General features: G+C 41.5%; 3 protein-coding genes and 2 long non-coding RNA genes across 6 annotated transcripts; 4 read left to right on the top strand and 1 right to left on the bottom strand.

The window, feature by feature from the left end:
* Window positions 1-1771: 1771 nt before the first annotated feature.
* On the top strand, window positions 1772-13630 carry LOC117506479 (protein-glutamine gamma-glutamyltransferase E-like). The gene is made up of 4 exons (XM_034165974.1): window positions 1772-1957; window positions 3130-3296; window positions 6083-6213; window positions 13389-13630. Exons 1-4 carry the CDS (start codon window positions 1819-1821, stop codon window positions 13474-13476), a joined length of 525 nt encoding a protein of 174 aa, XP_034021865.1. The 5' UTR covers window positions 1772-1818; the 3' UTR covers window positions 13477-13630.
* Window positions 13631-40768: 27138 nt separating this feature from the next.
* Window positions 40769-66828, top strand: tomm34 (translocase of outer mitochondrial membrane 34). Of its 2 annotated transcripts, none has more exons than XM_034165968.1 (8): window positions 40769-40939; window positions 42605-42754; window positions 50584-50683; window positions 51568-51720; window positions 57085-57236; window positions 57384-57531; window positions 65747-65873; window positions 66429-66571. In XM_034165968.1, the coding sequence occupies exons 2-8, from the start codon at window positions 42625-42627 to the stop codon at window positions 66525-66527; spliced, it is 909 nt and encodes a 302-aa protein (XP_034021859.1). In that variant the 5' UTR covers window positions 40769-40939; window positions 42605-42624; the 3' UTR covers window positions 66528-66571. The 2 variants fall into 2 exon arrangements, with proteins under 2 accessions (XP_034021859.1, XP_034021858.1); XM_034165967.1 differs by having other exon boundaries at window positions 40771-40939; window positions 57381-57531; window positions 66429-66828.
* An 8435-nt stretch (window positions 66829-75263) lies between these two features.
* On the top strand, window positions 75264-87873 carry LOC117506473. The gene is made up of 3 exons (XR_004559482.1): window positions 75264-75381; window positions 86213-86228; window positions 87854-87873. It is a non-coding gene; the product is annotated as an uncharacterized LOC117506473 (long non-coding RNA).
* Window positions 75524-138780, bottom strand: ywhaba (tyrosine 3-monooxygenase/tryptophan 5-monooxygenase activation protein, beta polypeptide a). Its single transcript, XM_034165969.1, has 7 exons — window positions 138633-138780; window positions 114555-114714; window positions 110616-110756; window positions 101934-102057; window positions 83788-83951; window positions 80245-80340; window positions 75524-76141 (listed from the first exon to the last, which is right to left on the bottom strand). The coding sequence occupies exons 2-7, from the start codon at window positions 114705-114707 to the stop codon at window positions 76085-76087; spliced, it is 735 nt and encodes a 244-aa protein (XP_034021860.1). The 5' UTR covers window positions 114708-114714; window positions 138633-138780; the 3' UTR covers window positions 75524-76084.
* On the top strand, window positions 116095-120479 carry LOC117506474. Its single transcript, XR_004559483.1, has 3 exons — window positions 116095-116183; window positions 118869-118873; window positions 120468-120479. It is a non-coding gene; the product is annotated as an uncharacterized LOC117506474 (long non-coding RNA).
* Window positions 138781-144179: the final 5399 nt, after the last annotated feature.

Here is a 144179-nt window from a genome sequence, read left to right as displayed (position 1 = left end):
TGACTTCTTGATTATTCTTCTCTACAAGAGTCAAGACAGAAGTCAGACCACCAGAGCAAGAATTTTAGCTGAGGAAGCTTCTGCGATTTGAAGCGAAACGTCCTCGAGTCAAGCAACCCAGTCCAGTCGAAGATTCAAGCTTCTCTACTACTCTGCAGAAGACTTAGGATAAAAGAGTGACTCGAACAAATGTATGTTTTTAATGCATATAATGCCCGGCACTTATTTAAGGCAGGCGTTTATTTATTTATTTTTTTCAGATGAAGTTTTGACTCTGTCATTAAATGAGGTTAGTCCCGATTCAAGGTCAGGTGTTTAATCAAGGAAATACATAAGCCTAAATGATGCTGGGGATTCCCCATAGATCATTTGGCGCCTCCTGACTAACTAATCTCTTACATACATATGACTGATTTTATCTGTATTACACATATAGTGGATTTTGATTATAACGGAAAAAATTTGTTGGTCCACCTGATTCCATTTTATGTGAGTTTTACTGTATATTAAAAAAAAATTGCGATATTTAGCTGGACTTAGCCTTCCATTGCCAAAACCACTAGACTAGTGGTTAAGCATTGGGCTTGAGACCAAAGGATCCTTGGTTCAAATCCCAGCCTGACCAGAAAATCACGAAGGGCACTTGGGCAAGGTCCTTAATCACTTAGTTGCTCCCGGGGTGTAGTGAATGACTTGCATGGTAGCACCCTGACATCGGGGTGAATTTGTGAGACATTATTGTAAATTGCTTTGAGCGTCTGATGCAGAAGGAAAAGCGCTATATAAATGCAGTCCATTTACCATTTTAACTATTGGAATTACATTACATAGATAGATGTCAGCAGGTGTTGGACTGATGATGGATTAGGAGCAGGTGTGGTTGTCAGTGAGAGACACAGGCCATTTCTATGAAAAAATGCACCACAGCAAGGTAGTAAATTGTTATTTTCTAACTTTCACATCAGTTAGATTAGATAGAACTTTTTTAATCCCTTGGGAAGGTTCCCTCAGGGAAATTCAGGTTCCAGTAGCATTGTGTAGCAGCACATAGGGTAAGAAGCACATAGAGTTTCAACAGTAGCACTAAAAAACAAATTGCAAGATATAAATGGTAAATGGACTGCATTTATATAGCGCTTTTCCATCTGCATCAGATGTTCAAAGCGTTACACATCAGTGCCTCACATTCACCCCAGTGTGAGGTTGCTGCCATGCAAGGTGCCCACTACACACTGGGAGCAACTAGGGGATTAAGGACCTTGCCCAAAGGCCCTTAGTGATTATCCGGTCAAGCTGGGATGTGCTGGGAAATATTGCTCATGACTGCTTTACTGGCTACTACCTCTCCTTCCCCTCCTATCTTCCTGTTACTCCTCCTGTTACTTCATGTTCAAAGCATGACCATAAGTCAACACCACCCTGCTGAAAGGATTTTTTTTTTTTAAATAAATGAAGCCAAAGGAGACACTTCTCCCTTCTATCTCTATTTTTTTTTTATTTCCACATTCATCCGTCCATCTGTGTCTCCTCAAGCCTTCAGTTAGTGTCTGTGCTTCCAAAGTTTAATTCAGAATTACAAAGGAGGTGCACACTTTTGTTTTTTTTTTGTGTGTGTGTGTGTGTAAGACAGCAAACACTAAAAGTTACCTTCTCCCTATATGTGCCACTCACCACAAGAGAACCTTGCACCGACTGAACAGTTACTGGACAAGCTGCTCTTGGATGTCCGGCTTGTCAAAAATGTTCTTCAAATTCATATTTCTCACTTTGTGCACTTTGTAGGTGGAAAAGCCTGCACATGGACAAGATGTGAAGCTGATGTTGAAGTTGCAGAGTGAGAACAAGGTTCCCAAACCAATCACCATCAAAATCAGTGTCCAGGCCATGATATACACCAGTAATGTAACTGGCATCATTCAGAAGGAAGTGAAGGACGAAACTCTGCAGCCTGGTCAAGGTAGTGTTGATTTTCCAGTGTTTATACAGCATGCATGTGTGCATGTATGGACACATACGAGTATGGATACAGTACATGTGTGCAACATAAGAGTATGCATACACTGCATGTGCATACATATGTGCATGTATACATACGTGTGCATACAATACATGCGTGCATACATGTGTGCATGCATGCAGTACGTGTGCGCATGTGTGCATACTTGTACATATACACGTGCGCATACATATATGTATGTGCATCTGTAAATGTGTACATACATGCGTGCATACAGTACGTGTATGCATACGGAATTTGTGTGCATTAATTTGTGCAAGCATACTGAACATCTATGTATATGTGCGTGCATATATACACGCATGCACACAGTACATGTGTGCTTACACGAGCATGCATAGAGAATTTGTATGCATGCATACGTGTTGCATGCTTACAGAACATCTGGGCATATGTGTATGCATATGTGCGGGCAATACATGTATGTGTACATGAATACATTATTAAATAAAAATTTAAGGCCAAAATAATGGAATACTTATGCATGGACAGCCATCAACATAACACAACTAAACCAAAACAGCTGAGGGACTGTCCAAGAAAGTGAGTGAGGGAAGCCACCAAGACAGCCATGACAAGTCTGAAATAGGAACAAAGCTTCAGTGGCACAACACATAGATATCATGGTCAAGCTAAAAACAGACTCTCTGCTTCTCTCTCATGTCTCCTGACAAATAAAACCTATAATGTATAAATAAAGTATTTTATGTGAGATCGCTCACTGGGGTGTAAATTTCTAAAAGTGACACTCAAGCCTTTAAAGAAATACTATTTTGATACTTTAAATGGTCATAAAAACAGACATACTTGCATGACATTGACTGCTAACTGGGACTGGATCATGCATTATGCATTTTTTTGTTTTGGGTTTTTTTTTTTTATTACTTTTTGTGATTTACTATTTTTCAAGACACAAACTTTTTTATTTTATTTTTAACTTTTTATTTTTATTTTTTATAAAGCCCTATCAGTTATAGTTCTGACCAACATTCATCGGTATGTTGCCAGGTCTTGTAGTAACAGAAGTCTAGCAGAGTTGTGCATTTAGCTTTTATTGTTTTTCATAAAATCGTCGGCCTCACATTTGCTGCCATTTTCCTCTGTCTTTCCAGAACTGTTCATCCCGATTGTCGTCCCGTTCTCAGTCTACCGCCAGCACATGGTGCATTCTGACAGCATGAAGGTTTCTGTGGTGGTGACAGACAAACAGAACCCGGACGTCTCCTTCCTGGCTATGGATGACATTGTGCTGGAAGAATCACCATGCTCCCTCACCATGGTGAAGACCTTCTAACACTCATTAGCAGACAGCAGTGGCATCACACAAACCTCATCCTCAACGTCAAACACAGAATTAGAACATATTTACAAATAACTTCAAATTAATTATCACATTTTAAAAAATGCCAAAATGTATTCAACAACACACACACACACACACACACACACACACACACACACACACACACACACACACACACACACACACACACACACACACACACACACACACACACATACACTCAACAAAAATATAAATGCAACACTTTTGGTTTTGCTCCCATTTTGTATGAGATGAACTCAAAGATCTAAAACTTTTTCCACATACACAATATCACCATTTCCCTCAAATATTGTTCACAAACCAGTCTAAATCTGTGACAGTGAGCACTTCTCCTTTGCTGAGATAATCCATCCCACCTCACAGGTGTGCCATATCAAGATGCTGATTAGCCACCATGATTAGTGCACAGGTGTGCCTTAGACTGCCCACAATAAAAGGCCACTCTGAAAGGTGCAGTTTTATCACACAGCACAATGCCACAGATGTCGCAAGATTTGAGGGAGCGTGTAATTGGCATGCTGACAGCAGGAATGTCAACCAGAGCTGTTGCTCGTGTATTGAATGTTCATTTCTCTACCATAAGCCGTCTCCAAAGGCATTTCAGAGAATTTGGCAGTACATCCAACCAGCCTCACAACCGCTGACCACGTGTAACTACACCAGCCCAGGACCTCCACATCCAGCATGTTCACCTCCAAGATCGTCTGAGACCAGCCACTCGGACAGCTGCTGAAACAATCGGTTTGCATAACCAAAGAATTTCTGCACAAACTGTCAGAAACCGTCTTTTATGGCCTTGCCTTACAATATAAAGCGCCTTGGGGCAACTGTTTGTTGTGATTTGGCGCTATATAAATAAAATTGATTGATTGATTGATTGATAAGTATTTGATCACCTACCAACCAGCAAGAATTCTGGCTCAATCAATCAATTAACAGGTCACACAGACCTGTTAATTTTTCTTTAAGAAGCCCTCTTATTCTGCACTCTTTACCTGTATTAATTGCACGTGTTTGAACTTGTTACCTGTATAAAAGACACCTGTTCACACACTCAATCAATCACACTCCAACCTGTCCACCATAGCCAAAACCAAAGAGCTGTCTAAGGACACCAGGGACAAAACTGTAGACCTGCACAAGGCTGGGATGGACTACAGGACAACAGGCAAGCAGCTTGGTAGAACACAACAACTGTTATGATTATTTATTAGGAAGTGGAAGAAACACAAGATGACTGTCAATCTCCCTCGGTCTGGGATTCCATGCAAGATCTCACTTTGCGGGGTAAGGATGATTCTGAGAAAGCTCAGAACTACACAGGAGGACCTGGTCAATGACCTGAAGAGAGCTGGGACGACAGTCACAAAGATTACATTAGTAACACATGATGCTGTCATGGTTTAAAATCCTGCAGGGCAGCAAGGTCCCCCTGCTCAAGCCAGCACATGTCCAGGCCCGTTTGAAGTTCCCCAGTGACCATCTGGATGATCCAGAGGAGGCATGGGGGAGAAGGTCATGTGGTCAGATGAGACCAGAATAGAGCTTTTTGGAATCAACTCCACTTACCATGTTTAGAGGATGAGAACAACCCCAAGAAAACCATCCCAACCGTGAAGCATGGGGATGGAAACATCATACTCTGGGGGTGCTCTTCTGCAAAGGGGACAGGACGACTGCACTGTACTGAAGGGAGGATGGATGGGGTCATGTATTGCGAGATTTTGGCAAACAACCTCCTTCCCTCAGTAAGAGCTTTGAAGATGGGTCATGGCTGGGTCTTCCAGCATGACAATGACCAAAAACAGACAGCCAGGACAACTAAGGAGGGGCTCTGTAAGAAGCATTTCAAGGTCTTGGAGTGGCCTGGCCAGTCTCCAGACCTGAACTCAATAGAAAATCTTTGGAGGGAGCTGAAACTCCAAACCTGAAAGATGTAGAGAAGATCTGTATGGAGGAGTGGACCAAAATCCCTGCTGCAGTGTGTGCAAACCTGGTGAAAAACTACAGGAAACATTTGACCTCTGTAATTGCAAACAAAGCCAACTGTACCAAATATTAACACTGATTTTCACAGGTGTTCAAATACTTATTTGCAGCAGTAACATACAAATAAATTATTTTAAAAAATCATACATTGTGATTTCCGGAAATTTCAGACCCCTCCATGATTTCTAAGTGGGAGAACTTGCAAAATCGCAGGGTGTTCAAATACTTATTTTCCTCACTGTATGTACATATATATATATGTGTGTGTGTGTGTGTGTGTGTGCGTATGGATTGTAAAGAAAAACTAAGCGCCAGTCTTTAAACCTAAATCTATTTCTACACACACATATAATTCCTGTTGTAAAATTATTGTCTCTTTCCAAATCAAACTTCAGTCAAGACATTTGGCCGTTACAATATTTACGAGTCAAAAAAAATTCCAATTCAGGATCATTTATGAAATCTCTCATTAGTCATGGTTGAAATTATTATTGTTAAAATTATTCCCAGTTTTTTGGATTCCTTATTGGTAGTAAATTGGTAGAAGTCTGTAAAATGCAGTGAGTGAAAATATTCCATATCATTTCAAAGGCCTTCATTGATTCGTTAATTATCAAATTAGTTGGCAGTGATTTTATTGTAAGTCACTTCATGGATTAATGAAGGAAATGTTTCCTCTTGAATGTTGCCCACAGTTGGATGATCAATGAAGATTTTTGTTTGTGTTGCAGATTTTCAGCAGGGTCAGACTTTGGAGTGAAGCGAGAACGATGTTTTACTTCAAGAACCCGATCAACGTCACGCTGACGGACTGCACCCTGTCTCTGTCTGGAAGCGGCCTGCTGCCGGACTCCCAGCACAAGTCAGTGTGTGTGTTTGTGGATAAGATGCTGAACTTCAAATACAATTAAGTGTTGAGCCTGCAGGCTAGTTTCTTGTCTACACTGCAAAATGCAAATTATTATCAATTATATTTGTCAAAGTATGTCTTTACATCTATATATTAATAGCCAAGTGGACTCTGTGTGCGTGTGTGCATGCATGTGTGCAGCTTCGATCATGGAGAAACTGTGGAGAGCTGACATTTGCCATTTCATATGTTTATGTACAGCTGTATGCAAATCATTGGTTGTCTAGATCAGATATTTCAGTTAAATATATCATATAGCAGACAAACAGTGATATTTGATAAGTGAAATGAAGTTTCTAGTATTTACAGAAACTGTGCAATAATTATTTAAATAAAATTAGGCAGGTGCATAAATTTGGGCACCCTACACGGAAACCAACAAACATGAGATGTTTTGTAAAGAATGCTCCAAAATACGTTCACCCAGAATCCAGATGGAAGCTATAGGAAGCATTTAGAGGCTGTTATTTCTGCAAAAGGAGGCTCTACTAAATATTGATGTATTTTTTTTTCTGTTGTGGTGCCCAAATGTATGCACCTGCCTAATTTTGTTTAAAGAATTATTGCACACTTTCTGTAAATCCTATAAACTTAATTTCACTTCTCAAATATCTCTGTGTTCGTCTGCTATATGATATAGTTAACTGAAATTGCTGATCAAAACAACCAATGATTTATAAAAGAAAATCATGGAAATCATCAGGGGTGCCCAAACATTTACATCCAACTGTATACTGGGTCAAGGATGAAAGCCACCAAAACGGAAAGTTGATAGGACTAATATTTTTTGGAGAAATTAGGGATATTAGCTAACAACAGTGAACAATAGACATTGATAATTCAATTCTGTACTCATATGCCATTCCAGCAAGGGGTGGTAATTCATGTATATATTGAAATCATGCATGCCTGCATGTGTGTGATTTTATTTAGAAAGTTCAATGTAAGGACATGATATAATTGTAAATACATTAAAAATACATGGATGACACAAGAAACAGAAAACACTTATTTCCATTGTGATCCATTTGAAAATCAAATGACAAAATAGAAGTCATAATAATTACAACTAGTGCTTACAATCAACTTGCTAAATAAAATCACACACACGTAGTAACTCACGCTTTTAACATAGACTATTTACCACCACCTGCTGGAATGGCGTGTGGGTCCAGAATGTAATTAGCAACATCCAATGTTATTTGACCTAAAGTTATTTCAACTTAACTAGAGACATCTTGTGGCATTAAATCAGTTGAAAGTTGAAATAACTAAGTTGAAATAAATTTTAAAAAATCTATGCAAATTGTTACATCAGTTTTTCTCATTGAGACAGCATTTCCTTTTCTAGAGTGTACGCAGTATCCATAGCTTCTCCAAAAATATTAGTCCTATCAACGTTCTGTTTTCACAGCATTCATCCTTGACTCAAAATGCATAAGCATACCAAAAGGCAAATGGCAGCTGTCCAGTTTCTCCATGATCGAAGTTACACATGCACACATGGAGAGCTTTTTGTCTTTTCCACATTCTGCCGCAAGCAGGTGCCTCTAATTTTAAGACTCAAATGGAGACTGTGGTGGAAGACACCAAACACACTACACTACTCACTCATGGTAATGCCAACATGAGACTGAACTAAACTGACTAAACCAACTAAACTGCAAAAACACAATAAATCAATAACACAAACTAACATGAACCACAATAACAACATTTAAAACCCCAAAACCCTGAACTCCCATGGTGCATTGCAGCACAATATAAATTGTTTACTGGTTATCTAAAATTGATAATTTCTCCAAAAATATTAGTTCTATCAATTAAAAAGTAATTTTTATGCGATTACTCTATTACTAAAATAATCGATAGCTGCAGCCCTAGTTCTAATAACATAATAACTATAATTATAATAAGGTAATAATAACAGCAGTAATAAGAATGATAGTAATGTAATAACTGTTCTAATAACAGTAGTAATAACAATAATGATAATGAAATATTCAAATAACCCTAGTAGTAGGAATAACTAGTAGCAGTAGTAATAACAGTGACAGTAACAACAATAATAGTAATAACGTAATAACTGTTCTAATAACCGTAATAATAATAATAATAATAATAATAACGTAATAACTGTTCTAATAATGTAGGAGTTGAATACACCTTTCGGTGCTACTTGGACATGTCATCAGTGAAGAACCCAGAGTCATAGGGTGTTTCGGGTCTTTGACCTTCATACACCCTTTCCTGGGCGACCCAGCCAGGGGTGATCAGTCCCCGACTTGTGTCCAAGTGGCGCGTTGTTCCACGGATCCCCCCTGCGGATCCACAGCCACCTTGAGGCCCTCTCTGCGGCCTCCAGTGTATTCTTGATGGCTCTCTTGAATTGCAGTCCCTTCACTCCAAGGAGTTTGAGGGTTCGCACAAGTGAATGGCCAGCGAAGCCGCGGCACCCGACCTCGGCAGGCTCACAGCGGGCTTTCCAGCCATTGTTCCAGCAATCAGAGATGAGCTCGGCATATTTGGCCTTCTTCCGCTCATTGGCCTCATCGATGCGGTCCTCCCAAGGAACAGTCAGTTCTATTAGGACCACTTGCTTAGCAGACACCGATGCTAACACCATGTCTGGGCGGAGAAGAGTGGTTGTGATGTTATCTGGGAACTTAAGCTGACTGCCAAGGTCAACTTGGAGTTTCCAGCCGCGCGCTGTAGTGAGGAGCCCCCCCGAAGAGCTAGGCTGGTGTTGATTTGCCCTCTGTCCCGGTCTTATGAAAGAGATTAACTGTTTGGGGGTAGCCTGAGTCTTGCTGTGGCGTCTGCCAAAGATCTTAAAACGTGGTCGTGGCGCCAGCGGTATCGCCCCTCTCCTAGCACCTTCAGACAGCAGCTCAAGATATGCTCCAAAGTGCCCCTTCTCGGGCACAGCTTGCAATCAGGAATATTGACCAGGCCCCAGGTATGCAGGTTGGCCGGGCTCGGAAGGACGTCATAAACTGACTGGATGAGGAACTTGATGCGTAGTGGCTCCGATCTCCACATCTCTGCCCAAGTGATCTTGCAGGATTCTGCATGCTCCCACCGAGTCCACGCTCCGTGCTTGGACATGCCAACCATCTTGCTGCATCGATATTCCTTCTCCTCCACTCTTATCTCATCCTGAATCAGCTGACGCTTCTCCTTTCCACGAGCTTGATCGTAATGCGGCTTTGGAAAGCAACCCAGACCTGCCCGCCCAGTTGCGATGGAGCCCACCAGCATCTTATGCCTCAGATGCGCTTTGGCTCTGGTGATGGTCTCCTGAGCCTGCCACTTTCTTCCGGTCTTCACAAGGATCCCTGCTGATGCGACTTTGACATCTGCGGAGTCCCTGTACAACATTGCCTCTCTGGAGCGGGTGACTTTGAATTCCTCTGTCAGTCCACTGAAAGGGAGCTGCAGTTTGATAGAATGGCCATACAGGGCGATGTTGCTCAAGGATCTAGGAAGCCCCAGCCATCTCCTGATAAACTGGCTGATGGACTTCTCCAGTGCCTCTACCGTTGTTATTGGTACCTTGTAGACTAGCGGGGCCAGAGTATCCTTGGCAGGACTCCATGCTGGTAGATCCAGGCTTTAAATTTCCCTGGGAGACCAGACTTATCGATGGTGGTGAGCCAGGTTGCCAGGTCGCACTTGATCTGTTTTATAGCTGCTGCATCCTTCAGAGAGCTATCAAATAATAGTAATAATAATAGTAATAGTAATAGCAGTAATAATGCAATAATAAGTGTAGTGGTAGTAGTAGTAATGTAGGAATAGTAGTAATAATAATAATCTCAATCCTTCCATTTACTATACACTTACTCCAATCAAGGGTCACAGGGGAGCTGGAGCCTATCCCAGCAGTCATAGGGCATGAGGCAGGGTACACCCTGTACAGGATGCCAGTCTGTTACAAGGCAATAATAATAATAATAATAATAACACGAGCGAAGCATCGCGCAGTGGTGAAGCTCGCTCGTGGTACAGGGCATCCTAAACAGCAAGTGCCAAATTTTAAATCCACAGTAAAACAAGAATGTTCATATGTCAAACACTTCCTGGATTGACAGACAAGATCCCATGGAATCTTGCAGGAACTCAGTGGCAAGCTCACACTCAAACAGGAAGTGCCAAATTTTCAGTCACAGTGAAACAGGAAATGTCAAATGTTGAACACTTCCTGGCATGGGTAGAGCTAGAGCAGAGGCAGAGGTTTCACTGGACTCCCCTGAAATCTGATTGGGCACAGATGATTGACATGGGTCGGTACCACACGTCTGGTTGAAAGACCTGCATTTTCAAATCAGTGAGACACATTGACTGCTAGGTTCCTCCTGTCCAGTAGTTTGTGCTGTGTACCAAAACAAGTTCTAATCCACCTTACTAGAAGAAGAAAAATGTTTGCTTCAGATTTGAATTGAACATGTCGTTTCAACTATGGACTTCTAATGACACCAAACTTACTCACCATTGGTGAGTAAACAACCATATTTTATGGAAGAAATGAGGTCCAGGTTGTTAAAACCAGCATTTCTCCTTTAATTCAGGTTGCCTTGTATACACATGTTTAAGCTAACAGACAGCAGCTGGTTCATGCTCTGTTGGCTTATTAGTGCAGCAGATAACTGAAACAATCCTTCAAATGCTGATAGAAGCATCACATTCAGCACAAATACAGCTTTAACTTTTGAACCCTGTACAAACTGAAACTGACCTTTGTCACCATTCTTGCTGCTTTTACCTCATAACTCCATAACATTCAGTCACAGATTGTCCAAACTATACCTTTTTTGGAATCTTTATGATCAGGCATCTTTTAATTTAGACCCCTGTGTAATTCTTCAATTGACCCCTACCCGGCTGCCTATTGAAAATTCAGGTGGCCAATCAGTAAGTCTATGTCTATGGATTATTTGTGTCAAATTTGATGCTTGTGTCACCATTTGCAAGATTCCCCTCTAAATACTCTCATCTGCTGCACTATATATGAGATGTAAAATGCTCAGTGTTTCTCAATTGCCCTCAAAAGTATTGGAACACTTGGTATTTCACACATTTTAATTTGTTTATTCCATTTCAAATACATGTTTTTCATTAAAAATTATCTTCCTTAACTTAAACTGAAAGCAAATCTCTACAACTTTATATAAATGAATTAAAAATATAAAACCCAGCATCCTAATGAAGTGGTGTAGAGGAGGATTTTCTTAAAAAGAAGACCTGAAAGTTCACCTACAATTTCACAGAAAGTACATTTGAGATGAAAGCCCAGATTTGATGTTTTGGTGAAAGAAACTTATGTATTTCTTCATAATTGATGTAAATAAAGTCCAAGACATATTCAGTGACTTGGAAATGTTCATGTTTCCATCCCCTGAATTGTCTGAAGAAAACTGGCAATAAAACTGATTATTATTTACAGGTTTTATCAAGTTTTAGAGATTTACTTTCAGTTTGAGTTTGAGGAAGATAATTTTATAAATTTTTATTATTTTTATGTATTTCTTGTATTTAAAATGGCATAAACAAATTAAAATGTGTTAAATTCCAAGTGTTCCAATACTTTTGAAGGGCACAGTATCCTAACCTTATGATGAGTGCAAAATGAGTGTGGTATTATTACTGTTTTGTTTAAGAATGTTTAATTTTCACTGTTGCTGCACTTTGTGCCAAATCATAGTCATATCATATATCATATTGATATGAAAATTCAGTAAGGTATATCTTTTTATTATACATTCCAAATCCAAGGTGGAACTCTACTAGTGTTTACTAAGGTACACCTAAATATCTTTAAAGAAAAAAAAAAAAGAGAGTAGAGCCACTTAGGTGCCTGGTCTTGAGAACCAGGGATAGTAGGTTGAAAAGCTTTTTTATCCCATGGGAACTCTCCCTACCCACCTAAACGGCTCAAGAATATGGACAGCATGTATATAAGTGACATTTACATGACAATTTATATGACAATATTGAGATATGATACTTTGGCCATATTGTACAGCCCTACTGTCAACGAGCTGAAAACTTTGAATATTAATTTACATCTACATTAAAAATAATGCTTAAAGTGGCAGGGGGATAAGAGGGCTGTAATTGGGGGGGTCAGCTGAGAAGCAAAAAAAGAAAAATGCTTAAAAAGGTGGTGGTGGGGGGGGGTCCTGAAAGGTTTTAGTCATAATCATGCTCCCAAGAACGATTTTACTGAAAAAAAGTCTGAAGGACCTAAAGGACATGGTTACATGGCGAGGAGCTTTTCCAAGTATGTGAGAGGCAAATAAAGAAAAATACTTAAAAAGTGAGGGGGGGTCTGGGAGGGTGGAGTCCCCCCAGAAGCTGAAAGGTTTTTGCCATGCTAATGCTCCCCTGAAGCATTTACTCAAAATAGTCTACCCCAGCCACATTTCTCCATGTAATGTGGAGTTGCATCAGGAAGGGCATCTGGCAGATCCACCTTGGATTTGCTGTGGCGACCCCGAGTGCAAAACAAGGGAGCAGCTGAAGGGTTTTACTTTTTAGTCTGAAGGACCTAAATGATATGGTGAGATGTTGATGAGTTTCACTCATTTGTGTCTGCGACATATCCATATTAATAATTATAATGTGAATGTATGCATATCTCTTTGACATGTTAGTACACTGGACTAACATGTCAAAGAGTAATTGTTAGACCAGTCAAGCTCCTCTTCCCAGCCAGACATTCCATGCCCACACTGCAGCAGAAAATTCAGAGCGTGTGTACAATACTATAAAAAGTACTCATCTGGGGTATGTAAAACGTCTTATATGTTTTAAGACATAATTACATCACATCTGTTAATTTATTTTTTTAACCACAATTTCATAAATGTTTGTCATAAATCAAATACTCTTTTTCACACTATATGAATGTATGTGAAAATACCAACCATTATTTTCATTCAACTGAAACATTTTTAAGAACTCATTGATCGGAAAAAAATTATGATATTGAAAACCATAAAGAAACTGTGTAAACTCAAAACATTTAAATGGTATTTTGTGGATGTGCTCAAGTCTTTTCCATTTCCAAATTCTTTCTGTTTTACTCATTTTGGCTTCCATCTGTTTGTTTTTGTAACCCACAGACTGCCAGATCTGCAGCCCAACAGTGCCATAAGTGCCACCCTCTCATTTTATCCGTACAAAACTGGTCAAAGGACTCTTGACGGCTGAAATTGACAGCTCTGTCTTCAAAGACATCATGCACCTGCACAGTCAAATAAAATGGGCACCGGAAGGAAAACTGAAAACTGCAGTGTGTAGGATGTAATCCCACCTAGTGGTGAAGTTGCAGATTGCACAATGCCAGCTCTAGTCGTGATTTAGGTTTTCTTCATGTTTTCAATTTTGTGATGGAGATTGGTGCTCTCTCGTCTTCTCTTGTGAAAAGTAACACGTATAATCCTTCATTTCACAAAAATGGGGGTTCTCAAACTTTGTCTGGATTATCACCCCACACTGAAAGACGAACCAACTTAAAAAGCTGGTAACACCTGAATGAATTCAGTTATTTGAACTTAGGTTTGTAAGTTAGAGTTGCTCTAATGTACAAACTTAATGGTCCAGTCACACAGCACACAACGATTCCTGAACAAAGGGAAAAAGTAAAAAAAAAAAGTCACAATTCGTTGAGAAAAGGTAGACGAAAGAGCTTTATCACTGAATAGCCTGCGAATCAAGAGCACAAAAGGGACGAAAGAGGAACCAAACGAAACCGAAGCTAACGCTGATCTTGACACTTTAAACAAAACGCGCCTGGAGCCACAGCTGCAAGCAGAAGCTGTGGAGATCTGTATGCACGTCAGTGGACACACCTGCTCTGGTTCCTTGTCCAGAACAAAAAAGGGATCGTCTCCTTCATCATCAGAATCCACACTGTCTGTTGACACGCTGTGCACTGTCTTGCTCCAGATGCTGTGTTCAAGTACTGTCGGAAATTACACAATTTTTTTGTTGTTGTTTCAAATTCAGCAGTTGCGTGTGGCAAAATAATTAATTGTATCCACACAAAAGATTAATTCTGGCCTATATAAGGTGTGTGAGCCCAGTGAAGCTGACCCCCCTACCCAGATAAAAAAAAAATCCAAGCAAACAGGCTGAGTTTGTCCTGTAATTTCTGACAATACATGAACGCAGCAGCAGCGCTCACGGCTTCTGCATTGTAAGAAAACATTCAGCTGGTGGAAGTGAAACTAAAAAATAACGTTACAAAAACTAAGCAAATGATTAAAAAATGTCAAGAATGACAGCAAAACGAAATACGGATGAATTGAGGTTTTTGTTACCCTTCGTTCAAATTTTTCAATTTTAAAAATCCTGATGAAACGACCACTGCAGGAAAAAAGCTGAGCGAAGGTTAAACGATGCCAACAAAAGTCCATATTTCTTGTTTCATTAGGGCGTTGTTGCCCTTCGTTAAGCGCTGTGTAACTGGGCCATAAGTTCAAACAACTTAATTCAATTAGATATTACCAATTGAAACAATTCATTTAAGTTGGTTCAACTATTTACTTTTTTCAGTGCATAGACCTTGTATAGGGTCGCGGCCATTGATCCTAATTTTCACCTGCTTTGCAAAATGTATAAGGCGGAAGAAGTATATCCCTTTTGGGAGACTGTATCAACATGGCCGAGCACCATGAGCCTAGTAGGTTTTTGGTACCACTTAAGAGTATTGAGCAACACCTAAAATCCTGCCTCAGGATACCATGTCCTACAAAACAAAAAGTATGGCAGCCATCCCAGGGTGGTAGCCAATGAAACCAAACATTCAACACAGTCAAAACTATTTCATTAATTAATCATATTAGCTCATCACTTTTGCATCTGGTATTTGTGTCGGAGACCATCCTGTGCTGTGCACCAACAGCGTTTCCTGTATGTTCGTTTTGTGAATTGTTCTGTAATTTATGTCTGTAGCATGGCCCAAGCAAAGGGTCACCCCTTGAGTCTGGTCTGCTTGAGGTTTCTTCCTAAGAGGGGGTTTTTCCTTACCACTGTTGCTCTGGGGGTTGGTAAAGTTAGACTTTACTTGTGTGAAGCGCCTTGAGGCAACTCTGTTGTGATTTGGAGCTATATAAATGAAAATATATTGAAATTGAAAACTGCATCACTTTTTTTGACAAAATTGGAGCAACTATGAGTTTTGACTAAACTGAAATGTCCTTTGTCACCATTTTTTGCTGTTTTTACCCCATAACTCCATAACATTCAGTCATAGATAGTTGAAACTATACCTTTTTGGAATCTGTATGATCAGACAAATAATGTGGTATACTGTTCAATATGATTGGTGCATTTATCAATTATGAACCATGTGTAATTCTCCATTGACTCCTACCTGGCTGATGACCACCATACATTTTGTGTAGACCAGAGTACACTGAGGTTGGATCGGATGCAAGTGTTGTGTGGGCCGCTGAAGAGGAGGTACTGCTGGCCCACCACCACCAGAGGGCGCCCCGCCTGGAGTGCGGGCTCCAGGCACCGGAGGGCGCTGCCGCTGAAGAGGAGCAGCCCAGGTGACAGTCGTCACCCATCACCGGAAACAGCTGACATCCATCAGCTGAGGGGTATATCAGCTGGACGGCATCTCCATCTCATTGCCGAGATATTGTTCTACCAGGAAGGTAACGCACTCAGCCAGTCATCATATTTCTGAGGACTAACCTGTTTTTGCTTGTGCTTAAGACAGCTGAAGACTGAACTTGATCCATATCGGATAAGTACCCTTCACTGCAATATTGTTTGTGACTAGAGGTGGAGGTGGTGTTTCCACCCTACGTGTTGCTGGGTGCAGCCGCACCCACATCTGACTGTTTCTGTTCCTCGCCAGCAGTACCGGATCCGACGAGCGGAGGCAGTGGCCACCTGGGAGTTCGGGACTTGGCGGCTCCAGTATTCCCGGGGTTCGGTGGCAGAGGAAATCGGGTGGTTCCGGTTCGACTCGGACGGACGTCTCCTATCGTCGAGCCTGCCCACACGTCACCAGTGGAATTGGTTTATTCTTACAATTGTGATCTGTTGTGTTTGTTGTGCGAATTCACAACAGTAAAACCTTGTTATTTGACTTCTTCATTGTCCGTTCATTTGCGCCCCCTGTTGTGGGTCCGTGTTCCTCACTTTCCCCAACAGCAAGTGTCATTTAGTCCCCTGCAGTTCTACTTATACTCAACAAAAATATAAACGCAACACTTTTGGTTTTGCTCCCATTTTGTATGAGATGAACTCAAAGATCTAAAACTTTTTCCACATACACAATATCACCATTTCCCTCAAATATTGTTCACAAACCAGTCTAAATCTGTGATAGTGAGCACTTCTCCTTTGCTGAGATAATCCATCCCACCTCACAGGTGTGCCATATCAAGATGCTGATTAGACACCATGATTAGTGCACAGGTGTGCCTTAGACTGCCCACAATAAAAGGCCACTCTGAAAGGTGCAGTTTTGTTTTATTGGGGGGGGATACCAGTCAGTATCTGGTGTGACCACCATTTGCCTCATGCAGTGCAACACATCTCCTTGGCATCATCTGTGAAGAGAACACCTCTCCAACGTGCCAAACGCCAGCGAATGTGAGCATTTGCCCACTCAAGTCGGTTACAACGACGAACTGGAGTCAGGTCGAGACCCCGATTAGGATGACGAGCATGCAGATGAGCTTCCCTGAGACGGTTTCTGACAGTTTGTGCAGAAATTCTTTGGTTATGCAAACCGATTGTTTCAGCAGCTGTCTGAGTGGCTGGTCTCAGACAATCTTGGAGGTGAACATGCTGGATGTGGAGGTCCTGGGCTGGTGTGGTTACACGTGGTCTGCGGTTGTGAGGCTGGTTGGATGTACTGCCAAATTCTCTGAAACGCCTTTGGAGACGGCTTATGGTAGAGAAATGAACATTCAATACACGAGCAACAGCTCTGGTTGACATTCCTGCTGTCAGCATGCCAATTGCACGCTCCCTCAAATCTTGCGACATCTGTGGCATTGTGCTGTGTGATAAAACTGCACCTTTCAGAGTGGCCTTTTATTGTGGACAGTCTAAGGCACACCTGTGCACTAATCATGGTGTCTAATCAGCATCTTGATATGGCACAGCTGTGAGGTGGGATGGATTATCTCAGCAAAGGAGAAGTGCTCACTATCACAGATTTAGACTGGTGTATGAACAATATTTGAGGGAAATGGCGATATTGTGTATGTGGAAAAAGTTTTAGATCTTTGAGTTCATCTCATACAAAATGGGAGCAAAACCAAAAGTGTTGCGTTTATATTTTTGTTGAGTTTTCTTTCTCTTTGACTTCAGTTTGTTGTTTCCCACAATGCATTTCTTGAAAGGCAGGATTCAATTTCAGCAGGTTTGTGTTGCTGCTGGTGTCTGAATTAGTTACTGTACTTTCATGTTGCATTTGTTTGTTTATTGGTGCCAAATGTAGATGCAAACTTCAGTTTTAGAAGCAGGTTTTTAAAGGGTTTTGAAGTGTAAAAATATCTGACAGCAGTAAGAAAGAGATTAGCCACACTTATGAAGATGTCATCTGATTACAAGCATATCCAGCAGCAGCAACTAGAGGGCAGTACTTTGTGGTTAATGTCCAACATTCAGCCTTCATTGGAATAAATGACTTCTGGATCAACTTGAAACAGAACAATGAAAAACAATGTGAATAAGACAAGCAGTTTTAAAAATAAAGTCAGATTATACTGAGAATAAAGTGTTCCGTTAAAAAAATCATATTCAAGAACATGTTGAAACTGTACAAGAATAAAGTGACTATTTTCATCAAATATGTTTGAGAATTTCATGACTTTACAGAATGTCACAACTTTATAATTGAGTTCAACTGAGGCAATCCTAAATTCTGGGTAACGTGTGTGTAATAGTTGAACTAATATTAAAGAATTATTACCTGAGTGTGAGGTCAGCACGGGATAATTTGCACCACTTTTTATGTACATATGCATGCTGCCAGTGTACATATGGCCATACTCTGGTCAGAGTGGGACCATATGTTCACTGTCAGTGTTAACTTAACACTGGTGATTTTACTGTGTATTGTCTGAGTATATGTGGCAGATTTGGTGCTTACATCACCATTTGAAGGATTTCTTTGTCCTTAAAGCTGTAGTAACAGTCCTTATTCTCTGTGAAGCCCGTAAAATTTTCACCGAAAGCCAGATAAATTTTTCGAATGGTTTCCAGCTGCCAGTCTCTAACAGTTTCTGAAAAATTCTGATAGAAAAAAAGCCCAAATCATTCCGCCATTTCCTGACAATGAAAATCCGCCGAGGGGGTGGACCACTCCTCACTCAAAGCCTGCTCACAGGCGAATGACGCAACCGACAGGCGTGGAAAAACTCGCGCATGCGCACGAGGGTTCAAGCTGGGCTGACGCAATCACATGCGATTCAAATCCATATAGTTTTTGAAAAAATAATAAGGTTGGATACTTTTCTAATAGACCTCGTAGATTGCTTTTAATGTTGTAATCAGGACAGAGTAATTACTAAAATATGAATGTGACCATTCTAGTCATTGTGAATGCATTGAGATTGTGCACAATAAGAGTGTGGCTTCTTCTACCTGTACAAGTGTCTTATTGACTGAACTTTGAGTTCATGGACATGTTTAATGATTCATTCAAATTTAAAATATAAAAGGAAACAGCTTTTTTAAAGAATAAAATAGTTGCTCTTTAAAGAGCCTTTGTGTTATTTAGAAGCGTAACAGCAGGTGTTCAGAAATGTGAGGAGAACTGGACCCTCAGGACATTTAACCAGATGAATATCTCCTCTGCAGCTTCAACCTCTTAGTGGAGTTTTTGGAGACACTTTCCTCACATTTTCAAGAGCAGAGAGGATCTCTTCTTCCTTCTGGATGTCAGGTTTTGGTGTTCAGCTCCATCACTAAGTTTTTGAAGTGCATTTGAATTTACAAGGTTCTCTGCACAGCAAATGTTGAAATGTTCCTGATGTGGGACAAGTGAAGAAATATATTTCTTAAAGTATAAAGAAACAAGAAACAGCGATGTGCTGTTTTTTTAAGGTTTGATTACTAGATACCTAAATTTAAATACAAAAAAAAAAAATCTAAGTTATACAAAGTTGAGACTTTTCTTGTGGTCACAGCAGTAACTAGGGATGGTATAGAGAACCGGTTCTTTTTGAGAATCATTAAGAAATGATTCGATCTACCTACATCAATAGCCTTTTTGCTTAATGATTCCCTTATTGGTGTTGTATGGCTGGGGGGGCCTGGCTGCCTTTTTGTTTCTGTCTTTTGTTTTTCCTTCCAGGTGGCTTGCATTTGGGACTGAGTGGCTGTGTAGCTGAGTTTATCAGGACCTCACCCTGATCACCTGAGGCTGATCACCTGCGGCTCGTCAGGACTCACAGCTGTGGTGCATCTACATGGATTGGAACATGGTGGCATTTAAGACTGGAGTACACAGTGTGTATTTGCCAGAGACTCGACCTTGTGACCAGACGGGTGAGATCGTCGTCTCAAGAGCCATCTCATCATCAGTGGATGCAGAGAACGTCCAGGTTTGATGCATGGTCTGTGAAAGAGGAGGGGGTGAGGTCTCACGCTCGTCAGCAGACTTCCTGAGGTACGTTAAATTTTGTGACTAACATTTATACAGTCAGTAAATGTGGTGTCCCTCACACCTTTATTATATTGAGCTGTATGTTGGTCGTTTAAATCAGCTTCCACTGCAGTGGAGTTTTGTGAACAGGGTGTTCTATGCCTGCAGGGTGGGAAGCTGATTTGCAATTAAGCCAGGAAGTGTTTGCTGTTTGTACACCTTTGAGTGGTCTCTCTGTGTGTTGAGTGTGGACTCACATAAGGATTCCTTCTTTCACAGACTTGGTTTGTCGCGGCCACCTGGGGGGTGTCGGCGGGGTCCTTGGGTCCGAACTGGTTCTGGCTCCGGACCGTTTTGTGCTGCTGGGAGCGCACCGCAAATCCGCCACGCCAGACCGCGCACTTATTTGTTTGTATTTTTTCACAGCACTGTTATGTTCATTAAACTCTGTTATCCTTTGTACCGTGCTCTGCTTATTTTATACTGGGTCCTTCAAACGCTGGTCGGTTCTCCGGGCTGCGTCCGACACATAACAATTGGTCCTCCAGAGCAGCCGTTGCTTTGAGGATGTTTGTCGTGAAAATTACCATTTCTTTACGCTGATTGCAGACCCTGCAGTGGGTCACTCTCACTGACTCCCACTGGGGTTGCAGGCTGGTCACAATGGGGTCTCCATTGTCAGAAAAAAGATCCCTCTTTGTCACCATCACTCTCCATCAGTCTCCAACAGGTGTGTGAGTGTATTGAATGTTTAAAACACTCGCACAAGTTGTGCGACCAATTAACAGATACATGGGTCTCATAATCAGTCTTGATAAACTCTCACGTCTCAACTCACTCTCAGCGTGATCCTGTGGGTCGTAATAGACTCTCCATTAACTCTGCATGGGGCTGCAGCAAAGATCACAGATATTAACATAATTTTCACTCACACAATGCAAGCTTGGTGTAGTCCACTGTGCTCATTGGGACCTTGACAGCAGAAGAAATGTTTCTGTACCCTTCCCCAGGTTTGTGCCTCAAGACAATCATGTCTTGGAGGTCTACAGATGTCTCTGTTTGAGGGAAAAGATGGCACTCATGCCGGCAAGCAGTCTGCTCCGCTCTATGACCGTTTTGTTTGCTTCTACTCTACTTTTGCTTTTTTACACCTATCGAGATGTGTCTGCGCTACTTGTTTATGGTCACCAAACTCTTTTTAAAATTAAAGTTTCATCTGAGGCTTTATTGTCGTCTGATCATTCATTGTTTGTTCGGCAAACACTTCTTCCTGTGTTGGTGGGCGTTCCTCATCATCTGCGCCGATGCTCCGGTGGTGATCTGAACACAGAACATCTATACCGGCTGTCTTGTCTACCGCCTCCCCGCCCCAAAGAAAGCACATTGGAAGAGGTGGAAAACGAGCCATATGCTTGTCAGATTTAAGGCTTGTGTAGCCCACCTTTACCCACAGTACTAGGTAAGGGCCCCCTAAGTTCTTATATTTAGTATTAGAGACGAATGAAGGTCAACCACTTTATTTAACTTACTGCCTCTTAAGTCCCATGTACCCTTTAATGTACTACATTAACTCTTAATTCACCCTTTTAACACACACAGTGGTCAAATCACAGTCACACAAACCTCAAGCTTTGTAAAATAACCAAACCATAATGAAGAGCCAATATTTTTAAAGTTCAGGCAGGTTTACATTAGGGTGTGATTCAAGCTGACTCTGATTTCAGCAAAACTTGACTCAGAGATGGAACCTACCAAGAAACAAACTTTCCCAAAATTTCTAGACCGAAAACCAAATGGTGACCTTGCCAGGGGTCATCAAAGTTAAAGGCAAAAATATGCAAAAACTGATATTTCATTAAATTCCAATCTTTCAAGTGGTGTAACATTCAGTGCAATCAAGTCCCCAAGCTAGTTTAACTATCAAATGACACAGGGAGGCAAACTCTTTCATATTATACAGTTGTATGCAAATGTTTGGGCACCCCTGATGATTTCCATGATTTTCCTTTATAAATCATTGCTTGTTTGGATCAGCAATTTTAGTTAAATATATCATATATCAGACAAACAAAGTGATATTTGAGAAGTGAAATTAAGTTTATAGGATTTACAGAAAGTGTGCAATAATTCTTTAAACAAAATTAGGCAGGTGCATAAATATGGGCACTCCAACAGGAAAAATGTCAATATTTAGTAGGTCCTCCTTTTGCAGAAACAACAGCCTCTAAATGCTTCCTATATAGCTTCCAATGAGAGTCTGGATTCTGTACCATTCTTCTTTATAAAACATCTCAGGTTTGTTGGTTTCTGAGCATGGACAGCCCGCTTCTTAGCCTGCCACTTTGCGCCTTAACTAGTACTGTGTCTGCGGTCTTCCATTTCCTCACTATGTTCCTCACAGTGGAAACTGACAGCTGAAATCTCCGAGATAGCTTTTTGTATCATTCCCCTAAACCATGATGTTGAACAATCTTTGTTTTCAGGTCATTTGAGAGTTGTTTAGAGGCTCCCATGATGCCACTCATTAGAAGAGATGCAATGACGGGAAATTTTTGCAAATGGCCACCTTAAATACCCTTTCTCATGATTGGATTCACCTGTGTAAGGAGGTCAAGGGTCAGTGAGCTTACTAAATCAATTTTGTGTTCCAATAATTAGTGCTAAATGTAGTATTCAAATCAATAAAATGACAAGGGTGCCCAAATTTATGCATATGCCCAATTTTGTTTAAATAATTATTGCACACTTTCTGTAAATACTAGAAACTTCATTTCACTTCTCAAATATCACTGTGTGATATATTTAACTGAAATTTCTGATCCAGACAACCAATGATTTATAAAGGGAAATCATGAAAATTATCAGGGGTGCCCAAACGTTTGCATACAACTGTATACATATTTGGTTGGGGGATTGATGGCGCTGAATATAGGGGGTCCTCAGTCTGGTCATTTTGCGAAATTGGCTGTATTTAAAGGCCCATAACCCTCTGCGCCATCAAGAGCCCCAACAAGATTTCAATGTTAACAAATATAGGCCCTACTCTATTTTCAATTCCAATTTTCATTTATATAGCACCAAATCACAACAAAGTTGCCTCAAGGCACTTCACACAAGTAAGGTCTAACCTTACTAAGCCCTAGAGCAAGAACACAGGCAACAGTGGTAAGAAAAAATTCCCTCTGAGGAAGAAACCTCAAGCAGACCAGACTCAAAGGGGTGACTCTCTGCTTGGGCCATGCCACCGACACAAATTACTAAACAATTCACAAAATGAATATATAGAAAATTTTGCCGGTGCACAGGACAGGAGGGTTTCCGGAACAGATACCACACTCATCTCTGGATGGAGCCACACCTCAAACAGAGAGGAAAGAAAAAAACAGAATCATGCATCAAAAAGACAACAAATAGAGTGTAATTTGTCAGCATTAAGAAATAAGAAAAACAAAAGAAATAAGGTGATTGCCGGCCACTAGCCCCAAGCTTCACTAAAAGACCCAGAATTTGGAGAAAGTTGAGGCCGCGGCATGCTCAGTTTCCTAATAAAATTAATTAAAAGAGTAAAAAGCATAGTACTATACTATGCCAGTATGCTAGCCATATGAAAGGAAAAATAAGTGCGTCTTAAGTCTGGACTTGAAAGTCTCTACAGAATCTGACTGTTTTATTGATGCAGGGAGATCATTCCACAGAACAGGGACTATTGCAGATAACATTCTGATCATTGGTGACTTTAATGTTCATATAAATAAACCTTCTGATCCTCTCTGCAAATCATTTATGGAAATTGTGGATGCATTAGAATTTCGGCAATGCATTTGGGACACAACGCACATTAGTGGAAATACCCTGGATCTGGTTCTCGTACGTGGTACTGCTGTCACTAATATTGACATCATGCCTCTTGCATCAGTGGTCTCTGATCACTCACTTATTAAGTTTACAGTTTCGCTGATGTGTTTAGTGGAACAACAACCTTATATCACTACACCGATGCATCAACTCCTCAATTAAGACTGAACCCGAAGCTAGACTGCCTGATGTCTTAGCTTCACATTTGGCAAATACCCAATCAGTAGACAGACTTGTGGATAGTTTAAACTCAGTCCTCAAAACTTCACTCGACATGATTGCGCCACCTGTGTTAAAACCGCACTCCCCCAAATCACAGTCACCTTGGTTCAATGATCATCTGTGTGACCTCAAGCATAAGGCAAGAGGTCTAGAACGGAAATGGCGTCATTCAAAATTACAAGTATTCCACCTTGCGTGCCATGATGCTATCTTGCTAAGCATGTTATGTGCAGACGCGAGTTGAGGAGCGCGACCACCGTCTGACTGAACCCAGCGCTAAAATAACCAGAAAGCGGTTCCAAAAACAAAACAAATTTATTTTCCTTCTGTGCAATAACTGTGTACAACATAAATGTGCGGTTATCTGGCGAGGTGAAGGACGGCGCGCTCTCCAGCGCCCAAATGGATCGAAGCCCGACGCTTCTGGACCCAGACTCACCGCCGAACACCCCCCAGGTGGACACGACAAACTGACTCTGTGAAGGATGGAAAAGGTGAGGTAAGTCAACAGCTACAACAAATATCCTTCAAAGGCACACACTACCAGCAACACATTCAGGTCTGAATTTAAGCTTTATGTAAATGAGCAGCTTCTCACAACAGGTGGAGGATCATCAGTCCGTATGCCACGGCAGTGAGAAGCGAGCTGCACAATTCTCATCAATGTTCAAATATACTGCGTAACAAAATACCAAATTACTGTTAACACTTATTCAGACAATCATCACCCCTGATGTGTGCTGACAGCATGTGTCCCTCACCCGTCCTCCTTCACAGGCACGATGTGTCAAACCCAGGCGCGGTCCTCAGCGTCTCACAAACGAACGTCACAAGGTCGAGTTCCCGGCAATTTTGCTTGAACCACTCATGGCTTAAATGCAGAACGCCATCTCATTATCTGCTTCAGCTGAAAGTCTTTAAGTTTACACGTGAGCATCATCCACAGGTGCAGCTAATAATGCTGATGAGGGTGAAGGACTCTTCTGCCAGCACCGTCTCCACAGACAAAAAAAACAGTTTGCATACCACCTGGAGAGCAAAGAAAAGAAAACAACACCAAAATGTCCAGCCAAACCCCCCAACACACAACAAAGCATGCATTATTGGCTACAAAGCGGACCTATTACTCTGATTTGATCAACATAAACAAGCATAACTCAAAGTTCTTGTTTGACACGATGGTAACACTTACTCATGGACAACCACCTGCAGTTCAGTCTCCTTTTACAGCACAAGATTTCCTGGATTACTTTGAGAAGAAAATAGAAGACATTAGGTTAAACATATCCCAGCATGCCTTAACCCAGCCACTACACCTTGCTATTGAGGTGGTTGCCATTACTGAGTAATTACATAGATTTACAGAATTTGATAGTATCTCACTGGGCATGCTGACGACAAAAAACACAACCTGCTTATTTGATCCTATACCAACAAAGTTGTTTAAGGACCTGTGGCCCACTCTTGGGCCAACTGCAGATTTGAAAGAAGAAGAAGGAACAGATCCAGAAATTAATGAGAGATTAATCATTTCCAGCACAGTGATTAAACCACCGATGCAAGAGGCATGATGTCAATATTTGTGACAGCAAAAACACGTGCGAGAACTAAATCCATGGTATTTCGACTAATGTGCATTGAGTCCTGAATGCATTGCTGAAATCCTAATGCATCCACAATTTCCATAAATGATTTGCAGTGGGGATCAGTAGGCTTATTTATATGAATGTTAAAGTCACCATTAATTAGAATGTTGCCTGCACTAGTTGACAGGTTAGAGATGAATGCACCAAATTCATATAAGAATTCAGAGTATGGGCAAGGGGGCCTATATACAGTGACAAAATAATACGGCTGATTTTTATTCTTCTGACCTTGGAAATACATAGCACTGTGGGCATAGCAGAGAATCAGATGCTCAAATGAGTTATATTCGTGACCCCCCAACAACTAATAAGCTAAACCTCGATTTATAAATAAAAGCAACACCCCCGTCTTGCTTTGCATCATGAGGGACGTGACTAAATGTGTATGCCAGTGGGAAGGCCTTATTTTTGGGGAGGACAGCTGTAGGTTTAAGCCAGGTTTCACATAACCCAAACATATCTAAGTGATGCTCAATAATTAGATCATTAATCAACAATGATTTTGAGGATAGTGATCTTATGTTAATGAGACCCAGACTAAGGACCTCAGTGGGGTTGACAGTTGGACTGTTTGGGTTTAGGGGTGGTTCCAGAGTAGCATATATAAGATGTCTGTAAGTAGGTTTAGATTTGAGACATTCCACGTGGGTTGTAGGTAGCAGACACGAAATCTTTGATATTGCTGGAACAGCCAACAGGCCATCCTCAATTTCAACATCATCCAATGTAGTAATGGGTATTAGGTTTGCAAAGCATATCCCTCTATGATTTTTACTGGACATGTCTACGGATGCAGGCCACAGTCTCAACTTGTTGAATTTCCCTCCCTGGCAGATAAACTGCACTATCACCATCAAGGATTTCCTGCACGAATTTCCTAACTAAGCTAATGGATTCCACACCCACAACTGAAAAAACATTGGGGTCTTGATGGCGTTGGCCACCAGGGGATGCCAAAGTACTCGACTTGCCCAATTTTGAGGAAGTTTAGCACCATCTTGCGGCCCCCACCATCAGCCGATACCTAAAGCCTTGAGGATTTAGGTATAGGAAAAATAACTTCAGGAAAATTCTCATGTTCTATTGAACAGGACATGTTCACAAGCTTGTTGCCATAACAACTGATACCCATACACATGTATTGGATTGACTGTACATAAGGGAAGGAGAATCAAAAGAAAATATCATCAGATCATTCATGCATTCCTGTGGTAATTCATGCAGTTGGGTTAGCGAGCATGTGTTCAATGAGCTGATTAAAAAGGGTATCTAACGAGTATAAGAGGAGTCCCCAAAATTCTGCAAACTGTTATATAAAGTAGAGATGTTGGTTTATCCACTCCTGCAAATCTTCTTAAAAAAGGCTGATGGTGGGGGCCACAAGGTGGTGCTAAACTTCCTCAAAATTGGGCAAGTTGAGTACTTTGGCACCCCCTGGTGGCCAGGGCCATCAAGACCCCAATGTTTTATCAGTTGCATTTAATAGAGTAGGGCCTATATTTGTTGATAACATTGAAATCTGGTTGGGGTCTTGATGGCACAGATGGTTATGGGCCTTTAAATACAGCCAATTTCGCAAAATGACCAGACTTTGAGTACCACCTATATTCAGCACCATCAATCCCCCAACCAAATATGTATATAAGATGAAAGCGTTTGTCTCCATAAGTCATTTGATAGTTAAACTAACTTGGAGACTTGATGGTGCTGAATGTTACACCACTTGAAAGATGGGAATTTAATGAAATATCAGTTTTTGCGTGTATTGTCTTGAACTTTGATGACCCCTGGCAAGGTCACCATTTGGTTTTTGGTCAAAAAATTTTGGGAAATTTGATTCTCGGTAGGTTCCATCTCTGAGCCATGTTTCGTTGAAATCCGAGTCAGCTTGAATCACAGCCACCTGATCTTTAAAAAATTGGCTCTTAAAAGCTTGAACTTATTTACTTAACGTATATCAGGCAACATGTCTCATGAAACACATCTCATGCCAGATTTTGCACAATAGACTCTAATCTCACACACACATTCACACCAACCACTTTATTTAGTTATCAAAACCTTACAGCTGCAGGCCTGAGTGTTGCTTGGGAGTGGTGAAGCCCAGAACTTATTGACTGCTTCACTCTCGGAGCAAAACCAAAATAAAGAGGTACCTGATTTAATAGTTCAACAAGTATGGACTCTTGGCCAAATTGAAGTGAAGAGGAAGAAGCCAAAATGTGTCCCAAGATGGTGATGCTGTCACCTGTCTGCTGGTCCAGGCTTAGACTCCACTTTTAGCACTTCACTTATGACTCGTCTTCATATCCAGGCTGGAATGATGAACAGGTCGTCTCTGTAGCCAGCTGAGTTAGCTGAACTAGAACTCATGCGATGCATTCACTTCACCAGAAAATGCTAAATGTCCATATGCTAAACCACTTTAAAGTATCACAGACACCTTACTGCAGGACAAACTTTGAGCTGAAAATGTCCCCAGGTAGTCTAAAAAGCATTAAACAAGTGTCCATTACGACCACTGAGTTAACAATCAGGAAACTCATTTAATTACTCAAACAGAGGCGCACATGTTGACTTCAAAGTCAATCAAAAGCATCTCTCTACCGGTGTCGCCGGCCAACCAGTCCCCCTAAATTCGGCCCCCGATGACGCAGTTCACGGATTATCACCTTGTTTCTGCTTCAAACTGCCTCCAGTCATTGTCTATCTCAGCGACAGATAACTGAAGCTTTTGTACAACAATCATTTTCAGATAAATTCAGCATTATGTCATCGTAAAAGGCGGCGGAAGTGATCAGAGTGCCACGGCTAAACGAGCTGCTAGCTGATGTGTTCACTGCGCGTCAGACATTTCAATGCATCACAGAATTTCATCAAGTTTCTGCTTAAAACAGCCTCACTTCTGCTTAAAACTGACTTTAGAATGATTTAAGAGGTTTTACTTTTATCATCTGATGGTTAATAATCCCATTAATCCATCTGATTGCTTTGGGTGGAGAGACTCCGTCTCAGACGTGCTGCTGTGGTCCAAAATGCGCTGATGCAAAAGGTGGATTGATTTTTAGGGGTGGATTGTTCGGTCTGCAACACCGGGTCCCAGCTTTTTTCACTCACGTCAAGCTACTACTACAACAGCAGTGGTATACAGACACAGCACTTCCTTTAGCTCTTCACAATAAAACAAAAATAAGATACATCAAAAGCTTTGCTTGTTATTAATCAATACCCAGGTAGTTTTAACAGTTCTTATTCCTTTAAAACATAAAGGAAATACTATTTACCCATATTGATATAATATATTTAACAATTCAAACTTTTAACCCTTTTTATATTGTAACAAATCTTATGAACTTTGTCAATATATTTGTCTGGGTTACACTTACTTTTTAGCCTTTTTGGCTTATTCTCCCCTTGGATTTGAACTTTCTGTCCAACATGATTTGGCGGTGAATCCATCCCATTTTCCTGGAGTCATCGCCCCTGCCTGTACCGGTGGCAGGACCTTCTGCCGCCCGCTTTGTTGTCAGTTTTCGGCCGGCACCCACGCCATAGTGTTCACCACAGCAACCTCAGAGCGGAGCTTGAGCATCCGTTCTCACACCGGTGCAAACATAGAGTTGGGCATTGTGGCGCACCTTGAGTTATGCAGCTCTACGCAGCTCAGCGCTGAGTTTTTGCTCCCCAACGCAGCAGTAAGCGGAAGAAATTAAACATGTTTAATTTTTTCTGCATAGAGCACTGGATGATTAAAGCATGCCGTAGCTCGCCCTACTCCATGGGCGGTGGCAGTGGCGGTGTAGCCTCTGTGTTTAAATCCAAACTTCGGTGCTGCTGTCTTTAACTCCACATGCATGGAGATCTTGGACCATGTTGTTCCTCTTAAGCCAAGGCACTCTAAACCACGCTCACAGCCGTGATTAAATGAGTCAACGCGTGCACTCAGACGCGTATGTAGACGCGCTGAGAGAAAATGGAAAAAGGATCATCTCATTATATCTCGACAAATTCTTTACGGCTGTATGTTTGCTTATCAGAGAGCTGTTAAAGAAGCAACCTATTTCTGTACTTCAGTCACAAATAACAGCCATAAGCCTCGGGTCCTGTTCGATGTCTTGAACTCTCTTTTTAATCCCAGTCACTGAAAAAAAAAATTTGGAGTGATATTCACTTGAAAAAGTTTTTTCACTCAGAAATTCCAAGTAAATTTTACAAGGACAATTCCTAAGTAAATTTTACTTTCATATATTAGTTTTTCTAAATTAATAACTCAAGTAACATTTACTGGCAATCATCAACTGAATATTTTCATTGAATTTGTGAACCAGGAACCTTTTGCACTGAAACCAAGTGCACTAACCACTATGCCACACCTCTGCCTATATGGGCTATTAAAAAAACAAACAAACAAAAAAACTTAAATTTGTCAGACAGTGAGACAACAGAAATTCTATTTAGAAAAAAAGATGCATCAAGATGCATTGATGGTTGTTTTATAATGAACACATTCATGAAGTAATGATCCAAGATCTGCTGTGGCGACTCCGAGTGAAAACAAGGGCAGTCAGAGGGACTTAAAACTTAGTGCAGGGCTGGTGGCCAAGTGGTTAGTGCACTTGGTTTCAGTGCAAACGTTTCCTGGTTCAAACCCCACCCCTGCCACATTTCTCCATGCGTCAGGAAGGACATCCAGTGTAGAATTTGTGTCAAATCAACATGCAGATCTAAACTGGATCTGCTGCGGTAATAAGGGGAACAGCTGAAAGGTTTTACTTTTTATAAATAAAGACAGAGTAAAATTCAATTGGTAATTGCTAATAAATGTTACTTGAGTTATTCTTTTAGAAAAACTAACATATGCAAGTAAAATTTACTCGGAATTTCTAACGCTCAAAGCGCTTTACACATCAATGCCTCACATTCACCCCGATGTGAGGGTGTGTGACAGGTTAAAATTATTAAAATACTTAAAAGTGTTCCATACACGGGTTAAAAGGATTGATAGTAGAATTCACATACATTTAAAAAAAGATTAAAAGGGTTGATAGTAGGAATTTATATACAGTTAAAAATGATTCATATTTCATAATTATTATTTTGTCATGATTGTTCCTTTAAAAATGTTGTTAATACTGTACAATAAGTATAAATACTATACACTATTATTGCTCTTGACAGACCTGTTTTGCACCTAACCAGAAAAGGTTTCATGCTCTTTTGAGTAAAATGAAAGGAAGTAAAGACGTTACCTGCGTTCCTGTCCTTCATTTAGCTCAAAAGTTACCACACACCTCTCCCAAACTACCGGAGCAGAGGGCACAACAGGTGTTTCCATGCAAGGTACTCACTACACACTGGGAGCAACTTGTCTCCCCTCTTGTGCCAACGCCTACACCCTGCAATAATTTTTTTTACTATTTTTTTTTAAATCACAAAAGTGTTTGCCCTTAGACCAGCTCATTCAGGTGTTAGGCCCTTCACAGACTCTGATTTTTCTCTGTGCTCTGCTGCCCTTGATCAGTTCAAGCCTTTGTCCTTCTCCCAACTTTCTGACGTAGTCAATCATTTGTGTCCTACAAATTGTTCTTTAGACATTGTTCCTCCTCATCTCCTCAGAGAAGTTTTTGAATCAGTGGGAGCCACTATTTTGCTGCTGGTTAACACCAGTTTTTCCTCCGGCTCTGTGCCTTTAGCTTTTAAAAAATGCTGTTAAACCTTTAATTAAAAATAAAAATGGCGATGCTTCCAAATTTTAGGTGTATATCTCAATTCCCCTTTTTATCCAAGGTGTTGGAGAGAGTGATCTACATCCAGTTGCAGTCGTTTTAAGCCCAGCATGACATTTAGGAAAAGTTTCTGTCCAGCGTCAAACCCAGACATACCACCGAAAAGTTTTTAATGATTTGATTTTAGCGTCTGACTTAGGTAGTCCTGCAATCCTGCCAGTGGACCACGCAATTCTGCTGCATCATCTCAAGCAGTGTGTGGGCATTATAATCTCTGTTCTCACCTGGTTTAATTCTTACCTCACAGCACAGAGCTTTTCTGTGCAGCTGGGCAACTGTTCAGATGTGGCCCCGCTGACCTGTGGAGTCCCTCAAGGCTCCATTCTAGGTCCTATTGTTTTCCTCTTGTACATGTTGCCTCTCAGTGGTATCTTTCAAAAATACCAAATATCTTTCCATTGCTTTGCCAATGATGTCCAAATTTACCTGCCACAAAGGTCATTAGGCAATGACCCAATGCAGCCATTATTGGATTGTTTGATTGTTTTAAATCTTAATGAATCCAAGATGGAGGTTATCCTATTTGGAGGGAGAACTTCCACAGCCTGCTCTGCTGATGTCCTGTCCCCTGGGTTCCAACATTCACATCTGTGTGAGGAACCTTGGGGTAATTTTTAACAGCCATTTTAAATTTGATAAGCAGATCAGTGCTGCTGTTAGAACAAGTTTCTTCCAACTCCGTCTCCTAGCCAAGTCCAAGCAATAGATTGACCTTGAGAAGGTTATCCACGCCTTCGTCACAAGTAGACTAGATTATTGTTACTCTCTGTACGTTGGCTTGGGTCAGACCTCTCTAAACTGCCTTCAGCTTATTCAGAACACTGCTCATCTTCTTTTGGGAAAGAAAAGGTCTGACCACATTACACCGGTCTTGACTACTCCTCACTGGCTGCCGGTCCGTTACCAGGTTGACTTTAAACTTCTTTTAATTGTTTTTAAAGCCCTCAGTGGCCTGGCCCCAGTGTATCTTTTGAAGCTTCTTTTTCCTTCCACCCCAACCAGAGCCTCAAGGTCTTCTGACCAACTGTTGCTGGAGGTGCCTAAAACCAGATTCAAGATGAGAGGTGACAGAGACTTTGCAGCAGCTGCTCCCAGGCTCTGGAATAGTTTCCCCTTTAATATTAGATCATCACTGTCCCTAGAGATTTTTATAGCCTCTTTAAAAACCTATTTCTTTTCTCTGGCATTTCCTAAATACGGTACTTTAGTATTTCCTCTGTTTTTCCTGTTGCTTAATGCTGACAAATTATACCTTATTTGTAGTCTTTCTGTAGCATGGCCCAAGCAGAGGGTCACCTCCTTGAGTCTGGTCTGCTTGAGGTTTCTTCCTGAAATCATCAGAGGGAGTTTTTTTCTTGCCACTGTTGCCTGTGTGCTTGCTCTGGGGGTTGGTAAAGTTAGACCTTACTTATGCATTGCACCTGAGGCAGCTTTGTATGATTTGGCACCATGTAAATGAAAATTAAATCAAATTAAATTATTTCCTACTACTTTTTACTTTTTATCTTACTTTGTCTTTTATTTGTTTTATTTTTTTATTTTATTGTTATTTTTAGTTTATTTATGAATGGGGGTAACTTGGTACCCATTTTTTAATTATGTACAGCACTTTGGTGGACTGCTGTAGTTTTAAATATGCTTTTGAAATAAAGATGAGTTGAGCTGAGTACAGACAATTCCTTTGACTTCATCCTTGGTTTGTGCTGACTGTCAACTCTGGGACCTTATATGCAGACGGGTGTATGCATTTCCAAATCATGTCCATTCAACTGAATTTAACCCAGGTGGACTCCAATGAAGCTGTAGAAACATCTCAAGGATAATCAGTGGAAAGAGGAGGCCCCTGAGCTCAATTTTGAGCTTCATGACAAAGGCTGTGAATACTTATACTTGGTTTTTATTACCTCCACCAACTTCGTTGCAGTGTTGAGGCTGTCATTCTCAGCATCTGTGTGGATGTTAAAATCGCCCACTATAATTATCTTATCTGAGCTAAGCACTAAGTCAGACAAAAGGTCTGAAAATTCACAGAGAAACTCACAGTAACGACCAGGTGGACGATAGATAATAAATAAAACTGGTTTTTGGGACTTCCAATTTGGATGGACAAGACTAAGAGTCAAGCTTTCAAATGAATTAAAGCTCTGTCTGGGTTTTGGATTAATTAATAAGCTGGAATGGAAGATTGCTGCTAATCCTTCGCCTCAGCCCGTGCTACGAGCGTTCTGGCAGTTAGTGTGACTCGGGGGTGTTGACTCATTTAAACTCACATATTCATCCTGCTGTAACCAGGTTTCTGTAAGGCAGAATAAATCAATATGTTGATCAATTATTATATCATTTACTAACAGGGTCTTAGAAGAGAGAGACCTAATGTTTAATAGACCATATTTAACTGTTTTAGTCTGTGGTGCAGTTGAAGGTGGGATGGGGTAATGAGGGGATGGCAGGGGGAGAGAAGCTGCAGAGAGGTGTGTAAAACTACAACTCTGCTTCCCTGGATAGTCACGGTTTGGAGGATTTAAGAAAATTGGCCAGATTTCTAGAAATGAGAGCTGCTCCATCCAAAGTGGGATGGATGCCGTCTCTCCTAACAAGACCAGGTTTTCCCCAGAAGCTTTGCCAATTATCTATGAAGCCCACCTCATTTTTTGGACACCACTCAGACAGCCAGCAATTCAGGGAGAACATGCGGCTAAACATGTCACTCCCGGTCCGATTGGGGAGGGGCCCAGAGAAAACTACAGAGACTGACATTGTTTTTGCAAAGTTACACACCGATTCAATGTTAATTTTAGTGACCTCCGATTGGCGTAACCGGGTGTCATTACTGCCGACGTGAATTACAATCTTACCAAATTTACGCTTAGCCTTAGCCAGCAGTTTCAAATTTCCTTCAATGTCGCCTGCTCTGGCCCCCGGAAGACAATTGACTATGGTTGCTGGTGTCGCTAACTTCACATTTCTCAAAACAGAGTTGCCAATAACCAGAGTTTGATCCTCGACGGGTGTGTCGCCGAGTGGGGAAAAAGGTTAGAAATGTGAACAGGTTGGCGGTGTACATGGGGCTTCTGTTTAGGGCTACGCTTCCTCCTCACAGTCACCCAGTCGGCCTGCTTTCCCGGCTGCTCGGGATCTGCTGGAAGGGAACTAACGGCGGCTAAGCTACCTTGGTCCGCACAGACTACAGGGGCCTGTCTAGCTGTAGAATTTTCCACGGTGCAGAGCTGAGTCTCCAATTCGCCCAGCCTGGCCTCCAAAGCTACGAATAAGCTACACTTATTACAAGTACCATTACTGCTAAAGGAGGCCGAGGAATAACTAAACATTTCACACCCAGAGCAGAAAAGTGCGGGAGAGACAGGAGAAGCCGCCATGCTAAACCGGCTAAGAGCTAGTGGCCGCGCTAAGCTAGCGGATTCCTAAAAAGTGAATAATGTGTAAATAATTTCGAGGTGATTCAGCAAACGGAGTGCTTTAGTTAAGGCACGTGAAGATTACACTCTGAAACAAATCGTTATCTAGATCAATCTAACTGCGCAGATTAAACAGCTAACAGATACAGCAAAACACCGCTGTGCTCCGGAACAGGAAGTGATACAATACCGCAGTGAGAGCCAAGCACCAGTAGAGGCAAGAGAGACTAATGATTAAATGCAGAGTGGTGCATACAGAGCAAAAAGAGGTGAATAAAAAGAACCACTCAGTGCATCATGGGAACCCCCCAGCAGTCTAAAGCCCTGTTTACACATAGACGGTAAGAGCTCTCGGAAGTGTCCCGGAAGAGTTTTTGGCCGTCTTAAGGATCACACGCAGTTGTTAACGCCGGCACTAGGGGGCGTGGCTTAGTTCTGGCTTTACCGGGAATCATCGAAAAAATTATTCAACATGTCGAATAATTCCGGGAGCGCTCCCGGAGAATTCGCGTGACGACGGAGACAACGCGAACAACGGCGTTTGATACTTTTTAATCGCCATTTCATCTTGCCCCTTCCTGTAGTGCCGCAGTTTACACTGCCGTAAATGGCGGCCGGCATTGTATCCCTAACCAACAGCGTGTAAAACAGCGATAGAGCCCACATCGGCATCCTCAAAGGCGTTTTAACCGGCGACAGAGGAAGACAAAACGGCGGCACTAGCGGACAGTACACCGTTCTAAACGCCACCTCCCGGTTAACGGTGTTCCAAACGGCCGATAGGCGGCGGTCAGTATAAAAATGCTAGCACACTGCATGCAGGCCTCTCACTCGCAACCAGCTCAAAATATTTTTGCAGAAGCTCCAGTATGCCTCCTAAAAGAAAATTGGCAGCGGCAAGGACTTACCAAGAGGTCTGGTTCAGAAGCAGAGGAGAGGCCTGTGGTGGAGACAAGCAACACGTTGAGGAGGGGAAAAGGAGAGTAAAAGAAAAGGCTGAGGATGAGCTCCCTCCCCCTGCAGTGACAGCTGCTTCAGCCTATTATACTCTGGGGGTGGTGCCTATATGCAAACGTTCCTGGAGTAACGCAGGATTTGCCTGGATAAATCCAGCGGTACACAGGGCATTATCGGCGGCAGCAGAACACCGCCATTCTCACGCACGTCTTAACCTGCGATTGTAAAGGATAGAACTGGTTATTAACCCCATTGCCTGACGTGTGCCGGATGCTACAGCGTCAAAACGCCGCTTTATTCGGCGGATTTAGCAGCGTTTTATCAACGTATTTACGGCTAGTACCGCACTCAAAATGCCGGCAAAATGCTCCGCCCCTTTCCACCGCGAAAACAGCAGGAACTACCGCGAACTTCGGTCTACGTACTACCCGCCAACAAAACAGTCTATGTGTAACCTGGGTGTAAGTATATAGCAGCATAACTAAGGGATGTTCAGGGTCACCTGATCCAGCCCTAACTATAAGCTTTAGCAAAAAGGAAAGTTTTAAGCTTAATCTTAAAAGTATAGACGGTGTCTGTCTCCCTAATCCGAATTGGGAGCTGGTTCTACAGGAGAGGAGCCTGAAAGCTGAAGGCTCTGCCTCCCATTCTACTCTTACAAACCCTAGGAACTACAAGTAAGCCTGCAGTCTGAGAGCAGTCAGTCAAAAGCTGCACTGAGGTCTAACAGGACGAGCACAGAGATGAGTCCACTGTCTGAGGCCATAAGAAGATCATTTGTAACCTTCAATAATGCTGTTTCTGTACTATGATGAATTCTGAAACCTGACTGAAACTCTTCAAATAGACCATTCCTCTGCAGATCAGTTAGCTGTTTTACAACTACCCTTTCAAGAATTTTTGAGAGAAAGGAAGGTTGGAGATTGGCCTATAATTAGCTAAGATAGCTGGGTCAAGTGATGGCTTTTTAAGTAATGGTTTAATTACTGCCACCTTAAAAGATCTAAAGTGTGGTTAAAATGGTGGGTGGACTCATTTACATTTTGAGCAAAGCCAGTTGAGTCTAATAATAGATTAAATGCAGTGTTGAGGCTGTCATTCTCAGCATCTATGTGGATGTTAAAATCACCCACTATAATTATCGTATCTGAGCTAAGCACTAAGTCAGACAAAAGGTCTGAAAAATCACAAAGAAACTCACAGTAACGACCAGGTGGACGATAGATAATAACAAATAAAACTGGTTTTTGAGACTTCCAATTTGGATGGACAAGACTAAGAGTCAAGCTTTCAAATGAATTAAAGCTCTGTCTGGGTTTTTGATTAATTAATAAGCTGGAATGGAAGATTGCTGCTAATCCTCCTCCTCGACCCGTGCTTCAAGCATTCTGACAGTTAGTGTGACTCGGGGGTGTTGACTCATTTAAACTAACATATTCATCCTGCTGTAACCAGGTTTCTGTAAGGCAGAATAAATCAATATGTTGATCAATTATTATATCATTTACTAACAGGGACTTAGAAGAGAGAGACCTAATGTTTAATAGACCACATTTAACTGTTTTAGTCTGTGGTGCAGTTGAAGGTGCTATATTATTTTTTCTTTTTGAAATTTTATGCTTAAATAGATTTTTACTGGTTATTGGTGGTCTGGGAGCAGGCACCGTCTCTACGGGGAGTGGGTAATGAGGGGATGGCAGGGGGAGAGAAGCTGCAGAGAGGTGTGTAAGACTACAACTCTGCTTCCTGGTCCCAACCCTGGATAGTCACGGATCACACAGATTAAGGAGTGTTACAACCGGTTTAAAGATGGCGCACAATGGCGGAAGGCGCGCCGCGCTCCGAGCGGCGATCGACAGGCTGAAACGACCAGATCATTTCCAAACTGAATGCTGTGTTGATCCGGGACGTCGTCTGACTACTACAGAAATGGCAGAAGATGTGCACATACCACTTTTTCGGCACATTCTACTGTTACAGGAGTTTTTGTCATGGAAAGAGGAGCAGAGGAATTTGCCACGGAGCCGCTAATGGCGCAGGACAAAAGCACCTCCGTGTTGGTCTCACAGGACATGTTGGAACATGCCCAGATCTTGCACCATTCGGAAGATTCAGACGGCTTTCGGTGGCTTTTCAGTCGTGTGACTATCCGAGAAATTGTGGACGAGCTGGACATGCCACAACATGTCCTGTGAGGCTTCATCACAGCGTTGCTTTTTGTCCCGCGCCATGAGCGGCTCCGTCCCGACGCGCGAATAACATAATTTAAGGCTTAATTCACCCAGGACATCGTGAGAGAACAGAGAAGATTCAGAAGAGGCCGGCATGAGGACTTTATGCGGACATTCCACTGTTTAAGGATATTTTGTAATGAAAGACGTGCGCGCAAATTCGCCGAGTTGTTTCCGTGACGACTCGGCGAATCTGTGTGCGCCGCGAGAGGAAAAACACCTCCGTGTTGAAAACCACTTGTAAAATTCAGGCGGCTTTTGATGGCTTTCAACAAGTGAGTAACTGAGAAATTGTTTAACAGCTTGGGCATGTTCCAACTTGCCCGTTAAGATTTCCAACGGAGGTGTTTTTCCTGCCGCGACCCCCCGCGGTCGGGTCCAGCCCGACATGCGACTCTGCCCGCACGTTCTTTCATTACAAAATGTCCGTTAACAATGGAATGTCCAAATAAACTCCTCATGCCGACTTCTTCTGAAAGTTCTCTGTTCTCTGACGACTTACTGGGTCAACAGAGTCTGAAATGTGGAAGTTTTCAACTTGAAACGGCGAGACGCTGCTGCCTCAGAGCGCAGATCGCCGTCAGGCACCGTGGGCCGTCCTTAAAGTGACACTACCAGACCAAAATCTCTCAGCAGCCGTTAAAATTTTTACCGAAAACCAGCTGAATTTATCGAATGGTGTCCACTCAGTTGTGCCTTACAGCTTTTGAAAAAATTATCAAACAAAGCAGCAGTCTCTGAGCCATTCCTAAACAATGAAAAAAACGACGAGAGGGTGGACCACTCCTCACGCAAAGACTGCTCACAGGCGAATGACGTAACTGACAGGCGTGAAAAAACTCTCGCATGCCCACAAGGGTTCAAGCATGTCTGATGTAATCACACATGATTCAAATCCATATGGTTTTTGAAAAAAATAATAAGGTCGGATACTTTTCTAACAGACCTCGTATATATATATATATATATATATATATATATATATATATATATATATATATATATATATATATATATATATATATATCAAATAGCACAATTTCTCCTACATTTATTTATTTAATCACATCATTGTCAACAGGTGCTTTTGGTAATCAACATTACAAATGATGTTATTTATTATTTTATTAATCAAATAAAACAGGATGAATGAGAGTTCATGGTGAATGCAGCAGAAGATCTGGAGGCTTCCAGAAACCTTTTGCTGTCTGTTGTCCAAAATAGAAACCAAGCAACTGCTGCGCTGTCATGATGCATTCAGGTCCATAGGAAACACCAGCTTCTCCTTTAAAATAAAGCCCAGCTTGAAGGTGTTAAAGGTTTCTACAAGATGACTCAGTTATGCATTCTTCCAGCCTACATGAAAATAAGGAGGAGTCTGTGAATGTTTTCATTATATTTTTCATTTTACAATACTGTGAAAAGTCATCATAATTTTAATACACTGATGTAGTGAAATGTTATTATTACATCCACCAAAGATGTAATAATAACATTTATTTATTTGTCTGTCTGTCTGTTAGCAAGATTACGTCAAAACTACTGCACGGATTTTGACAAAATTTTCACCACATATAGATATTAGACCAAGGGAGATTCCATAAAATTTTGGAGGTGATCTGGATTCGGATCCAGATTCTGGATCACGATTTCCATTTATATAGGCTTTGAAGGATTACGTCAAAACTACTTCATGGATTCTCACCAGATTTTCACCACAGATAGATATTAGGGCACGGAAGACGAAATGGTAAATGGACTGCATTTATATAGCACTTTTCCATCTTCATCAGACGCTCAAAGCGCTTTACAATTATGCTTCACATTCACCCATTCACACACACCGATGTCAGGGTGCTACCATGCAACGCGCTCACTGCACATTGGGAGCAACAGGGGATTAAGGACCTTGCCCAAAAGTCCTTAGTGATTTTCCGGTTGGGCTGGGGATTGAACCGAGGATCCTCTGGTCTCAAGCCCAACGCTTACCACTAGACCATCACCTCCCCTAAAAATCCTATAAATCTGCCCCTACTGTCAGAGGAAGCCAATGAAGGGGAACCAGAACATGTGTGATGTGGTAAAATCATGATTCTACTCATATGCACGCCACAAATATCAGATGGAAGGTGCAGAGAATGATTATTGACCCTTTCCATCCTACTACCTCCATTTTAAAACTCCTTCCCTCAGGAAGAAGTTTTCAGAGGTTTGGATACAGCATATCTGGGCTCAGGAACCAGGGATGGATCAACTGTCCATAGACGTAGGATAAACTGTGATCTGCAGATACTATTATAGATTAAAGCATTTTTGGAGACTGCTGGCCAATCTGTCAAAAATTCACTGGTGATTATGAAAGGTATGGTTTACAACAAAAACTAATATTTTCCTTTGCAAATTTGACTTTTTATGTTAGTATTTAAGATGGACAGAGATCCAAACTAATAGTGTAAAAAAAAAAAATTAAATACCAGTGACAATATTACTCTGTCATTCCACGAATGAGCAGAATTCACTCAGCGGATTGCCCAGTTGAGACGAATCACCCCCCCCCCCCCCCAAACAATTTTTTTGCAGATCCGCCCCTGTCAGGAAGAGTTCCATGTGGTCTTCAGTATTTTAATCAGATGGTTGTATATACATACAGCCACTCCTCGCCAAGCATGTCTTATTAGTTCCTGTTATGATTTAACACTCATGAAGTTTCTCTCGTCTGCCTTTTCCTCCCTGAAATATGACCACCAGAGGGCGCGTCACGATCTTGAAGGCAACTCCTACATTTCCTACAGTATTTGAACGCAGCATGAGGAGAAGCGAAAAACGAAAGTGTGTTTTAACTTCGAGAGCAGATCCGTCAGCAAAGACATCAGAGCTGCACCACCAGCACAACGGAAAAGTCGTCACAACTTCGAAATAAATTATATGTCTCTTATCGGTAAGTGTGGTTAGCAAAATTAACGCTGTGGTAGCAATGGTGCTTTAAGGTGATGCTAGTTAGCATGCTAAGTTAGCTGACTTATTTGAGTTAGCGTGAGACGGTTAGCAAGCTACAAAAACAAAACCATTCGTGACTGAAGGAGCATAACTTTTAATGTTGCGTTAAGTTTCATTTGACAGAGACCGAAGCTCTGCATGAAAATTAGTGAATTTTTATATATTTATTGAATATTCTTAGCTTGGACTTCTTAAATGTTACTGTGAATAGCAGAAATCTCAAAATGCTTCACAAAGATTGAGAAATTAATCAGGCCAACATTGAAATAAGTCCAACCTGACTGATGTGGGTTTTTTGGGGGTATGTGCAATACCGATATTAATAATATATTTGCTAATATATGGGAGAGGGCGGGGACACGTCACTTCCGGCAAAGCGGCAAATCCAAAGGCGAGAATTTGTACTTACACAACTGTTTGCCCGATGAAAACACGCTCAGGATGTATTGCTTGTCTATGAGTTGGTGCAGCACTACGTCACATCCGGTTAGGAACATGACCGCAACAAATGAGGTTCTCAGCAGCTCTGCCGTTGTTAGCCAGTGAGGGGGACACTTCAGGCTGCGTGCGCAGTAAATGCCCAGCTGTGGGAGACAGGGATGAGAATTCTCTGCGGATCCACAGATTTCTGACTTTTTCTGGATTTCTGGGCCATTTCTGAATTTGGCATAAATCCGCTGAGAAAAATCGAGGAGCTGTACAGTGGGGCCATCCATGCAAGTAACGTGTAATGTCATTGGCTGCTTTTCTACAACAGCGAGCTTTCAGCCGGTCAGAAGCTCTGTAATATTGAAAGTCACTGAAAGTACTCAGATGTGTAGCCGGATGTAACATTTCATCTTTCACCACATGAAATTTTTTTTTCCATTACACAAATTAAATAAACATCCATTATTTGTTTTATATAATGCCTAAAACAGATCCTTGTCATTTGATATTTTATTAATTTATAAACAAGAGAAAAAGGGGTTTTGGTGTTCATCACTGGTCCTTTGAGGTCAAGAGGTTCCAAACAGTCCATCATGAACTTTTAGAAGTCCAATCCAAAATTGTTTCAGTCAGATGGTTCAAAAACAATCCTGATGATGTACAGTAGTCCATAGCTTATATCATGCAGTGACCGTCTACAGACTGTTGTCTGCTTTGCTCAGTTCATCGAAAAATTGTGACAGAAATTTGTCGATCTCTTCATCCGATGGCGCTTGTATTTCAGCTAGAGACGTCCCAGCGAATACTGCAAATACCTCCAGATGGCTTACAGTGTAATGGATTTGTTTTTGAAGAATGAGCACCGTTCCTGCCATGTTTGTTTTTATGTGTGAGCATGCGGTGGTCGCAGCGTGCAATGATTCAAAATGTATGGAATCAAAATGGCATGGTAAATGGAACACAATGACAACATGACATACAAACCACCAGTTAAATTACAAGAATCTGTTTAGGTGTTATGGAAATCTTTGCCATGTTTAATGTATATATCGCAGGTATATCAGTATCGTTTTGTTTTTTTTTGTTTTTTTTTAACTACCTGATATCAGTATAGTCACTGATGGTGATCTGGTGCACACCAGCCTGTGGTAACCCGTAATAATGTACATCTTTTCAGATAACTGATAAAGAGAAGCGATGCCTCACAAACACAAGTCTCAGTCCTGGATGCAGCTGAAGCAAGCTGGAAACGATTATTTCAAGGCGGGTCAGTACAGCGAGGCCACCGCTCTCTACAGCCAGGCCATCAAAGAGCTGGAAAAGTCCGGTAACCACCATTTAACTCTGACCTCACTTTACATATGCTGTGCTTTTGTGACAAAGTGCATGTTATGGGTGCTGGCTTTGTCATTCCACATCAAATCAGTGAAGAATTTGCCAACATCTCTGAATTTTATTAGTCGTAGGATGTTTGGGATTCATGAGTAGCACCCAGGACACATTTTTAAAGTTTTTACATAAATATATGTATCATGCTCAGTCACCCTGAGGAATGGCCATAGGATCCAAGATTGATATCAAATAGAAAGTGAAAGTACAAAGCATTACAACATGGCAGAAAGTTGAAAAATAAAGTAGCTAATTAGCGAGGGCTCGCAAAAATAGTTAAGATATGTTATTGATGTCTTAAGCGCTATATGTTTGAGCAGCACTAGTTTCCTCTCATGTCAAAAGACACACAGGTTAGGTGAACTGGAACTTCTGAATTGACCATACAACCCCTGGCAAAAATTATGGAATCACCGGCCTCGGAGGATGTTCATTCAGTTGTTTATTTTTGTAGAAGAAAAGCAGATCACAGACATGACACAAAACTAAAGTCATTTCAAATGGCAACTTTCTGGCTTTAAGAAACACTATAAGAAATCAAGAAAAAAAATTGTGGCAGTCAGTAATTGGTTAATTTTTTAGAGGAAAAAATATGGACTCACTCCATTCTGAGGAAAAAATTATGGAATCACCCTGTAAATTTTCATCCCCAAAACTAACACCTGCATCAGATCAGATTTGCTCATTAGTCTGCATCTAAAAAGGAGTGATCACACCTTGGAGAGCTGTTGCACCAAGTGGACTGACATGAATCATGGCTCCAACACGAGAGATGTCAATTGAAACAAAGGAGAGGATTATCAAACTCTTAAAAAAGGGTAAATCATCACACAATGTTGCAAAAGATGTTGGTTGTTCACAGTCAGCTGTGTCTAAATTCTGGACCAAATACAAACAACATGGGAAGGTTGTTAAAGGCAAACATACTGGTAGACCAAGGAAGACATCAAAGCGTCAAGACAGAAAACTTAAAGCAATATGTCTCAAAACTCGAAAATGCACAACAAAACAAATGAGGAACGAATGGGAGGAAACTGGAGTCAGCGTCTGTGACCGAACTGTAAGAAACCGCCTAAAGGAAATGGGATTTACATACAGAAAAGCTAAACGAAAGCCATCATTAACACCTAAACAGAAAAAAATAAGGTTACAATGGGCTAAGGAAAAGCAGTCGTGGACTGTGACATGTTTAGCCGCATGTTCTCCTTGAATTGCTGGCTGTCTGAGTGGTGTCCAAAAAATGAGGTGGGCTTCATAGATAATTGGCAAAGCTTCTGGGGAAAACCTGGTCTTGTTAGGAGAGACGGCATCCATCCCACTTTGGATGGAGCAGCTCTCATTTCTAGAAATCTGGCCAATTTTCTTAAATCCTCCAAACCGTGACTATCCAGGGTTGGGACCAGGAAGCAGAGTTGTAGTCTTACACACCTCTCTGCAGCTTCTCTCTCCCTGCCATCCCCTCATTACCCCATCCCCGTAGAGACGGTGTCTGCTCCCAGACCACCAATAACCAGCAAAAATCTATTTAAGCATAAAAATTCAAAAAGAAAAAATAATATAGCACCTTCAACTGCACCACAGACTAAAACAGTTAAATGTGGTCTATTAAACATTAGGTCTCTCTCTTCTAAGTCCCTGTTAGTAAATGATATAATTGATCAACATATTGATTTATTCTGCCTTACAGAAACCTGGTTACAGCAGGATGAATATGTTAGTTTAAATGAGTCAACACCCCCGAGTCACACTAACTGCCAGAATGCTCGTAGCACGGGCCGAGGCGGAGGATTAGCAACAATCTTCCATTCCAGCTTATTAATTAATCAAAAACCCAGACAGAGCTTTAATTCATTTGAAAGCTTGACTCTTAGTCTTGTCCATCCAAATTGGAAGTCCCAAAAAACAGTTTTGTTATTATCTATCGTCCACCTGGTCGTTACTGTGAGTTTCTCTGTGAATTTTCAGACCTTTTGTCTGACTTAGTGCTTAGCTCAGATAATTATAGTGGGCGATTTTAACATCCACACAGATGCTGAGAATGACAGCCTCAACACTGCATTTAATCTATTATTAGACACAATTGGCTTTGCTCAAAATGTAAATGAGTCCACCCACCACTTTAATCATATCTTAGATCTTGTTCTGACTTATGGTATGGAAATTGAAGACTTAACGGTATTCCCTGAAAACTCCCTTCTGTCTGATCATTTCTTAATAACATTTACATTTACTCTGATGGACTACCCAGCAGTGGGGAATAAGTTTCATTACACTAGAAGTCTTTCAGAAAGCGCTGTAACTAGGTTTAAGGATATGATTCCTTCTTTATGTTCTCTAATGCAGTGATTCTCAACCGGGGTGCCGCGGCACCCTAGGGTGCCGTGATCGATCGTCAGGGGTGCCCTGGGTATTTTTCATATTCGCGATTACCGTGAATTATTTATTTTATCCATAAAGCATAAAACGACTCAGAATCTGATGTCAAATGTGCTGCAGCCTCGCTCTCATCTTAAGGCCGGACAATAACAAGGAGGCTGACGGCCGATTAAAACAGTGCCGTCTCCTTCAAAAGCCGTCTAAAATGCGGAGCTGTCGGTGTGTGTGTCTGTGTGTGCGCGCGCGGAGTTAACAGGCTGCAGACTGCGAGGGAGGGGGTGTGTGAGGGAGGGGGTGGGTGAGGGAGATTCCTGAATGCAGGCGCGACACGTTCAGTGCGCAGCGAGCACGGAGCAGAGAGAGGATTTTAACCCAAGTGAACGGAAACATGAAGCTGCCTTTACTTCTCTCTGAACTTTCTCTAAAGGTGTGATTCTGCCGTTACCGTCCTGTTCACACCATGTGCGCGTCGTATGCTGAATTTATGAGATCATGAGATGAAATAAACAGTCAAATATCTTTAAAAACGTATTTTAAAAATGAGAATATATGAATGAACTGAGCCACAAAAAAAAAAACAATAAGACGCAGAGATCACAAAAAGCAGGTAAGAACTATGAACTTTAACAGCTGTTATTTTCCAAAGGTATTTATTTGTTCAGTCTTGAGCTTAATGCAGTGTTTAAGCACAAAACGTGACTGATGAGGAGAAACAATTTCAGAAATGCAACAGAAACAACCACAAATCAGAAAAAGTTGGGACTGTATGTAAAATGAAGATAAAAATAAAAATGTTGCACCATTCCCAGTTTCTCCACTCACAGAAGCCAAACGTTCTTCCAGAGTTGTGTAATTATACTACAATAGTAGAATATAAAGAAGGGGAAAAAAAGAAAAAAAAAATAGACAATATATTCGTCAATCGCAATTATTTGTCTGACAATTAATCGTCTCCAGAAATTCCTAATCGTGACAGCCCTACTTGAGATCAGAGCGCAAAATGCTTGAGGATTTTCAAAATGCGGTGTTTTCTGTATCGATCTTCTATTGCGATAATTGGGTTTTGCGCAAAACCAGAGGTAATAGCATTATAATATTATTTTGGTTGGTGGTGTGCCGCAGATTTTATAAATATAAAAAGGGTGCCGCGGCTCAAAAAAGGTTGAAAATCGCTGCTCTAATGCCATATACCAACACAGTGCAGAGTAGCTATCTAAACTCTGTAAGTGAGATAGAGTATCTTGTCAGTTTTACATCCTCATTGAAGACAACTTTGGATGCTGTAGCTCCTCTGAAAAAGAGAGCTTTAAATCAGAAGTGCCTGACTCCGTGGTATAACTCACAAACTCGCAGCTTAAAGCAGATAACCCGTAAGTTGGAGAGGAAATGGCGTCTCAGTAATTTAGAAGATCTTCACTTAGCCTGGAAAAAGAGTCTGTTGCTCTATAAAAAAGCCCTCCGTAAAGCTAGGACATCTTACTACTCATCACTAATTGAAGAAAATAAGAACAACCCCAGGTTTCTTTTCAGCACTGTAGTCAGGCTGACAAACAGTCAGAGCTCTATTGAGCCGAGTATTCCTTTAACTAGTAATGACTTCATGACTTTCTTTGCTAATAAAATTTTAACTATTAGAGAACAAATTACTCATAACCATCCCAAAGACGTATCGTTATCTTTGGCTGCTTTCAGTGATGCCGGTATTTGGTTAGACTCTTTCTCTCAGATTGTTCTGTCTGAGTTATTTTCATTAGTTACTTCATCCAAACCATCAACATGTCTATTAGACCCCATTCCTACCAGGCTGCTCAAGGAAGCCCTACCATTATTTAATGCTTCGATCTTAAATATGATCAATCTGTCTTTATTAGTTGGCTATGTACCACAGGCTTTTAAGGTGGCAGTAATTAAACCATTATTTAAAAAGCCATCACTTGACCCAGCTATCTTAGCTAATTATAGGCCAATCGCCAACCTTCCTTTTCTCTCAAAAATTCTTGAAAGGGTAGTTGTAAAACAGCTAACTGATCATCTGCAGAGGAATGGTCTATTTGAAGAGTTTCAGTCAGGTTTTAGAATTAATCTTAGTACAGAAACAGCATTAGTGAAGGTTACAAATGATCTTCTTATGGCCTCAGACAGTGGACTCATCTCTGTGCTTGTTCTGTTAGACCTCAGTGCTGCTTTTGATACTGTTGACCATAAAATTTTATTACAGAGATTAGAGCATGCCATAGGTATTAAAGGCACTGCGCTGCGGTGGTTTGAATCATATTTATCTAATAGTTTACAATTTGTTCATGTAAATGGGGAATCTTCTTCACAGACTAAGGTTAATTATGGAGTTCCACAAGGTTCTGTGCTAGGACCAATTTTATTCACTTTATACATGCTTCCCTTAGGCAGTATTATTAGACGGCATTGCTTAAATTTTCATTGTTACGCAGATGATACCCAGCTTTATCTATCCATGAAGCCAGAGGACACACACCAATTAGCTAAACTGCAGGATTGTCTTACAGACATAAAGACATGGATGACCTCTAATTTCCTGCTTTTAAACTCAGATAAAACTGAAGTTATTGTACTTGGCCCCACAAATCTTAGAAACATGGTGTCTAACCAGATCCTTACTCTGGATGGCATTACCCTGACCTCTAGTAATACTATGAGAAATCTTGGAGTCATTTTTGATCAGGATATGTCATTCAAAGCGCATATTAAACAAATATGTAGGACTGCTTTTTTGCATTTGTGCAATCTCTCTAAAATTAGAAAGGTCTTGTCTCAGAGTGATGCTGAAAAACTAATTCATGCATTTATTTCCTCTAGGCTGGACTATTGTAATTCATTATTATCAGGTTGTCCTAAAAGTTCCCTGAAAAGCCTTCAGTTAATTCAAAATGCTGCAGCTAGAGTACTGACGGGGACTAGAAGGAGAGAGCATATCTCACCCATATTGGCCTCTCTTCATTGGCTTCCTGTTAATTCTAGAATAGAATTTAAAATTCTTCTTCTTACTTATAAGGTTTTGAATAATCGGGTCCCATCTTATCTTAGGGACCTCATAGTACCATATCACCCCAATAGAGCGCTTCGCTCTCAGACTGCAGGCTTACTTGTAGTTCCTAGGGTTTGTAAGAGTAGAATGGGAGGCAGAGCCTTCAGCTTTCAGGCTCCTCTCCTGTGGAACCAGCTCCCAATTCAGATCAGGGAGACAGACACCCTCTCTACTTTTAAGATTAGGCTTAAAACTTTCCTTTTTGCTAAAGCTTATAGTTAGGGCTGGATCAGGTGACCCTGAACCATCCCTTAGTTATGCTGCTATAGACTTGGACTGCTGGGGGGTTCCCATGATGCACTGAGTGTTTCTTTCTCTTTTTGCTCTGTATGCGCCACTCTACATTTAATCATTAGTGATTGATCTCTGCTCCCCTCCACAGCATGTCTTTTTCCTGGTTCTCTCCCTCAGCCCCAACCAGTCCCAGCAGAAGACTGCCCCTCCCTGAGCCTGGTTCTGCTGGAGGTTTCTTCCTGTTAAAAGGGAGTTTTTCCTTCCCACTGTTGCCAAGTGCTTGCTCACAGGGGGTCGTTTTGACCGTTGAGGTTTTTACGTAATTATTGTATGGCCTTGCCTTACAATATAAAGCGCCTTGGGGCAACTGTTGTGATTTGGTGCTATATAAATAAAATTGATTGATGGATTGACTGTGGATGACTGGATGAAAGTCATATTCAGTGATGAAGCTCGAATCTGCATTGGGCAAGGTGATGATGCTGGAACTTTTGTTTGGTGCCGTTCCAATGAGATTTATAAAGATGACTGCCTGAAGAGAACATGTAAATTTCCATAGTCATTGATGATATGGGGCTGCATGTCAGGTAAAGGCAGTGGGGAGATGGCTGTCATTACATCATCAATAAATGCACAAGTTTACGTTGATATTTTGGACACTTTTCTTATCCCATCAATTGAAAGGATGTTTTGGGATGATATCATTTTTCAAGATGATAATGCATCTTGCCATAGAGCAAAAACTATGAAAACATTCCTTGCAAAAAGACACATAGGGTCAATGTCATTGCCTGCAAATAGTCCGGATCTTAATCCAATTGAAAATCTTTGGTGGAAGTTGAAGAAAATGGTCCATGACAAGGCTCCAACCTGCAAAGCTGATCTGGCAACAGCAATCAGAGAAAGTTGGAGCCAGATTGATGAAGAGTACTGTTTGTCACTCATTGAAGTCCATGCCTCAGAGACTGCAAGCTGTTATAAAAGCCAGAGGTGGTGCAACAAAATACTAGTGATGTGTTGGAGCGTTCTTTTGTTTTTCATGATTCCATAATTTTTTCCACAGAATTGAGTGATTCCATATTTTTTTTCCCTTTGCTTGGTCTAAAAAAGTAACCGTTACTGACTGCCACAGTTTTTTTTTTTTTCCTGATTTCTTATAGTGTTTCTTAAAGCCAGAAAGTTGCCATTTGAAATGACTTTAGTTTTGTGTCATGTCTGTGATCTGCTTTTTTTCTACAAAATTAAACAACTGAATGAACATCCTCCGAGGCCGGTGATTCCATCATTTTTGCCAGGGGTTGTAGGTATGAATTAGGGATGGCTTGATACCACACATTTATGTCTGATATTGTACCGATACTGGAAACTTCAGTATCTGCCAATACCAATCCATTGCTTTCCCCTGTGTTAAAACAGCTAATCTGTGAGGTAACACATTTGTCTGTTTTTACTTTGCTAACCTAGCCAGCTAACAAAACATCAGCTGAAACTGTGAAACAAATATTCTCTAAAGCTGGCATCATGCTACACCGCATCCACAACACCACAAAGTGATACAGATCCACAAGATCACAATATCAGATTGGTGCATCTCTAGTATGACTATCTTTGTGTATATTAATGTCAGAGGATCCTGGCGTATCAGACCTTGTCACTTTAATTATTTTCAGTGTAAAGCAACCTTGGGTTTTTTGAAAAGCATGATAGAATTCGACATTAATAATGCTAATGATTTCTGAGTGAAGCTGATACACATATTTGGTTATAACTCAGAGGCTCACATTTGAAAGTCTGTGTGTTGTATCTTTCTTCTGGATGATGTTATGAAAATGATGTTTGAGAGAGATTTAAAAGTGACACCAAAACAACCTCTCTTAGCTGCTATATCTTCTGAGATATGGGCTTTTAAAATTTCGAGGGTGTGCTAATTAGCTGAAACTTCATTAGCTTGTGTGTCACTAAAGAGGACATGAGCAAAGAGCTGAGAGTTTTGTTGACGCTGCTCAAGAATCCCAGCCATCCCACAGAGGTTTACAAAACTGAGTGACACCGTCAGATTTTTTTTGTTGATTTGATGCTACCCGTATGTTGGGCAGGTAAAAAGAACACAGATGATTTGGGGATTTTGCACTCAAACCGTGCAGCCAGCTATCTGAAGGAAGGCAACTGTGCTGAATGTGTGAAAGACTGCACCACGTGAGTCCTTTTTCAGTTTCATTTGACGTTTCTGTGCTGCGTTCAGTTTATACCTCAGAAGTTGTAATTTGTAACTGGGAGTGACACTACACTTGAGGTAAATGAGTCCAATTTTCCACACGGCACCTCAAGTCGGAAAATTACCTGTATACCGCCAAGGTTTTAGAGTATCGTGCGCTAGAAAAAATACTCCACCAAAGATACCCCATGGAAGAGAACAAATGGCACAACTGAAATTAGTGTTTTAATTTACTGCTTAGTTTGTAGCACGGTGTTAACATTGCTGTTAGCAGCAGCTACCAAGTTAGCTGATATTAGGAGCACCACTTGATAAACACATTGCAGCACATTTCACGCATAAAGTGGACAATTTATTAAATTGGACACAAAAATGACAGGTGTGCTAAAAACATAAAAAAATTCTAACTTTCATGACCGTTGCGACTGTGCGCAGCCATGTTGGATTACAAACTGCGTTGAGTTGGAAGTCCCGACCTCAGGGGGCGTTCCTGGTGAATTCTGACCTCCGAGTACAAATGGAACGCACTGTTGCTCCCTGTGCTCTGCTCTTTTATGCCAGGGATCTTTGTGGGGGTTTGGGGTTTTATTGAACAATCTGTCCTTTGAATTACAGGTTCACAGTTAATCTGTTTCTCTAAAAACTGGATTCAGCGTTTGGTTCTATTGTACGAACATATGAGAGGATTTTCTTTAAAAGTTGAGACATTTAAAGAGGGTTTAAATTACCACGAGTGCGTGGCTATGTTTTTTAATTATTATTTTTGCTGTTTATAAGCTTGTTTCTGTGCTGTATGATTAGAAATGGTTGCTTGGTGCCACATTTGGTGTGACATAACCACTGACTAAATCTGGTCCCCCCCCAGGTCTCTGGAGTTGGTCCCCTTCAATGTGAAGTCTTTGCTGCGGCGCGCAGCTGCCTTCGAAGCTCTGGAGCGCTACAGGCAGGCTTACGTTGACTATAAGACCGCCCTGCTGGTTAACTGCAGCATAGCAGCTGCACATGACGGCACTAACAGGTATGAGACGGGCCACACCTACATTTATTGATGTTTAATGAATCTCAGTCACCACGGAAACCACACACACACACACAGAGGGTTTGATTTAACTCTGGCCCTCTATAGAAAAAAAACAAATATGAAAAGGATGAGGATTTTACATAAACAGTGACCTGTCACTTAAAAGTGAATCTCTCACAATGTATGTGCAGATTATCAAGAAAGTACCATATTTTATGGAATACAAGTTAATAAAAAAAAGCCTCTTAAAGCAGAAAAACCCAAGTCATACTGGAGTATAAGTCGCACCTTCCTTATGTATTATCAGATCTTCAACCCTCTGGAGTCTTGGGTATAATTTAGCGTTTTTGGCTACTTTTGGTTTTACCTTCATAATTTAACTTAAAAAAAAAAAAAAAACTGTTTATCTGGCCTTGTTTGGTGTCATTTTTTTTTTTCAGCACAGCCGCACCTGTGTGACTTTACAGTTTCTTTTATTCTGACATAATGCATTATAACAGTGACCCAAAATTCACCCAAAAACCTAAAATTCAAATCAGATTCTTTTTTTTTTGTTTTTTTTTAACTGTGAAAACCAAAAATATGTATAATGAACCATTTTTATAACTTAGAATGCAACTATTAATTGTGAATTTAAAAAAACATGTAAAAATGTACCACAAACAAAGTTATATACAACAATTCACATTAAAATGCAGAAAATGCTTCAGGTGTGTTTTTTGTGGCTATTAACATGCAGTAAGATGCCACACAGATGATATTTGTGCCACTCAGGAAAAAAAACAAAAACAATTCCTGTTCAATGCACATTAGGAAAAAAAACAAAAACAATTCCTGTTCAATGCACATTACAAGCCCAAAAAACTTGTACAGATATTCCACCTCAGTATTCATGTGTATTTTTCCTTTTTTTTGTGTGTGTGTGTGTGTGTGTGTGTGTGTGTCCTGACTGTGTTAGTGGCAAAAAACAAAACAGAAAAGGGTGTTTTGGACTTTTTTTGGGGGGGGGGGGTGTCTCTACCCTGACTCCTGTGTTCTCCACGCTTGGAGCCACTGCTGGAGCAGTGTGTGTCTCCGCCCTGCTCTGCGTGCCAGGACTCGGCACTGGGGTGGAGCTCTGCAGCGCCTGAGTTCTGGAGAACCTGCAAAGAGAAGCATGTATTCCGATCCACTGGAGAGATCTGTGTGCACATCAGTGGATCCACCTGCTCTGGTTGCTTGTCCAGAACAAAAGAGGGATCATGTCCTCCATCATCAGACTCCTCACTGTCTGGTTCAGACTCTGACTACGCGCTGCGCGCTCCGTCTTGCTCCAGTTCCAAAAAATAACTGAAACGCTTGCTCAGCATTTATAAGACGCCTAGTTTTTTACAAAACAAACAAACCAAAAAAAAAAAAAAACACCACCACACTAACCACACATGCTAAATACTCCACCAAAATAATACACACTCCAAACAGGCCAAATATTTCTCAAATCTCTCAAATACCAAAACTCAAATTGCTGTCTGCTTTTCTTTCTCCTTGCCAAATCACCCACAATATCCCTTCTGTCATCAACCAAATTATATGGCTTGGGGATCATTGTTATTGGGTTATGTAGTTTATTTCCACTGGTGATAAAGACAAATTCACGTTTTGTTTTTTACTTGTGTTGCTTCGGGCAGAGAGGGAAGAAGGAAGGAAAGAAACTCCATTCGTACACGAATCGTGCACCCAAAAACAAAACCATGTGGGGTGGGTGGGCTGTGATCAAACAAACAAAAAAAAAAACCCTCCGCTGCTTGCTGTGGGCTGCTCCTCGCTCTTCCCCAAAAAACTCTGTCATAATTAGGGATGGGTATCGAGAACCGGTTCCTTTCAGGTATCGTTAAGAAATGATTCGATCCACCGACATCAATAAGCTTTGTGCTTAACGATTCTGTTATCGGTCCTTCAGAGTGGCCGTTGTTTTGGCGGGTGTTTGTCAGGAAAATGGTCATTTCTCTACATTGATTACAGACCCTGTAGTGGGTCCTTAATCAACTTTTCTGCAGCGCGGCTTTGAACCTTGAACCAATCGAAGCGTGGTTCGCAGATTGAAGCAATGCTTCGGTCGATTGCTTTGTGTATTTCTTTCTTTCGCTTAATTTTCTCCCGCTAAAACCCTAAAGAGCATACGTCTGTGAGTATTATTTACTTTTCTATGTTAAACCGACCTGTTATGGTCTTCTGAAACAGTTGATAGATGTATTTTATAACTTAAAAACGGGAGCGATGCTAACGCGTTAGCATGTCTATGGCATTTTCAATGTTAAAAGTTAGCATTTAGCAATTGCAGCCGTCATCACGTTCGGATGCATTTGTTTTCAAATTGTAATATTCCTTAAATTTATTTTTGCTTATATATTAATAATCTAATGATTATTATATACAATTTTAGAGAAAGAGACAAAAAGAACCTGAATAGAAACACAACAGAAAATATATAATATCAACTAACATAAATAAATAAATACATACAGAAATAAATGTTTCCTGTGAACACCGAGTGACTCTTACACCTCCATTTTGTCCCTGTCTTATTTAAGTTTAATGACAGTTTGTTTCGGTCAAACCATATTTTCAGTTTGTTAATTTCTTCAGTGATTTCCTCCAGAACTATCTGCCAAACTAGAAAACTGCTGCATCCTAGTAAGAGCAGAATACTACTGGAATGAATTTGAATAAGGAAAGTTGTATTTTTTTTTTTTTTTTCTCACCTAAATGGATGCTGCACTCAATCCAATTTATTGTCTGGAATAGTCCCAGATTGCATTTTAGAGCTTCTAGAATTCAAACATTTTCGTGCAGGTGGTGTTGGGGGTGGGGGGGGGGTGTAATTTTGGGTTTCAGCTTTTTTTTTTGTTTTCACCACATTCATCCCTGAATATGTGAAATTGTGATTCACTTTTGTGCGGCTTAAAGTTACTAACTGGGACTCCTGTCTTGTTGCGAGAAAGAAATGAGAATCATCCTCCGTTCTGTTCACACAGCTCCAAACGTTGCGCGGCTCTCTGACAAGTCAAGATAGAATGATAGAATTCAGTCTGAATTAACTTCAAAGCGAAACACAGTTTTGTTTATTTTTATTTATGTCCAGAGATCAAGGATACAGTGACTAATTTCATATTTATTTACTTTAACACTCAAGGAAATACATAGAACACCTGTAAAGCCTACTTTTAGTACAAAATTCACAAGGTATCGATAAGGGAATCGATAAGGAATCGGATCGATAAGCAGAATCGATAATGGCATCTATCGATAAAACCTTATCAATACCCATCCCTAGTCATAATTGTGTTTAGAAACCAGTCACCATTTGCTTTATTATACATCTGTGTAGTTAATTAATAAAATAATCTTCACAGTCGATTTGCTCGCACGCGCACGTAAAAAAAAAAAAAACTCAGCTCCCCCTACTGTGGGGCTGCTGCTCCAAAAACTCTCATAATTGTGAAATAAAGGACAAAAGGGACATAAGTCCTGCTGACAGGCTGGCTACCAGAGACAGGACATGTTCACATCCAGCTCAGTCACACTCCAGACATCTCCACGTCACTACATATTCAGTCCCTGATTGGTCATCGCATCACAATGAGATGAAAAAGTTGATTTTTCAACTTGGGGAGGAGGGCAACGCGACGCAATATCGTGCCACAAACGCGCCAATCGCTCAAAATCGCTTCACTCACATCTCTTCATTCGCATCCGTCGCGCTGCGCGGCTTGGCGCCAAAATGCATCCTTTCATAGGGATTACATGGCAAACTGTCACGCCCGGTGTGAACACGGCATGAGAGTTAAACTCTTGTCTTATTTTTAGCAGCTAGAAGCTTCACCCGGTAGCTCCACTTAATGTGTCATTACTGGAATAAATACGCAGCTCATAACTTTTTTAATGTTCACAACAAAGTAATCCATTAGGAGAGTTACTGCGCAGTTCCCAAAAATAGAACTTTATAAACTCGCAAAACAAAGTAACCCTTCTTCTTCTTTGGAGCATTATTGCCACCAACTGTTTGAGCATGTAACTGAATGAATGGATTCTGACGTATGTTACCAAAAATAACCTGGAAACGTTCACCACGTGAGTAAAAACACGGATTTCCGGAAAACTTTCATCACTGTACTCCAGAAAATCCAGCACTGCTGGATAAAGTTTGTTTGGATGAACGGCGTGTTAAGTCCAGCAGTGTGTATTTGGGTGTTGTCACTGCGAGAACATGCAGAGCTTTTACCGTCAGGGGAGCTGAACTGAACTGAGCTTGTCAGCGTGACTGAAAGAGGGCGCACAAAGTCAAAAAGAAAACTGCAAATCAAACAAAACATTATTATTTTTTTTTTTGGTTGTTCTAAGAGGTGGAGTGTCGGCGAGACCGCACATGACCTGAGTGAGTCAAATGAAGCCCCAGCACTTCCCCATCTTCCAGTTACCAAAGAAGCTAAGCTAACAGGCTAACCTTGGTTTGGCAAATCATGCGTCTGGGGACTGGGCAGTGGTTTTCATTACGTGCAGCTTTGTTCTGGTCATTAAAAATTATGACCCGTTACTTACTCTGTAATTGCGGTTGAACTGGCACAAACGTCATCAAGCTAGCGATAGCTGCTAAAAGTGGTAATGCCAATAGCATACAACATTAAATGAAATTAAAATTTCATTCAAAAAATACATTGGAGCACAGATGTCTTTGGTGATCCATTGGCGCAGTTGGCAACAAAGCAAGATGTCTTATTATAGATATTTAATAAAGTGTTCAGACAGGACAGACACGCCCCTCTGTCTCTGTCCAACCAGAACTGAGCTCAGCAGGGGTGCAAACGAGCTGTCACGCCCCTGATTGTGCATAACGTTATGGCTGAAAGCAAACAAAAATAAACCAGTATCATTGTCATGGGGGGTGGAGGGAGGGCGGCTACAGAGACCAAAACCATTTTTTATACTCCCTGTATGAAATATGAGGGAATATAGCGATCACCATGTCTGTCCATTTTTGCTTGTTAGCGTGATATCCCAACAACCAGTTGGCCAATTTCATTCATAATTAGCATAAGGGTGCACTTTGGTGATCCCCAACACTTTGTATTACGATTTGTGGGGGGTGGGGTGGGGGGCATGTCATTTCCTGATGACTCTTGATATACCAGGCTGTGTATTTCTGCTCTGAAGTAGGTCATTTTAACATGTGCTTCTGTATGAGCCTGCTCCTTTCTGGAGCAAGCCTCAAGTGGCCAGTCAAGGAACTGTAACTTTGGCACAGTCGAAGCGTCTAACTTGGCCATAAAGCACAAGTGCCACTAATCGATAAACTGCCGATGTCCTCATGATTGTATGTTTTAGGATGACTAAGGCGTTAACAGAAGCAGATGGCCCGTTGTGGAGAGAGAAGCTTCCTCCTCTTCCAGTTGTGCCGCTGACTGTCCGAGAGAAACTGGTCCAGCAGGCAAACGCTGCACCACAGCAGAACGGCATCGGGACAACAAACAAACCAGGTATAGACTTTGATTTCTTCAGAGGGAGATGATGCCGGAATGCTGCTGGCACACAGTTGAAACATGCATTTTTTTTTTTTTTTTTTTTGTGGTTTCTGTCTGTACTGCTGTCATCTTCATCACATCCTGTTTGCTCATGTCCAGCAGCTCCCACTGACAAAGACAAAAAAAAAGCTCAGACCCTGAAAGAAGACGGCAATGCCCTGGTGAAGAAAGGAGAATATAAGAAAGCTGTCGAGAAGTACAGCCAGAGCCTGAAACATAACCCTGCTGAGGTCACGACCTACACCAACCGGTGGGTCACTCCTTCATCCGTGTTCACTCACGACTCATCCGGTCCACAACAGAATCCAGCACTTCCATCTGAATAGTAGTCATTTGGTTTACAACAGGGCAGCACAGTGGATTAGTGGTTAGCACTGTTGCCTCACAGTGAGAAGGTCATGAGATTGATTCCCACGTGTGGCCTTTCTGTGTGGAGTTTGCGTGTTCTCCCCATGTTTGCGTGGGTTCTCTGACTTCCTCCCATATCCAAAAACACGCAGGTTAGGTGGAATGGAAACTTTAAAAATTGTCTGTGGGTGTGAATGTGTTTGTTTGTCTATATGTGGCCCTGCGACAGACTGGTGTCCTGTCCAGGGTGAACCCCAGCTTGCGCTCTATGACTGCTGGGATAGGCTGCAGCCCCCCGCGCCCCTTAATTGGGCTAAGAGGTTGAAGATGAGTGATATACAGCAGCTCCCCCCTGTGGCTGCATCTGTTAATACAGCCAACTGGTTCAAAAGTGTTTTTGTTTCACACCTGTCAAAAGTAAAATCCAATGGTCACATTAGTGATAAAATGATGAGTGGACTGAAGGACATCTCACGGACATGTTAGCATGCTACCTGGCAATACAGGAACTTCCCTGTGGAAGACGTTGGACTGAAACAAAACAAGTGAACTTTGGTGCCATTAAACAGTCCTTTTACACAGGGACAGGGTGTGTCCAGCGGTCCTTGTGCGGTCATGAAATAGTGTCAACCGCCGCATTACACTAAAGAGGTGCTCAGCTGCTGCCAGGACCTTGCAGAGTCCTCTCGGTATCCTCTCACAAACTGCCATGATCACAATGGTCACCGTGAACTACAACCCCAATTCCAATGAAGTTGGGATGTGTAAAATGTAAATAAAAACAGTGCAATGATTTGAAAATCCTCTTCAACCTATATTCAGTTGAATACACCACAAAAACAAGATATTTAATGTTTAAACTGATAAACTTTATTGTTTTTGTGCAAATATTTGCTCATTTTGAAATGGATGCCTGCAACACATTTCAAAAAAGTTGGGACGGGGCAACAAAAGACTGGGAAAGTTGATGAATGCTCAAAGAACACCTAATTGGAAACAGGTGAGTGTCATGATTGGGTATAAAAGGAGCATCCCCAAATGTCTCAGCCGTTCACAAGCACAGATGGGGTGAGGATCACCACTTTGTGAACAGCTGCGTGAAAAAAAAAAATAGTCCAACAGTTTAAGAACAATGTTTCTCAAGGTTCAGTTACAAGGAATTTAGGGATTCCATCATCTACAGTCCATAATATAATCAGAAGATTCAGAGAGTCTGGAGAACTTTCTACATGTAAGCTGCAAGGCTGAAAACCAACATTGAATGCCCGTGACCTTCGATCCCTCAGGCGGCACTGCATTAAAAACCAACATCACTGTGTAAAGGATTTTATCACGTGGGCTCAGGAACACTTCAGAAAACCACTGTCAGTTAACACAGTTCGTCGCTACATCTACAAGTGCAAGTTTAAACTCTACCATGTAAAGCGAAAGCCATAGATCAACAACATCCAGAAACGCCGCCACCTTCTCTGGACCCGAGCTCATTTGAAATGGACAGACGGAAAGGGGAAAGGTGTGCTGTGGTCTGATGAGTCCACATTTCAGATTGTTTTTGGAAATCATGGATATTGTGTCCTCTGGACAAAAGGAAGAAGACCATCCAGATCGTTACCAGTGCAAAGTTCAAAAGCCATCATCTGTGATGGTATGGGGGTGTGTTAGTGCCCATGGCATGGGCAACTTGCACATCTGTGATGGCACCATCAATGCTGAAAGGTACATCCAGGTTTTGGAGCAACACATGTTGCCATCCAAGCAACATCTTTTTCAGGGACGTACCTGCTTATTTCAGCAAGACAATGCCAAGCCACATTCTGCACGTGTTACAACAGTGTGACTTCGTAGTGAAAGAGTGCGGGTACTAGACTTGCCTGCCTGCAGTCCAGGCTTGTCGCCCATTGAAAATGTGTGTCGCATTATGAAGTGCAAAATACGACAATGGAGACCCCAGACTGTTGAACAGCTGAAGTCGTACATTAAGCAAGAATGGGAAAGAATTCCACCTACAAAGCTTCAACAATTAGTGTCCTCAGTTCCCAAACGCTTATTGAGTGTCGTTACAAGGAAAGGTGATGTAACAGTGGTAAACATACCACTGTCCCAGCTTTTTTTAAACGTGTTGCAGACATCCATTTAAAAATGAGCAAATATGTGCACAAAAACAAAGTTTATCAGTTTGAACATTAAATATCTTGTCTTTGTGGTGTATTCAATTAAATACAGGTTGAAGAGGATTTGCAAATCATTCTGTGTTTTTACATTTTACACAACATCCCAACTTCACTGGAATTGGGGTTGTATGAAGCTGCACCTGATTTCTGCAGATGAGTTGCCAAGTCCGGAAGACACGCAAATACCACACAGGCCATGCAAAAAAAAAAAACGCCTCACAGTCCACCACTTGACCGCCCAATGGGTGCGCAGTGACCACAGCATTTTTGCCATGACATCAGCAGATCATCCACTGTAACATGACCAGAGTGACGTGAGTTTGGACGATTGGGGCTATGTGCCATGATTTTTATGGCTAAAGTTAATTTTATAAATCACAAAATGAGTTCATTGTCAGCTGATGTGCACGAGTTGTTCAGAAAGTTTTGTGCGTGTTCAAATCTTAGCAGATCAGGCTGAGAGATTTGTCTTCTGTTTTCCTGCAGCTGATGGTTCATTTTGGGCTTCTGAAAGCTTCAGCGTCAATTCAGCACATACAGCTCAACTGTCACTGAAAAGACCCATCAAACCCATCAGACTAGCAATCTTGAGCCCCGATTACTGTTATGCCAAAACAAGTTAAATATTAAATTAATCCTTTTTCCATGTTTATGTACGTTTATGCACTGTAAGTTTGGAATGTGTGCGGGGGGTGGCTGTTTCCCCACTGCTGTGTTCCTGACAGCACCTGCCTGAAACCTCTCAAGTGGAACATTTTAATATACAAGTAGGTACATCAAGTTGTGGATTCATCAGTTTTGTCCTTTTTCTCCATGAATTGAGTCATCCAGAGTTTGACTCGTAGAATGTCTAGAAGACAAAAAAGAGATTTCTGATTAGGACAAGTCATGTGACTGTAGTCCCTGCAGTCGTTTATATTTTTGATGTCTGTCTGTTTTCCAGCCATATAACATCCAGTGAAAGGTGCCATTTGTCTGGTGATGTCATTTGTCTGCAGATTTAGCTGACACTGCCTGTCCCGTGAATGACAGGGAAACATGTGCATGCGTGCACACCATAAATCCAAACTGACAAGTATGGAAAAATTCACCATTTAACATTTTGCTCTTTCTCTCTCACACTCGGTGCACACAAACAGTGAAGAAACATGACGGCAGACCGCTTCAAATCCAGCATGTACAGTAGTGTTCAGAATAATAGCAGTGCTATGTGACTAAAAAGATTAATCCAGGTTTTGAGTGTATTTCTTATTGTTACATGGGAAACATGGTACCATTAGATTCAGTAGATTCTCACAAATCCAACAAGACCAAGCATTCATGATATGCACACTCTTAGGGCTATGAAATTGGGCTATTAGTAAAATAAAAAAAAAAAAAAAGTAGAAAAGGGGGTGTTCACAATAATAGGAGTGTGGCATTCAGTCAGTGAGTTCGTCAGTTTTGTGGAACAAACAGGTGTGAATCAGGTGTCCCCTATTTAAGGATGAAACCAGCACCTGTTGAACATGCTTTTCTCTTTGAAAACCTGAGGAAAATGGGACGTTCAAGACATTTTTCAGAAGAACAGCGTAGTTTGATTAAAAAGTTGATTGGAGAGGGGAAAACTTATACGCAGGTGCAAAAGATTATAGGCTGTTCATCTACAATGATCTCCAATGCTTTAAAATGGACAAAAAAAAAAAAGACACGTGGAAGAAAACGGAAAACAACCATCAAAATGGATAGAATAACCAGAATAGCAAAGGCTCACCCATTGATCAGCTCCAGGATGATCAAAGACAGTCTGGAGTTACCTGTAAGTGCTGTGACAGTTAGACGCCTGTGTGAAGCTAATTTATTTGCAAGAATCCCCCGCAAAGTCCCTCTGTTAAATAAAAGATGTGCAGAAGAGGTTACAATTTGCCAAAAACCACATGAACTGGCATAAAGAGAAATGGAGGAATATTTTGTGGCGTGATGAGAGTAAAATTGTTCTTTTTGGGTCCAAGGGCCACAGACAGTTTGTGAGATGACCCCCAAACTCTGAATTCAAGCCACAGTTCACAGTGAAGACAGTGCAGCATGGTGGTGCAAGCATCATGATATGGGCATGTTTCTCCTACTATGGTGGTGGGCCTATATATTGCATACCAGGTATCATGGATCAGTTTGGATATGTCAGAATACTTGAAGAGGTCATGTTGCCTTATGCTGAAGAGGACATGCCCTTGAAATGGGTGTTTCAACAAGAAAATGACCCCAAGCACACTAGTAAACCAGTAAAATCTTGGTTCTAAACCAACAAAATTAATGCCTTGCACATGTGAAGAAATCATGAAAAACAGTGGTTATACTACTAGAACCCCTGGCAAAAATTATGGAATCACTGGCCTTGGAGGATGTTCATTCAGTTGTTTAATTTTGTAGAAGAAGAGCAGATCACAGACATGACACAAAACTAAAGTAATTTCAAATGGGTAATTTCTGGCTTTAAGAAACACTATAAGAAATCAGGAAAAAAAAATTGTGGCAGTCAGTAACGGTTACTTTTTTAGACCAAGCAAAGGGAAAAAAAATATGGAATCACTCAATTCTGTGGAAAAAATTATGGAATCATGAAAAACAAAAGAACACTCCAACACATCACTAGTATTTTGTTGCACCACCTCTGGCTTTTATAACAGCTTGCAGTCTCTGAGGCATGGACTTAATGAGTGACAAACAGTACTTTTCATCAGTCTGGCTCCAACTTTCTCTGATTGCTGTTGCCAGATCAGCTTTGCAGGTTGGAGCCTTGTCATGGACCATTTTCTTCAACTTCCACCAAAGATTTTCAATTGGATTAAGATCTGGACTATTTGCAGGCCATGACATTGACCCTATGTGTCTTTCTGCAAGGCATGTTTTCACAGTTTTTGCTCTATGGCAAGATGCATTATCATCTTGAAAAATGATTTCATCATCCCCAAACATCCTTTCAATTGATGGGATAAGTGTCCAAAATATCAATGTAAACTTGTGCATTTATTGATGATGTAATGACAGCCAGCTCCCCAGTGCCTTTACTTGACATGCAGCCCCATATCATCAATGACTGTGGAAATTTACATGTTCTCTTCAGGCAGTCATCTTTATAAATCTCATTGGAATGGCACCAAACAAAAGTTCCAGCATCATCACCTTGCCCAATGCAGATTCGAGATTCATTACTGAATATGACTTTCATCCAGTCATCCACAGTCCACGATTGCTTTTCCTTAGTCCATTGTAACCTTGTTTTTTTCTGTTCAGGTGTTAATGATGGCTTTCGTTTAGCTTTTCTGTATGTAAATCCCATTTCCTTTAGGCGGTTTCTTACAGTTTGGTCACAGACGTTGACTCCAGTTTCCTCCCATTCATTCTTCATTTGTTGTTGTGCATTTTCAATTTTTGAGACATATTGCTTTAAGTTTTCTGTCTTGACGCTTTGTCTTCCTTGGTCTACCAGTATGTTTGCCTTTAACAACCTTCCCATGTTTGTATTTGGTCCAGAGTTTAGACACAGCTGACTGAACAACCAACATAATTTGCAACATTGTGTGATGATTTACCCTCTTAAGTTTGATAATCCTGTCCTTTGTTTCAATTGACATTTCTCGTGTTGGAGCCATGATTCATGTCAGCCCACTTGGTGCAACAGCTCTCCAAGGTGTGATCATTCCTTTTTAGATGCAGACTAACGAGCAGATCTGATTTGATGCAGGTTAGTTTTGGGGATGAAAATTTACAGGGTGATTCCATAATTTATTCCTCAGAATTGAGTGAGTCCATTTTTTTTTTCCCTCTGCTTGGTCTAAAAAAGTAACCGTTACTGACTGCCACAGTTACTTTTCCTGATTTCTTATAGTGTTTCTTAAAGCCAGAAAGTTGCCATTTGAAATGACTTTAGTTTTGTGTCATGTCTGATCTGCTTTTTTTCTTACAAAATTAAACAACTGAATGAACATCCTACGAGGCCGGTGATTCCATAATTATTGCCAGGGGTTGTAAATACTAGTTTAATTATTCACAGGATTGCCACACCTCAGGAACACCCATCAAGAAAAACACCAACTGCGTCACCCTCATTCGTAGCTAATGTGACCCTAGAGTCAAGAGTGGAGACTGAGCTGTGTTTTCAGCAAGGATGTATTTTATTGTGAAGGAGACAGGAAGTGTCAGTATGTTGGATAAAAATGTTCTACCTCATAGTTCCACGCTCAGACTACTCATGTTTGATCCTGACCACTTCATGACGTTTGCTAGTTTTTTTTTTTATTAATTAAAAAAAGAAAATGAGAACATTTGATGATAATAAATAAAATAAAAATGGACTGCATTTACGAGGTCTGTCCATAAAGTATCGTACCTTTTTATTTTTTTTTAACTATATGGATTTAATTCATATGTTTTCACGTCACACAAGCTTGAACCCTTGTGCGCATGCGTGAGTTTCTCCACGCCTGTCGGTGACGTCATTCGCCTGTGAGCACGCCTTGTGGAAGGAGTGGTCCCGCCCCGTCGTCGGATTTTCATTGTCTGGAAATGGCGGAATGATTTGGGGGTTTTTCCCCACTGTTTTTTCAGACTGATTCGCTTTGGAAGCGAGACAAAGGAACACCTGCGTTTCGGCGTGTCAGAGGACAAGTTTGGACATGTCCAGCTCTCCACAATTTCACTGATACGAGGGCTGTCCATAAAGTATAGGTCCTTTTTATTTTTTTCAAAAACTATATGGATTTCATTCATATGTTTTTACGTCAGACATGCTTGAATCCTCGTGCACATGCGTGAGTTTTTCCACGCCTGTCGGTGACATCATTCACCTGTGAGCACTCCTTGTGGGAGGAGTCGTCCAGCCCCTCGTCGGAATTCCTTTGTCTGAGAAGTTGCTGAGAGACTGGCGCTTTGTTTGATCAAAATTTTTCTAAACCTGTGAGACACATCGAAGTGGACACGGTTTGAAAAATTAAGCTGGTTTTCGATGAAAATTTTAACGGCTGATGAGAGATTTTGAGGTGATACTGTCGCTTTAAGGACTTCCCGTGGAGCGAGACGCCGTGCAGCGCTCCCAGGCGCTGTTGTCAACCTGTTTCAAGCTGAAAACCTCCACATTTCAGGCTCTATTGATCCAGGACGTCGTGAGAGAACAGAGAAGTTTCAGAAGAAGTCGGTTTCAGCATTTTATCCAGATATTCCACTGTTAAAGGAGATTTTTTTTTAATGAAAGACGTGCGGGCGGATTGCAGCATCGGCTCACAGCCGCCGCGACGCTCCGCCACAGGAAAATCACCTCTGTTGGAAGCCTTAAGGACAAGTTGGAACATGTCCAGCTGTTAAACAATTTCTCATATACTCACTCCACTGAAAGCCATCAAAAGCCGCCTGGATTTTACAAATGGTTAACACGGAGGTGTTTTTCCTGTGGTGCCACACCGCGCCGGCTGCGTCCCGACGCGCGGACCCGTCCGCACGTCTTTCATTAAAAAAAATCTCCTTTAACAGTGGAATATCCGGATAAGCTTGAACCCTTGTGCATGCGCACAAGGGTTCAAGCTTGTCTGACGTGAAAACATGTGAATCAAATCCATATAGTTTAAAAAAAAAAATAAAAAGGTACGATACTTTATGGACAGACCTCGTATATAGCACTTTTCCATCTGCATCAGACGCTCAAAGCACTTTACAATTATGCTTCACATTCACCTTGCCCAAGGGCCCTTAGTGATTTTTCCAGTCAGGCAGAGATTTGAACCGAGGATCTTCTGGTCTCAAGCCCAACACCTTAACCACTCAACCATCACCTCCCCCAAGAGATATTAAGATTTTTATTATTTTTAAAAAGGAAAGTGATGTATCACACTTTTTTCCAATATATCACAAATTCAGGTTTTGTAAAACTTACAAGTAAAAACTTTTCTTAATTTCTTTTTTTTTTTTTTTTAGGGCGCTGTGTTTCCTGTCACTGAAGCAGTACAGTGATGCTCTTAAAGACTGCAACGAGGCTCTGATGATGGACAGCCGCAGCGTGAAGGCACTCTACAGGAGGGCGCAGGCTCACAAGGAGCTCAAGGTGCAACAGTAGCTCGTTTAAAACGGGTCCTTTTATGCAGTGCGCCACTGTTCATTCTATTACACTGCAAAATAACAAAAAAAAAAAATAAAAAAATCAGGCTGCATTACACAGTTCAGTGACCTCACAAACGTGCAAGTGAGGAAATCCACCAAGACAGTGGACTTGCAAAGTTCAGTGCCTGTGTTTGGAAAGGAACAGAGGACTTTGATTTTTTTTTTTTTTTTTTTTTACAAAGTCCTTCACCGTTCCACTCCACACTAAAGCTGTGATCAATGAAGCAAGTGATGTTCGGTGCAGATGCTTCATTCACAGATGCAGGTAACTCCCTCACTTGTCTCCTCCTTGCACAGTCATCGGCCTGTTTCTCAGGGCTGCCTGCTCCAGTCAGTTATGGTATCATTATGGAAATAGATTTCATGTCTGAAAGCGTCCATCACACCATAGAACCATTTTAGTTCCTCATGTGGAATCATCCAGGCAGCTCAGCAGTCTGTCCCCCACCTCTGGTGACAAGGTGTAAATGACTGTTTATAATTCTGCTCCTTCCTACAGAATATTACCGGCTGTGTGGAGGACCTGAACTCGCTGCTGAAAGTGGAGCCAAACAACACGGCGGCACTGAAGCTGCTGCACAGCGTCCAGAAGAAGTGAAGGTTCCCGCCAGCGAGTCAGAGTCTGACGCTGCAGCGAGACACAGAGTCCAACTGCCTCTGGTTCTTATGGACCCGAGACGACGGGTTTGGGGTTTGGTCGGTTTAGACTGTAAAACAGCGCAGGTTGCTGAGAATCGGCGGCATTTCTGAATGTGCGTCTGATTCTTGCACCTTCACTTTCACTTCGTATTTGATTATTTATAAGGTTATTGAAACATATTCTTATGAAGAATAAAGTTTTACCTTCATGGTTTGTTGGCCGGGGCTGCTTGCTTTCAGAATCGGTTAATAGTTAAGAAAAATAAAAATTCAAGAAGCCTGTCCGGTTAAGTTTGTTCCATTTTCTGTACCAGATTTTAAAATCTGTTCTCGAAATTGATAGCATGTGCCAACTTTGGGACATTACTAGCACAATGGCTTAGTGGTTAGCACTATTGCCTTACAGCAGGAAGGTCATGGGTGCAATTCCCACCTGTGGCCTTTCTGTGTGCAGTTTGCATGTTGTCCCTGTGTTTGTGTGGGTTTCCTCCAGGTGCTCCAGTTTCCACCCACATTTAAAGACATGCAGGTTCGATGAACTTTAATTGTCCAGGTCTTACTTGCAACAGAGGTCTCAGTCTCAATGGGTCTAACCTGGTTAAATAAGGTAAAAAGTGTTAACGGCTTCAGTCTTGTTTCAACTTTTAAACACTATTCCTAGCAATGGCAGTGTGGAACTTGTTTAATCGTGTGCCACTGGAGCAAAAATGTGAAGCCAAAGTGTTTGTTGTGGTTCTTCATCATACCTGTTCTCCCCCCCCGTTCATTTCCAGGCTATTTGCCAGTTGAAAAGCCAAGTTAGAAGGCAAACTGGATTTAGTAGTTTCAGCCTTTGTATTGGGCGGGGGGGGGAGGGAGAATCTTCTGAGATCAAACTCCATGGTCCAACTTAGGCTCCTCTGCTCAACACGGTTACAGAGTGAACAGAAAAGCACCAGGATTAATGAAGCCTGGCTTCTAGCTTGGGCTGGAGCAAGCTACCTGTATAGAACATGTCTCCATGGTAACTGCTGCTCCCATGAATTTGCCAATTCAACAGGGTCACTGGAAAATCCTGGCATCTGCCTGGATTTTCCCTCAGTACTGGTCAGGTTCATCTCCAGAAACTGTTCCCCTTTTCCTCATGCCTGTGATCCATCTGTCGCTGCAGTCCTCAGACTTCACCGCAAAACAAAAGGTTAGATAAGCACTAGTCTTTAGCAGCTGTCAGAATGTTGCACCTTTTTTTGGTGTTGGAAAACTAAGACTTCAGCGCTGTTCAGTAAATCGCTGCTGCAGTTTTACCTGAGCTTTTCTCTCCTGTCCTTTTCCTCATCTGACTTATTGAATGCAGTTGAATTATTTCCCAGTTTCAGTTGATCCCAAGTGCATATTGTTTTGTTCACAATAGTGCCATCTAGTGGCAGCAGCCATTCCCATTTTCTGACAAAACTCATTTTAGGCAGCCAGTCACTAAAGTTCTTAAAGCCTCTGCAGTGCTGCCAGCTCACCTTCACACCTCAGTTACTAAAGATTATTGTTGAAGAACCTGCAGCTCACTCAGATTACCTGCATTCATTCATCTGCTGACCTACGGCTACATTTGACCTTTTCAGTGTTCATCCTTGGAACATTTTCCTCTTTTCCAGCTATATTTTAAAACAAAGCTTTATAAAACCTTAATCTCAGTCATCTTGTTTCTCCATTTTTAAGTATATTTAACTGCAAATAAACTCAAGACCTGAAGGACCCAAATCTCCACTGCCACTGAGATACTAGTGCCTTGCTCACAGGTACAGGTTAGGACAGAATTTGACACAAACCACACAATATTTTTTCAATTCCTCACCTCACATCTGACATTCCATAATCTTTATTTGCCACCATTTTTGCAATCCCCACTAAATATTCCAGTCCCGTCAATGCTCCACAAGTGACATTCTGTAACCTCAATATTACACATTCCCTAGCTCCAGTTTTCCAGCATCAGTGTTCCACAGCTCCAATCGACAATTCATGCCATTCCACAGAACTCTTCTTCAATAATCCTGTGACTTGCCTGCATCGCCTCAGTGGGAGAGGAAGCACCGGAAAACTGCGAGGAAACAGAAGCGGGGCAAACGTAGAGGTATCCAAGCTAGGCTAGTGGCTAATCCAACTCGCCCAGTTATACCATTCATCCTCCTGGCTAATGTACAATCACTGGACAACAAAATGGATCACATATGACTGCTGAGGTCAGTGAATCGCACTGTAACTGCTGTGTGCTTGTTTTCACTGAAACATGGTTAAATGACAACATTCGGGACTCTGCTGTACAACTGGAGCAGCGAGCATGCTCTCGAGCTGACTGGGCCCTCGTAAACAGGAAAGACTCGCGGCGGGGGTCTGTGTGTCTACATTCGGAATGAGTAGTGCCGGGACGCTGTGGTGGTGTGCAAGCACTGCACATCACTCGTGGAGTTTATGATCATTAAGTGCCATTCCTTCTATCTGCCCAGGGAGTTTACTGCGAGTTCGCTGGTCGCAGTCTACATCCGACCCCGGACCCCTCCCAGTTCGCATACAGAGCCAAGCGTTCTAAAGAGGTTGCAATCTGCTCAGCCCTGCACCCAGCTCTCACCCATCTGGACAAGGACTCATATGTGAGAATGCTGTTCATAGACTTCAGTGTTCAACAACACAATACCTCAACAGCTCATCTGCAAACTGGGGCTCAGCACCTCCCTTTGCAACTGGCTGTCGGACTTCCTCACCCAGAGGCAGTGTTGCCACAGTTACTTTGAAAAAGTAATCCAATTACTGATTACTCCTTGAAAAAGTAACTTAGTTACTTTCCTGATTACTCAATTGTAAAAGTAACTAAGTTAGATTACTAGTTACTTTTTTAGTTACTTTCCCCAGCTGCCGACAACAACCCTCTGCCACCTCAACATGACAATGATACCTGTTTTGCCAAAACTCACTTTATAGTCACCCTTTGACTTCAATGAAAATAAATACTTGTTTTTATAAAAAAGTAAAATAAAGACCTCTCTCTTGACCTCATATTTAACTGTTGACAGCACTGTAACAGTAAAACTTGCAATTTCAAACCTACATTGTTTATAAAGGTAACTATTAAATTCTAACATTTAAATTCTCTCAACATTTTACTTGTCGAAATTATTATTTTAAGCAATATTAGTAGTAAAAAACGGCTTCAAAACTGGACCTTTAATCTAAGGGTGTTGTGGGGGAGGGGGGGCACATCCCTGCCCCACGCTTTTGAGCACAAAGAATGGATAACATTTATTTATGCAGGAAAACAGGACCAGATTTACAGGTAAGAAAGTTTCATTGCGTTTTCACATCATGTGGTCCTCAGAAAGAGAGTTTAGGTGCATTTGAGTGGAAAATAGTGTTAGTTGTTGACGTTTTTAATGAGACGATACGGAGCGGCTCAGCTCAGAAATCTAAATAGAGGAAAAAAAGTATAAAAATGTCTTTGTAAAGCTCAGTGCAGGTGTGCTGATCACCGCGCTTTAAGAGGTGAGGACGAGCTGCTACAGAAAACCGTGGATGAAAAGCTCACAGCTCTGCTTAAAGTGGGCAGTGTTCAGTTGAACTCCAACCTCCTGCCCACGGACCAAGTTTAATGCTGCTATCGACCCACAATGTAAAAATAATAGTAACGCACAGTGACTTGGAGAAGTAACTTTAATCTGATTACTGATTTGGAAAGATTAACGCGTTAGATTACTCGTTACTAAAAAAAAGTGGTCAGATTAGAGTAACGCGTTACTGGCATCACTGCCCAGAGGCCACAAGCAGTCCGCGTTGGAAGCAACACCTCGAGCAGCATTGTATTGAACACAGGGGCTCCCCAAGGCTGTGTGCTCAGTCCATTGCTTTTCACATTACTAACACATGAATGTACAAACCACATAGTGAAGTTTGCAGATGACAACTCTGGTGGGGCTCATCACCAAGGGCGATGAAACTCACTACAGGGAAGAGGTCAACCTTCTGACCACGTGGTGCAGAAACAACCTCCTGCTGAATGTCAGCAAGACCAAGGAGATTGCTGACTTCCGGAAAGGTCACACCCAACACCTGCCACTGACGATTGAGGGTGCTGCTGTGGAGAGAGTGAGCAGCACCAAATTCCTGGGGGTGCACACATCAGTGAGGACCTGTCCTGGACCACCAACAGAAGGCCCAGCAGCGTCTACTTCCTGCACAAACTCAAGCGGGCAAGTGCTCCACCAACCCTCATGAGCACTTTCTACCGTGGCACCATTGAGAGCATTGTCTCCAGCTGCATCACTGTGTGGGAAAGCTGCATCACTGTGTGGGGCAGAAGCTGCACCGACTACAACAGGAAAGCCCTGCAGTGCATAGTGAATGCAACTGGAAGGATCATTGGTGCCCCACTCCACTCTCTGCAAGACATATACACCACCCACCTCACCCTCAAAGCACCAGTTGCAGTGTCTTAACAAAAATCTGCTGCTGCTACAAATACTGAATGGTTTGCACTACTGCACTTTCCACTTTTACTATTACCTCAGACACTACACTGTAAATACTAAATACAACCCCTGGCAAAAATTACGGAATCACCGGCCTCGGAGGATGTTCATTCAGTTTAATTTTGTAGAAAAAAAAAGCAGATCACAGACATGACACAAAACTAGTCATTTCAAATGGCAACTTTCTGGCTTTAAGAAACACTAAGAAATCAGGAAAAAAAAAAATCGTGGCAGTCAGTAACTGTTACTTTTTTAGACCAAGCAGAGGGGAAAAAAATATGTAATCACTCAATTCTGAGGAAAAAATTATGGAATCATGAAAAACAAAAGAACGCTCCAACACATCACGAGTATTTTGTTGCACCACCTCTGGCTTTTATAACAGCTTGCAGTCTCTGAGGTATTGACTTAATGAGTGACAAATAGTACTCTTCATCAATCTGGCTCCAGCTTTCTCTGATTGCTGTTGCCAGATCAGCTTTGCAGGTTGGAGCCTTGTCATGGACCATTTTCTTCAACTTCCAAAGATTTTCAATTGGATTAAGATCCGAACTATTTGCAGGCCATGACATTGACCCTGTGTCTTTTTGCAAGGAATGTTTTCAGTTTTTGCTCTATAGCAAGATGCATTATCATCTTGAAAAATGATATCATCCCCAAACATCCTTTCAATTGATGGGATAAGAAAAGTGTCCAAAATATCAACGCAAACTTGTGCATTTATTGATGATGTAACGACAGCCATCTCCCCACTGCCTTTACCTGACATGCAGCCCCATATCATCAATGACTGTGGAAATTTACATGCTCTCTTCAGACAGCCATCTTTATAAATCTCATTGGAACGGCACCAAACAAAAGTTCCAGCATCATCACCTTGCCCAATGCAGATTTGCGATTCATCACTGAATATGACTTTCATCCAGTCATCCACAGTCCACGATTGCTTTTCCTTAGCCCATTGTAACCTTGTTTTTTTCTGTTTAGGTGTTAATGATGGCTTTCATTTAGCTTTTCTGTATGTAAATCCCATTTCCTTTAGGCGGTTTCTTATAGTTCAGTCACAGACGTTGACTCCAGGTTCCTCCCATTCGTTCATTTGTTTTGTTGTGCATTTTCGATTTTTGAGACATATTGCTTTAAGTTTTCTGTCTTGACGCTTTGATGTCTTCCTTGTTCTACCAGTATGTTTGCCTTTAACAACCTTCCCATGTTTGTATTTGGTCCAGAGCTTAGACACAGCAGACTGTGAACAACCAACATCTTTTGCAACATTGCGTGATGATTTACCCTCTTAAGAGTTTGATAATCCTCTCCTTTGTTTCAATTGACATCTCTCGTGTTGGAGCCATGATACATGTCAGTCCACTTGGTGCAACAGCTCTCCAAGGTGTGATCACTCCTTTTTAGATGCAGGCTAACGAGCAGATCTGATTTGATGCAGGTGTTAGTTTTGCGGACGAAAATTTACTGGGTGATTCCATAATTTATTCCTCAGAACTGAGTGAGTCCATATTTTTTTTCCTCTGCTTGGTCTAAAAAAGTAACCGTTATTGACTGCCACAATTTTTTTCTTGATTTCTTATAGTGTTCCTTAAAGCCAGAAAGTTTCCATTTGAAATGACTTTAGATTTGTGTCATGTCTGATCTGCTTTTTTTTTTCTACAAAATTAAACAACTGAATGAACATCCTCCGAGGCCGGTGATTCCATAATTTTTGCCAGGGGTTGTACTTGTCCTTATTGTCGAAATGTCTTGTCCTGTCATCAACGAGGGAAGGTGAGAAACGAAATTTAGATTCCTTGTATGTCTAGTACATGTGAAGAATTGACAAAGCTGACTTTGAACATTCCAGACCCTAAACAATATTCCAGACTCAGCTTTCTACAAACCACAGTCAATGTTTTGCAGTCACTCTGGTCATCGTTCGAGAATTAATGTTTCACAGACTCCAATCCACAGTCCTCAGTGTTCCTTAGACCATCGTCGAGTCAAAAACGTGTTGCTGCTAATATCTGATATCAATTCCACGCCGTGATGGGGAGAAGCAGTTTGTATCCACAAACCGGTTTAAATCAGCTGCAGGTCCACAGATGCATTTCCATTCCAATCCTTTTGACAATACAGCCATGATCCGTCAAGTTTGCCTCATCACGGCCATAATCGCCGTGTCCCACATGCAGCTTGTCCGCTGTACGATCGCTCTGGAACGAAGACGCTGAAGAATCGTTAAAGAAGCTCGTTGATTAAGCGCAAAGCTTTTAAACTCTGTTTGTCTTCCTCTATATTTAGTCTTTGAAAGAGACACCAGACGACTTACGTTTGGAAAAATAAATCCAAGGCAAATTCAGAATCCAGGCTGGTTTGGTAAGAAACAGAACAGGAATGTTTCAGAACTGATAAAACCTTTATTTCACTTTGTCTTTTACATTTTGTCCCGTTTAAACATGTAAGGTGAAACTAGGATTTTTTTTTTTTAAATCTTTTTTTTTTATTAAAGACATACACAAATCTAGTATTACATCAATACCCAGATGAGGGAGGGGGACTTTTTTTTTGTTTTTTGCTATTTTATTACTTTATTGGCATCTTAAGCTAAGGCTAAGTTTTCACAACCACGTGCGCGCTAAGCAATGAAACCATCACAGAAGCAAACTTTTTTTTAGGGTGTGTTTTTTTTTTTTTTTTACTTTTATTTTAAGCAGAATACTGGTCAGTAAAAACAAAATGATTTGAGATACCAGATATACAGACAGGCTCAGTGCCACATTCACTACTGCATGGGATTTTTTTTTTTCCCCTCGTGAAGCGTAGAATAAACTGCCTTTTTGTTCAACTAACAAGAAAAAGAGCGATGGGGAGGAGTTCTTTTAAACTTCAGTGCATGAAAACATTTGTCCCCAGCAGTGAAGGGGGACCCCCCCCTCCCCACCCCAAAAACATCAAGACATGACTTTTCTACACCTACAGAGTGGAATGTTGAGATGGACAATGACAAGGTTATTGTGACACTGAGCATAAAAAAAAACCTCAGCTCCACATTCCAAGTCCAACTGTTTGGATATTTGTGAGCGCTCCGCATTACTGTCGGCGACGTACAAGAAACGAGTGCAATTTTACCGAATAAAAAAAAAAAAAAAAAAAAACTCCGGCCATTTACATGTATAGATTTTATTAATGCTCAAACATTTCATCTGTTAGTCGACTGGTAAGTGAATTTATTAAACAGATTGACTGCATAAAATAATTCTAAAATTTTAGCCTCCATCATGCTTAAATGTGATAATTTTAAATAGGCTATATTCTATAGCATTGATCAACTCTGCTAGACTAAAGAGATGTGTTTAGATCAGAAAACTGGTTTAAATGTGATTAAAAAAAACTTTTCTGCCACCTTGACATTACTACGTGAACACAAACGTGCGCTTCTGGGCTCTGTCACTAATTTTTAACATTTTTCTAACAAAATGAGTTCACAAAATGAAACTGTTCCAACGACCGTTACTTCTAGCCTCTATCAGTATAATTTTGCTAAAACATAACTAAAACAGACTACGAGAATCTGCCTTTTCTTCAGACTGCCGATTTGTCTGAAAAGTTCTCAGAAAATGATCAGTTGGTTTCTGAACAGCACCAACGGGTAAACTCCTGGTTTCCATATTCAGAGCAACGCAATTGCATCGGACGAACATTTGATCTGAATCTCACCCACTAATCTTCTGATTGTTATTAACCGTTAGAAAGATAAACAGAAAAGAGGGAATCTACTATGTACCATTGCTCATGTTTACTTTGTGAGAAAGAACACATTATCATCTGCAAAAAGTATAAATTCTGTAAGTACACGCAGTAGTTAAGGGTACAAAAAAAAAAAAAGACTGGGCCAAGAATGCAAATCAAACAGCACGACTGGCAGCTGACTGAAAGGAGTTCGGCATTACCCACTAAACCGTCCCATAAAAAAAAAACAAAAAAAAAAACTAAAAATGCTTACATTTGTACACTTAACAGGAGACAAGAAAAAGATCTGTTACACACAAGAGCAATTAAAATGTCAAGAAATCTACTGAAAGACGTGGCAGCCTGTAAAAAGAAGCAAGCAGGTCCGGTTTGTGTGTGGGTTAAAAAAAAAAAATGAACTGACCCAACTTGCCAAATATTACGATGGAATGCTTGTTTTTAATACATTTTCATGTCAAATTACTCCAAACCTGAAATACACAGTTTGAATAAATAAACTCTGGGTCCCTTTGGATGTGACTTAAGTTGTATTTAGGACAGAAAGAATAAGTGTGATTGCACAGGAGGTTAAAAAAAAAGGTGTTTCCGGTGTGTCAGTGTCACAATACAGCCTTGTGGGACCCTTCTGTATAAACCTCAGCAGAATGGCACTGCTGCTCAGAAACGTCCCCCCTCCAGAGTGACGCACGGCGGCAGGACAAACTAAACATCACAGTGTTTGTTGAAAATAAACCGACAGTTTAATAATTTTCTGATTTGTTTTAAAGTGGAATAAAACCAGCACTAAGAAGAGCCAAAAGTCAGGGACAACTAAAGAGATGCATGTAGTCACTAGAGGAGGGTGAGAGAACGCAGTGAAATGTTAGGACGGAGGAAGAACAGGAGGAAGACAGGAGACAGATCAAAACGAGGGAATGTGGACTTCTTACTCCCGGGGGAAAAAAAAAGTGTTTCATGGGTTGAGATTCAAACCCTCCCTGCGTGCTGTAAGACGAGACTGACCAGCGGTTTTAGACTGTTGGCTGGTCGTGGAGTGACGTGTTGGAGGGCGAGAGAGGCGGTGGGGCCAGGTGATGGAGCAGTTTTTGTTTTTTTTTTTCATCTCCTTTTAGTTCATGAAGGTCAGGTACTATTCATGCTGCTGGTTATACAGAAGGGAGGTCAGGAGGCTGGGCTGAAGGGACGAGGGAATGAACAGGCTGTTTATGGATGAAGAGAGGAAGAAAAGGAGAAAGATAGAGGGAGGAAGAAGAGTGGGGGTGGATTAACAGTGAAGTGCGATCTAGTTCTCTCCTTCGCCAGCGTCGCCCTCGTCGCCCTGGTTTTCTGATGTCCACAGCTGCAGAGAAACACAAAACAATTTCAATCAGCCAGTCACAAAATTCAGAAGTGGGCATGCCCTGAGATCATGTGCTACTACATGAGAGCACTTTTTTTTCCCCCCTGCTGCAAAGTCAGGGTAGTCCATGGGCCAAACAGGCTGTAGGTACCACTTACAGTGCCAATATGACACAACCCAGTCTCAGTACACTGTGGGGACAAAACCATATAACAGCCATCCCAAGGGGTAGCTGTCACCAGGTTGGGATCAATATTTTCAGAAGTTGAGACATCCTGGAGCTGACCTCTAATGACTTACTCGATCAATCAAGAATTACGCAGGGGTCACTGCATAAAAATGTTCCAATCCTACTGAAAAGTACACCGTAGTACAAGGTGTTCCAAAAAAGTGCCACAAAATCATTTGACTAATTCTGCATGGGCTAATCTGAATTGTTTTTTTTTGTTTGTTTTTTCCCCTGACATCAAGATATACATGAGGAAATTCCTCTGATGTAGTTTGAGATGATCCAATGAGGATGCTGCTTACAATCAAGCAAAACAGGAAACTGGTGGAATTCTACTGAGTCCAAACTGATCATGCAAAACGTAACAACAATATCAAAGTCACTTTGAAAAGCTCCAGACAGAAAGACAATATGGAGGATTGTAAATACGTCTCAAACTGATAGGAACTGTTCACAATGTTAAGAAAGGGAGATCTGACCGAACCAGAGAAGCGCTGCACATACTGCATGGGTTAAAGCAATAAATTTTCATCTGACTGAAATTTTTTCCTGGCAAAAATCAATGCCAGCAATTCCCTAAAATGTGGCGTAGTGGGGGCACACACTCTTTTCCTCAATAAATACAATAAACACATAATACAGTATACAAATCTATTTTAAATAGGCTCTAAGGAGAGACAGACGAAGCATAAAAAGAATGCAAAACTTAAACATAAAGGTATGTAAAAGGGTGGTGGGGGGCGGGGTGTAGTCTTGATTCTGGGGGGGTCTGGGGGTGCCCCCCCCAGAACATTTTTTAAAGACCAAGTCAAATTTTGTGTATTCTGGTGAATTTTAACAGGTATGAAGCCTTGTGAAAAATAAAACTCACTTCAAATTGTAAAGTAAAGACACAATATTGATTATGGGGGGTCTGGGGGATCTCCCCCAGAAATTTTTTAAAAGAGCAAGTCAAATTTGGCATATTCTGGTGAATTTTAATGGGTATGACGCCCTCTGAAACAAAGAAAACTCACTTCAAACTATGGTCTAATCCGTGCACAAAAACCATAACGCTGAGCCATTAATTATTATACAGAAAACAAATGCACACAAAGGCTGAGATGCGAACAGCTTAATGCTAACTTTAACATGGAAAACGTCATAGACATGCTAACACGTTAGCATCTGTCCCGTTTAAGTTATAAAATACATCTATCAAGAAGAAGACCATAACAGGTCGGTTTAGTATAAAAAGGTAAATATTATGGACATCTGCTCTTTAGGGTTTTAGCGGGGGGAAATTAAGATAAAGCGAAATAATACAACAAACCATCGAAACAGTGAGATGGATCATTGCTTCATTGGTTCAAAGCAAAGCCACACCCTGCTCTACTTGGGGAGTGTCTGCCAATGTTCCCACGAAGACAGGAAGGAGAAAGACCATGGCTCATGGCAAGCAGTAAACAGAGCGGAGAGGAAGGAAAATTTACAGTCCCTTCCTCCGCAATCCACGCTGACACTGTTGCTGCTTTGATTAGCGCAGAACGGGATGTTGCTTTGACAATGAGACTATCATATTTCGGCCCTAAAACACGTATGACACCACGTGCACACGCGTATGTGTGGTTAAATTTTCCAAACGACGGAAATCCGTCGTGGTGATGGAGAACTTTAACCCATGACATACTGAGCACATCTTGTAAATGCAAAAACTTACAAACTGAGGTGAAATTAGAAATGAACACCAGAGATAAAATTCCCTGAGATATGCTTCAAGATGTCATATGACAGATATCAGTATCCAAAAGTGCATAGATTTTCTATGGATTTTTGTGGCACTTTTTTTTTTTTGTTAGATGCCCTGTATTTGTCTGGTCACAGATGATCCAAAGGCTACCTTTTTTGGAATCACCATGTGTTCATCTGTGTCAAACATCTAATATGATGTCTAACACACATTTATATGGCCATCCCATGTATTTTTGGAATTTCAAAGTCCTCGTGTTAATTAACAGCACTAGGGATGGGTATTGATAAGGTTTTATCGATATCGATGCCATTATCGATTCTGCTTATCGATCCGATTCCTTATCGATACCTCATGAATTTTGTACTAAAAGTAGGCTTTACAGGTTTTCTATGTATTTCCTTGAGTTTTAAAGTAAATAAATATGAAATTAGTCACTGTATCCTTGATCTCTGGACATAAACAAAAATAAACAAAACTGTGTTTCACTTTGAAGTTAATTCAGACTGAATTCTATCGTTCTATCTTGACTTGTCAGAGAGCCGCGCAACGTTTGGAGCTGTGTGAACAGAACGGAGGATGATTCTCGTTTCTTTCTCGCAACAAGACAGGAGTCCCAGTTAGTAACTTTAATCCGCACAAAAGTGAATCACAACTCATATTCAGGGATGAAAGTGGTGAAAAAAAAAAAAAAAAACCTGAAACCCAAAATTACCCCCAACACCACGTGCACGAAAATGTTTGAATTCTAGAAGCTCTGAAATGCAATCTGGGACTATTCCAGACGATAAACTGGAGTGAGTGCTGAATCCATTTAGGTGAGAAGAAAAAAAAAATACAACTTTCCTTATTCAGATTCATTCCAGTAGTATTCTGCTCTTACTAGGATGCAGCAGTTTTCTAGTTTGGCAGATAGTTCTGGAGGAATTCACTGAAGAAATTAAACTGAAAATATGGTTTGACCAAAACAAACCGGGATGAAATGGAGGTGTGAGAGTCACTAGGTGTTCACAGGAAACATTTATTTCTGTATGTATTTATTTATTTGTTAGTTGATATTATATATTTTCTGTTGTGTTTCTATTCAGGTTCTTTTTGTCTCTTTCTCTAAAATTGTATATAATAATCATTAGATTATTAATATATAAGCAAAAATAAATTTAAGGAATATTACAATTTGAAAACAAATGCACCCGAACGTGATGACAGCTACAATTGCTAAATGCTAACTTAACATTGAAAATGCCATAGACATGCTAACGCATTAGCATCACTCCCGTTTTTAAGTTATAACATACATCTATCAACTGTTTCAGAAGACCATAACAGGTCGGTTTAACATAGAAAAGGTAAATAATACTCAGACGTATGCTCTTTAGGGTTTTAACGGGGGAAAATTAAGCGAAAAAGAAATAAACGAAGCAATCGACCGAAGCATTGCTTCAATCTGCGAACCACGCTTCGATTGGTTCAAGGTTCAAAGCAAAGCCGCGCTGCAGAAAAGTTGATTAAGGACCCGCTGCAGGGTCTGTAATCAATGTAGAGAAATGATCATTTTCCTGACAAACACCCGCCAAAACAACGGCCACTCTGAAGGACCGATTACAGAATCGTTAAGCACAAAGCTTATTGATGTCGGTGGATCGAATCATTTCTTAACAATACCCGAAAGGAACCGGTTCTCGATACCCATCCCTAAACAGCATACGCTGTGGTGTGCACATGCTACACTCAGCTCATGTCCATTGTTAAACATGCCCCCAGGGAAACAGCGTGTTAAAAAGTGAGTTCCAAATGCAAGGGGAAAAAAAAGAAAAAAGATGGGACTTACATTCCAGGAAGTATTTAGTCATTTACTGTCCAAGAAGAGTCACACCTTATACATCAGGTTAATGTTTGAACCCCTGTAGTAACCAAATGGCTGGACATTTAAGTTACTATTACAGTATTTAGTTAATGAGTTATCTGAAGCGAAATGAGTTGCAGGCAGAGAACTACTCTAAGCAACTCATCTGCAGTGTGCATCTTTAAAATTTTTACTTCACTAGAATGTGACGACATGCAGACTACAACCTTACAAACATTCATAGTGGTATTCCATGAAAACATACAACAATATGTAACAGTAAACTTGTGAACACTCACAGTGAGGTTGTCCCTTAGTAGCTGCATGATCAGAGTGCTGTCTTTGTACGAGTCCTCGTTCAAGGTGTCGAGCTCGGCGATCGCTTCGTCGAAGGCCTGCAGGAACACAGAAGGTCACTGATATCCTTCTGAAAACCAGTAGCACCAGGAACCAGGACCAATCACGTTACAGCTGGTCTGTGGTTTGCATATCAACCGTTGTGACCAAAACCTACACAGCTAATGGTTTTGCACAACAATCCCTGAATCTACAGCGGAGGTTTGGAGTCAGATTCTGGTGGTTGTGCACTACAGCATTACATCGTGTCACCAGATGTGCTGAATACTACTTATTTACTGTCAATTCATTCATAATTTATAGTGTATGGTGTTTGTGTGTAACCCGACTTATTAATACTTTAGGTATACTGCTTGAATTTGTATGGTTCTTTAACACATTTTCTTTGCCTTCATCCCAACATATTAGTCTGAAGGGCTGGCTCTGTACTGCAACGCACTCTGAAGAAGTGGTGGGTGAGAGGAGGATGTTAGCCAAGCTGACAATTATGGACAACCCCTCTCACCCCCTACATGAGACTGTAGGAGCCTTAAGCAGCTATTTTAGTAATAGACTGCTGCACCCTCGGTGCAAAACAAAACGCTTCTGCATGTCATTTATTCCAACTGCAGTTAGCACTGTATGTTGTTGTCAGTTCAGCTGCTTCTGTTTTATCTCGGATGCCCTTCCTGATGCAACTCCAGTTTTACCCGGAGACTGTATAACTGTATAATGCCTCAAAATGTTTTTGGCACCATAACTACCTGCTGATTTTTGCACCATAACCCTCTTCTCCAGCCACTTTTTTGTGCTTTATCACATGCACATTGTGCAATTACTTTATCTATACATACTTGTACTCTATTTTATTTATTTTTTTAACAAAATCTGTTTCACACCAGCATTTTTTGCATTTACCAGCAAACATGGCATTATTCTTTATACACTTTATATACTTTAGTCACCTTTCTTTAATGTAATTTTTTTTCCTTCACTACTGCACAACTTGACTTGGCTTCGTCAAATCAGGACCTTCAGCATGCACTGGGGTGGTTTGCAGCCGAGTGTGAAGCGTCCGGGATGAAAATCAGCACCTCCAAATCCGAGGCCATCCTTGCCTGGATGGAGCGTGAGATCAATAGACGGATCGGTGCAGCATCTGCAGTGATGCAGTTGCTGTATCGGACCGTCGTGGTGAAGAGAGAGCTGAGTAGGGGGGCAAAGCTCTCGATTTACCGATCGATCTATGTTCCGATCCTCACCTATGGTCATGAGATTTGGCTCATGACCGAAAGAATGAGATCGCGAGTACAAGCAGTCGAGATGAGTTTCCTCCGCAGGGTGGCTGGGCGCTCCCTTAGAGATAGGGTGAGGAGCTCGGTCACTCGGGAGGAGCTTGGAGTCGAGCCGCTGCTCCTCCACGTCGAAAGGAGCCAGTTGAGGTGGCTCGGGCATCTTTTCCGGATGCCCCCTGGACGCCTCGCTGGAGAGGTGTTCCGGGCACGTCCCACTGGGAGGAGGCCCCGGGGAAGACCCAGGACACGCTGGAGGGACTACATCTCTCGGCTGGCTTGGGAACGCCTTGGGGTTCCCCCGGAGGAGTTGGAGGAGGTGTGTGGGGATCGGGAGGTCTGGGCGGCTTTGCTTGAGCTGCTGCCCCCGCGACCTGACTCCAGATAAAGCGGAAGAAAATGGATGGATGGATACTGCACAACTTTGTGCTGCCGCATCAAGTGATTATCTTATCAAACAATACATGTTTAAGATTCCGAATCCCAAGACACTGAATCATTGTCATATCTATGGCTTCCTGAAACCGAAATGTCCTAATTTTAAAAAGCAGAATCCAAAACACACTCAGTTTCCCCTGTAACTTTGCCTTTTTTTTTTTTACATTTCTTCACATCCTACTTTAGTTATGCAGAAAAGATCAATTAACATATCTTTATATGGCTTATCAATGAAACTTGGTGCAGGGAAAACACTGGCACAAAGTAATAACGATAAACATTTTAGTTGTTAAAATTGTGTGTTATTAGCAGGAAAAGCAAAAAATGTTTTCATAAGTGAACCTTTATGGTGCATATATATACACATATATATATATATATATATACACACACACGTGTTATATTTGCGTCATTCTTGGCACATTCCTGAAATTCTTGACGTGACTTAACGCAGCTGAATAGGTTTCTTAACAGCGCGTTGGTGCGTGATATTCGTGGAGCATGTTTTCGGCTGTCAAAAAAAAAAAAATCTTCCATGAATGTCACGCACCACCCTCATTTCGCCTCATATCGTGGAGGTCACAACTGAGCGTGTTGATCCGTCTTGATTAGTGGTGATCCTTAACAGTGCATGACAGTGTTCTTCTCTGACGTGCACACAATTAAACCCTGCTGCACCGCATTCAGATTCATTGCTGCAGTATGCTGAAGGACAGTGACGCCAAGTTGGCTAAAAGCTAAAAAATCTCGTTCCAATGCTCCTCAGCGCGCTCCTGTGTTCCACCTGCTGCTGCTGCATGTGCCTGATGTTTGGGAAAATGAGCGACACGAGAGCTGAGTGGAGACACATCTGGCTCTCTCCGTCTCCTCCTCCTCCTCCTCTGTGCCTCTCCATGGCACAGAGCCCAACTAAGCATGCAATCACAAAGTTCTTCTGGTGTGGATTTTGAGGAACAAACTGGAGCGATCTGTTCAGCAGCTGATGGATGAATATGGGTGTGTGTGGAGACAATTCACCTCATTCACAACGTAACAGAACTTAATGGGCTGTTGTGTGCAATAGTGTGCGACAACGCGGAACATTATTGACTGTGCGTAATGGTTTCTGATAATTCTCCAGCAACACGTGCCATTAATCGTAACGCGTGGTAACAGGCTGCAACAGTTCTTGAGGACACCTGACGCCTCTGCCCCGAATCATCACATTCGTAAACAGCGGCCAAGAATGTAGTATACTTCGTGGCATTCGTGACTTATGTGTAAATGCAGCATTAAGGGTGTTCTGTCCTCTTTCCCCTCTGACTATGTCCTGTTTTATTTTTTATTTATTTTTTTTTAATATAAACTCTCTCTGCTTGTGTGCTGCTGCTGTTTTAACTACATACTAACAAAGCCAGATGATGCATACAGACTTTCAAAAAAGTGTGGATCTTTCTAAAACTCAGTGCTTGTGTACTGCGCTTCTTTGTTTCATCTCCAACGTGCTGTGAAACAGCAAGACAATCCAAACTGTTTTAAAGTGCTTGGACCAAACAGTGAACAATCTGCTCATCACAACTAGCCCCAGTTTATCAAAAACACGAGGGTCAGAATACCGGTACCTGTACCGCACATCTTATACGCCCTGTATTGACTCCTACTGTGCACCACTATGTAGTAATTTTGTTTTGTAAATGAAGCTGCTGAAGTCAGACAACAGTGACCCAGGCAGTGAAGCTAAAATCAAACGCTTCAATCTGAATAAACAGTACAAATATGTGTGCCCGTCTGTCTCACCGTTTTGGCCAGTTGGCAGGCCTGGTCGGGCGAGTTCAGTATTTCATAATAGAAGACAGAGAAGTTGAGGGCAAGGCCCAGCCGGATGGGATGTGTTGGCTGCATTTCCTTCTTGCTGATGTCGAAGGCGTCCTGATAGGCCCCCTGAGAAGACTCCACTGTGCCTGCACATGCAAGGAAGCAGCGACAAACACACGTCAACATTACTGCAGTGGATGTCAAACTGGCACAATCAAAGTAAGGCTGAATTATTTCAATATCCTGACCACTGTGAATCATTTCCACTTATCTACTGATACAGAGCCCACAGAAGAGTTACATTTTTATAAATATGCACAAAAACACAATCCAATATCCATGCTTGATGGTTTAACACCTCTGCCAAGCTGTACAACACCCCCCCTTCAGTTTAAGCTGTAGGGATGCAACAATGCATTGTGAATCATGATAACGGTGTCGTGAGGCCCGTATTTAATCGTACTAATTTTTTTAAATGAGTATTGTGATACCATGAAACTCACCTATTGCAAAGAAGAAATAAAGACCAAATTATACATGAGTCATCAGGAGAGGACATATCCCCCAGTCCCCACAAATCAATACATAGTACAAATACAAAGTGTCGAGGGATCACCCAAGTACACACTCATGCTAAATATGCATGAAATTAGTGAGTGGTCTGAGATATCACGCTAACAAGGGTGACCATTACAATATTTTGAACAGCTCACCGCAATCTTGAAATTGACCCCAAAGTCACCGTAATTGACTGGTGTCGGGGGGGGGGGGAGGAATCACCTGTATGTCTCACCGGAGGGATGAAAATAGACAAATAGGAAATATGCAACCCCAATTCCAATGAAGTTGGGACATTGTGTAAAATGTAAATAAAAACAGAATACAATGATTTCCAAATCCTCTTCAACCTATATTAAATTAAATACACCACAAAGACAAGATATTTAATGTACAAACTGATAAACTTTACTTCATAATGTGCCACACATTTTCAATGGGCAACAGGTCTGGACTGCAGGCAGGCCAGTCTAGTATCCGCATTCTTTTACTATGAAGACACACTGTTGTAACACGTGCAGAATGTTGCTTGGTATTGTCTTGCTGAAATAAGCAGAGACGTCCCTGAAAGAGATGTTGCTTGGATGGCAGCATGTGTTGCTCAAAAACCTGGATGTACCTTTCAGCATCGATGGTGCCATCACAGATGTGTAAGTTGCCCATACCATGGGCAACTGCTTTTAACAATCTGGATGGTCTTTTTCCTCTTGTCGTAAGGACATGACATCCATGATTTACAAAAACAATTTGAAAAGTGGACTCATCAGACCACAGCACACTTTTCCACTTTGTGTCTGTCCATTTCAAATGAGCTCGGGCCCAGAGAAGGCGGCAGGGTTTCTGGATGTTGTTGATGTATGGCTTTTGCTTTGCATGGTAGAGTTTTAACTTTCACTTGTCAATGTAGCGACGAACTGTGTTAACTAACAATGGTTTTCTGAAGTGTTCCTGAGCCCACGCGATAAGATCCTTTACACTATGACTACGTTTACATGTAGCAAATAACCCTTTCATAACTGGAATATTAGCAATAACCCGGTTGCGCGCAGCCATGTAAACACCCGCAAAAACCCGAATATGCTCATATTCCGGTTTTTAAAAACCCGAATATGCTCATATTCCGGTTTTTAAAAACCCGAATATGCTCATATTCCGGTTTTTAAAAACCCGAATATGCTCATATTCCGGTTTTTAAAAACCCGAATATGCTCATATTCCGGTTTTTAAAACCCGAATATGCTCATATTCCGGTTTTTAAAAACCCGAATAAGACCCCTGGGTTACTCCTTTTCTAACCTGAATATCAGGTCATATAAACGCGCATCGGGATATCCCCATAGAAAGGAACATTATTTTGTGTTCTGAGCATGTCCTATCCGCAAGGAATATTGGTGTTTTGAGTACGGCAACTACTTGTATGCGGCGTGCACAACCCACCGGACACCACAGAAGCAGAGATAAACAGCGCATTGTGTTCTGCGTCCTTATCAGGCGGGCCGGTCGGTATCACCGTGATTGCTCTGCATCCGATGCGCTTACTGAGTCTGCGGGCTCGGTAAACCCTGCAGCGGGCCACTCACACCGCCTGCTGTGTGGAGCTGCGCCAACTGTGGCAACAGGTCCAGAGACTACGCTTGCTGTTTTGATGCGGAGGCAGCCCGCAAGGATAGTTTTCTTGCAGAAAAAAATCCACAACGCCGCAGGGTCTTGGTATACCGCAGCCGCAGAGCTCTGTGGCCATGACTTGGATTCCTTGCGGGTCCCGCATCCGTACCCCCGAGGCAGTGAGCGATGGGACAGCACGCGCATTGTTTTCTGCGTGTCTATTTCTAATCTTCCTCCACTGAAGAAAAAAAAAAAAAAAAGTGTTTACACAGGAGAGAAAAGAGAAAATGTTAATGCCTGTTTGAGAAAAGTGTATAAAGTGTGTAGTGAGGGGTTTTACACAAAACAGGATTACACGAAGCAGGATTTGCACGAACGCCAGACCGAATCAAGCACCGGTGGAAGATGTGTGTCGCTGTTTAGATGGGGATATTCCAAATGATACCAATGACCATGTATACTGGAGTAACTGTCTACTTAAGCATGTAAACGGGTTATTCCTAATGATTCAGAAACTGGAATATTGACCTTAACCCGAATATTAACGGCATGTAAACATAGTCAGTGATGTCAGTTTTTAATGCAGTGCTGCCTGAGGGATCGAAGGTCACGGGGAGTCAATGTTTTGTTTTCAGCCTTGCCGCTTACGTGTAGAAAGTTCTCCAGATTCTCTGAATCTTCTGATTATATTATGGACTGTAGATGATGGAGTCCCTAAATTCCTTGCAATTGCACATTGAGAAACATTGCTTTTAAACTGCTGGACTATTTTTTCACGCAGTTGTTCACTACGTGGTGATCCTCGCTCCATCTTTGCTTGTGAACAGTTGAGCCTTTTTGGGGATGCTCCTTTTATACCCTATCATGACACTCACAATTAGTGTCCTCAATTCACAAACGCTAATTGAGTGTTGTTAGAAGGAAAGGTTATGTAACACAGTGGTAAACATACCACTGTCACAGCTTTTTTGAAATGTGTTGCAGGCATCCATTTCAAAATGAGCAAATATTTGCACAAAAACCACAAAGTCTATCAGTTTGAACATTAAATATCTTGTCTTTGTGGTGTATTCAATTGAATATAGGTTGAAGAGGATTTGCAAGTCATTGAATTCTGTTTTATTTACATTTTACACAATGTCCCAACTCCACTGGATTTGGGGTTGTACATCCAAGCATTACAAATTTACAAATTTAGAATAATTTGTAAATTCACCACAGATTATTTTTGACATATTAGCGGGGATAGCAAGTTAATTCTGAATACGGGTATATCGCTACAGCCCCATAAAACTACTCAATGGTTTTATTTCTTTAAAAGATTTGTTTTAATAAAGGGGATTTTAAGCACTTAGACAAAAATGTAGCCCATAGCCACATAAACCTGCTCAGACTGCAGAAAATTAAATTTAAATTTCTACCTACTGAATATACCGTATTAAAGGAGAATTAAACATTTTTTAACCTGGGGCCTATTCTAGATTGTTTTGGGCTCAACTTTTCATTCAGAACTTAAGAGATTTTAATCCTTCCAGTATTGGCAAGCTAACAACATGATTGCAAAACATCTCGTCATTAGTGAATATGCTAAAATATCATTAGTCATGTTGGGAATCTTGGAGCATTTCCATACGGAACAGTACATGTAAGTAAATACAAAAATTTTTTTTTTGACTTTTAGAAAGGCTGCTACTGACCTCAGCATTCGTCTGTGGTGGCCCTGCAGTTCTCCAGCAAACTGAAGGTCAATGAGTGATGCTTTTTTGTAAGCATCTAATTCATGACTGAATATTTAGATAATCTTGAATGCGTAAATGAGCCATTTGAATTTATCATCTCTATCTATTTAAACTAAATACAATGAAACAGCTGCAGCCTGCAGGAGCAAACTGTGTTTGAAGATTTTAGGAAGTCTAGTGTAATTACTGGTGTATAACACTTTTCCCCTTATTTAATAAAATCTCAATAAAGGTGAGTATTATGCACAAGAACTAAAAGCTCTTAATATAAACAAGACTTTTCCATTATTTCATTGCCCATAGTTTGGGTTTACATTCAACTGCATTATCCATGGTAATCTCAGACTATCGGTTATAGATGACGTGCCCAATCAGTAGATCATGGTTGACCAGTTGATCGTGAGCTGAGTTCCAGTTGATCACATGTAAAAAAAAAAAACAACAACAACAACAAAAAACATCTATCACTGGAGTAATTGAAAGGATTTAGTGTTGCTATAAGAGACTGATGCAGAAGGTGGCAGCAATACACCAATACAGATGCTGGCTGCCGTTAAATGCCGAAGAAGAGCGAGGGGATGCTACAACGACATAATGGAAGCAAAAAAAAAAAAAAAAAAAAAAAAAAAAAAAAAAAAAACTTATTTTCACTCAGAGTGGGAGGAGGATTATTTTTCACATATTCAAATGCAAAAATCCATCTGTCTCATCTGCAACACAAATGTGGCATTACAAAAGAAAGGGAATTTAGAGGGACATTTCAAGACGATTTACAAGAGTTATGATGGAAACTTCCTGGTTCAATCACCTCTGTGGGCCTGAAAAGTCCAGGAAATAAAAAGTTGGCTAGTAGCAGAATGGTCCATAAATACAGAAGAGTGATGGGTGTGACTGATAGGGTCAGGAGTCGGCAGAGACATTTATTCCTTGCGCAGTTGGAAGTGATGTACAGACACACATCTGCTGCTGCACACAAAAATAAATTTCTGGAAGGGATTTTTATTTATTTATTTATTTTTTTAAATTGTGGCCCAAAATTAAAGAATTTCTGAAACTTTCAAACCATGCTGAATAGGACAAACACATCGCCAACATGATCAGCTCCGTGAACACGTTTAAAAGCAACTCACATCTGCCATCAAGCAGGATCCAACAGTGAGACCTGCGGAATTTTCCACACAGACAGAACTTAAGCATCAGGGCAATGACAGTGCAGAGCTTGAGAGTGCACATTATGATGATCAAGTGCACAGCATCTTGTCACAATCTGACAGGCACTTTACTGACTTTGCATCTATTGAGCCTGTTGTCAGTTTTCTGTTTTCCATTTGGGGAAAATATAGATGTGGATTGTATAACATCCTAAGTGGCATCATTCTTAATGTACTACTGAGAATGAGATCCTCACACTGAAAAATGACTGCGCTCAAATCCAGACATGAATGTCTAATTCTGGTCTAATGCAGAAAGAGAAGTACCCCAACCTCAGACAAACTGCACAGAATTTGACTGCGCATTTTGGATCAACTTCAGGGTTTCTCCCCAGACAATGGAAACAACGATGTAGCGCCTCTCAGATATTTTTTTCATCCAGCCAGGCTATTTGTGCTGAACAGACTGCTGCCTGCTCGCCCCTCTCCCATTGGCAGCCAGCAGAGCAGAGCCACAGCACTGCAGCTCAGAGTCTCTCAGTGAAAGAACAAAAATTCCATCAAAGTCTTCCAATAAAATGAGCTCCTTCTGCCTGCATAGCTAGTGACACATTAAGGCTTTATTTTACAAATGAAAGCCTTCATGTTTCCAAAGTTTGCTCAAATAAGCTGCAAAGACAGTGTGAGAGTGATGAGGCTCTCATCCTCTCAGAGCGAGGAGGAAGCCAGCAAGAGAGAGAGAGAAGAGGAGGAAAAAGTGCTAAGAGTGGATTGCTACAAGCTGTAAAAAAGCAGCGAAACAATTTTAATCAACGATCATCTTCATCACACAGCTTCAGTGAAACAGTAAAGTGTGAAAATGATTCAGAAAGCTTTTCATCCAGGATTTCTCTGTAAAGAGCAGATTTACTTCTGTACTTCTTACACAAGTATTTTTTTTCCTTTCATTTTCTTTTTATTATTGTTGTTTATACACCAATGACACCAGATCAAATTACTTGTATGTGAGAACTTACTTGCAATAAATTTTATTCTGATTTGACAATCAAATCAGTCCAGATTTAGCTCTTGTTCAAATAAGACAATTAGGGGTGATATTGTTTTAAAAAAGTATGCAATCCTACTCAGAAATGTTAAAAAGAAAAACTAAACTGTCAACATGACAGAAAAACTCTGCCTGTCTTACTGGATTAAAGGTACAGTGTGACATTTTTGAAGAGGAGCGCAAATGTTATGTCCATCAACACTAATGTGTTTTTAAACTTTTCAATGTTATTTATTTATTAACTTAGACAAAAACATGTAAAAAAAGAACTTTGATAACAACATAAGTGTTATTTTTTGTCTATTATTCTTGCTTTTAATGCATCTAAAACCAGTTAAAATGATGAGTAACGCACTACGCCTCAGGTGATAATTGCCAACAGCACAGCTATACTAAAAACGTCTGTGGAGACCCCGATCTTATTTGTGTGAGTCAGCCTTTTCACACACACAAATCATCAAGTCAAAATACAGATCCACCGTGACTGATGACCACCTTGCGGCCTGGTTACGGCTGCACTCCGCTCCTACTGTCTGGACTATGAGAGACTAGCTGCCTCCTCTCATTGCCAGAAGTCCCATTAAGGTAGAGAACAACTTTTTCAACTTGAATTAAGCATTGTATAATTTGGGTTGTTTGTTGTGTTGTTACAGGCCAGTCCTAGGACTACTTGTGCTTATTCTTTGCACAACACACATTTACTTCAACAATGTGTTAGTATTGTTGAAACTTTATCTTTGTGCCAGAAAATTGTGTTACATTGGTGCACAATAAATTGTGGCTGCACTATGGCTTTCGATGCGACTTGGTAGATCTCGAAACACTGTCAACTTTAAAAGTAAATCTTAGTTCAAATGAATTGTAGTATTGTCCCTTTCCTTTGTACTGAGGTAGTATTTAAATTCAAGCTTTTTTTGCGGATGATTTATAAAAAAATAAAAAAAATAAATCGAGTTTTTCCCTTCTTGCTACGGTGTACTTTTTGTCCACATGAGCTTCTGTAGCTTCCCCCCCTCCCGCTTCCTTTATACAGCTACAACATGGCTGCCGTTAGCGAGAGTGAGTTTGTTCCCAAGAAAGGAATTCGTCAGTGGCGTGGAACTGGTTTGGGTTAGCAACGACAAGTGACTGTACGCTGCAAAATTTGCAACAAAAGGCAGCAGCACAACAAACCTTTTCCAGCATCTAAAACAGAGGCATCCAGCTGAGCGGGAGAAATGCTACGCTTTATGAGAGGAACATCAAGATGGCGCAAACAAACAAACTCCCGCTAAAAAGCAGCCAACTGTGGTGGAATCTTTTACCACAAGGCACCGCATATGATAAGAAAGGTGCACGATGGAGAGCGATCACTGAAGTTGTTGCTTTGCACATCGCTAAAGATTATGGTACAGATATATACAGTGGAAAAGACTGGATTTATCAATTTGCCAAATAAAGCGGCGTTTTTGATGCCGTAGCATCCGGCACACGTCAGGCAACGGGGGTTCATACCCAGTTCTATCTTTACAATCGCAGGTTAAGACGCGCGTGAGAACGGCGGTGTTCTGCTGCCGCCGATAATGCCCTATGTACTGCTGGTTATTCGGCGGATTGAGCGGCGTTTATCCGCGTATTTGTGGATAGTACGGCGGTCAAAATGCCGGTGAAATGTTCCGCCCCTTTCCACAGCGAAAACAGCCAGAACTACCGCGAACTTCAGTCTACGTACTACCCGCCGACAAAACCGTCTATGTGTAAATGCGGCTTTATGTATGAGAGAACACTGTAAGTTAACCAGCTGGGTAGAACACACAACCTTAGATTTGCGACGCAGGCCGTGTTCAGTCGCTCCACCCATCCTTTGTCCTCATCCGCCATTTTATAAATATACTTCTAGTAATTAATGTTTAGCACTTTCAATTAAAAGTACTGTACATAGGTTATGAAAAGAATACAAAAATACACAATACTAGGACAAATTCATTGCAATTTTGTGTTAACAATAATGGTGGCATATCCATTTGTTCTATTTTTGACCCATTAAGCCAAAGTTATTATGAATGAATTACTTTAAGTACATTTACATTTCTAAACTCGCCCATAGGGTGTGCAGCCAGTACATTCTGAGTGCCGGTTCCAAGCCCGGATAAATGAGGAGGGTTGCGTCAGGAAGGGCATCCGGCGTAAAACAAGCCAACCTGTTATGCAGACTAAATCAAATTTCCATACCGGATCGGTTGTGGCCCGGGTTAACAATGTCCGCCACCGGTGCTGTTGCCCAACAGGGTGCCGGTGGAAATTGGGCTACTGCTGGGCAAAGATGACGAAGAAGAGGAGGAGAACGTTTCCACAAAAAGCGGGAGAAGAAGAAAACTAGAAGGGTGGAATTGAGAGTGGGGACTTTGAATGTTGGTAGTATGACTGGTAAAGGGAGAGAGCTGGCTGATATGATGGAGAGGAGAAAGGTAGACATATTGTGTGCGCAAGAGACCAAGCGGAAGGGAAGTAAGAGCAGGAGCATCGGCGGTGGGTACAAGTTGTTGTACCATGGTGAGGACAGGAAGAGAAATGGTGTTGGGGTCATTTTAAAGGAAGAGTATGTTAAGTGTGTTGGAGGTTAAGAGAGTGTCTGACAGGGTGATGAGTGTGAAGTTGGAAATTGATGGGATGATGATGAATATCAGTGCATATGCCCCACAGGTATGAGATGAAGGAGAAAGAAGATTTCTGGAGTGTGTTAGATGAGGTGGTGGAGAGTGTGCCCAAGCATGAAAGAGTGGTGATAGAAGCAGATGGCAGTTGATTTTGCAAAAAGGATGGAAAAGGCTGTGGTGAATACCTACTTTAAGAAAAGGGAGGAGCACAGGGTAACACAAGAGTGGAGGAAGGTGCACACAGGTGGACTACATTCTTTATAGGAGATGCAAGCTAAAAGAAATCAGACTGTAAGGTGGTGGCAGAAGAGTGTCAGACAGCATAGTATGGTTTGTAGGATTACTTTAGAGGTAAAGAAGAAGAGAGTGAGCTCAACAAAGGATCAGATGGTGGAAGCAAAAGGAGGAAGACTGTTGTGTGAAATTTAGCGAGCAGGTGAGAGAAACACTGGTTGGAGGGGAAGCAATTTTGGACAACTGGAAAAGTACTGCAGATGTGGTGAGGGAGACAGCTAGGACAGTACTGGGTATGACATCTGGACAGTGGAAGGAAAACAAGGAGACTTGGTGGTGGACTGAAGAGGTCCAGGAAAGCATAAGGAGAAAGAGGTTGGCGAAAAAGTTTTGGGATAGTCAGAGAGATGAAGAAAGTAGACAGGAGTACAAGGAGATGCGGCGTAAGGCGAAAAGAGAAGTAGCAAAAGCCAAGGAAAAGGCATACTGCGAGCTGTACAAGAAGTTGAATAGTAAGGAAGGAGAAAAGGACTTGTACCGATTGGCCAGACAAAGGGACAGAGCTGGAAAGGATGTGCAGCAGGTTAGAGTGGTAAAAGAACACATGGTAATGTGCTGACAAGTGAGGAGTGTGTGCTGAGAAGGTGGAGGAATATTTTGAAGAGCTGATAAAGAAAATGAGCAAGACAAAAGGCTGGATGATGTGGAGAGAGTAAATCAGGAAGTAAAGAGATTAGTAAGGAAGAAGTGAGGGCTACCATGAAGAGGATGAAGAGCGGAAAGGCAGTTGGTCCAGATGACATTCCAGTGGAGGCATGGAAATGTCTAGGAGACACGGCAGTAGAGTTTCTAACCAGATTGTTTAATAAAATCTTGGAAAGTGAGAGGATGCCTGAGGAGTGGAGACTAAGTGTGCTGGTTCCTATTTTCAAGAACAACGGTGATGTGCAGAGCTGCAGTAACTACAAGGCATAAAGTTGATCAGCCACAGCATGAAGTTATGGGAAAGAGTAGTAGAAGCTAGGCTTAGAAAACGGGTGAAGATCTGTGAGCAGCAATATGGTTTCATGCCGAGAATGAGCACTACAGATGCCATGTTTGCTCTGAGAATACTGTTGGAGAATTACAGAAAAGGCCAGAGTTACATTGTGCGTTTGTGGACTTAGAAAAAGCATATGATAGGGTGCCAAGAAAAGAGCTGTGGTATTGTATGAGGAAGTCTGGAGTGGCAGAGAAGTATGTTAGGGTAGTGCAGGAGATGTACAAGAATAGTGTGACAGCCGTGAGATGCGCAGTCGGAATGATAGACTCATTCAAGGTGGAGGTGGGATTACACCAAGGATCAGCTCTGAGCCCTTTCTTGTTTGCAGTGGTTATGGACAGGTTGACGGATGAGATCAGACAGACAGGAGTCCCCATGGACTATGATGTTTGCAGATGACATTGTGATCTGTAGCGAGAGTAGAGAGCAAGTTGAGTCTAGTCTGGAGAGGTGGAGATATGCTTTGGAGAGAAGGGGAATGAAAGTCAGTAGAAGCAAGACTGAGTACATGTGTGTGAATGGGCGGGAGCCCAGTGGAATAGTGCAGTTACAAGGAGTAGAAGTGGCAAAAGTAGATGAGTTTAAATATTTGGGGTCAACTGTTCAAAGTAATGGAGAGTGTGGTCGAGAGGTGAAGAAGAGAGTGCAGGCAGGGTGGAATGGGTGGAGAAAGGTGGCAGGAGTGATTTGTGACCGAAGAATATCAGCAAGAGTGAAGGGGAAAGTTTACAAGACAGTAGTGAGACCAGCTATGTTGTACGGTTTAGAGACAGTGGCACTAACAAAAAGACAGGAGGCAGAGCTGGAGGTGGCAGAGTTGAAGATGTTGAGATTCTCTTTGGGAGTGACAAGAATGGACAAGATTAGGAATGAACTTATCAGAGGGACAGCTCAGGTGGGACGGCTTGGAGACAAAGTCACAGAGGCGAGATTGAGATGGTTTGGACATGTGCAGAGGAGGGACCCAGGGTATATAGGGAGAAGGATGCTGAGGATGGAGCCACCAGGCAGGAGGAGAAGAGGGAGGCCAAAGAGGAGGTTTATGGATGTGCTGAGGGAGGACATGCAGGTGGTTGGTGTGACAGAGGAAGATACAGAGGACAGGGTGAGATGGAAACGATTGATTTGCTGTGGCGACCCCTAACGGGAACAGCCGAAAGACAAAGAAGAAGATATTTCTCTACAAAATGCACATATGTATATATTAAACACAAACACACGGTTTGTGTGTATGCTTGTGTGTATGGCTGTGTGATTTTTAGGTTGATAAAGTTCTGAATTACAGAAGAAAAAACATTTTTGATATGAAGACCAGTATACAGTTGTATGCAAAGGTTTGGGCACCCCTGATCATTTTCATGATTTTCCTTTATAAATCATTGGCTGTCTGCATCAGAAATTTCAGTTAAATACATCATATAACAGACAAACTGATATTTGAGAAGTGAAATGAAGTTTCTAGTATTTACAGAAAGTGTGCAAAAATTGTTTCAAGTAGACCTGCATTGAAATAAATGGTCAGATTTCAGAAAGAAATAGCTGATATGTATTTATAAGACCCTTGTGAATGCAGTAAAGTAAATCTGTAAGCCCAAATTTGTAATTCAGCGGAAAAATCTTCGTTTAAAAATGACAAATTTGCAGCTAAAATTTAGCCCTCTGTGAAAACAGTTTGTACAGCCGTATCACTTCCATGACGTCAGGGACAAGACGACGCGCTCCCGCCTTCAGTCCGATCCCGCATTGAAATTGATTTTATCTGTTAGTAATGTTACTTATACACGCCCTGGTTTCAACATCCAAAGGTAAGCTGCAATGAATGTGAGATAGAGATCTGTGTGCTCAGATCAGCAACGACATCGACAGCGGGCGCCGTTCTCCCTCTCCCGCTCTGCCTCCGCTGCGCTTTTTTAGTCTGCGGGCTCGTTAACGAGCTCATTAACCGCCGACGCGGGCCACTCACACTGCCCATGTCTGCTTTGCAGCCGGTGTTGTGCCAGATTCAGCGCACAACACCGGCATCACCTCTCTGTCTACTGAATGGAGCTGCAGCACACTTGGCACAAGTCCTGAGATTACGCTCGCTGTTTTAATGCGAAGCGGCCGGTACACCTGTTGCTGCAAGGACAGACTTCTTGCGGCAAAATCCACAGCACCGCACGTCTCGGCAATCGGAGACCTAGAGCTCCATGGATGCTGAGAGAGGTTTATATATTTTTAATGACTGGGATTCTTTGCGGGTCTCGCCTCCATATCCCGCGATGGTACCAGAGGCGAAAGACAGTAGATTTTCATTGCAACACCACTCAAACGGGCGTATGAAAAAGTCCCCAAAATAATTTTCAAGCACAAATAAAAAATGTGTACTCACCAAACGTGCTGCAAGACAATATGAAGTTTTAAAAAAGTAGATCCTTCCATATAAGACAAGAAAAATGTGCAGATGCAAACTGACGTAAATCCACACATTACAGTTGGCGCGCAATGCATGCTGGGAGAGAGGGTCTTCTCCGTGACGTCTCGGCAGCGTCCATGATGAGAGGGACAGTTTTGCGGAGGGCTAAATGTTAGCTGTAAATTTGTCATTTTTAAATGAAGATTTCTCTGTTGAATGACAGATCTGGGCTTCCAGATTTACTTTACTACATTCAGAAGGATCTTATGTGTAAATGTAAGTCATTTTTTGGTCCAAAGATCTGACTGCATTTATTTCAATGCAGGTCTACTTTAAACAAAATTGGACAGGTGCGTAAATTTGGGCACCCTTGTCATTTTAGTGATTTGAATACATTTAGCACTAATTATTGGAACGCAAAATTGGTTTGGTAAGATCAATGACCCTTGCCCTCCTTACACAGGTGAATCCAATTATGAGAAAGGGTATTTAAGGTGGCCATTTGCAAATGTTTCCCCTTTTTGCTTCTCTTCTAATGAGTGGCAACATGGGAGCTGCTAAACAACTCTCAAATAACCTGAAAACAAAGACTGCTCAACATCATGGTTTAGGGAAAGGATACAAAAGCTCACAGATTTCAGCTGGCACAGTACTAGTTAAGGCCCAAAGTGGCAGGCCAAGAAAAATCTCATAAGCTCAAGCGAAGGGTGGTGAGAACAGTCATAGTCAACCCACAGACCTGCTCCAAAGACCTACAACATGATCTTGCTGCAGATAGTGTGTCTGTGCATCAATCAAGTATACAGCGCACGTTGAGAGATGCTGTATGCTGCTGTAATGCAGAGGAAGCCTTTTCTGCATACATGCCACAAAGAGAGTCACTTAAGGTATGCTAAAGTATATTTGGACAAGCCAGCTTCATTTTGGAATAAGGTGCTGTGGACTGATGAAACTAAAACTGAGTTATTTGGACATAAGGGGCGGTATGCATGGCTGAAAAAGAACACAGCATTCCAAGAAAAACACTTGCTACCTACAGTAAAATTTGGAGGTAGTTCCATCATGATGTGTGGCCAGTGCAGGTACTGGGGATCTTGTTAAAGTTGAGGGTCACATGGATTCCAGTCAATATCAGCAGATTCTTGAGAACCATGTTCATGAATCAATGGCAATGTTGAAGTTGCGCCAGGGCTGGATCTTTCAACAACACAACACTAAACACTGCTCAAAATCTACTAAGCTATTCATGCAGAGGAACAAGTACAACATTCTGGAATGGCCATCTCAGTCCCCAGACCAGAATATTATTGAAAATCTGTGGTGTGATTTTAAGCGGGCTGCACATGCTCGGAAACCAACATATAGATACATACATATAGAAACATACAGATATTTTGTAAAGAAGAATGGTCCAAAATTCCTTCAACCAGAATCCAGACTCTCATTAGAAGCTATAGGAAGCGTTTAGAGGATGTTATTTCTGCAAAAGGAGGATCTACTAAATATTGATGTATTTTTTCTGTTGGGGTGCCCAAATTTATACACCGGCCTAATTTTGTTTAAAGAATTATTGTACACTTTCTGTAAATCCTATAAACTTCATTTCAATTCTCAAATATCACTGGGTTTGTCTGCTATATGATATATTTAACTGAAATTTCTGATCTAGACAACCAATGATTTATGAAGGAAAATCATTAAAATTATCAGGGGTGCCCAAAATTTTGCAAACAACTGTATGTTTCAATGTTATTAATATCCCAATAGTAACTGTGTTTTATTCCTCTCATCATACAGAGAATGGTGTTAAGGATCCCTGCATAGATCGTGCCATCAGAGTTTGCAAGAAAGTTGTCGCTGCTTTTTCCTATAGCTGCAAAAAAAGAAGAGAGTTGGGCGAAAAACAGAGCTTGGCATACCCCTTCATCAGCCAACAGTGTCCCCAACCAGGTGGGGCTCCTGTCAAAAAATGATTAGAGCATTTCCTAAAACAGGAGAAGGCTGTAGCCTGTGTCCTGGGGTCTGATATGAAAAGCCACCATCTTGTGCCCTCTTGGCAAGACACTGAGGTTTTGGAGTCGGTAAATAATGCAGTCAAACCACTGCAAGACTACTGATGCAGTGTCAGGGGAAATATACGCAATTGTCTCCTACATTAAACCCGTTATCCATTTGTTCAGCTTGAGGAAGACAACACAGAGCTTACTAAACAACAAAAAGGACCATAATGGGATACCTTGATGAGAAGTACAGTGACCGGACAACCTACACAAGTCAAAAGAAGAGCTGTCACTAATAGGGCTGTCACGATTAGGAATTTCTGGAGACGATTAACTGTCAGACAAATAATTGCGATTGACGAATATAGTCTATTTTTTTTCTTTTTTTTCCCCCCTTCTTTATATTCTACTATTGTAGTATAATTACACAACTCTGGAAGAACGTTTGGCTTCTGTGAGTGGAGAAACTGGGAATGGTGCAACATTTTTATTTTTATCTTCATTTTACATACAGTCCCAGCTTTTTCTGACTTGTGGCTGTTTCTGTTGCATTTCTGAAATTGTTTCTCCTCATCAGTCACCTTTTGTGCTTAAACACTGCATTAAGCCCATATTGAACAAATAAATACCTTTGGAAAGTAACAGCTGTTAAAGTTCAGAGTTCTCACCTGCTTTTTGTGATCTGTGCGTCTGAACATCACCACAGCTTCTCCATGTCAGGGTTTTTTTTTTTTTTTGTGGCTCAGTTCATTCATATATTCTCATTTTTTAAATATGTTTTTAAAGCTATTTGACCGTTTATTTAATCTCATGATCTCAAATTCAGCATACAACGCGCACAATGTGTGAACAGGACGGTAACGGCAGAATCACACCTTTAGAGAAAGTTCAGAGAGAAGTAAAGGCAGCTTCACTTATTTTTTTTTAACTTGTTCACTCGGGTTAAAATCCTCTCTGCTTCGCGCTCGCTGCGCACTGATGGTTCTCAGACTGTAACGTGTCGTGCTTCCATTCAGGAATCTCCCTCAAGCACCCCCTTGCTCCCAGCCTGCGTGCACACACACACACACACCGAGAGCTCCGCATTTTAGACGGCTTTTGAAGAAGACGGCCACTGTTTTAATCGGCCGTCTTATTCAAACGGCAGGACAGATCGCTCTTCAGCCTCCATGTTATTGTCCCACCTTAAGACGAGAGCGAGGCTGCAGCGGCAGGACAGATCGCTCTTCAGCCTCCATGTTATTGTCCCGCCTTAAGACGAGAGCGAGGCTGCAGCGGCAGGACAGATCGCTCTTCAGCCTCCATGTTATTGTCCCGCCTTAAGACGAGAGCAAGGCTGCAGCACAATGACATCATATTCTGAGTCGTTTTATGCTTTGTGGATAAAATAAATAATTCCCGGTAATTGCGAATATGAAAAATAATCGTGACTGACGATTATTGTAATAATTGTGACAGCCCTAGTCACTAATCTACTGTTTTCCCCCACTGACAAGTTCACCACAGCCTGGTCCAGTTTGCAGGTGGACCGAGAAGAGGCAAGGCCTCAACCAGACCCCATGAGGAAAAAAAACTAGCAGCCTTCTTTAAGAGAAATCATGCGCCAACCTCTGACCAGTCAGAAGCAGTTAAAATAGAGACTGAACTAGCAACCTATCTGCTACTGCCAGTGGCAGACCCTGACACTGATCCACTTCAGTGGTGAAAAAGCCATGAATCCAACTTCAAGGCTCAGTAACCTAGCCAAGTACCACCTTTCTATCCCTGCAACAAGTGAACCATCTGAGAGGGTTTTCAGTGTAGGAGGAGGAGTTGTTACATGTAGTAGGGCATGCCTCAAGCCAGAGGCAGTGGACAGGCTGTTTTCCTTGCCAAAAATGTATAAATGTTATAGACAAGCACAAACCCCATGTCCTGCACCTCAACCAAAATGTTAGTTTTGTTCATATATGCAGGGATACAAGTGGCACTGTTTATCATTTAAAACAAGAGTTTAATAAATGCTTTAAGTCTGCACTATATCAACCTCAGTGTTGGAGGAGTTGATTTCTTATTTATTTGCATACAATGTTGCTATGCTACGTTTGTTTAAGACAGAAGACATGCCTCACAGAGGAGGCTCTTTATTCAGTTGTTGGAAAATTAATTCTATCCAAAGTGCAATTTATCTGTTAAAAAGAGAACAAAATTTTTTTGTGGGGGGAATAAATTAAATAAATAATCTGAGAATTTTTTTTTTTTTTTTTGCAAAAGAAATAAATCTGAGATTTTCTTTTTTAGGCCATATTACAAGAGCACTCAATCTGTTGTGCCAGTGAGTAAAGCAAATTTTGAAATGTTTAAAACTTCTGGCAGATATTCATTTTGTGAACTAGTTACAAACATTGCACAACCTATTCGAAAACACTGTCACTGCGAGCCACTGTGTCTCATTGCTGCAGAGCATCTGAACATAAGATGTTTAACATCTATAATAAACATAATTTTACAGATACATTATCTAACTCGTAAGAAGGAATGAAAATGCAACTGTTTTACCAATCCATTACAATACAGATGTTATAAATTGAGACGACTCTAAATGCATTCTCCACAGCACAGGCGCGCATGAGACAAGCTGCAGCTGTACACAATTTCTCTGTGATTCGGGGAGAGCGGTGAATACATCAAAATGGTTAAAATCTGTGCTTTGCAAGGATGTAGTTACATCAACTAGTGTTGCTTATTAGGGTGGACAGATTTTCCAAAGATAATATTTTGAGGAGGAAAGTTTTTTTTTTAATGCCTATCTTGGACAAGCAGCAGAAGAGAAGCCCAGCAACATGACAATGGTCTTCAAAACATGGATTTTTATCCTTTCGTTTCGGTGTGCCAGGAAAAAATTCTTATGTGCATTCTCCTCCCGAAAACGTAGACCCGGCCATGTTTGTGGTTTGTGTCTGGCATCTCGTCGCACTATGGCCTAGCTAAGATGCTACGTGCAGGACGCTGCGCTACAGAAGTTGCTTCTGTGGTCCACAGATTCGGACAGTAACGTGATGACGAGTGCCCGCTGTTAACAGCAAAGTTGTGATGTGGACCAAAGACATCTGGAAGTACTTTAATTTCTTAAGGTGGAATTTATTTCACCGTGCCACCAGTGGCTATTGTCTAAAATGCACTGGAGTGTAATCTCTTGGTACTCTATTTGCTGGAAGGATATAAAATCCATGTCCAGGCTCACTGGTTTTAAAGTGCGACAGTTCCTCCACAGCAAACAAGCTGTGTGCATACATGTAGTTCAGCTCCGCCCTCAGTGAACTGACATGGTAGAGAGAGTGACACTGGTACAAACTGGATTTGAAACGCACTGGCGGCCTGCAGTGTTGCTTATCTGGGGCACAGACACAGCCAGATTTAAAACCTGCAGACAGGAATCTGATGGTTGTAAACCTGATGTTCTGCTTTATACAGTCAGCAGTGACATTACTTTTGGACTGTCTACCAATTTACTCAAAACTGCACTGAACTAAGAGCCCCAATTAGTAAGTATCAAATATGATGAGCGTAAATTTCCTTGAAATTTGCACTCATCATATTTGATATAGCCTCAAAATTGATGTAATCTGAGGCTATATCACCTGCCCCTAGCAAGTCCTATAACAGACAATCAGATATTTTGTTCTGAAGTGAGCACAAGCTTCCCTTTAGCAGCCCATGTAACAATAAGTAATGTACACTCACTCTTCTTGCTGTCTCCACAGGCCACCTCTGACAGATATCTGTAGTAGTCTCCTTTCATTTTGAGGTAGAACACCTTGCTCTCTGGCTGACTTGCATTGAGAATGAGATATTCCTCAAGCAGTTTCTGAAAAAGAGAACATTAAAAAGTTCAAAATGCCAAGCAGAGGGTATTCACAAAAACAGATAGCAGGATCAAGCTGGCATTTTCCAAGTATCCCTGAAGATACCCCATACTGACTTACATTGATAGGAGTCAAAATCTTGAGTAGATGTCAGACTCTGAGGTCTACCTTCTATTAAAAGCTGTAACTGATGTAAACCAACAGGCTGTTTAATGGAAGTTCTTAAACACTGTGCTGTTGCTAACTGACCAATGCAAGCTGGAGGGGGGTTGCTTGACACTGTTAAATCACTTCCACAATACCCCAGTACTCCATGGAACCACAGCACTGCAGATACGCCCAAAAGATTTACATGACAATAGTGGCAATTTGTCAATATTTCATCAGCATTACTTTTTATTGGCGACAATAGGACTGTTGGCCTGGTGGGCCATCAGAACTATTAATACTGTAGGGGAAAACTGCTACAGGGCTGTACGCTTAGCTTTTTCACTAGGAGCACAGGTGCTCCTAAATGAAAAAATTTAGGAGCACTGTGAAATTTCTTGATACAATTTTATTATTAAACACAAAGACACATACTGTACAGAGTACCTTTTCCACACACACATGCACATTTTATATGATTCTATTGTTGTATTTATTACATTGTTTTTTACTTCCTTTTCTATCGTTATTTACATCATTGCTTTTGTCCATTTCATTACTTTTTGCTGTATATTTCTTGTATTATTTAAACCCTCACACACACAACATCCCGGTCCCACTTTTTATACTCAGGTCGCCTGCTATGCTTAGCTACAGTCAACCAACGGTCCACAGCAGGATGTGGATCAAAGTCCTCTAAAGCTTGCCCCTCCAGGGTGATCCTCATGAGGTCTTCAGTGGTGGAGACCGCTAGGCTGCTTCTTTTGGTGCTCTTCAGCGTTATTTTTTACAATTATTATAGACGTTTTAAAGCTGTAAAACCCCTCACTACACACTTTATACACTTTTCTCAATCAGGCATGAACATTTTCTCACTTTTCTCTCATGTGTAAACACTCTCAAAGTTCAAACCTGAGTAGAAAAATAAGACCAACCTGTTTTCAGGCCCAAACATTTGCTTGAGAAATAAAAATAGAATGTTTTCCTATAAATAATTATGATGGCTTTTAGAACTAACAAATTTAATTTTAACGATCAACGTACGAGGTTGGACACAAATTATTAATCGTGACTGACCAGTATTTCACAGTTCCTCTGATCGCGCCTCTTCGTCCTGGCGCCGCTGCACTGTCACGTCTTTTTCCACTGACTCACACCTCACTGCAGGTGTCTTTTTCCGAGTGTAGAACACAGTTATGGGTAGTTGTTGGCGCTCTTTTTTTCTTCTGGGCGAGAAGATTCTTATAAACAGACACGCAGAACACAATGCGCGTGCTCTCCCTTCGCGGTGCTTGATGAGGCCGCGGAACACAATGCACTGTAAAAAAAAAAAAAAAAAGGCATGCAAAATTGGACTAAAAAAATCCGCGAAACAGCGAGGCCACGAAAGGTGAACCGCGTTATAGCGAGGGACCACTGTATTTATTTTAGGAGCAAAATGCGAATGAAAGGGTTGAAATACATTGTCGCACACGTGCGCCCATTTTATTTTTTTTCCCCTCGCACAATCAAATTTTAGGCGCAATATGCGAGCAAAACGCTCGCACTCTACAGCCCTGTGCTATCTTTAAGTTATTCAATTTCCATGTCCACTTACACAGGTTTCTGTGGTCAGCACAAGCAGCATCTTTTCACATTTGGATCTATTCAACCAATGATTTTTTTTTTTTTTACACAAACCAATTATTTCTTCTTTGACAATAAAGAAGTACCCTATGCTCCCCACAGAGGTGTCTTCTGAGACTTATCCTCTACGCCCTCTTTCCTCACAACTGCGTGCCCACCCACAACACAAACACTATCATTGAGTTTGCAAATGACATTGCAGTTGTGACACAAATCAGGAACAACAACCAATCCACTGACGGGGAGGAGGCATCTGGTTTCTGGAGAACCATAAACAAGTCATCCATAATCACGCACACAAAAACACTTTCGGAAGTCCTACATCCTACATAGCCCCCTCTACATAAACGGCACTGAGGTGGAATGAGTCACCAGTTTCAAGTTTCTGGGAGTTCAAGTCATTTAAGAACACTCATCGACTATGAACCTATCCGCTGCAGTGAAGAAGGCTCAACCATGTCTGCACTTCTTCAGAAGGCCAGATTAGTGGAGATGATCTTGGTCAACTTCTACTCAAGCACCAGAGAGAATCCTCACAGTGTACTTCTGTGTGGTACAGTAATTGCACAGCTTCAGAGAAGGAAGGTCCTCCAGTGGGTGGTCAAGACGGCACAACGAATCATCAATACCCAACTACCAACACTACCGGATATACACAGGAACATTCGCGTCGCATATCCAGATCTACCAGTTTAAGAACAGCTATTTTTCCTAGTACCCAAAGACATCTAACTCCCCCTCTAGCTGCCATCTTATCGTGGTGGGGGAGTTTGCGTACCCGGATGATCCTAGGAGCTATGTTGTCAGGGGCTTTGTGCCCCTTGTAGGGTCTCCCAAGGCAAACAGGTCCTAGGTGACGGGTCAGACTAAGGGCAGTTCAGAAGCTCCCATGACAAGTTTTTAAAAAAAAAAAAAAAAAAAAAAAAAACATCAAGGACCGAGACATCGCCCGGTATGGCGGAGCCGGGGCCCCACCCTGGAGCCAGGCTTGGAGTTGGGGCTCGCGCGGGAGCACCTGGGGGTCGGGCCTTAGCCCACGGGGCCCAGCCAGGCTCAGCACGAAAGAGCAACGTGGGCCCGCCCTCCTGTGGGTTCACCACCTGCAGAGGGGGCCATGGGGGTCAGGTGCAGAGAGGATTGTGTGGTGGTCGAGGGCGGGTGGCCCGGTCCACGCTCACAGCCACTGGCTGTTGGCACGTGGAATGTCACCTCGCTGGGGTGGAAGGAGCCTGAGCTTGTGCGGGAGGTTGAGAGATACCGACTAGAGATAGTCGGGGTCACCTCCACGCACAGGTCGGGCTCTGGTACCCAACTCGTGGAGAGGGGCTGGATGCTCCACTTTTCTGGCGTTGCCCACGGGGAGAGGCAGAGAGGTGGGGTCGCATTGCTTGCTTATTGCTCCCCAGCTCAGTCGCCATGTGTTGGAGTTCACTCTGGTGGACGAGAGGGTTGCGTCCCTACGCCTTCGGGTTGGGGACAGGTCTCTCACTGTTGTCTCAGCCTATGGGCCGAGCAGCAGTGCAGAGTACCCGACCTTCTTGGAGTCTCTGGGAGGGGTACTAGATAGTGCTCCGACTGGGGCCTCCATTGTTCTCCTGGGGGATTTCAACGCCCACGTGGGCGGTGACAGTGAGACCTGGAGGGGAGTGATCAGGAAGCACGGCCTCCCCGATCTGAACCCGAGTGGTGTTCAGTTGTTGGACTTCTGTGCTAGTCACAGTTTGTCCAACACGAACACCATGGTCGAGCACAAGGGTGTCCATAAGTGCACGTAGCAAGAGGACACCCTGAGCCGGAGGTCGATGATCGACTTTGTAGTCATATCATCTGACCTTCGGCCATGTGTCTCGGACACTCACGTGAAAAGGGGCTGAGCTGTCGACCAATCACCACCTGGTGGTGAGTTGGACCCACTGGGAGGGGAGGAAGCCGGTCAGACCTGGCAGGCCCAAACGTATCGTGAGGGTCTGCTGGGAACGACTGGCGGAACCATCTGTCAGCGAGGTCTTCAACTCCCACCTCCGGGAGAGCTTCTCCCAGATCCCGGTGCGGCCGCTCATAGCTGTGGTCACAAGGTCTCTGGTGCCTGTCACGGCGGCAATCCCCAAACCCGGTGGTGGACGCCGGAAGTAAGGGATGCCGTCAAGCTGAAGGAGTCCTACTTGTCTTTGTTGGTAGGGGGGACCCCGGAGGCAGCTGACAGGTACCGGCAGGCCAAGCGTGCCGCAGCCCATGCGGTTGCAGAGGAGTTTGGGGAGGCCATGGAGGAGGACCATCGGTCAGCTTCTAAGAAATTCTGGCAAACGGCCCGACTCCTCAGGAAGCGGAAGAAGCTCTCCACCAGCACTGTCTACGGTGCGGGTGGGGAGCTACTGATCCTGACTGGGGATGTTGTTGGGTGGTGGAAGGAATACTTCGAGAATCTCCTCAATCCCATCGTCACGTCTTCCGAAGAGGAAGCAGAGACTGGGGACTCAGAGGCAGACTCATCCATTACCCAGGCCGAAGTCACTGAGGTGGTTAGAAAGCTCCTCGGTGGCAAAGATCCTGGGGTGGATGAAATCCATCCTGAGTACCTTAAGTCTCTAGATGTTGTGGGACTGTCTTAACTGACAAGCCTCTGCAACATCACGTGGCGGTCGGGGACAGTGCCTCTGGACTGGCAGCCCGGGGTGGTGGTCCCTCTGTTTAAGAAGGGGGACCAGAGGGTGTGTTCCAACTACAGGGGGATCACACTCCTCAGCCTCCCCGGTAAGGTCTATTCCAGAGTACTGGAGAGGAGAATTCGACCAATAGTCGAACCTCAGATTCAGGAGGAGCAGTGTGGTTTTCGTCCTGGACGCGGCACACTGGACCACCTCTACACGCGCCATCGAGTGCTCGGGGGTTCATGGGAGTTCGCCCAACCAGTCCACATGTGCTTTGTGGATCTGGAGAAGGCGTTCGACCGTGTCCCTTGGTACACCCTGTGGCCGTGTTCTGGGAGTACGGGATCCTTTGCTAAGGGCTATCCGGTCCCTGTACTACCGCAGCAGGAGGTTGGTTCGCATTGCCGGTAGTAAGTCAAACCTGTTTCCAGTGCACGTTGGCCTCTGCCAGGGCTGCCCTTTGTCACCGGTTCTGTTCATTATCTTTATGGACAGAATTTCTAGGCGCAACCAGGGTGTAGAGGGGGTCTGGTTTGGGAACCACAGAATCTCATCTCTGCTGTTTGCGGATGATGTGGTTCTGTTGGCTTCGTCAAATCGGGACCTTCAGCGTGCACTGGGGCGGTTTGCAGCCGAGTGTGAAGCATCCGGGATGAAAATCAGCACCTCCAAATCCGAGGCCATGGTTCTCGACCGGAAAAAGGTGCTTTGCCCTCGCCTCAAGTTGAGGAGTTTAAGTATCTCGGGGTCTTGTTCACAAGTGAGGGATGGATGGAGCGTGAGATCGATAGACGGATCGGTGCAGCATCTGCAGTGATGTGGCTGCTGTATCGGACCATCGTGGTGAAGAGAGAGCTTAGTAGGGGGGCAAAGCTCACGATTTACCGATCGATCTATGTTTCGATCCTCACCTATGGTCATGAGATTTGGCTCATGAACGAAAGAACGAGATCGCGAGTACAAGCGACCGAGATGAGTTTCCTCCGCAGGGTGGCTGGGCGCTCCCTTAGAGATAGGGTGAGGAGCTCGGTCACTCGGGAGGAGCTCGGAGTCGAGCCGCTGCTCCTCCACGTCGAAAGGAGCCAGTTGAGGTGGCTCGGGCATCTTTTCCGGATGCCCCCTGGACGCCTCGCTGGAGAGGTGTCCCAGGCACGTCCCATCGGGAAGACCCAGGACACGCTGGAGGGACTACGTCTCTCGGCTGGCTTGGGAACGCCTTGGGGTTCCCCCGGAGGAGCTGGGGGAGGTGTGTGTGGATCGGGAGGTATGGGTGGCTTTGCTTGAGCTGCTGCCCCCGTGACCCGATTCCAGATAAAGCAGAAGAAAATGGATGGATGGAAGACATCTTAACTCTGACCACTGTTTTGTTTTGTTTTTTTACTGTTGTACTTCTCATTAGGATTGCACTTATTTTAGGAGCACATAATACCTTTTCCTTGTACCTACTCAATGCCCTGTATGACAATAAATTAAATATTAACCTTTAGATAATATGCTTTAAATTCATTTTCACTGTCCCACCTAGGGTTGGGTATCGAGACCTGGTTCTTTTCAGGTATCGTTAAGAAATTATTCGATCCACTGATATCAACAGCCTTTTTGTTTAACGATTCCCTTATCGGTCCTTCAGAGCGGCCGTTGTTTTTGGGGGAGTTTGTTGGGAAATGAGCATTTCTCTACGTTGATTAAAGACCCTGCAGCGGGTCTAATCAACCGCTTCTGCAGCGCGACTCCACTTTGAAACTTGAACCAATGAAGGAGTGCTTCAATCCACTGCTTTGTTGGTTCTTTGATTCACTGCTCTTCAAAAGCAGCAAGTCTGCTTCTTAACCCCTCTCAAAGCCATTAAAATGTCAATTGTGAGTCATTTTTGTATGGATTAAAGTCACTAACTGGGACTCTTGTTGCAGTCAAGAAAAAAAGAATCCTCCATTACATTGGCACTGCTCCAAACGCTGCGCGGCTCTCTGCCGAGACAGAGTCCGTTCGGAATTAATAACTTCAAAGCAAATCAGGCTTTAAATCAAATGACACCTCTCTCCAAACGCTGTAATACAGACAAACTACAATCGACTAAACCGTTTTTTTTTTTTTTCCTCCCTAAATGAGACGTCCTGTATTCTTTATGAATTACATCCCAACGTGCAGGACAGCCAGCTGCAAGATCTCAGCTCAGATATATGGAAAGACATTCATGTCAATGTCAGAAAGAAAATGCTTTTGACAAAAACTACAGATTTTGATTTCTATTTATGTCCAGAGATCAAGGATCCACCATGTAGAGTTTATTATGTCCAGAGTCCCAATTTCATATTTATTTACTTGAAGACTCAATAAAATGTTGAAAACCTGTAAAGCCTACTTTTAGTACAGAGAAAATTCACAGGAGGTATCGATAAGGAATCAGATCAATAAAATCTTATCAATACCCATTCGTAGTCCCACCTGCAAATGACCCAAACATCCTTAAACATTTTGACTTTTAATCACAGGTGGCTGCTGCCACCTGCTAATCTCAGATTAGCCCACACACCACCGCTGTTATCTGTTTACATTCAGCATTTGACATTTGAAACAATGATTTGAATTTGCTGATGGTTCTCCTTTCTGCTGACGAGCATCTCCACCCATGATGGTCTACTGGTTAAGCGTTGGGCGTGAGACCAGAGGATCCTTTGTTCAAATCCCAGCCTGACTGGAAAATCACTAAGGGCCCTTGGGCAAGGTCCTTAATTCCCTGGTTGCTCCCAGTGTGTAGTGGGCGCCTTGCATGGCAGCAGCCTCACACTGGGGTGAATGTGAGGCATTGATGTGTAAAACACTTTGAGCGTGTGATGCAGATGGAAAAGCGCTATATGAATGCAGTCCATTTACCATCTTTGACAACAGAACATCTCCATAAGGGCTTCCAGTTTGACCTGTAAGGTATTATTAGAAGTCCTCTCATGTATGATCTGACGTTAAACAGTGCAGTCGAGTTAAAGCTCCAGTCTTGCAAATAGGTGGAACTTGAGGCAAGAATATTATTTCATACTTCCAGTCACTTTTTCTAAAACAAAGTAACAATACTTTGAACATTTTCCTGGTGAAAAATAATTTGTACACAGGAGTGACTTCCTTTTTCACAGACTTTTGACACAAAGCAGAAAGTCTGACCACATTACACTCTCATTTTGGCATCCCTTCACTGGCTTCCTGTCCCAGTGAGTTCAGATTTTAAGGTTCTGCTACTAGTCAATAAAATTGTTCATGGACTGGCACCTCCCTACCTAGCTGACCTAATTAAACCCTACGTAGCGGCCCGGGCTTTGCGTTCTCAGGGTGCAGGACTACTTTATGTCCCTAGGGTGAATAAGAAGTCTGTGGGTCAGAGTTTTCTCTTATCATGCCCCTGTTCTGTGGAATGATCTCCTTGTGTCAATAAAACAGACTCTGTGAAGATTTTTAAGTCCAGACTTAAGACGCACTTATTTTCCCTTTTGCATGGCTAGCATACTGGCATAGTATAGTTTTACGCTTTTTACTCTTAATTTATTTTATTAGAAAACAGAGCGTGCCGCGGCCTCAACTTTACCTAAATTCTGGGTCTTTTAGTGAAGCTTAGGGCTAGTGGCCGGTGATCACCTTAGTATTTCTTGTTTTTCTTGTTGTTTAATCCTGACAAATTATACTGTATTTCTTGTCTTTCGGTTGCCTGATTCTGTTTTTCTCTCTGTGCAGCTCCATCCAGAGATGGGTGTGGCATTTGTGCTGGAGACCCTCCTGTCCTGTGCACCAACTGCATTTCCTGTATATTCGTTTTGTGAATTGTTCTGTAATTTATGTCCGTAGCATGGCCCAAGCAGAGGGTTGCCACTTTGAGTCTGGTCTGCTTGAGGTTTCTATCTCAGAGGGAGTTTTTCCTTACCACTGTGGCTCTGGGGGTTAGTAAGGTTAGACCTTACTTGTGTGAAGCGCCTTGAGGCAACTCTGTTGTGATTTGGCGCTACATAAATGACAATAAATTGAAAAATCTTAAAATTTTCGGTCGATCAAGGAAGAAACACAGAAAACTTTCCATACTGGTAATATTCAACTGCCGAGTTTGTTTAATTCAGTCTTGACGCACAGCATATTGGTTGAGTTACCACTTTCCATACCAGTACATCGTTGCAGATTTCTTGAAGTTCCTTCTCAATTTTCTCACGATATTCACGGGCCATCAGCTGTTTTTTCTCATTCCCCTCAGTCTTCTGCTCGATACTGGAGATGACACGCCAAGAAGAACGACGGGCACCGACCTGAAATAAAAACAGATTCCCATGAATGAAAATCCTCTGCTCCACTATGAAGCTGTGAGTGGTGATGTACAATTCAAAACTTGCGCTTTACACAATTTCTCTGGTAGAAACCCGCTTCTTTCTACAGCCCATTGCTTCATAGTAAAGCCCCGGTCACATGGCACTAACGAAGGACAACGAAGCCCAAATTAAACAAGAAATCTGGACTTTTGATTTTCAGAGGCATCATTTAACCTTCGTTCCTGCAGAAAAATTTGAATGGATACCGCCGCCGGACAACTTCAATTTGTCCGTTATTTCATTTCGCTTTTGTTCTCAGGGCTGTGAAATGAAATGAAAAAGCATCTCTTGGGGAAAAAAAAAATCTCAAAAGAAGTGCATATTTAAATGATCCTACACTCAACTTTTCATTTAAACTGTCAATGATAATGCTCAAAATGACAGAATATGACTTTCCATTTAATTGTAAACCAAATAATGCATTACCTCAGAACAATTAAACTACATGAAATTCATGAAGACTAAAAAGACAAAGTATTTCAAAAACCACAGCTGAAGCTTGTAGAATATTTTGAAAGTCATGGTAAAATATCAATAACATACCTTATAGTAAAAAAGTCACATATTCTTGTGTAAATTCCTGTAAATCCATTCAAAGCCACAATGACTTTTTCCAATTAAAGAAAGTCTGCATTAATAATAAAAAAAATTCACAGTTTTGTCTAAAATCCTGTTTTAACAGCACAATGTTTATTTTCCAGGGAAAAAAAAAAAAAGAAAAAAAAAATCTTACCATATTTCCCCAATGGCATAAGATGCAGTTCAATTTTTCCCCCCGTTTCTTTTCCCTTTCAGGTGTGTTCATGAAGATGACTTTAAATTCAAACCAGCGCCAATTCCACAGATTCTGAGTCATTATCAAACCTTTTCAAAGCATCGTTCTCACCATCTTCCCTCTGTCTTTGTGACAGACATGCCGCAAAAGTCTTCTTTTAAAAACTTGATACCTCTAAAAGTATGCACTGTCCACATGCTACATTTTAGCTTAAAAACAGCATCTTGGAGCAGGAGGCACACAACGTCGCTGTAGCAACCAGCCAGTCCCGCTTTATGATGATTGTCGTAGCAGCCACGCTTTGAGTGAGGCATCCGCAGACACCGATTTGTATCTGTCAGTGTCCGCGGATTTATAAAACTTGGATGATGTCATACAAAAAGGAGGCTTTGCAACAGGTATTTTAAAAACTCAGTGACTATCACAATTACAGAGTAAATCATCAACACCCCCCACCCCCCCACCCAGCCCATGACGAAATCGGCAGTTTTCACAGCCCGGCATTCTTGATGGTTATCGACTGCTTAGTTTTCGTAACGTTAGCGTTTGACTTTCGTCCAACCTTCCAAGTCCGTCACACTGAACGAAGACTGACGAATGCAACGATATTTGAATGAATCAATAACTAAAGTTTCGACGAGCTGAACAAAACATCCTTGTATGTGAATGAATTGTTCATTTTTGGGAAAAAAAAAAAAAAAAAAAGCAATGCTTTCATACAGAAACAACAGTGTTAAGAATGATTTATCAACTATTTACGCACATTTAAACCTTTTGTGGCTGGCCTGTGTGTGCGTGTCTTTGGGAGTAGCCTTTGACACTGACAGTTCCCCATGGCTGATGCCATGGACTCGTCAAAGGTACTCCTCAGGAGAAGTACTACCACAGAAAAAGTGTACAACAAGATACAGACGCCGCAAAAACTCAGAATGTGCAGACAAACAAAACTTGTGAAGTTTCTGTGTAGGCTCTCAGCTGTCCAGGTGGTTTCCTTAGTAGAGAAGCTTGAATCTTTTGTGAAGACAAAAACAAAATTTCGTTTTAGGATCTGTTCGAGTTTGCTTGATTTGCAGGATTTTCAGTGATGTGAAAAGTGCAGGATCTGTCGCCCACCTTTTCTCGACAATTTTTTTTACCTTTTAATCCTTCGTCCAGTTATCGCCGTTGCCGTGTGACCAGGGCATAAAACCCAATCAAAACCTCCTAATGGACTTTTATTTTCAATACAGTATACGAGGTCTGTTAGAAAAGTATCCGACCTTATTATTTTTTTCAAAAACCATATGGCTTTGAATCACGTGTGATTGCGTCAGCCAAGCTTGAACCCTCATGCGCATGCGTGAGTTTTTTCATGCCTGTCGGTTGCTTCATTCGCCTGCGAGCAGGCTTTGAGTGAGGTGTGGTCTACCCCTCGTCTATTTTTTATTGCGAATAAATGTCTGAACGATTTGGATCTTTGCTGCATCAATTTTTTTTCCAGAAACTGTAAGAGACCTCCAGGTGGACACCGTTCGAAAAATTAATATGGCTTTCAGGGACGATTTTATGGGGATTAAACAGATTAAGGAGTGTTACTGCCCCTTTAAGGACGGCCCACAACTGCTGAGAGCGCAGCGCGCTCCCAGCGCCGATGGACAGGCTGACACCCCACACAAACAACCAGATCATTTCCAACGTGAAAGCTTTGTTGATCCGGGACCTCGTCTGAATTTCACAAAAAGGCAGAAGATAGGGACATCAGCACTTTTCCCGGCACATTCCACCGTTACAGGAGTTTTGTTTTCATGGAAAAAGAAGCCGAGGGACACGCCACGGAGCCGTTCATTACGCGGGACAAAACCACCTCCGTGTTGGTCTCACAGGACGGCTTAAAGGTGGATCTCAGACAGATTCCGGTTGCTTTCCAGTCAAGTGAATATCCGATTGTGATTGTGCATGAGCTGGACATGCCAGAACATGTCCTGTGAGGCTTCATCACGGCGTTTCTTTTCGCCATGCAGCTCCGCCGCGACGCGCGGAATTCCTCCGCCTTTGTTCCTCTTTCCATGACAAAAACTCCTGTAACAGTGAAATGTGCTGTTCATTTCTAAACTGGATGCTGTCTTGATCCGGTATGTCCTCTGACTAGCACAGGAATTGTGAAAAGACGTGGACATCAGCACTTTTTTGGCACATTCCACCGTTACAGGAGGTTTTTTTTTTTTCATGGAAAAAAAGCCGAGGGACGCAGCACAAAACCACCTTGGTGTTCGTCTCTCAGGACGGCTTTCAGACGGATTCCGGCTGCTTTTCTGTCGTGTGAATATCCGAGAAACTGAGCTTGAGCTGGACAAGCCCCAACATGTCCTGTGAGGCTTCATCACGGCGTTTCTTTGCGCCGAGCGGCTGCACCACGACGCGCCGAACTCCTCCACACGTCTGTCTTAATGTGCCGAAAAAGTGCTGATGTCCGTCCTTAAAGGGGCAGTAACACTCCTTAATCTGTTTAATCCCCCCCCCCCCCCCCCCCAAAAAAAAAAAAAAAAAACAGCCCTGAAAGCCATATTAATTTTTCGAACGGTGTCCACCTGGAGGTCTCTTACAGTTTCTGGAAAAAATTGATGCAGCAAAGATCCAAATCATTCAGACATTTATTCGCAATAAAAAACAGACGAGAGGGGTAGACCACACCTCACTCAAAGCCTGCTCACAGGCAAATGAAGCAACCGACAGGCAAGAAAAAAACTCACGCATGCGCACGAGGGTTCAAGCTTGGCTGACGCAATCACACGTGATTCAAATCCATATGGTTTTTGAAAAAAATAATAAGGTCGGATACTTTTCTAACAGACCTCGTACTTGCACTACTGTTGCATGTTTTCATGGCTGGAGACTCATATGGAACCCACTTGATATTCCCCACTGAAGCAAAGTCTAACCAGAACCCTGTGAAATTAATTTTAAAGGTTACATTACTGACATACCACGTTCTTGTAGGCAACAGACAGTAAGTTGCGCTCCTCGTTGCTGAGCTCACCGCCCTGCTCCGTCACAGCCTTCATGGCAGCCGCCATGTCGTCATAACGCTCAGCCTGCTCCGCAAGCTTGGCTTTCTGCACAAGATCGCTCTTATCCATCCCTAAACTGGAGGAGGACAAAGGACAGCAAAGAGGTTAATATTTTTACTCTAGCACAGGACTGGAACAGAGCATAGAGAGATGACAGTAAATGTTAAAAACCTACTAAGTTGGAGCTAGGACAAGGACCTGACCTATAATGAAAGTTCGGGGACAAAAAGAGGCAAGTGACAAGCTTTCTACATCTATATGGGTAGTAATCTGCTACAAAGTTCTCTACAGAGTCCCTGCTGCTGCAGGTTGCAAAGCAAAGGTACCACCAACAGGTTTTCCCAAATGTACTTCCAAATAAAAGTACTGCAGCGGGAAAGCAGTTTGATCTGTGTTGCTGTTTACAGTGAAAGTTACTGCATCACTGTGCTGTTTCCTGAACAATTTTGTAGGCCTGGTGAGCCTCAAGGCCAGAATTTTATTTTTTTCTTATACCAAATATCAATTAATTTGGATATCAAACTTTTAGGTAGATCTGAGGCTCTTTGGTGGTGCCTTTCCCTAACACCAACTTCTGTGAAGTAACTGTTAATGCAAATGATTTGATAGTGCATTAAATCAACTTTTAATATAATCAATCAAACTTATTGGAGGTAAGACAGTAATGCAATGTTAAAATCCCAGTTAAGAATCCTGCTGTCCAGCATAAAGGTTAGCAGCCAGAGCTTTTATCAGAAGGTGCCCGACATCTGAATCTGACATCTGCCGATTTTCACTCCTATCGAGGCTCTGCATGTGACGTCACAGGTCACATGCAGGGGGTGCCACACACTGTTGAAGGTCAAATTTAGCTGGTCATAATACACTTGGCTGTGTAAACAAGTCATCAGAACTCATCTTTCTTCTGTTTTTCGCCATTTGTACTCGTCACTGTCACAACAGATGTGGACAGAAGGAAAATGAGCTTCCAACAGGATTCCAGTCCTGGTTTTTGCCCAACAATCCCACAACAGTGTACACAAAAGTTAATGATGAACATTAACAGTAAGGGTAGGGTTAGAAATAGTAACAAAATAAAAAACAAATACATCATGAAAAGGTTACTCATTATGTTACGGAAGCCACAACGGTACAAAAAAAAAAAGTCAGACTTGGCTGAGTTTTGCCCCATAATCCCACAGCAGGATACACAAAATTAAAATAAGTTAATGACAAACTATCTCCCTGTGAAACTATGGACAAGAAAAAAAAAAAAAAAAAATGGTGCGATTTGGTGCATTCTGAGAGCACTTTGGTCAGTTTCTCTTGGTTTAAAACAATGGTATTTGACACTCATACTGGAACAAAATATGGCTCAAGTCTTGATTTCATTCAAATTTATTTATTATCTTGCATGTATTGTCTGTAATAAGTTTCCACAAATGGACTGACTGAATTAACAGACTATTTCTGCTTGGTTTTAATTTTACATTTATCAAATTCTAAGTGTGTCTTATAAAACAAATCAATTACACCCTTTCTGCTTTAAGTAAATAATACACTTAAGTCTTTTGCCACTTTTAAGTTATTTAAAACTGATGCAATAGCTAAAAATTTAAATTAAAAAAGACCAGCAGATAAATGCCACATATTAATGCCAAATACCTCCACCAAACCAACTGAATTCTAAATATAGTGTTGTGAAACGCCATCACCAGAACACACACCTTCAAATACCAGTTGTAATATAAATAATAAAAATCATAACCAATGAATATACCTGTTAAGCACATGCTTTAATTTTACCTCAAATGTTTTATTTTACAAAATATATCTTGTCATTTTTCAACTGTTTATCAATCCATGCAAAAACCAAAGGAAATCATTTGTAAGGCCTGAAAGAAGTTTCGATAGGAAGTATTTCAGCCATAAGGTCAAGTGAAAGGAGGAAGTGTTGGGTTTTAAATACTTGAAAAACACTGGACTCGAGAGGATTTAGTACTGCTACAACAGACTGATGCAGAAGGTGGCAGTAATGCAGTAACACTGTTCTTTATAGCAGTTCTGTAATTTCAGAAATTCAACAGAAACAACCACAAATCATAAAAAGTTGGGACTGTATGTAAAACGAAGATAAAAATAAAAATGCTGCACTATTCCCAGTTTCCCAGAGTTGTGTAATCATACTGATAGTAGAATATAAAGAAGGGAAAAAAGAATATAGACAAAATAGACAATATAATCGTCAATCGCAATTATTTGCCTGACAATTAATCGTCTCCAGAAATTCCTAATCGTGACAGCCCTAGCTCTGACTTACACTGTCAACTGTGAGACCTTGTATGTAGAAAGGTGTGTGCCTTTCCAGATCACGTCCAATCAACTGAATTTACCCCAGGTGGACTCCAGTTAAGCTGTAGAAACATGTCAAGGATGATCAGAGGAAACAATATGCACCTGAGCTCACTTTTGAGCTTCATGGCAAAGGCTGTGATTACTTACGCACACACGATTTCTTAGTTTATTCTTAGTCATTTGCAAAAATCTAAAAACTTTCACACATTGTCATTATGGGGTGTTGTGTGTAATATTTTGAGGAAAAAATTAATTTCATTCATTTAGGAATAAGGCAGTAGCATAAAATGTGTTATATTTGTAATATATTGTGGATGTACTGTACCAAGGTTCACACCATTTCAAAGCTTAAATTCAAACACATTTTAAGATCATTTTCAAGCATTTGCAGCACCTTAGAGCTGTGGTAAATTACAGTTTGGTGCTGCCATAAGAACAAAAACTGATTTGACACACTTCAGTGGATTGCTTGGGGTAGGCAAGCAGGGACACAAAGCATCCATCTGTGGGCTGAGTGCCCGAGTGTGTGTGTGTGTGTGTGTGTGTGTGTGTGTGTGTGTGTGTGTGTGTGTGGGGGGGGGGGTTAAAAAATGTTGCTGCTTTTAGATTAATTTTGGGTTACTTGGGGCATGTAACCAAAAAGAATGCTTTTACACAAGCACAATGTAAGAACAGACCTTTTAAAGAAAGGGTGGTTTCATGATACTAAAAAAAAAAAAAAAAAAAAAAAGTTTTTTTTTTGCCCATGTTTGTTTCCAGAAATATCTGTCTACACAATTCCACTGAAAATGCCTGAAAACGCTGTAGTACATATGCCAGAACTGTATGTAGCACTGTAACGCTTACACAAAAAATGAAGCCGATGATTGGAGCATGCGCATAACTGGTGTGAGGAGCTAATCAATGTAGCAGCAAAAAGCTAAAGCGTTTCAAAGCGGCAAACTGAGAAAATAAATCCTTTCAGCCAGATTCATCAGCACAACCCACAGAAAACACCGTTGTTTTATAAGATGACGCCTGGAACTGCTTTAATTTCTTAAAGTGGAAAATGCTTGTGAATAAACAGCAGAAGGAAGTCCCTCGATGTTACAACCCCAATTAAATAAAAACAGAATACAATGATTTGCAAATCCTCTTCAACCTATATTCATCTGAATACACCACAAAGACACGATATTTAATGTTCAAACTGATAAACTTTGTTTTTGTGCAAATATTTCCTCATTTTGAAATGGATGCCTGCAACACATTTCAAAAAAGCTGGGACAGTGGTATGTTTACCACTGTGTTACATCACCTTTCCTTCTAACACTCAATAAGCATTTGGGAACTGAGGACACTAACTGTTGAAGCTTTGTATACGTGGAATTTTTTCCCCATTCTTGCTTGATGTACGACTTCAGTTGTTCAACAGTCCGGGGTCTCCATTGTCGTATGTTGCGCTTCATAATGCACCACATTTTCAATGGGGGACTGGTCTAGACTGCAGGCAGGCCAGTCTACTACCCGCACTCTTTTACTACGAAGTCACGCTGTTGTAACACATGCAGAATGTGGCTTGGCATTGTCTTGCTGAAATAAGCAGGGACGTCCCTGAAAAAGATGTTGCTTGGATGGCAGCATGTGTTGCTCCAAACCTGGATGTACCTTTCAGCATTGATGGTGCCACCACAGATGTGCAAATTTCCCATGCCATGGGGACTAACACACCCCCATACCATCACAGATGCTGGCTTCTGAACTTGGCGCTGGTAACAATCTGGATGGTCTTTTTCCTCTAGTGCCTGGAAGACACGACGTCCATGATTTCCAAAAACAATTTGAAATGTGGACTCATCAGACCACAGCACACTTTTCCACTTTGCGTCTGTACATTTCAAATGAGCTCAGGCCCAGAGAAAGTGGTGGTGTTTCTGGATGTTGTCGATGTATGGCTTTAGCTTTGCATGGTAGAGTTTTAACTTGCTCTAGTAGATGTAGCGATGAACTGTGTTAGCCAACAATGGTTTTCTGAAGTGTTCCCGAGCCCACGCGGTAAGATCCTTTACACAATGATGTTGACTTTTAATGCAGTGCCGCCTAAGGGATCAAAGGTCACAGACATTCACTGTTGGTTTGCGGTCTTGCCGCTTTTGTGCAGAAAGCTCTCCAGATTCTCTGAATCTTCTGATTATATTGTGGACTGTAGATGATGGAATCCCTAAATTCCTTGCAATTGAACATTGAGAAACATTGTTCTTAAACTGTTGGACTATTTTTTTCATGCATTTGTTCAGAGTGATGATCCTCACCCCATCTTTGATTGTGAACAGCTGAGACTTTTGGGGATGCTCCTTTTATACCCAATCATGACACTCAGAATTAGTGCCCTCAGTTCCCAAATGCTTATTGAGTGTTAGAAGGAAAGGTGATGTAACACAGTGGTAAATATACCACTGTCCCAGTTTTTTTGAAACGTGTTGCAGGCATCCATTTCAAAAGGAGCAAATATTTGCACAAAAACTAATTTATCACTTTGAACATTAATTATCTCTTCTTTGTGGTGTATCAACTGAATATAGGTTGAAGAGGATTTGAAAATCATTGTATTCTGTTTTTATTTACATTTTACACAACGTCCCAAATTCATTGGAATTGGGGTTGTATAATATGGTGCTCCAGGGGCATTTCTTAGCCTGACCTGAAGGAAGCCACCAACAAGAAGAAATTTAATTATGCCACACCGCAAGTCCTGGGGATGCAACTATCGCACATGTGCACTTTGTGATGGCAATGCTCAAATGATGTATCGTGCAGCCCTAAAAGGCTGACATTTACACTTTCGCAAACTGAATTGCACTGAACATTATGCAAGACATTAAACACACAGGGTTCTCCCCAGACAATGGAACAACGGCGCTGCGCCATCATACTGCCATCTAGCGCCGCTGTAGTGTTATCTCATGGTGTTTTAGCGAGAGACTTGGTGAGAATCTAATGGCACACAAACCCGCTTTTGCGAGAAATTTCACATAAACAACTTCTTTATTTTATCCTGTTTACATCCAGATGACACAAACCATGACAAAACAAGCCTTACACAAAGCCAGATCTCTGCATTTTTTGTTTCACCTTGGCAGGGGCACAGCGATCGCCGGGCCATCTGGGGAGGAGGCACGCTGGCGCCAAGCGTCACGAAAGAAGGTGCACAGCCGACTAGATCAACGCTCTGTTGCAGGATCGATCAGATCAGAGGCTAAGAACGATACTGCAGCTTCTGTGGCAGTAAAAAGGGAGGCTTTTATTAAGAAAACGGCAGAACGGAATTCAAAATTATTCAGGTACCAAGACAGAGATTCTGGTGCAGGATAACTGCGTGCATTACTTCCATTCTTCTATGTATTAAATGACGTCACACTGAAATCAGAACACTTCGAGTGTTTCCGACAGCATTTCTTAGAGGAAACCGTGCACTTGAATGCTGCTATTGTGTTATGATGACTTTTTTTTTTAAAGTGATAACTGTTAATTTTGATGCAGTCACGGTAAAAGCAGCCGCTTTCCACTGTGCAAAAACTTGCGCAGTGCTCCGTTACACAACAGTCTCATGTCAAGACAGACACTCACAGTAAAATAAAAATAAATCCTACCAGCTCCACTGAGAAGAAGAAAAAACCTGAACAGTCATCCACTTGTAATTTCCAAAGTCTGCTCCACCAAAGGAGTCCCCACACACGGATCACGTGCGATCGCCAGCCGGTGTTGCGGAGCTCCTCACAAAGTTGTCACAGTTAGATATAAAGTCCATTATTTCTGACCTTTTCCCAATGTAAAAAAAAAACATCCATCTGCATGTCCAGCCTGTACAAAACAGCATCATGAAGACATACCGCGTGCACGCTCATGGCGGGACTAAAATAGTGTCAAGCGACTCAAACGGCAGCGTGACCACATGTTAAAATCCAAAATCTGACAGACTCTGAAAATATTAAGAGTTTTGGGCGGAAGTGTCACCTCCTGTCTCTGTACAGCCTCTATAAACCCAAACCTTTACTTTCGAATGGAAGCTCATAAGCTTCGTTATCGGATGAAGCAGTTCATTTCTTCACTGTGTCAGCCTGATGTTTCTGCTTTTCCTAAAATGTTCATCACACCCTGAGAAATGCCAACAGATGCAGAGTAAAACGCGGAGTAATAAGACGTTTTCCAGAAACGCACCTGCTGACTTGGGGATGAAAGCTGTACCTTTTGTTTTTTCCATTTTTTGACAGTATAGAGGGGTGTCAAAATCTGAATCACAAGGAGAGATTTTCACACTTTGAAGTGAATGCCCCCAGCCTGGTGATACTGTGACTTGGGAATTCAAACTTTTCAAATTGAAAACTATGCACGGGAAAAGTGTAAAAAAAAGTCTGGAATCTCCCACATTTTAAATTGTCTTTCTGTACATCTTTTTTCTTTCAAATGCGTTTATTGCACATTTGTTACATGTAGTGTGAATTTGACAATTCAGCCCAGAATCAGACCAGAAACGATACTAAAAGATTTTCAATTTTCTCTATGGGCTTCAGGACACAAGGTCGGAGAGGACCTCAAGCGGAAGCACACAAGCTGATAGTTCCCAACAGCACTGCTATACTAGCAATTTCTGGGGAGAACCCTGAACACAGGAATGGAAGCTAAAGACATGGTTTGTCATCTGCAATATACTGAATCCATCCAGGCTTGAGGAAAGCAAGCCTGTATGGATACAGCGACATTTCTTTCATATCACACTGACGGATAACGATTTGGAGTCAAACAATGTCACAATGATCAAGGCTCTTCATAAATGTTATATTGTTTGAGTCCAAATCGTTACCCATCAACATGATATGAATGAAATGTCATCTACAGTGTGTGGTGTGCATTCTGCTTTGCTTTCACTATGTTTTCCCAAACAAGATCAAAAACCCAATAAATGCCACGTGAAAGAAAGAGATGTTAATGTTGGCAGTTGTTAAAAACTACAATTTTGACTTTTCTTAAACCATTTGAGGCATTTCAGAGTTGAGGATTGTATTTTTCATTCCTACACGGTCAGCTGTTTACATTTAGTGTCCAAGAACTGAACCCAGAGCTGCTAACAGCAGGTTTGCCCCCCCGGATGGCAGACTGGCCATCCACTCCTGTTTCAGCTTTACATTTGGAATTACAGCGGCAGCATTTATCACTCACTTTTAGATTAAATCTTAATTTCACATGCTAAAACACCACCTGTCACCCAGCCACAAAGCACTGGAATTTAATGAACCTGTTCATGAAAATGACACATTCAAGCTGCCACCGCCCAACTGAGCTGCTGTGGGCTCACCAATTCAAGCATTTAGCGGCTTTGACACTGAAATGAGGCCAATCTAGCACAGCTCTGCGACTTAATTTTTGGCTGGCGTTTATTTGTATTTACGAACAATAGCATTACGTCATAGACAGCTATCAACTCCACTGTAAGTGAAGCGACACAAAGCAATGCTTCATAAGAGTTAGTTTGCTATTGCACACCTCAAAACATATACCAGACTGCAAATCACTGTGCTGCAACCGTGTTTTTCCAAACTTGAAATTTAACAAGGGGCGACACAGTGGCTTAGCAGTTAGGACTGTTGCCCCACAGCAAGGAGGTCCTGGGATTACAACCCACCATATTCTTTCTGTGCAGAGCTTGCATGTTCTCCCCATGTTCGCATGGGTTCCCTCCGAGTGCTCTAGCTACTTCTCACTTCCAGAGACATGCAGGTTCGGCGAACTGATGACTCTAAATTGACTGTCGGTATGCGTTCAAGTGTGACAGTGTGTCTATATTTGGCCCTGCAATAGACTGGCATCCTGTCCAGGTTGTACCCCACCTCTCGCCCTATAATTGCTGTGATAGGTTTGAGGGCACCTCGCCCTTCCCTTAACTGAGTGGGCATAAAAAATGAATGAATGTAAAAACCGCACCCTCAGTACAGACGGCACTACCACCAGTAGAAAAAGTAGGATCGTCACATTTTGAGAATTTGGTTTTGACATGGTACATACGCTTTGGTTCATGTGACAGTTTTATTGGTTCATGTGACAGTTTTAACATCAAGACTTACCTTTGGTTGTTTAAAAGCAATTTCCAGACAGAAACACACTTGCTAAATTTTGCAGTTAGAAGTGGGAAAGTCTGGTGCATCAACCACAACCTGATCAACACGTGTCACAAGATGGCGTAGACTTTCATTGAATTCTAAAGTGACAGATCTGTCTGTAGACAGAGATTCTGCACCCATGCAAAGCCTGTCTTGAGGTGGGAATATCAGCGAGGCACCTCACGATTCAATTACAAGTCAGTGGATTCAATGATTACCACTCCAGCAAAGTAAAAAGTAAAACATTTACATGCACCTTCTCATGGTGCACAGGCAGGTACACAATGGCTGTGCCACCTAATGCACATTATTATAATTAGGGATGTCCCGATCAGGTTTTTTTTGGCCCCGATCCGATACTTTAAAAAATTGAATAACAATGAACAAATGCTAAATTTAAAATATTTTCATTTTAATCACATTATTTTATTATTTATCACTTAAACAGTGCACTTCTCCTTGAGGTAGCTTGAACAATCAAGTAATAATCTACCAGACTTAAAAAAAAAAAAAGTACAAATTTCCATGTTATTTTATTGGTCTAAAAATAAATGTCCAAGGTTACTTATGTTAAACAAGAAATTATCTCATCTGAAATAACAGGTGGTTTTAATTTACAGATGAAAGGTTTCTAAAGAATCGTTTATTGATTTAGCTATTTTAATTACAAGTGTTCTAAACTTGTAATCAGAAATTTTGAGGTAACAAACAACAACAACAAAAAACATTTCCAAGCATTTTTCTTCAGAAAACTGCTCTATAAATGAGCAGTCCTGTGACACGTTTCTGTTTTGGAGAAATCAGTGGTTTCTGCCACTAGTCTTCCATGTTTTGGCCCGACGCGTCGTTCCTATTGGACAGCGCAAAGCTACGTCACAGCTCAGAGCATCGAAAGTTGGATTGGGTTTAATTTATTTTTCTTTTGTTCAAAAAAAAAAAAGAAAAAAAAAAAAAGATTGGGTTGAACTTCGACCGCATCAGCCTGCCGACAAGTGGCAATGCGCACTCCATCAGAAGCGTCGCTTTAGCTCTGCTTTTGATGCGGCGCGCCTCTAAGAAGCAACGTGTCTCATTGAAAATAATGCTTTTTAGACCAATTCTTGATGCCTCTGACGCTTCCAACGCGTGAAAGGCCCATTAATCTGCAATAATGAGCCTGAAATAGCGCTGATCAAAATAATGAGGATAAAATCTTTATCGGATTCCTGATCAGGATGCAATGTGCGATTTCGATCAAGTCTGAAATCACGTGATCGGGACAGATTTCCTATCACGTGATCGGATCAGGACATCCCTAATTATAATGGTGAAACTTTTGATGTGCTGCTCCTTCATTTTCTGCTGCTTATCTGGCTGAGGGTCATGGCGGCAGCAGACCAAGCAGCTCATCCCACACTTCCCTATCCCTTTGATGCACCATTGATTAGTGAAAATATGGCATGTAACATGTTCTTACACTGTACATGCATATATCCTTTTAATTGCCCTTTGGCTTCAATGGGATTAACTGTGGGAACAGTGCACTCCACAATGCATACTAAAATGGCAGTAATGGTGGAGACTATTTTAGGGGATCACAGATGTCAGATCCCTCCCCCCACTTCAAAAAATATGAGACTTGGGCACAACTGCTCCAGACCATTCAGAGACTCTGATGAAGATGTGATTTGCACATTGAAACGTTAGTCTCTCTTGTATCTTTTCAGCACCTTAATAAACTTTTCAGCACCTACTTCTGTGTTGCACCAGCTGCTTTCCCATTAAATATCTTGTCTTTGTGATGTATTCAATTGAATATAGGTTGAAGAGGATTTGCAAATCATTTGTCTATTTTTAAAAAACATGGTCCACTCGATGTGGGGAGTGACTATTGACTGGGCGGCCGGCTGCTGTCTCTCTGTGCTCGGTGTGAGATGCTGGTCGAGTCACAACTCTGTCACCAGCTACACTGACTGTCTCAGACTGTCTCACATTGTCTCAGCAAAAGTCCACTCTTTCGTCTGTGTTTTGCTGACTCGCACTGAGTGTTTCACTTTTTAATTTTCACTTTTTGGGGCAACACACAGCGCTCCACAAAAATGGTAACTTAAATAAAATAATAATAATAATTTAAAAACTGACTGCGAGGCTTGCATATTCAACTTCAAGCTGAAATGCAGCTGCAGGGAAAAAAAAAAGGTTAAATTTTACAAGTTGGAGAAAAAACAAAACAAACCACCTCCCATCGCCATTTCAGCAAAATGTCAAGATTTTGGTGCAGCTATTTTGCTATTTGTGTCCAAAAATAAAGCTTTTTGCATGGGAGCGCTCAGGTTGAGCGGATTTTTTGCTTTGATATTTGTCTCTTTTGATCCAGCACGCCTTTTTTTTTTTTTAAATCACATCTTGGATGTGCGTGTCTCTTCTTACTAAGATTTTGGCATAGAGACATTGTGCCATTGCTTAGGGAAAGCCCTGGACTATTGATGTTGTTTAAAAACACAAAAGTACTTTTTATCCAATTACTAGATTAATCACCATAATAAATCGATAGCATACTTGATTACTAAATTACTAAAATAATCGATACCTGCAGCCCTACTGTTAATCACTGCTAATGCTCCACCATGACGCTGATGACTCTCTGCCATGACATATGCGCAGTGAAGGCAGGGGGAGTGCTGAGTCTAGTTGAGTGCTGAGTCCGTGACACCGGATTACCACTGCTGCGCATGTGTGCCAGGGACAGATAAGCAGTGGAAGGTACAGTGGCAGTTTTGAGAGAAAAACAAAGCTTAAAAAAATAAAACGATGACAGATTATTAAATTAGTCAAACTATTTTGATAGTCGACGTAATTGCGACTAGTCAACTAATTTTGGCAGCCCTGATAGAAATGCAGTCCGTTTAACATACTAATTTTGTTTAAGATGGAAGCATAAAATAAAGAAAAAAAATATATAAGAAGGGGGTGGGGGGACCTCAAACTGGGTTAGATCTAGTTAGTATACGGCTGGTTTTTGAGCTGAGAAATAAGTCATTTTTATGAGTCGTCTTGTAACGACCACAAACCTTATGTTGAATGAGCTGTCTGTATTTTTAATAACTCCTAAATCGAGTAAAAGAGTAAGAAAACTGGCTGTGAAAGTGATTACTGCACCTCAGTAACTACTAGGGATGGGTATTGATAAGGTTTTATCGATATCGATCCGATTCCTTATCGATACCTCGTGAATTTTGTACTAAAAGTAGGCTTTACAGGTTTTCTATGTATTTCCTTGAGTTTTAAAGTAAATAAATATGAAATTAGTCACTGTATCCTTGATCTCTGGACATAAATAAAAACAAACAAAACTGTGTTTCACTTTGAAGTTATTAATTCAGACTGAATTCTATCGTTCTATCTTGACTTGTCAGAGAGCCGCGCAACGTTTGGAGCTGTGTGAACAGAACGGAGGACGATTCTCGTTTCTTTCTCGCAACAAGACAGGAGTCCCAGTTAGTAACTTTAATCCGCACAAAAGTGAATCACAACTCATATTCAGGGATGAAAGTGGTGAAAAACAAAACAAAAAAAAAAACCTGAAACCCAAAATTACCCCCAACACCACGTGCATGAAAATGTTTGAATTCTAGAAGCTCTGAAATGCAATCTGGGACTATTCCAGACAATAAACTGGAGTGAGTGCTGAATCCATTTAGGTGAGAAAAAAAAATAATAATAAAAAAAAATACAACTTTCCTTATTCAAATTCATTCCAGTAGTATTCTGCTCTTACTAGGATGCAGCAGTTTTCTAGTTTGGCAGATAGTTCTGGAGGAATTCACTGAAGAAATTAAACTGAAAATATGGTTTGACCGAAACAAACTGTCATTAAACTTAAATAAGACAGGGATGAAATGGAGGTGTGAGAGTCACTAGGTGTTCACAGGAAACATTTATTTCTGTATGTATTTATTTATTTGTTAGTTGATATTATATATTTTCTGTTGTGTTTCTATTCAGGTTCTTTTTGTCTCTTTCTCTAAAATTTTATATAATAATCATTAGATTATTAATATATAAGCAAAAATAAATTTAAGGAATATTACAATTTGAAAACAAATGCAAACAAATCCTGAACGTGATGACGGCTGCAATTGCTAAATGCTAACTTAACATTGAAAATGCCATAGACATGCTAACGCGCTAGCATCGCTCCCGTTTTTAAGTTATAAAGTACATCTATCAACTGTTTCAGAAGACCATAACAGGTCGGTTTAACATAGAAAAGGTAAATAATTCTCAGACGTATGCTCTTTAGGGTTTTAGCGGGGGAAAATTTAGCGAAAGAAATAAATAAATAAAGCAATCGAGCGAAGCATTGCTTCAATCTGCAAACCACGCTTCGATTGGTTCAAGGTTCAAAGCAAAGCCGCGCTGCAGAAAAGTTGATTAAGGACCCGTTGCAGGGTCTGTCTGTAATCAATGTAGAGAAATGATCATTTTCCTGACAAACACCCACCAAAACAATGGCCACTCTGAAGGACCGATAACAGAATCGTTAAGCACAAAGCTTATTGATGTCGGTGGATCGAATCATTTCTTAACGATACCCGAAAGGAACCGGTTCTCGATACCCATCCCTAGTAACTACATCAAGATTGATTACACTTCTGGCACACTGTGTATTCTGTAAAATGCATGCACCCACCCTCTGTCTATTGATGGTGCATTTATTTGATTATTTGTTGATGTCTGTGTGCACTACTTGTACATTGGAGTTTGAGGAAACTCAATTTCGAACCTGTGTGAAATTACTGTTACATGATCTGATTGACAACAAAGTTCACTTTGATGTTAATTAAAAACCTGTTTGTCCAGTTAATTATGAGCTCTGAAACAGAGGGACTGCAGAAAAATGGTCCCCAAGATAAATAATCAAGTAGGGGTGTCGAGGGGAAAAAAAAAAAATAAAAAAAAAAATAAAAATAAAAAAATCGATTCACGTCCGACTCGCGATTCTTAATCGATCCAAAATGTCCAAGAATCGATTTTTAAAAAGCATTTTCTTGCTTACTCGCTGCGTGTACCGTTTGTCAGGCAACGGCTTCCGTACTACAGCGTCCCCGCGAGGGGGGGGGGGGGGGTCCGGCGTGCTTCAAACACTCATGAACACTCAGCCATCAGTGGCTGTAGCTTAGCATGGCGGACGAAGAGCTAATTCAGCCAGCACCGTCTTTGCTGAAGGCAAATGTTTGGGCGCATTTTGGATTTTATTATTTGCTGCGTAAGAAGGAGCTTGAGATGACTTATGCAGTGTGCAAAATCTGCAAAATGAAAGTCAAGTACTTCGGAAACACTTCAAATCCGCAAGCCCACATGCTACGTCATCACCCAGAGCTAAAAGAGGGGCGCAGTGTTATCTGCTGACTACTGACCAGCACTTCGCTAAACTGCCAGCCAACTCCGAAAGAGCAAAGCAGGTAAGTAAATTTACATCTAGAACCACTTGATTACCCTTGTAAAGCTGCATTTTCTTAAACAAACATTTTTTTTAAGTAATATAACTATTTCTCAGAGCTCTTTGAATCAAAAATCGATTCTGAATCGAATCGTCACCCCAAGAATTGGAATCGAATTGAATCGTGAGTTGTTGAACGATTCACATCCCTATAATCAAATATCCCTAAATTGTTCAAGGGTTATTTTTGTTCAGCCCCTTGAAAAAAGTTAAATCTATGACTAAATTTTGACCATTTAATTTCTGGCTTATTGGGGTGACTGACTGTAAATTACAAAATCCATAAATGTCATCTTGCAATATTTTCCCACAATAATCATTCACAATATGACCTTTACATCATGTACTCCATTTTTCATGTGTTACATAATCTGTGGTATTAAATCTTTAGTGATTAAATACCTTAATTAAACTTGGCAACCTCTCTATATGGAACAGTTTTTTTTTTTTCCTGAATAGTGAAATATGATGCGGCTGCCTCATTAAAATTTTGTGCCATGGCAGTCTCGGGTGGTATCAACACTGGGCCATGCTCGAAGCAAAGGTTCAGGCAAAAATACACTCAACAAAAATATAAACGCAACACTTTTGGTTTTGCTCCCATTTTGTATGAGATGAACTCAAAGATCTAAAACTTTTTCCACATACACAATATCACCATTTCCCTCAAATATTGTTCACAAACCAGTTGAAATCTGTGATAGTGAGCACTTCTCCTTTGCTGAGATAATCCATCCCACCTCACAGGTGTGCCATACGAAGATGCTGATTAGACACCATGATTAGTGCACAGGTGTGCCTTAGACTGTCCACAATAAAAGGCCACTCTGAAAGGTGCAGTTTTATCACACAGCACAATGCCACAGATGTCGCAAGATTTGAGGGAGCGTGCAATTGGCATGCTGACAGCAGGAATGTCAACCAGAGCTGTTGCTCGTGTATTGAATGTTCATTTCTCTACCATAAGCTGTCTCCAAAGGCGTTTCAGAGAATTTGGCAGTACATCCAACCAGCCTCACAACCGCAGACCACGTGTAACCACACCAGCCCAGGACCTCCACATCCAGCATGTTCACCTCCAAGATCGTCTGAGACCAGCCACTCGGACAGCTGCTGGAACAATTGGTTTGCATAACCAAAGAATTTCTGCACAAACTGTCAGAAACCGTCTCAGGGAAGCTCATCCTTCTCTTAAATAAAGGTTCTACATACCCACAGCGTCCTGAGGCATGGACTCTCCATATACATATATACACATATATATACACATACACACACATATACACATTTTATTTTTTTTAATTGTTGATTGTTTTATGCTTTTTGTTAAACCTCTGTGGCACTTGGAGATTTGTTTACAAATGTAAAGTAATATAAATAAAATGTATTATTATTATATGTGCAGATTATCAACAAAATCAATACACATTGCCTGACACAGATACAGGCTTATCTTCTTCAAAGTGTCTGAAATGTGCATTTAGTAGGGATGGGTATCAAAAAACAGTTCCTGTTAAGCATCGATAAGAAATGATTCAATCCACCGACCTCAATAGACTTTTTGCTTAAGGATTCCCTTATTGGTTCTTCAGTTCATATTACGTTAGAGCGGTCATTGTTTTTGAGGATGAGTGACGGAAAAATGATCATTTCTCTACTCTGATTGCTATAGAGTTAAATTTGTCTCATTTATACCTGAAAGGAAATGCTTTTGACAAAAAAAACTACAGATTTTGTTCAGCTCTACTCATGTCCAGGGATCTAGGATCCAGTGACCCATGTACAGATTTTATTTATTTTTATTTATGTCCAGAGATCAAGGATCCAGTGATCAACTTCATATTTATTTACTCTGAGACTCAACAAAATGTTGACATAGAAAACCTGTAAAGCCTACTTTTAGTACACAGAAAATTCACAAGCGGTATTGATAAGGGAATCGATAATGGCATCGATAAATAAAATCTTATCAATACCCATCCCTAGCATTCAGTGAAGAAAACTGTTGTGAAGCAGCGCTTCGTATGACTTCACTAGCATAAATAGGTTGTGTTCCAATTCAGAGGCTGCACGCGGCAAAGGCTGCAACTGTTCAGTGTTCATGGCATTAGTGGGGCGACTAGGCTGTTCCATTTCAAAGGCTACTTGTGAAGCAGACAAAGTGAGCAGATCTCTTTTCACCTGCAAAGACTACATCAGGTGGATCCTCCATGACCCAAACAATCCCATGAGTCACTGCGTGATTCCTCGCCACCCCCCCCAAGAAAAAAAAATGGCTGGCTTAAAAAATATGTATATAAAACACTTTTAGGCTCCATTTGTACAACTGTCAACAAGTCATATTTGGAAGCAAAGCATAAATAAGTACTGAAAAAATGATTACTAAACTCAGTGGTGGCACAGTTCCGCTAATCAGCGAAGCAAATTTTTTTTGTTCACGGATTAGCTTTTCAGCTAACTACAAAAACAATCAGCAGATCAATTAGCTTCTGCTAAATTTAGTTACGCTAACTTAGTCCGCTAGCATTTTATCGCCGGCATAGGGTAAGTGTACCCACTAAGCCCATGAACCCTTTAAGCCTACTTTCAACTTTGTTGTCAATTTACAAAAAAAGGAAATATATTTTCCCATCCATTACATCATTCAATCAAAGGGTTTGTTACTTCCATGACATTTTTTATTGCATACAAATTGTTCAATTAGCCTCACCCCAAAGTATACAGTCTCAGGACCCCTGACTCTACAAGGCAACCAAAAACTTTGGTGTTTTGGGACCTGTGAGATTTCATTCATTTTCAGCAAATTTCAGCGACATCTTTGGTAAGTGCATTCATATTATGTCAAATAAGAGGTAAATGTACTAATTTTGATTTATAGATAAATAGTATTTTGCCAAATTATATGATTTCCCATCAAATGGAAAGATGAGTTCTATGAGCTAGCAAACACAGCTGATCTCATTCTAACACACCTAGCCCTGTTAATGCTACTCTGCCACAAGAACTAAGGTTGTCAGCTATAAATATTAAGCATTTTGTTATTCATTTAACACTGATATATGGATACACACATCATAAATTGTTCTGTGGAGCTGATTAATTTCATAAACTTTTTTTTTTTTTAACAGGTGGGCATCCCATCAAAATGCATGCAAACTACAGCAGGCACATGCTAATATTCAATAACAAAAACTTTATATTTCTGAGTGTGCACAGTAGTAACTGCTGTAATCAATTAACCAATCAATCAATATACTTTACTGCGGACTCAACTACATAGTATAATAATACGTACCGGTCCACAGACTCTAAAAAAAAAATAAAAAATAAAAAAAATAAAAAAATCTAAAACATCAGCTAACCAGAGCTGATATGTAACAGATTAAACAGAGGTTTTCTAATTCGGGATACATAAAAAATACTGGATTCAAGCACCGCCATTATTATGCCATTCCTGGAGACCTCCAACCTTGACATAAATTCATACACGAGTTTCCGTATGACTGCTTTACAGCACTGTATATCGAGACCTGCACACAATAAACTTGTGCTCTCATACTTAGACAATCCTAAAAACATCTTTAGCAAGTTGTGATAGGATACATAGTCTGTTTATGGAGGCTCTTCTGTAGTTCCACCATAATTGTGCTGTGTACAATGAAGAGCAGTATGATCGAAATAGGGTTAATTTAACATCCCAACAACATATATGGAATTTACTCAAAGCATTTCCTTGTGCATAAAGTTTTCTAATCTGTCTAACAATGTCAGCATCATCAGACAGATCCTTTGAAAAAATGCAATGTTTGATGAAAACTATAATTAGGCTCCATGTATAGTTTTGTGAGCATATCTTACATTTTGAAAGGAAAGCTTTGTCTTTTTAAGCGTTCCTCATGATGGAACCATTTAAGCCCAGCATGCTCTATTTAAGACCACCTCATGTATTTCAATAGCGAATTGCCTCTACTACAAGTTAAAGACATTTTTCTGTTCAAAAGTGTTTAGAAGTAACAGTTCAGTGTGTGACTTTAAATTACTGATCTACTGTACTAGATAGACAGATGTATAGACAGATAAAATGTAAATTTTAATATGTAAATATAAATGTATATTTTTAAAAGCATGTTCACTGTTATCCAGAGGTGTCAAGTAACGAAGTACAATACTTCGTTACTGTACTTAAGTACACTTTTTAGGTATCTATACTTTACTCCTTTACTTATTTTTCTGCCTACTTCTGACTTCTACTCATTACATTTTCACACAGGTATCTGTACTTTCTATTCCTTACATTTTTAAAACAAACAGCCTTGTTACTCTTGGCTTCAGTTTAATGTTTATATATATATATTTCACGTCATGTGCGCCTGTAATCAACTTTTCTGCAGCACGGCTTTGCTTTGAACCGTGAACCAATCCAAGCAGTGGTTCGCAGATTGAAGCAATGCTTCGACCTATTGCTTCGTTTATTCTTTCTTTCTTTTGCTTAATTTCCCCCCCGCTAAAACCCTAAAGAGCATACTTCTGAGTATTATTTACCTTTTCTATGTTAAACCGACCTGTTATGGTCTTCTGAAACAGTTGATAGATGTATTTTATAACTTAAAAACGGGAGCGACGCTAATGCGTTAGCATGTCTATGGCATTTTCAATGTTAAAAGTTAGCATTAATACGATACGATACACTTTATTGTACCTTCCGGGAAATTTGTCTTAGACTCCAAGAACTGCACAAGTAAAAAGTCAAACTGCCATGATATAATTACATAACTCATACAGTTTACATAACTTAATACACACATCAATCATACATATTGCACATCCCTAATACACATATCCAAATTACACATCCAAATCCAATCCACATCCAAAATCCATTAAGTAGCTCTCATCACGTTCGGGTGCATTTGTTTTCAAATTGTAATATTTCTTAAATTTATTTTTGTTTATATATTAATAATCGAATGATTATTATATACAATTTTATAGAAAGAGGCAAATAGAACCTGAATAGATACAGAAAATATAAACGCAACTAACAATGAACATACATAAATAAATAAATAAATACATACAGAAATAAGTGTTTCCTGTGAACACCTAGTGACTCTTACACCTCCACTTCATCCTTGTCTTATTTAATGACAGTTTGTTTCGGTCAAACCATATTTTCAATGTGTTGTGATTTTCTCCAGAACTATCTGCCAAACTAGAAAACTTCTGCATCCTAGTAAGAGCAGAATATTACTGGAATGAATTTGAATAAGTTGTATTTTTTTTTTTCTTCCTTCACTAAATGGATGCTGCACTCACTGCAGTTTATTGTCTGGAATAGTCCCAGATTGCATTTCAGAGCTTCTAGAATTGAAACATTTGCGTGCAGGTGGTGTTGGGGGGTAATTTTGGCTTTCGGGTCTTGGGCCACATGTAAAACGAATCAGTTTTTAAATTAAGCTTTCAATTCATATAGTGGCATCTACCTTTTTTTTTTAAAGGTTACTTTATACTTTTATACTTTAAGTAGGTTTTGGAGCACATACTTTTTCACTTTTACTTGAGTAAAGAGGTCAAGTTGATACTTCAACTTTTACCAGTGTTTTTAAACTGCAGTATCTATACTTCTACTTAAGTAACAAATGTGTGTACTTTTGACACCACTGCTGTTATCTAAAATACAGTGCTGTTTATTTTTAATTGACCTGCCTGAAATGAAACTAAATTAACTGATTCATTGTTCTGTGATTGTCATTGCACTGCACGTCATGTCATCTGTTCAGATCTTGTTCAAAGGGGATTTTGTAAAAAACATTCATTGTCATTTATAAAATATATTGCTTTAATTATATTTTTATACATTAATTATTGCATTAAACAAGTTTATGTTATCAATAAATGAGGTTATTGGCTTATTTGGAACACATTGTAACAATTAAGCCCATTCCAGACTGACTTTTTCCCTAAAATTTCTTAATTACGTCTTTTGAATTGTACATCAACTAGTTACTAAATATTTAAATGAGAGGTAAATCTCGCCCTTTAACAAATGTCACTTACAAACTATGTCAATATATGTAGGAAAAATAGACATACAGTGACCCAGACGTGTGGTAGAAGTCCTGAAAATCAAAGCAGGTTTGACTTATGGTTTTGATTTATAAACCAAATTAATCCAGATAGTTTATCTATAATGTCAACTCAAAAGTGAAAATATAACTTATCTTTTAATTTTAAAATAATGTGTTAATTCTGAAGGTTTGAACATTTAACACACACACGCGCGCCAAAAGGCATTATCAGAAAATGAGCCTCTGCTCATCACTGGTTGGTTGGTTTATTTAGATGTAACAACCAACATACCAGTTTTTGTAACGTGTTGGTTTTTTACAAATAAATGTGTATTTGTAAATGTCAATTTTTTTTCTTTTGTAAGAAAAAAAAGGCATTTGCAAAAGTAAAAATTCTGTTTGTTAAGTGTGATTCAGGGTAACAATCATGTGACATTTGGGTGGGTGCTAGCATTTTCCCCATAATGCCTTTTGACATCTGTGTGTGTGTTAATGTTCAAACCTTCAGAATTAGCACATTATTTTAAAATTAAAAGATGCTATATTTTCACTTTGTAAAAATTACAGAGTTGACAATGTAGATAAACTATACGGATTAATGGTTTCATAAATCAAAACAAGTCAAGCATGCTTTGCTTTTCATGACTTCTGCCTCATGTCTGGGGCACTGTATTTTGAACGTACATGACTTCCTTACAGCAGTAGTCAGGGCGCACAAAGACAGAAGCACTGACTCGGTTGTGTTGGGTTTGTGATCATCTGATTCTAATCAGAAGCGTCGGCAGTGCTTAAACTCAAAAATGGCTTGTCAACAGCTTAGAGTGTACCAAAGTCAATACTGAACATTAGCAGTTAGCTGTAGCTTCTGCTAAATTTTTTAGTGTTTTATCAGTTTAGCATTATCAAAGTGAACTTTTCAGTTAGCAGATTAGCAGTTATCGAAGCTAACGTTTTGGTTAGCTGTGCCTACCACTGACTAAACTACAGATTACACCCACTATGCTTGCTTGGCAAGTAGAAGTGTCAAAGTTGCCAGGCGACAGGAGGTAAGGGCAGCAAAACGCGCCATGAGCTACAGCCTTATTTCAAAATGGTTTGTTTCAGTCTCCGCTGTGTCTGAAGGACTGAAACCTGAAGAGTTTCATGAGACAGACCTCTGGAGGGTGCAAACCCTGAACTGAGACAAAGCCATAGCGGAGTCAAAGGGACAGCTAGCCACAACACACAGTTTTGTTGGTAATGTAAAAATTAACATTGGTCAGAGAAAATGGAGTGGTGTTAAACTGGTTTTATTTAAGTGTCGAAAAGAAGTCATTTGCTAAAAGCTTACACACTTTTCTGTCTGCTGTCACAACAGCTCACCATCATACTGACATCCATTAGTCAAATAACTTCTAACAATACCATAAAAAAAGCAATTTCTTTTGGCTTCTCTATGTATCTTTGACTGGACTGGGTTGTTTGACACGAGATGTTTCGCTTCTAATCGAAGAAGGTTCCTCAGCTAAAATTCTTGCTCTGGTAATCTGACTTCTGTCTTGATTCTTGTAGAGAAGAATAACAGAAGCCAGCAAAAGCTGGAGTTTTAAACCTAACCAGACCCCTCCCATCGAGAGGCAGACTGCTACTGGCTAGTGACTAACAACTGCTCTAATTAGCACCTACTGTGCTCTAGTTAGCACCCCCCTAATGTCAGGGCAGTCCCTCCCAACGATAGGACTGAGGCCTCACCTGATGACGTGAATGACTCATTACCATGAACAAAAGACAGACTGCTTTGACCTTTGACCTGAGTACCCCATTGTAAACAGGGGACAAAGCGTCTCAGAACCCCCCAGTTAAGGCCAGGTTTCAACTGTTTTACATACAATACTTTCTTCACTCCTCTCTCAAACCATTTCTTTTCTGTGGCTAAGATTTTAACTTCCTTGTCCTCAAATGTGTGGTTTGTGTCTTTAAGGTGGAGATGAACTGCAGACTGAGGTCCACCAGCGCCCTCTCTGCGGTGCTGGTATAGCCTTTTGTGCAACGGCTGCTTAGTCTCACCTATGTAGCGTTTGTTACAGTTTTCCTGACATCTAATAGAATACACTACATTGCTCTGTTTGTGACTAGGGATCCTGTACTTAGGGTGAACTAATTTCTGTCTCAAGGTATTAACAGGTTTAAAGTAAACTGGGATTTTGTGCTGTCTGAAGATCCTCTATAGTTTTTTTCCACCTACTCCTGCTAAATAAGGGAGAGACACTCTTCTTGGCTCCGTCTTCTGTCTGTCTGGTCTCTTTGTTCTTTATGACTTCTGCACTTTATCCAGGGACCATCATGGGTGCCCACATACTGTGAGGGCTTTCCATACATGTTCTTCAGCCGTTCCCTCTGTAGTTGTGGGCACCTGTAGGGCTCTGTGTTGAAGTTGGTTATATTTATAATCAACTTCATGTGTAAACTGTAAAATAAACCTCATTATTTCTTTGTCATAAGGATTTGATAAAATATTAGAAATCATTGCCATTTTGTAATGATACCTTGGCAGATATATCTGTACCAAATTGTTTTCCTCTCTAACATTGGTATCTCTCGGCCTCCACAAAAATCAATATCAGACTGACTAGCATTTATTGTTCTAGTTGCTGGCCAACAAGATGGCAGGGTTGGACAAACCCACCCACCTACATTTTTGCTGTCCATGCGCAACGCTGGCAAAATAGTTTTGTTCTGTACCATGTAGCTTTGAATTATTAGCGTTGCAAAAATCACCATTTCAAATGGAAAAATGCAAAAGGACATTAGCTTAGAAGTTTGCCTTTGTGGACCTTACCAAGTCAATAAATTGAAACATTACATTAATCAGGTTAGTTATTTTAAGTTCTAAATGGTCAGGTTAATGTCATGGCTAATGTCAGCAGTATGCCTGGTGTGGCGAAAATTTACGTAGCCCAGTGGGATGTGTAGAGAAAGATCATTTGAAAAGCACTGGGAAAGTATGAATGGCATTTTTGTTGTTTAATAAGAAGGGGGAAACTATCAAAGCCTCTGCAGAAGTATGCGGTGTAGTTGAGCATAGTAAGAGCGAAATGCACTAAAAATTGAATTCAAAAATTAAAATTGGCCCTCATCTATGTCTAATAATGTGGCACAGCCGCACCGTGGACTAGCCAGTCACCTAACTGTTGAGGTTAGCGGGCTAAAGCGCAGCGAAAAAAAAAAACAAAAAAAAACAAACAAAAAACTTAAAGAAAAGGAATAACGTCATGTCTGAGCTGAAGCCGCCGCATGCACAAAAACAACAATAGTGAAAAAAAGAATGGCCCCGAGGTAAAACGTGCAGTCGGCCTGCTTGCCGCTACGCCCTTCTCGTCGCATAACCCTGCGGAATTTTAAGATGGAGAGATAGATTACCGCCAGCTAGCTGCTAACAGGCTAGCCGAGCGGCCGTCAGTCGTCAAGCTAACGGGCTTTAACCCAGATCGATGCGTAAAAATGCATGTAGTCCCGTTAATAGCGTCATCCCAACGAGCATTTTAAAGGCCGCGAGTTATGTGCGAGGAAATTTAACGGGGGGATGCTGGCGCTAGGCGTGTGTTGGCCTGAATTTAACACCGCGGCACTTAAAGCAACATGTCGACTGTGATAAACGCGCATAATGTCGGCTGGTAGCTACCAGCCGCTAACGCTGGATGCTAACAAGCCTCACGATGGTCCGCCCCTCTGTTCAACTGAACCGCCTCACGGCTCGCTCCTGCAGAAAGAAATGCTCTGGAATTGCATCATTCCAACTCACGAACCGCACAGGTGTTTGGTGATGAGTCATAAGTCTCGGCCTAAATCCTTGCATCCAGCCCGAAACCACAATAGACAACCGCCGCCGCAGAGGTCCGAGAACGAGGCCACCGCTCCGGCGGCTAGCCCCCCGCCCCAAAACGCTCCCTTCAGCTCTTCACACACAGACTACCGAATCGTACGATGAAGGACTCACGTTAAAGCGTACTTGGAGTCCTGATTTGATTCTCTGGATGACGGGAATTTCTCAAGCTGCTCTCCGCTCGCTGCTCGGACTATTCAGGGCAGTACCACTTCCGCCTGCTCGGACACTTCCGCATCCCCCTAAACCCCCCTCCCCCCGCCGGTATCCACGGTAACCGCGCCAGGGGGTTTCCTAAGCATCTTCCGAGGGGCTTTGACGTCATGCGGGCCATGGCAACCGCTCCACAGGATGACGTTCGCCTGTTGCCGTGGTAACTGCCTTCATGAGGCGCCTGCTGTCGTATATAAGTTCAACACGGAGTCAGCTGACACTTTACAATGATGTTACAAATGCATGCAGGTCTGTTTCTCCACCACAACACCTACACAGCAACCACAAATCCCGCAGAGTCCGAAATCACTGCCTTGTTCCAGACCTTTTCAGCTGGAGGTGGTGGTGGGTCGATATTTGCTTTCCAAATAACAAAGCTGGACTGGCCATCTGGTATACGGAGCACAAATAGTAGACCGATAGCTATTGTAAGCATTATCTATCTATCTATCTATCTATCTATCTATCTATCTATCTATCTATCTATCTATCTATCTATCTATCTATCTATCTATCTATCTATCTATCTATCTATCTATCTATCTATCTATCTATCTATCTATCTATCTATCTATCTATCTATCTTCTATCGTTCTACTCCTGGATGAGATATCTACATTCAGGGTCAATCTAAAGACACTTGTGCATGGATTTGTTGATCATGGGAATATCGTTGCACACCAACAAACATATGGTCTTTGACAGATCCTTAGCCTGGTCAGATAGCTGGGAAATCCCAGAACCTACTGCAGCCTTCATCCACCGTCACAGCTGTTGGGCTACAAGCCATCACCTCCTCTGCCTGATCCACCATTGAGGACTTCTTGTTTCACCAGAACCCCGTTAGCTGTCATTCAGGGTTCCTGTTGGGCCTTCATGGTTACTGTAGTGACCAAGGTCCTCACCATATTTCACCCCAACAATCTATCTATCTATCTATCTATCTATCTATCTATCTATCTATCTATCTATCTATCTATCTATCTATCTATCTATCTATCTATCTATCTATCTATCTATCTATCTATCTATCTATCTATCTATCTATCTATCTGTCTGTCTGTCTGTCTGTCTGTCTGTCTGTCTGTCTGTCTGTCTGATCACAGGTTTGTGGGTTCTAGAGGTTAATGCAATGGGCTTGAGACCAAATCCCCATCAGACCAGAAAATCACGAAGGGCAATGTCCTTAATTCCCAAGTTACTTCCTGTGTGCACACCTAAATGGTCGACGAGTGTCTGTGTGCGTAAATGTGAGTCATCATGTAAAGTACCAGTAAAACACTTTGAGCATCTGCTTTACATGGAAAAGCACTGTAGAAATGCAGTCCATTTATCTATCTCGTCATATCTGGTGCTGAGTGTCCACCACCTTGGGTCCTAGTGGCAACCAGGATGCCATGCAAGCAGGCAACCAGTCTGTTCTCAAGTCTCAAAACTAACCATCTATCTTCTACAGCAGGGGTGGGCAACTTGTTCCAGAAAGGGCCAAGAGGGTGCAGGTTTTCTTTGCAGCCACTGACTCCACCAGGTGATTTCACTGATTAACTGATTCCATCTGCTCAAAGTGATATTAATCACCTGGCTGTTCTACAGCCAGGTGAAAGGTGGGCATCCCCTTGACATTTTGGGGTCATCCACAATTTGACATTTCCATCACTTTGGTTAATCTTGGTCATGACTTTCCATAAATAAACCTGTTTCCACTGCAGGAATTCAACCTACACACCAGATTTTGAGGAATGCGTACAGCGTACTGCGGTGAAGAACCACCAGACTCACAGTGATAGTGAGCATCTAATGCTAGTACTCAGCATTAAGTGTAAAGCAACATAAAAAAGTTTGCAAACTCTTAAAAGCAGCTGTATTTAGTTCATTTTTAAACTGCCTGTGGGCTTCTTGATAGCATTCATCTCCACTTCAAAATCTGTAAAGTAAGTTATTTCAGCTTTTCCTTTTTATTTATTTATTTTTTTTAATATCCATCATTAGTAAGTCCCTTCGGCTGCTCCCTTGTTTGCACTCGGAGTCGCCACAGCAAATCCAAGGTGGATCTGCATGTTGAATTGGCACAGGTTTTACGCCGGATGCCCTTCCTGATGCAACGGCACATTACATGGAGAAATGTGGCAGGGGTGGGATTTGAACCTGGAACCTTCTGCACTGAAACCAAGCGCATTAACCACTTGGCCACCACCCCTGCTTAAAAGAAAAAGAAAAAGAAAAAAAAAAAAACTGTGGCCCATTTCTGCAGATTCCTGTCTGGCTTTTTAATCCGGATGGCTAATGAGTGGTTTACGTCTTGTGAAAGTAAGTTTTTCTGCTTCTCCTTTTTTCACTCAGGGTCATCACATTTTGTTGAGTTGGCACAAGGTTTACACCTGATGCCCTTCCTGATGCAACTTCACATTACACACAGAATGGACATGGGTAGTGTTGAACCGGGAACCTTGCCAGACTGTCACATTAGCTACAAGTGGAAGCAAGTGACAGCTAGCGGTGGCAAGTGACGACTTGCCATTCATTTTCAACCAGAGTGGCCATTTTGCAGCGGTAAAAAACGGTGGCACTGCTACTGAGGTAAAAATAGACCAGAAGTCTATTTTATGCAAATTCTGAGGGACATAACACAGTGACTGCTAATCTGACTAAAAAGGCAACATGATGTCAGATGATTGTTTACTTGATCAAAATAATCCAAGATGGTGGAAAACACTCCTTAACAGCTATTTCTGTATAAATCTAATACAACCCCTGGCAAAAATTATGGAATCACTGGCCTCGCAGGATGTTCATTCAGTTGTTTAATTTTGTAGAAAAAAGCAGATCACAGACATGACACAAAACTAAAGTCATTTCAAATGGCAACTTTCTGGCATTAAGAAACACTATAAGAAATCAGGAAAAATAATTGTGGCAGTCAGTAACGGTTACTTTTTTAGACCAAGCAGAGGGAAAAAAATATGTAATCACTCAATTCTGAGGAATAAATTATGGAATCACCCTGTAAATTTTCATCCCCAAAACTAACACCTGCATCAAATCAGATCTGCTCGTTAGTCTGCATCTAAAAAGGAGTGATCACACCTTGGAGAGCTGTTGCACCAAGTGGACTGACATGAATCATGGCTCCAACACGAGAGATGTCAGTTGAAACAAAGGAGAGGATTATCAAACTCTTAAAAGAGGGTAAATCATCACGCAATGTTGCAAAAGATGTTGGTTGTTCACAGTCAGCTGTGTCTAAACTCTGGACCAAATACAAACAACATGGGAAGGTTGTTAAAGGCAAACATACTGGTAGACCAAGGACGACATCAAAGTGTCAAGACAGAAAACTTAAAGCAATATGTCTCAAAAATCGAAAATGCACAACAAGACAAATGATGAACGAATGGGAGGAAACTGGAGTCAACGTCTGTGACCAAACTGTAAGAAACATCCTAAAGGAAATGGGATTTACATACAGAAAAGCTAAAAGCTTTCATAAGCTCTTGTTGTTTTCCTTGATTGAACAGTTCAATTCCTGTTATTCAGGGCATTTTAAATCACTGGATTTGCTGTGTCCAGTTTTTGTGCAGTGCCTCTGATAGATATTCCCTATTTTTTCATCTTGAAACAGTTAAGCCCCATCACACATAGTAAGAATTAGTAAGATTGGTAAGGTTAGACCTGACTTGTGTGAAGCGCCTTGAGGCAACTTTGTTGTGATTTAGCGCTATATAAATGAAATCACTCACCCATCACTCATCTTCAACCGCTTATCCGGGATCAGGTCATGGGGGCAACAGCTCTAGCAGAGGTCCGCAGACTTCCCTTTTCCGGGCCACATTGACCACCTCTGACTGGGGGATCCTGAAGCATTCCGAGGCTAGTGTGGAGATATAATCTCTCCACCTAGTCCTGGGTCTTCCCCGGGGTTTCCTCCCAGATAGACATGCGTGGAACACCTCCCTAGGGAGGCGCCCTAAAGACAGATGCCCGAACCACCTTAGCTGGTTCCTTTCAACGCAAAGGAGCAGCGGCTCTACTCTGAGCTCCCCATGGATGGCTGAGCTTCTCACCTTATCTCCAAGGAAGACACCAGCCACCCTCCCAAGGAAGCCCATTTTGGCCGCTTGTACCTGCGATCTAGTTCTTTCGGTCATTACCCAACCCTCATGACCATAGGTGAGAGTAGGAACAAAGATTGACCAGTAGATCGAGGGCTTCACCTTTTGGCTCAGCTCCCTTTTTGTCACAACGGTATGGTAGAGCAAATGCAAAACCGCCCCTGCTGCACCGATTCTCCAGCCAATCTCGCACTCCATTGTCCCCTCATTCATGAACAAGTCCCTGAGGTACTTGAACTCCTTCACTTGGGGCAAGACCGCATTCCCTACCCGGAGTTGGCAATCCATCGGTTTCCTGCTGAGAACCATGGCCTCAGATTTAGAGGTGCTGATCCTCATCCCATCCGCTTCAGACTCAGCTGTGAACCAATCCAGTGAGTGTTGGAGGTCACAGGCCAATGAAGCCAACAGGACCATATCATCTGCCAAAACCAGTGATGAGACCTTGAGCCCACCAAACTGGAAACCCTCCTCCCCCCCGACTACGCCTCAATATCCTGTCCCTGAATATCATAAACAGGATTGGTGACAAGGCACAGCCGGAAATGATTCAGACTTACTGCCGAGCACCCGAACACAGCTCTCGCTTTGTGAGTACAGAGATTGGATGGCCCTGAGAAGGGACCCCCTCACTCCATACTCCCGCAGCACCTCCCACAGTATCTCCTGGGGTACCTGATCATTCGCCTTCTCCAAGTCCACAAAACGTAGACTAGATGGGCATACTCCTGGGCACCCTCCAGGATCCTTCTGAGAGTGAAGAGCTGGTCATTGTTCCACGACCAGGATGAAACCTATATTGTTCCTCTTCAACCAGAGGTTCGACTATCGGCCGCGATCAACAGTGATCAAATCATTTCAGATTCTATTTTGATGCCATTAGAATATATAGACTGCGATCAGGTAATGCAAAACTGCATATAGACCGTCGTCAGATGTGCGTTGCATCTCGATGGCACCAAGAGTGTTTTGAACATGTGCAACACACTCGGGACAGTCGAGCGAATGGGACCAAATATGTAGATGTTGCCAGACTGCCGTCTGTAGATCTTCAGACCATACCTCAATATTTCCCAATTGTGGGTAGATGTGTCATTGTGAAGCAATTCGGCCACAATTGGCATATGTGTGATGAGGGCATTAAGCAACTTGTTCCTGCAACATCTCCTTCTCCACCATCTACATCTCCATGAGTAGACCAAGACACCCAAGCCCATGTTGATTCTCAACATCTTCAAACCCCGGAAGGAAAAACAAAACTAAAAAAAAAAAATGGTCCTAACTGCATCCAGGTACACTTCTGATGATGGAGTCCAGCAAATCATTGCAATCTTGGATG

This window comes from Thalassophryne amazonica, chromosome 3, assembly GCF_902500255.1.
Source record: "Thalassophryne amazonica chromosome 3, fThaAma1.1, whole genome shotgun sequence".
Taxonomy (NCBI): domain Eukaryota; kingdom Metazoa; phylum Chordata; class Actinopteri; order Batrachoidiformes; family Batrachoididae; genus Thalassophryne; species Thalassophryne amazonica.
This window is presented reverse-complemented; position numbering and strand designations above follow the sequence as displayed.

Coding starts and splice junctions, on each gene's coding strand:
- LOC117506479 (XM_034165974.1), top strand. CDS start 1,819: ATGTTGAAGTTGCAGAGTGAGAACAAGGTTCCCAAACCAATCACCATC. Junction 1,958..3,129: donor AACTCTGCAGCCTGGTCAAG/GTAGTGTTGATT, acceptor CTGTCTTTCCAG/AACTGTTCATCCCGATTGTC. Junction 6,214..13,388: donor CTGCCGGACTCCCAGCACAA/GTCAGTGTGTGT, acceptor TGTAACCCACAG/ACTGCCAGATCTGCAGCCCA.
- tomm34 (XM_034165967.1), top strand. CDS start 42,625: ATGCCTCACAAACACAAGTCTCAGTCCTGGATGCAGCTGAAGCAAGCT. Junction 42,755..50,583: donor CAAAGAGCTGGAAAAGTCCG/GTAACCACCATT, acceptor TATGTTGGGCAG/GTAAAAAGAACACAGATGAT. Junction 57,237..57,380: donor CGGGACAACAAACAAACCAG/GTATAGACTTTG, acceptor GCTCATGTCCAG/CAGCTCCCACTGACAAAGAC.
- ywhaba (XM_034165969.1), bottom strand. CDS start 114,707: ATGGATAAGAGCGATCTTGTGCAGAAAGCCAAGCTTGCGGAGCAGGCT. Junction 102,058..110,615: donor AAATCTGCAACGATGTACTG/GTATGGAAAGTG, acceptor TCTCTTTTTCAG/AAACTGCTTGAGGAATATCT. Junction 80,341..83,787: donor CCTGCCAACTGGCCAAAACG/GTGAGACAGACG, acceptor GTGTTCCTGCAG/GCCTTCGACGAAGCGATCGC.